This window comes from Rhinolophus sinicus, linkage group LG09 (assembly GCF_036562045.2).
Source record: "Rhinolophus sinicus isolate RSC01 linkage group LG09, ASM3656204v1, whole genome shotgun sequence".
Taxonomy (NCBI): Eukaryota; Metazoa; Chordata; class Mammalia; order Chiroptera; family Rhinolophidae; genus Rhinolophus; species Rhinolophus sinicus.
Genome location: NC_133758.1, coordinates 33,604,614 through 33,715,301, shown reverse-complemented (window position 1 = coordinate 33,715,301; position 110,688 = coordinate 33,604,614). Strand labels below are relative to the sequence as shown.

Here is a 110,688-nt window from a genome sequence, read left to right as displayed (position 1 = left end):
TTTGACATAGATCTTAATTTGTCTTCTTCTAAGATAACTTACTATGTACTCTTTACTGTACTTTTACCTGCTTTCTCCTAACCTCTTTCCTCCCTCTATGCCTAAAAATGAATTCATGTCATACACCTACCTCCCAATTTTTGACTATGATTCTACCTCTCTGGTTCCTACCATGGCTAAAGAGCAGTTGGCCTTGCCATTTCTTCTTTTTCATCACACACAACAATGATGACAGTTCCTCTGGCATCCATCTGCTTAACATTGTCTGTTATATCCATCCCTCACTTCTAAACTAGCGATGTCAGGCCAGTCTGATGCTATTATTGACACTGTAGGAGAGGATTTTGCTAAGGTCAGCATCTCCAGGTGGAGCCCAGCTGGCCCTCTCCACAGGGAGCGTTACCTAGATGAATTGGCCAGTTCACGTGGGCCGACCAATGTCCAAAGTCAACTGTGGAGGTTCAGAACCACCGCTTCATCTAAATTCTGAGAGAGGGACTCTCAGTAACCAAGTTCACAAACACTGAAGTATAAATAAGAATTTTAGTGTAGTAATATTCCATAAGAAATCCAGCAGTCACACAGATCAGAATGACTAATATGTTTTCTATCTCCATGGAAAGTCTGTGCAGCTCTCTTTCCTACTCCAGGGAAAGTCTTGTCCATAAGACTGTAAATATTCAATCCAAACAGCCAACACTACAACTTCCTTTTTAATTCTTTCACTGCTAACCAATCTCAGGATTGACTGCCGTTTTCTTCTTTTAAATACGCTAGTCAATTCCATTAGATTGCAGCCAAGTCATACTGGTCTTGGGGTCTATTCTGCCTCTTTGCCCAGGTTCTTAACCTCATTGTGCATAAAAATTAAATACAGATAATTACAAAGTAAATCAATGACATTGAAATGTCACTATTAAAACATTTTTCAAATTGTGGTATAGTAATATGTGTGCATCCCTATTAATTACAAAATCTAGCAGTGGGTCTAATAACTACCATAATTTCAAAGTAGTGATGAGCATAAAGGATATTTTAAAATATATCTATCAATTAGATATATATGAAAATATCTGTGACTTCTATTGGTGACAAAGTCATAGGTACTGCTAATAAGTACTCTGGTTTGTCGTAATTTAATGAAATGTTAAATTTCAGTCATAGATTTGTATAAATACAGATGTAATTATTTTTTCCACCCAACATCAAAGGTTTTGTGAATTTTATCCATAGACACCAATACTTTATGGATCCTAGGTTAAGTATTCCTACTGAAGTAACTTGGCATGGTTCTGCTTTTTTCTACTGCACGCTGATTTTATAGTGTGTTTCTCACATCACAATTTCTAAGTTCCTAAGTAACTCATTCCAGTCCACATAATTTACCTACAGTTATCAGATATATTCTCCATTATTTCAAGAACATTGTTTCTTACATTTAAAAAAGAATGAGGTAATCACCAAAAAATGGAAACAGCTGAAGTATCCACCAAGGGCTGAATAGATAAACAAATTGTGGCATATCCACTCGAATGAAATTACTCATAAATTAAAAGGAAAAATTAATGAAACATAGACCAACATGGATGAATACCAAAGAATTATATTAACTAGAAAAAGGAATCAAAAGGCTACATACTGTATAATTCCATTTATATGGTATTGTGGAACAGGCAAAACTATAGGGACAGAAAACAAGTTCAGTGGTTTCCAGGGGCTGGGGTGAGGGGAGGAAATTCAATACAAAAGAGTGTGAGGAAACTTTTTGGATGGAAATAGTCTAACTATTGATTCTGGTGATACTTGCATGACTGCATATTTTTGTCAAAATTCATATAATTGTACACTTACAAAAGGAGACTATTTCTGTGTGTAAATTATAGCACAATGTATCTTTTTAAAACTGTGAGAAAATATATGTGGACTTCCATATCATAGAAATTATACTTTTAATATCCATTCATAGAGAATTCCTGTGTGCATATAGACTCAAGGATCTGCGACAACCCCAGAAGGACAGAGGTGCAGCCTATTGACCTATTGACCAGACAACTTCATTAGTTTCCTAAGTGGTCTCTCAGCTTGTAGATTTTCCTCCTCCAGTGTATCTTTCTCCTGGCTCAGTCTTCCTAGTTTTATCCTGTCCCTCTATCACTTAGAACTCTCAATAACCCTTTTATACAGACTTGTTATTGGAAGGGACTTCGAAGTTCATGAATTCCCACCGCAAACTCACCAAGGAACCCCCTCCCCAAAACTTTTGACCAATGGTCAGTGAGCTTTCACATGGATACCCTAGTGGCGATGGACTCACCCACATCATGAGGCAGAGTACTCCATGGGTAATAGCCATAAATTACCAGAAAGGTTTATGTTCTTGCTTACAAGAAAAACTCAAGCTTTCACAGGAGATGACCACATAGGTCCATCCAGGGGTATGCAACCTCAGGGCCTGTTTTGCTACGCGACCTGCATGAGAGCTGCAGGGGAAAACAGAGAGAAACCCCAAGAAAACCTGATAAAACTAGATAAAAGAGCCTTGCATCTCCTCTTCTGTCTGCATTTATACCTCTCTTGGTGGGGGTGGGGGGGTAAACTTTGAGTGACTCTAGAAGCCACAACTCTAACTTCATCTAGTGGCTACTTGGGGATAAAAATCCTTAACACATGTGTGATGGCTGGGACAGATATAAATGGGGACCAAGGCATGGATGTCTTGACTTTGAATCATCTAAGCTACTGATGTAAGGCAAATTGAAATCCCCCAGATAGAGGCAGGGTGAGTTCTTAAACTGGGGTGGGGCTGAGGTGGCTCCACCTGAATATAAGGTCTCCAGATATGGCAGCATGCAGGAAAAACACTGTGGACGATTCTTATACAAGGCTGTTCCCAATTGCTGCTCCCAAATAGGTTGACCACTAAGATTTAACAATGGAACTAAAATTACAATTAATGAAAAACAATTACAGTCTAATTAACATATTCTAGATAATGTTTGTTTTTACTTGGATGGTTGTCCACGTGGACAATGAAAACAAAGGAAAAGGCTTTGTCAGTCTTTGTTCAACAATCCCTGGAAGAAAGACTGGATGCTGATAAGGCGGATACAAGCCTTTCAAGCACAAGAAAAGCATGCTCAGTGGTGAAATAAGGAAACTTTCCTATGCTCTCCTGTAGTTTGAATGAAATATTCTCAAAAAATCTGCCAAGCCCCTTTGCTCTAAATCCTTGCTTACTCAGCAACCATCTGACTGTTAATTAAATTGGTATTATGGTGTTAAAATGAGTCTTTTATGAGTTTGCTTACCATTAATCAAACCCCGAGGGCTTATTAACTCTGAGAGGAACTGACAAAATTGAATTCTTTAACCTCCAAAGATCCAGGGCCCCAAAATACTGCCACCCCCCTCACACACACACCCCTGCATAAGACCCAGCTCAAGCACTTGGCCAGCCAACTCTCTACTCTGGCTAATCAGCTTACTTGAAATAATTTTAGTGGACATTTCAATGTCAACAAATCACTGGCTCGCAGTTGACATAGACCCTCAGAAAAATAAATGAAGGAGAGTTTATGATATCTAAAAAAATTAATAACTAAGCCCATCCATTATAAGGAAGAGGGCAGAAGAAGCTTAAACAACGAACAGGCCTGAGTAATTCATTAACCACCGTATATTCTGTCACAGGAGAAGGAACGCCATCATCAAAATTAATCTTTTTTACCTCAGTTAAACATCTAGGTTATATATAGTCTCATGGTCAAAATGTGAGGAAAACAGTACGTAGCTAAGAAAAACGTATATTTATTGCGTAAATGTTTCACTAATGCTCCTTTTGTTTTCTGGATCCTTACTGTTGCTGATCTTCTCTCTAGAGCACAAACTCTACAGCAACCACTTAAGACTCCAGGAATGTAGTGACCCTTGACTTTAATTCAGCCCTCTTTGTGGATCCCATGCAGCCATCTATCTAAAACAGATTGCACAATCTCAAATACACATGGGAAAGGCAGATCCCTTATCTTTGGGAGTTGTGTTTACCCACATAACCCTCTCTCATGACAAATTGCCTCTCAGGCAGGAAACATTAGACTCTCTTGTATTTGACATTGCCATTTGTCACATTCAAATATTCCTCTGACAAGAATGCATTCCCACTCTCTTTTTCGCTTTTTCCTTCCTACACCCGCCTTCCTCTTCTCTCATTTAAAACATTGTCAGCTTCTTCTCCTGGGATCCCCTTACTTTACTTCAGACTATCTACATTTGATTGTTAGGCTTCTGCCAAAATTTTCTCTTCTTATATTAAAAAGAATCTCTATTTCTGTAAGTTTATCAATGACTCAACAATCAGATTCACTGTGCTTCCTGTACTTTGAACTGCCTCACTGTCCCTCTACCTCCTTGTCTTGTTCAAATTCAAATTGTATTCATGATTTTCAGAGCAATGACAGTTCAGAAGGCAAGCAAGTCAAAGTGGCCAGGGTGTGAGGCTTGGAGGGCATGCTAACGCAGTGAATTACAGAATCAACTATTAACTGATGTCAATCGGATGGAGTGGCAGGGTGCAACTAACAATGAGAGACATCAGGCATAAACATCGATTCCTGTATTTAGGTTAAAATTCATAAATGATGAATAAACACAATGAGATATTATCTCACACAATGTTAAAATGGTTATTGTCAAAAAAAAAAAAAAAGAAAAGAAATAAGTGTTGTTGAGGATGTGGGGAAAAGGGATCCCTCATGCACTGTTAGTAGGAATGTTTATTGGTGCAGCCACTTTGGAAAACAGTATGAAGATTTCTCAAAAAATTAAAATTAGAACTATCATGTGATCCAGCAATCTCACTTCTAGGTATTTATCCCAAAATTAAAACAAGATATTGAAGCGATAGTCTACACTCCCATGTTTATTGTAGCATCATTCACATAGCCAAAATGTCGGGAAAAACCTACATATCCACAATGAATGGATAAATAAGAGGATATATATATACAATATATATTATATGTATATATGAGGTATGATTGAAAAATACGGTGAATGTTTGAAAACAATTATTACAGTAAAAGACATATTGACATCAATTCCCCTCAAAATACTCCCCCCTCCCTCGCTTCAAACACACTTATGACACACTTATCGGTCTTGCCATTTTCTGAAGTAGTTCTGGAAGTTCTCTTTCCTGAGTGTCTTTAGTTGCGCTGTCGTGGCTGACTCCATGTCCTGAATAGATTCAAAACATCTTAATTTCGTGGTCATTTTGACTTTGGGGAAGAACCAGAAGCCACACAGTGCCAGATCCAGTGAATAAGGTGGATGAGGACAGACTGTAATGTTTTTATTTGACAGAAATTGCCATATACCAGAAGCAATGTGTGACACAGAGCATTGTCATGATGGGTGATGAAATAAAGACACTCACAAAAGAGGACTTCCAGAACTGCTTCAGAAAGTGACAAGAACGATGGGATAAATGTGCTCGAAGTGAGGGGAAGTATTTTGAGTGGGATTAATGGCAACGTATATTTCACTGTAATAAGTTTTTTTATTTAAATATTCACCATATTTTTTTATCACACCTCACATTTAGGAATATTACTCAACCATGAAAAAGAAGAAAATCCTGCCATTTGTGACAACATGGATGGAACTTGAGGGCATTATGCTAAGTGAAATAAGCCAGGTGGGGAAAGACAAATACTGTGTTGTATCATTTATACATATATGAAATCTTTAAAAAAGAAGAAGAAGAAAGAAAAATTCATAGAAACAGAGAGGTAAACAGTGGTTGCCAGGGACTGGGGAGTGGGGGAAATAGGAAGAGGTTGATAAAAGTGTATAATCTTTTAGCTATAGGATGAATAAGGTCTGTAGACCTAAAGTAAAACATGGTGACTATAACTGGTAACACTGTATTATACAACTGAAATTTGCTAACAGAGTACAACTTAAATATTCTCTCACACACAAAAAGATAAATAAGTGAAGTGTTGGATGTGTTAATTAACTAGATGGTAGGAATCCTTTCACAATGCACACACATATCAAATGTTACAATTTTATTTGTCAGTGATACCTCAATAAAGCTGAAAAATTAAATAACATTCATAAATGATAAAAGCGCAGAATGATAGATAATACACAGTGATGTCATATCATTGTGACCAACAGATCACAATAGACGGTGTTATGATGAGGTGGAGGAGGGGTTACAGCTACTACAGTTACAGATGCACTCAGGGAACATCATTTGCTGTAGAGTCCCTTTGCCAAGAGAAGTTTCAGTGTCCTTTGTGCTGGCCTGACCCCATCTGAAGAATGTGTTCCGTTCAGTACATTCCATTTGAAGAGAAATAGTGACCAATGGGAGTATATGAGGAAGAAGTTCTGGGTGGTAAGGATTCTAGTAACTGTGTCTGAAGAGAAATGGTTTTACTTATATGTGGAATCTAACAAAATAAAACGATAAACCAAAAAAAGAAACAGATACAGAGATATAGAGAACAAGCTGATGGTTGCCAGAGGGAAGATATGTGGTAGGAATTTTTAAAATTATATTTTAAAGAAAGATGATAGATAGATAGATAGATAGATAGATAGATAGATAGATAGATAGATAGATAGATTGCAGAGCCTGTTTGTCTCTGAAATTCATGACCCAGCAAATTTCAGATTGGGATAACAAGGGGTGAAAAATCACAAAAGAGATCGTTTAAAGAAATGAGAATGTCTATTTGGCGAAAACAAAATACTGTCATTCACTGCTTAAATGGCTATAAGGATACCAGCAATTGCACTCAAATTTCCAAGAGGTCAGGCAGGAACATGAATGAGAGAAATAGGATGTGGGAAGGAAAAAATCCTTGAGCATGATCGTGCCACTATGAACATTCTGAAGGCAGGCCAACGGAGTTGTAATATCTGAGAGTGAGAGCCCATGTGTGCATGTGGGCCTAGTGCTGCCATCTTTTCTGATTTCTCAGAGGAGGCAGAAATCCAAATTTTTATGTAACGTGTCTCAATTTTTAACTTTAGCAACTATTTCAAAAATTTTAAAGAAACGTTCCACAGGCCAAACATCTCTCTATGGACTGCTGGCAGCCCCGATTGCCAGTTTATGTCTATGACATTTCTAGGTTTCAACAGAAAGTAACATTAAGATACACGGATGGAATATTGACTTGAGGTATGAGAGAATTTTCAAATGTTTGAAATTCATATAGAAAATAGGCTCTCCATCCAAGTTCTGAGCAATGGGAAAGAGTCAAGAGAATACTGGATGACAACATATGAGAAAAGATTTTCTCCTTAGCAGAGATGTTGAACCAAATTATAATTTACATCAGAAAAGTGGTTTACAGTTTACAAAGAACTTTTATATCAAATCACATTAAAAGTTATTAGGACAGTTCTTTAAGTAGACTATTAGGTATTTCTACTTTACAAATGCATAAGCTGAGTAACTGAGATATTAAATAACTCAGAGATGTCATCTGGGAAACTGGGCAGAACTAGAAATTGGATGACTCAGGTCATCTAACTCCAAATTTAAAACTCTTTCCAGTGCTACTTCAGACTCTAAAACTATAAGAGTCCAGTCCTAGCTATACACTGAACTGGATTTGCTCCTCATTGCTTTCTTGTGGTCAACCCACTCTCCCCAAGTCTTCTACACATTTCCATATCCCTGAATGCCTCCTTGACCCTTCCATCACTCCCTGAAAGCTCTTCCCTTCATGATCTCTTGTTGAGTTTATTCCAACCTGGCTCTGTCGGCTATAGGAATGTTCTTCCAACTCTTAGTACTCCAAACTAGACTCACCCTTGACATGCATTTGTCCAAAATTTTTGTCTATATGTCTTCCACATATTTGTCTCTAAGAGGACAAAAGCTGTTTTAATCCATGAAGAAAGCTACATATGTACACACACAAACACACAAGAGTTGGTACTTGATCAATGAATCATCAAATGATTATAATTCTTGGACTTTTAAGTCAGCCAAGAAGAAGACAACCAGCTGCCACCTGTTGCTTATAGTCTCACAGACTTCCTTCCAGAAACTTTAACAAAAGCCAGCTGGGTAGTCTTATTTCTGCACTTTCAGTACAGGAGAAGCAGTCAAGAATATTCGGTTCTCTGTATTTCAGGCTCATCAGTGCCCGTTAGAAATATATCATTATTCTTTGGGTTGACATGAACTTTGCCTGGGAAGAACACCAAAATTGTGGAGAAATTGCTGGCTAACAAAGCTTCCAAATAACTTAGTTTGGCTAAAACATAGACTTTTAAAAATGTAAGTACTGCCAAGCGTTTTTCTTTGCTGACTCGTGGACATCAAGTGCAGTCTTCTAAATATGTCTTCTAATGCACTATATTTAAGCATGTGCAGCCAAGTATCATTCAATGTGAAACAAATTATTACAACTTGCATCTATCACCTAAAATGAAAGAAAAAATGTACAGAACATGGAAATCATGCATAGACATAGGTAAAGGAGAAAAAATAAAATCCCAAGAATGTTGCTGTATTCAGGCAAGGAAGGAGAAGAATATTTTTGTTCTGTTTTAATTGTTTCATTTTTTGGTCATCAAGCCAGTCAAATGACCTGTTAAGAATATTTCATAGCACTCATGTTCCAACACTTTAATCTCTCTAGGCAAGGTTCATATTTGTGTGGGTTACTTATTCTCCCTTTGTTGACTAAGTCAATAATCAGAATCAGCAGGTTTGGAGTCAGGTTGGCAGGGATCCGCAGCCTGGCTGGGGAGAAGTGAATATAAAAGCCCCAAGCTTATTGCAACCATCACAGAAGCCCACTGGTTCTTGGCAAGATGGCTTCTCGGCGCCTGCTCCTTCTCTGCCTGGCTGGACTGGTATTTGTGTCTGAGGCTGGCCCTGTGGTGAGTGCTCAACTCTGTGAAGTCTCTTTCATACATTTCCTGTGTACACTAGAAGAAGGACAAGTGACTTCCTCCAGATTTGCCAACCAGCTTTTGTTCCGAGGGCAAGGGTACCCAGTATCTATTTTCAAACATCATTGATTCAAACTTTGAAAAGAATGAGGTTCTGCAGAGCTCACCGAACTGGAGCTTGGACTGTGGCTGCTCTTCTCTATTGCTCTGGTTCTTTGGGGTTGCGATGCCTGGTGTCTCAGTTTCCTCAGATTGATGGTACAAATAAAGACAGGGATATTCATGAAGCTATTAAGATTGGATTTTCAGAAATACATTCTCTTATAAAGTTTATTTCCCTTTAACTAATCAAAGTGTGTTTATTGATTAATCTTTGAAAGGCTTGGAGGACAACATTTTAGTCAGATATCTAATTCTTAAATCCCCTAGAAGAATTAACTAACACTATAAAATTGGTCATGAAGTAGTTTGACATGATTTTACAACAACTAGTAAGAGGGAAGTACTACAGCAACAACTGACTAAAATGCTCTAAGGAAAAACTACTTGGTTCTATGGCACATTACATCTTTTCCATAATTCCTCTCAAATGGTGAGGCTTAACAAAGCAACTATTCTCAGAGGGCCTATTTTCTCCTCTGAAATTCATTATATACTCCCCCAGTTGACTGCAGTGTATCTGGAGGCAGAAACCATTCTTGCTTTGGAAACAATCATGTCTGTGTTACACTGGGTAAGGGAAGCTCATTAACTGTCAACACTTATGTTGCTGGAAATGGGATTCGCATGTACTTCCTGCCTTGTTCCAGATTTCTAGCACCACAGAGAACAGATCCTTTCACTCTGACCAGTTTTGTTCACTTCTCACTTGTTTTCTGTATGCCCAGGGTGAACCCAAGTGTCCTCTGATGGTCAAAGTCCTAGATGCTGTCCGAGGCAGTCCTGCTGTTGATGTGGCTGTGAAAGTATTCAAGAAGGCTGCTGATGAAACCTGGGAGCCATTTGCCTCTGGGTAAGCTGCCTGACAACCCCAGATGTGAGACTTCATTATATCTTCCCATTCTCCCGCCACCTGTTGGAGAAAGGGGCTCACATCCATTTACTTAAGAATCTACAAGTAGATTGAAAACGCAGGCAGAGGTCAAATGGACCCTGAGAAGGATGTTCTCCTCCTGCTTTGCTTAGCTGGTGAAGAACATGAACAGCTTTTAGGGCAGATGGTGGGGAAAAAAAGGACCTGGCACCTCCTGTACTCCAGCGACGGTTCACCACATTTTTGGGTCACAGACCACTTTAAGAAGGTGATGAAACCTATGGACTCTGTGCCCAGAAACACACACACACACTTGCACATGTAATTTCAGGAGTTTCACAGATTCCCTGGTGTCCTGGCATAAAACTCAAGCTCAGTCCCTCTCTTCTAGGGAAGATATACAACTTGTGTTAATTTACTAATTGAAGGAAAGAAATTGAGGGGCAGCATTGACAAGGTATCTGTCTGTGGTTTATGTGGATCATCCAGAATCCAGGGCTTTTGTCTAGCAAACACTTGTGGATCACCTGCCCTGTAAGACTGGGGGCTGTCGAGCTCAATAAGAAAGTTCACAGGAGAGAAAGATCCAGAATGCAAAACAGCCACACACCAATCTCGCAATCACCTGTCAGATACAAAAATGACTTTTCACCTTCATCGATCGCTTTACAATTTTCAGGGAGGTTTTCCACCTCCACTGGCAAGAATTTCAAAGAAAATGCATATTAGTGACCCTAAACCAACTAATGGAAAGTAAGGAACCCTCACCTGTAAGCAATACTGCTAAGAGTTTCTGTCTCTTGGGAGGAGAGTTTCTGTGGGTTTTAATTGAATCCCAAGAACTATGTTATGATTCTTCACACATCATCGGGAAGGCCATTTTATTTGGTGTGGTTCCAATTGAGTTTTTATCTCTTAATTCATTTGTTTATAAAAATGTCAAGCACAGTGTGGAAAGCAGTTACGACAATATTCTAAATGAGAGAGACAATGGACACCAAAAATATTCAAATGTCCATGCGAATCTTTTTCCTTATGACAAGACAAAAAAAAAAAAGTTAAATATTTTTTTCCTGGAAAAGAAGAAAGGTGGAAGGGTGATAGAGTCAATAAAGACAACTTCTGGTTTTATCTGTCTTAGTTTTTTCAGTCTGATGGAGAGCAATTTCAAACAATAGCTCCTAAGCTGGTACTTAATACAGAAATAGAAGTTGCCTAGTTTAAAAACTTAAAAAGGAGTTGCCCAGTACTTGTTATTGATAAAGAGTTACCAAAGACATTAAATATATAAACGAAGGATGAGTCAGATACGGGTTTCTCTTTGTAGTTTGGGGTTCCCACTGTGTGTACAAATGATACCCACCTCTGAAAGATACACCACGAAGGAGAGGAGTGATCCCTTGTAGGGTGGGAGACTGCAGTCAGAGTGGCTTAGGGTCACTTCCAGGGGTTGTTAGGAAGCTTCACCCAAACACCAACCCTGAATTGCAATGACTTTTTGAAGTGAAACATTATGCCTCTACTTGTTCTCATAAAATAAAAAAAGTCCACAATGAGCTTTTTGAAACATTTCTGACAAATTTCCTGTCAGTTAATTTTAGACATTTAATAGAATTTTCCTTATCCCGACCTGGCTGGGAAAATATATATATTCACATGCACAAACTGCTTGTGTGTGTTTGTGTGTGTGTGTGTGTGTGTGTGTGTGTGGTATGGTATTTATTGCCATGGTATTTATTCCCTTAATGCCTAACTTAAACTGGACCTTTGCACCTTTTAGGAAAACCAGTGAATTTGGAGAGCTGCACGGGCTCACAACTACTGATAAATTTGTAGAAGGGGTATACAAAGTCGTGTTAGACACCAAATCCTACTGGAAGGCGCTTGGCATTTCCCCCTTCCATGAATATGCAGAGGTAAGTGTGTAGACATTTGAGTTGTATTTTATTTTTATTTTGCTGTTGTTGTTGTTTTTAACCCCAGGAAGTACACAGTTTGCACTTTGCATACGGTGGAAATGCAAATGCATACCATGAAATGTCATTGAACTAGCACAGGTTCCCTTTCCCATTTCTGCAATCAGAAATCCACAAAATTCTGAAAAGCAAACTTTCTTTCCATGTTTGGTGAAAACTCATTTAGTAACATGACCTGAACTTACATGATGCTCTTTATAGTCTTCATTCACTCCACTGAATATGACTATTTGTTTGCTGAAGAAATATTAATATTTTAGATTATTAGGCAGCCCTCCAGACCCCACTTAGGGTGTTGTGCAACAAATAATAGATGTATTATTTTACTTTTCTAAAATCTGAAAAATGTTTCATTCCAAAACACATCTGGAACCCAGAGGTTTGGATAAGTGATTTGAGGCAATGCATACAGAGACAGCGAATGTGCAATAATAATGACAACACAATAGATAACATTTATCCAGCATCTATCACATGCCAGGCACTGTTGTGTTGTCTATATTTAACCTGTTGAATCTTCATAAAGTACCCATTGGAGTCAGTCCTATTTTTATCCCCATTGTGCAGATGAAGAAAATTAGACTCACAGAAGTTAAATAACTTGTCAAAGGCTACAGTGCCAGTAAGGGGAGGAGCAGTACTATTTATCAACAGAACCTAAGCTGAATTTAGCCTTAGGTGTGCCCCAGACAAGCTGCATAAAAACCAAGCTAATAATAATAATAATAATCATGCTACATTTGTAACTCTTGGTGTACACTCTACTGCTCTACTTATGAGGTACTAAGAACCTCAGAGATATGCATGGCCCAATCTCTCGGCCTCCTCCTTGTCTGTAATTCCTTAAGTCATTTAAAACAGATGGCTGTCATGGAAATAGAATCCAGACCTGTTGTTCAGAGCTAAAGATCAACCAATTGCACCAAAAATAGCTCAGCATGAAAAGTAGCCATTCTCTCTGGCTTAGTCATGGATGAGACTTTCAGTTGACATAAAACGGTTCCTTTGGTAGACAATGTTGCCATGGAAACTGGAGGGCCTCATTTGACTTCTGGGGCCCGCAAGTTACCAAGGTACCTTTATCTACCAAGAAGCATGTCTCTGGCTACTTCTTAGCCAGTCAGCAAGACAGAGAGCGGGGTCACGGTCAGCAGCGGGGTTTAGATGGCACCTACCACAAGACCTGTGCCCCTAGACAGTCTCAGGCCCTACCCTAGAGCACCGGATCAGCCTCCCTATGACCACTGTCTGCCCCGGGTCTCAGCCTGATGAGACCATCTGAAGACATTCACTGCCATACTCCCCATGACATGTTGCTCCTACTCAGTAGACGTCAGCTTCCTTGTCTGCTCTTCACTCGTTTAATAGTCATTCAACAAACATTTTTAAAAATAAAAACCTTGAGCACTCTGCTAGATACTAGAGATTCAGAAGTGAAAAAACATTTCTGTCCTTGGAACATATCAGGCAGGACCACGAGCCCAGCTTGGAGCCTGAATGACTCTGGGGAATGAGAGAGCAAGCATGGGCCCTACTGAGGCTCTTCAATGGCTGGTGTGCGTGCATGGTGGGTTCAGCTATGAGTTCCTTTCCTGCCAGCTTCTTCTGCTGAGGACCTCCCAGAATGTTGCTATCCTTCAGCGCTACTCACTCCCTCCTTGGCCAATGACCCAGGTGCCATGCTAGCCTTACAGAGAAAGTTAGGAATTTCCTTTGGAGCTCTTAGCCCTCTTCATTTCATGGATTTTTGAGCACAGATTATGCCATTTACACTTTTTAGGAAGAATCAAATGGGGATTGAGGCCAATGTCACTCAAGAGATGTTTTTCTGATTTTATTTCAGAAACTTGGCCTTTAAAGATTCCCTTTCTCCTTCAGAGAGATTCTTAAGTGATTCTCACCTCCACATGCCCTGATGCTCTTTTTGTTTTTGGAATGGTTCAGTCAGGTTTTTTCCTCTCCTGTCCCCAAGTAATCAAGGTTTTCTTTTTCCATATTTGGAACAAAATGTACTTATCTAGGGTGTGTTCCAAGCTCAACCCAAATCCTATACCCAAAATAAGTAAAAGTAAACACCTCTTCACTCTCTTTCCTGAACCAAAATTTTCCCTATTTGCCTCAGTCCAAGCACCTAACGATCCCAGCACCTGAGTCTCAGAAGCTCTATTAAATTTGCCTGAAGTACATGACTAACTGGAACAACATTTTGATTGACAATTTGCCCAATTAGAAAATGTAAGTGAGCTCTAACACATGTGTGTGTATTTCAGAATTCCAGCATGACCTGCCACACTCTGTTTGTTGTAAATAGAACCCTTCAATGCTTTTACTCCATATTTCATTGCTTGTTATATACATAAAGATATAATGTTCATGGTAGAAAATGCAAAGGACTAATTGGAGAAAAATATCTGAGTTTGGAACCAGGAGACTTAACTTCCAGGTTTAGCCCTGTCACTGTGTGAACTTGGACCAAACATGCTAATTCAGAATTCTGGTTTGCTTACCTGTAAAATGTCAAGAATGTTCCCTTGCAGCTCTAACATTCTAGGTCGCTAAATCTGCGGTGGGATGGGCAGTCACCATTCTCAAGACGGCAGGTCATTGAATGCCAGTTTCTACATCCTCCTCTCTTTTCTAAAACCAAGAAAGTGGACAAAACCATTTAGGCTTTCTGTGATTTCCCTCAGTCACCCTGACTTTCGGTGTGAATTTGCACTTAAAGAAAAAAAAAGGAGAGAGACTTGATCATACAGGAAGTAGAGAAGAATTCTTGTTCTAAGGACTGCACAAGACTCCAGTGGTTAGCTGGCAGACATATTTGGATTTTTGCCTTTTGTTCTAACTGCTCCAAAAAATGAAGTAATAAAATAAGAAGAATTGCTGTAGCAGGAGACGTCCAGTGGTCTCTCGGTCCGTGACTCACAATTGTTGTGTTCTGTTAGAAACGGATCCTATCTGTGTTCTCTTGTAGGTGGTGTTCACAGCAAATGACTCCGGCCAACGCAAGTACACCATTGCTGCTCTGCTCAGCCCCTACTCTTACTCCACCACAGCCCTCGTCAGCACCCCCAAAGAATGAGGGACCCCTCCTTCATTCTGAAGGTCAGTTTGAAGGAGGAGAAACAAGATTGCATGTAACCAACACTATTCCATTTGTATTAAAGCAGTGTTTTCACTTTATAAGCTATGTTAGAAACTCAGGCAGAGACAATAAAACATTCTTATTAAAAGCACTTCCCATGTCATTTGAACTTGCTTTGTTTTATTCCCTTATTGTCCACTCCAAAAGGAAAAAAGAAATCCAAATTTTACAGAGAAGCACAGGAACTCAAAAATATCTCTGGCTGAACTCTGAGGGATATACTTCCACTGTCTTTCAAGCTAAGCACATATGCAGCATGGTCTGCAGCCATTGAAAACACACATCCTGAAAATGCAAGTTTTCTTTTCCTTTAACCTTCAGTGAGTAGCAACAGACAAATTCTAAGGGCCTACTTCTTTACTCCTGCATGCTCTTTATGTGCTTTATTGATTTCACGAGCAGCACAGCTCCACCAGGACTGACCTGCAGCAACTAAAGCTCTCTGATCCCATTCAGAACAACTGACCCCACCCCCGCAGTCAGCTGACAAAGGGATGTAATCAGAGAACCCGCACACCCTCAATTCACTTAGACTAATGCAATATTCATGTATCGAGAGATGACTATATGCCAAGCACTATTTTAGGTGCTCTGAACATAAAGAACATGATTGAGTGCCTGCATTTAAAGAGCTCACATTCTTTTGAGAAGATAACTATGTCAACGGGATTTGACATAGGTTTTGGCACAAGGCACAGTGAGGGTATGAAAGAAGGAATAGCTTGGAGAAGTCAGAGAAGGACTTTGAATAAATGTCACTGTCATGTAGGGTCTCTGGTCCCACTCCCGCTCTCCGCGGGTGGACACAGGATATAGTGAGGCCAAAAAGGAACACTGAAAGAGCCATGGATAAGGGGTTCATATAATTATATTCTCACTGGTGACTGGGATGGAGATACTGGAAGCGGAAGCCACACGATCCACAATCCGCCGTCCGCTTCTCTGCCAACAAACCAACACCCTTGCCAACGTAGCCATGACAGTTATATTAGTGGCTAATGGCTAACCTGTAACAGCTGATGGCCAACTAGCTACAGAGGATGGCCATCTGATTACAGCTGATGGCCATCTAATAACTGAGTCAGCACCTTTCCACGTGAGGCCGAGAGCCTAGAAACTGCCCTCCTGGCTCTGTCCCCACAGTCACTTAATCTGAATCTTTGCAGTTCACCAGGTTGAAAAGCGAGAAGGTGTTCTAGGTAGAGAGAGCCGAGATTGCAAGGCCAGGCCAAGCGAAACAACTTGATAAATTGAGGGAACAGATGGGAATTCAGAATGTTGAAATGGAGGAGGAATTAAGGTGGGCGAGGTTGTGCTGCTGTAACAACCCCATATATCTGTGGCTCAACAAAATCAAAATTTATTTCTCACTCCAAGTCCAGTGAAGAGCTTCTTAGTCTAGTGACTCTCAGGATGGCTTTCCTCCAAAGGATGACTCAGGCCCCAGTTTGATTTACTTTGTGGCTTCAAGGGACATCTATTTAGCAAACTGAAGGAAGAGAGTGTGGGGACAGAGTAGATGGCCGTCAGCTATAGCTAATTGACAATCAGCTGTAACCAGTTAGCCAATTAGCCACTGATATAACTGCTGCAGCTTCGTTGGTTGGTCAGTCGGTGGGTTGGCAGGCAGAGAAGTGGACAGCAGTCTGCAGGTCCTGTGGCTCCAGCCTCCAGTGAGACTATAGTGCCACCAGTGAGAATATAGTGGTATGACTCCACTATCCATGACTCTGTGGGTGTTCCTTTTTGGTCTAGCCATATCCTGTGTTCTTATGTGGGGAGCGGGAGCAGAGATCCCACAGGCTGCCCAGCACTACAAATGGCACAGCGAGCAGGGTCTCCCGCATGACAAATAGCGCAGCGAGCAGGATGCCCTGCACGACAGAGAGAAAGTATGGTATTTGTTCCCTCTGTGCTCAAGTGTCACACATGATTCCTACTGATCTTTCAGTGGCCAGAAATAGTTGCATGGCCCCATTTTAGATTAACGGAGCAATGTGAATTGTAGGGAATCATTTTCCAGAACAACCCTACATTCTGGAAAAAAGCACTAATCTGTGTTGGTCAATAACCATCAGTGGGATTGGGAGTGGTGGGAAAGAGACTGGAGTGAAGGTGACTTTATAAGCTACCTGTTAGAGCTGTGAATTTATCTGATAGACAATATGTATCCATTGATGGAAACCTTATCATCGGTCATTCCCCATGTGGTTGAGACAGGGTAGTTACTTGCTGTGCATAATCTCCATCCAGGATTCTCCAGGGAAACCTGAGTTAGACCCAAGGCTTAGGACTAAACTTACATAATCAATCTTTCCATTTTCTTCCAAATTCAAATCTAAAATCTTGCCACTCTCTAGCTAGCTGTGTAAAGAGAGTAAGACATTGAAAAGAGTGGAATGGAGGGTTGGACTTTTTAACATGTTCTGAACTTTCCCATAAATGTATGTGGTAAAAGCAATGCCTCTGAGTCTGTTTAATGAGGTTAGCAAGTTTCTCTTCCATGTATATTGGGTTAATGCATATCAAGTTGCCATTTTAATAAATTAAATGGTCAAATATTGTCAATTTCATAAGATTCAATCTAATACATACAGTGATTGTATTGGTCTCTGACCTGCCTGTTTATATAATGCTACATTTCCATTTAGCTTCTGTTAAATAGCTATGGATTTCTATTACCCAAGCAGTGTGAAAATATGAGTCTTTCAGGTATACATATACCTGAATTGAATTTTCCTGCCCCCACTTCATCTTGCTATCAGCAAACTTAATCCTGTCCATTGAAATCAACTCAGTTTAACTTCTGGTTTAATGCTCGGCCTTCTCCTTCCTTTCTAACTCAGCCTTTATCCAGCCACCCCTTTCTCCTTCCTTTCTAAATTTCATCTACCTCTAGAACCTATTTAACATCTTGGCATAAATTGGAATGTGTTGTCTGGACCCTAATAGTCCTCTGTGCGTGCTGCTTCCATTGAAATGATGCTTTTCTCCCTTGTTCTTTGTTGTTACGTGTTAGTATCTTGGCTTCTATCCTTTCATAGCCACTGTTATGGGTTGAATTCTGTCTCTTAAAAAGATATATTGTTTCTTCAGCCTAAATCGAAGATCAGTAGAAAAGTTTAGTATTAAGCAGCCGTACCTTCATGGATAAGCTTCAGCTTGCTCTTGCCAAGAGAGGAGTGCTTGAGTTACAGAAGGCATAATTAGTTTGAAGAATTCAGCCTTTTTGTAAACTTCCAGATATCAAAATAGATTTTGATATATAAATGTGTTTTCTGAGATGACACTGCCTCTATTTCTAGAACCATTTCACCTGGACAATCTGATCAGTCCTATGAATGTATCACTAAATGTGGTTATTGAAAACCGAATAGCTGCCTCATGACAATTAAGTACATGTTATTTAAGGAGGAAAAAATATTAAAATTTGAATTGAGTGTGTAGGCTCCCTATCATGATAGTGTTTCTTTTCCCACACTAGTCAATGACTAACCTAAATTGTAAATGTTCGTAAAGGGTTAATTGTCCTACATCAAACTTGTATTAAATAATTCCATCCACTTGAGGAGGATTTACAAAAGGTGGAAGCTGGGCACGTCTGCCTATGAGTCAGTAAAGACTGAAATAACGTCCCATGTGGAGTTGGTTATTTTGAAATATAAAAAAAAATTATCATTGAGGTAAAACAGTTCTATTAACTGGATGATCACAGGATACATCCATCATATTTTTCAGGACAGATAGTTTTTACTGCGGAGCAAATAGGTAAAAGTTACACTTTATGGGAATTTCATTTAGGTTCTAAAGAAAAGAATCTGCAGAAAAATCTATGCAATATGTAATTTGTCCAGATTAATTTTCATTTGGGGAAAGAAGTTCTGAAGTATCCCCAAAGCAGTTTGCTCATCAATTGAAAGTCCTCCAAAAACAGAACTATTGGGAAACCGTGGTATGTGGGGTGGAAAAGAAAAGTTCCCTCAGTTTTTTGGAGGGAATAACTGTAAAAATACTTAAATGGCTAAGTTTACCTGATGCAGTTAAAAATTAAACTTGTTGATTTTAACATTACTGTTACATCGGAAATAAACTTATGTGATGTTCTAGTAAAAAAAAAAAAGATGTTGAAGTCCTAACACCCAGTACCTGTGAGTGTGACATTATTTAGAAACAGTCTTTGTAGATGTAATTAGTAAAGATGAGGTTATTAGGGTGGGCTCTAAATCAATATAACTGGTGTCCTTATCTGAGGAAAATTGAGACAGTCACACAGGGAGAATATGAGAATGTCATGTGACGACAGAAACAGCATAGAATGATGCAGCTACAAGCTGAGAACACCAAGAATTGACAGCCATCAACAGAAGAATTGTCCACTAAAGCCTTCAGAGGGAGTATGGCCCTTCTGACACCTTGATTTTGGACTTCTAATTTCCAGACTTGTGAGACAATAAATCTCTGTTATTTTAAGCCATGCAATTTGTGGAACTTTGTTATTGCAGCCCTGGGAAACTGGGAAATGAAGACAGCCTCCCATGAGATGCTTCCAAATTTTATCCTGGTTTGTGCTCATTGTAACTTTCATTCTGAAAGTCAAATTTACATTTAATATTCTTTTCTTTTTTTAATTTAGTGATGCTGAACATATTGTCTTATGTCTATTGGCCGTTTCAACCTAGTTTTGTGAACGGCATGTTCACATCATTTGGCCATATTATAAAGCAAGTCCATTTATTTTATATTGATTTATAAAAGCTCTAGGTATATTAAAGATATTACAAGTTGTATCTGAAAAGTAGGTGTGACCGATAGAAAAATAGTTATCTAAGTTGTAGAAAACTGTATCAGCCGAGATACCTTGATGGAAGTCAGTGTGACAATTGCAAAGAGGAGGGTGGGAGCTAGGTTATAAGAAGCAGACAGTTGAAAAAATCCTGGGGAAAAAGTTGGATGGGTAAATTAGGTTTGGGTTAGAATAGAATAGAATCACTGAATGCTAGGTTTTGGAGGCTTTTTGGCAATAAGAAAGCTGAGATACAGAATGTTACGTAATTTGCTCAAAGCCATGCAGACAGCTTTGGAAAGCCCTGAAAAGCAGAAAAACAGATTTGCCACAGTAGCCCAAGGGTTCCCAATTAATTTAGACAGTGAGGATCTGCTCATCCAAAGCCTTGCAATAACAATGAATGTTAATAAGGAAACCCTGCCAGTAAACCACAAATGTAGATTTGTGCTTCTCGCTTATCAAACTTGGTGGTCTCCAGTCAGCCTTACTTGCTTTGAGCAAGAGATAAATATGTTAATTAATTCCATTCATGACCTTTCCCACCAGTCAGAAACACTGGTGTCTCTTACTTCACTAAAGCTAGAGGGATCTTCATCTCGTTTTATCAGTTTCCCAACGACCCAAGGAAGAATGCAGTGGATAAAGATTTCAACCTATGGTGGATAAATTTGGGGAGGGGGACTGTAATGGCTGATTTTATGTGTCAACTTGGCTAAGCCATGTGTCGTGCGGGGAGTCAGGCGGGGTCTCTGCTCCCGCTCCCCACTTAAGAACGCAGGATGGTGAGGCCAAAAAGGAACACCCACGGAGCCATAGATAGGGGAGTCATATCACTATATTCTCTCTGGCGGCATCCGCCTCTCTGCAATCCGCTCTTGTTAGCTCAGCCACCATCTTCTTGCTAGCCCCCATTTTTTCTGCTAGCATAGCCACAGCAGTTATATTAGTGGCCAATGGCTCACTGGTTACAGCTGACGGCCAACTAGCCACAGCTGATGGCCATCCAATCACAGTTGATGGCCATTACTACCTGAGCCAGCACCTTTCTATGTGAGGCCGAGAGCCTGGAAACTGCCCTTTGGGGCTCTGTCCCCACACCATGGTATCCAGTTTTTAGTCAAACATCAAAATACTAAAAGTCTCCATGAAGGTAATTTTAGACATGGTTACATTTCCCCCCAGATTTATTGAGATATAATTGAAACATAACATGTAAGTTTAAGATATGAAACATGATGATTTGATTACACATATATTGTGAAAAGATTACCACAGTAAGTTTAGTTGACATCTTCCTCACATCACATGGTTACCCTTTTTCCCCATGGTTTCAGATATGAACATTGAAAAGGAATGCAATGCTCACTTTGTATGTGCCTCTGAATATGTTTATATCTCTCTAGCCTTCCTCACTTCTCCCTCCATCAGTGCTTGGGGACTGATGCTGCCAGAGGACAAGAGGGAAAGTATCAGAGAAAAGATAATGAATGAATGGGGTCATATAAATTTCCATGGTGGGAAGAGGAGACATGGAAATAAGCATGGTGTGGCCAGAGCAGGGAGGCCAGCTGGATAGACAGTGGACAGCTCATGAGGCAATCTCATGGCCATTAGAAAGAGGCATCAAAGAGGAAGGACCCTAGCACCTGGAAAAACACACAGGGTGTTGTTGTTGCACCATTGTAGGCTGGTGATGATAAAGAACAAGATTCAACCAGAAATGAAGATGAGAATGATGTCTCCAGCCAAAATCCACCAGGAACACATCTGTGTAGTTGAACAGGTTGGATGTATGACTCATTCTAGCCAGAAAGAACACACGACACTCTCACTAACAGGCTGTTAGAAAGAATCTATTGTGGGATTTGGACTTTGGTTGGGTGATTTGGGAAGAGTCTAAGGAAGTAGGACTTCACTCTAGGTTGAATGCTATCAGAAAGTGGGGGCAAATCTATGAGCGAGTGAGTGTCTCAATGGTTTATCTGCAAGGAGGCCAGCCAGAGCAGACATAAACCATAACTGGTAAAGCAGAAGCAGCTACTCCTTTTAGTAAGAGGCAAGATTTGGTATTTTGTGGGTTTCACAGTGACTTTGTTTTTGTCGTGGTCTCAGAGCAACCTTGTTTGTAGTTGATGTTCTGCAAGATTGCTGTGTCCAGGGGAATAACATGGCCCAGACGGGCTTGTATAACACTGAAGCCAGTTCCCAGATACCGGGAGCTGCTACCTCAATGTCTATAGAGGTATTAACAATAGATATTAGCAGATAGCGGTGATAGCTTTGCTGTGGTAAGGGAGACAATTAGAGGAGGCTATGAAGTCTCCGGCATCCATCCTGGCTAACAGATAGAACAGATGAGCTAGTAACTGAGCTCAGGAATATGGGCAGGAGAGCAGATCTGCAGTCAGAGATGGTGAGTTCAATTTCAGCCGTGCTGAGCTTTAATTAGTCAAATCAGTTTTCAATCTCGTACCTTGGAAGTTGGCATTGTGTGTACACATACAGGCAGAAAACAAAACTCATTAATACTAAACTACCTCCTGAAACATTTGGAGAGCACCTGTCAAACAATGAAATTGAGGGCACGTATGCCTTAAACTGTATTCTGTCCACAGAGGCAGCATCTCCTAGGAATTTTTATTTTTCACCCAAACCGTCAGTTTTACAGCCAATTCCTTCCTTTTACTTCACAGTTTATAGAACACACCTCTCCCATAGCACCATTACTCCTTACTTCCTTTCAAAATGGAAATAAGCTCAGAATCAATTCCATTTTCCTAGCTCCCCATTCTCTGTGGGTTAGAACTGCCCCAGTTCATTTAAAGCCAAGGCATATGGTAATTCATCTTTGGCAATCAATGCAAATGCTGAAGGTCTGTTCCGGCACCACTGTCAGCCAGCAAGGAGAGAGGGGTTACATGCAGCCTGCTTAAATAAACATCTGAAATGGAGAGCTTCCCTCTGGCTCAGCAGTCACCCACCCGCTGTTGCTGCCACTAATCTTACTCTCCAGGAGGCCGAAGGTTGTGAAACTGGGTCTAAGGCCTGATGTGGAAATGCAATGTGGGCTTAGGGAGGGAATGCTGAGGCTGGTATGAGAGCCCCAGGCAGCTTCCTAGATGAAGACTCGTGCTGAGCTGAATGAACTCTCTTAACCTTCCTCGGGTAAGTGTACTTGGAAAATATATTGGAATAGACAGTACCTAGCACACCATCAGTGCTCACTAAATATTTGCTGACAGAAGAATGGAAGGCTTGGCTCTAGGTAAGTAGCTAGTTCTCATCTGAGTCCTTGTAGGCCCCTTTGGTCTTACCAGGGTGGTGTTTTCCCCTCATACAGATATATAAGAAATGGCACCGTGACCTAACACTGTGCAAGAAGTGAGTCCCTTTTTTGGGAAACACTAAAAGACTACCAGCTCCCGGGAGTAACCCAGTTCAAATAGTGAGTGCCAGCTTCTGCATCCTTGGATTAATTTCAAGAACTTGTCACTGAGAATGTTTAAAAATAGAAAGTCTTTTTAAAATGTCCTTCTGCCTAGGGCCAGGACCAAAAAATCAAAAGGGTCCCTTCATTCAAAATAATGACTAAAGCCTACTGAATGGGTTTTGCTTTGGCATCTTGAAAGGCAGAGACTCTCTGCTATCCCAAGCTTTTCCATAGAGAAGCAGCAGGGATGGGAGCCCTGCTTGGGACTAGGTGCTGCTGGGAGGTCGGGGCACTATATGGGGAGTGCGGGTCCCACATGGGAGGGTGGGGCCTTGTCAGCAGTCAAGGCCTTTCTTGCCTGCGGTTTTGAGAGGCAAACACACAGTAAAATCTATGAATATGCTAATGTATAGTTTAGCTGCGTTGCCAGCATCCTTTCCATTCATTCCTCTTCCATTGAGTAGCAATGGAAATGCTCTCACCCTGAGCTCCCAAAGGAGGGGAGTGAAGAGCCCATTGGTCTAAATCAATCAGTGAAATATCATCTTTGTCAGGATGTTTACTTTCAGGGTGCTCAGGGGACCTAAAATGGCCCAATCACAGGGAAACTCAAGACTTCTCTTTAATGGTGAGAGAAAAATGCAGTGCCTCCCAAAGAATGCAGCATTACATTGGGTCATTCAAATAATCCAGGATAATTTCTCCATCTCAAGATCTTTAAACACATCTGCCAAGTTCCTTGCACAAGTTCTGGGAATAGGCACATGGGCATCTTGGGGAGGTGGGGGGGGGGTGTCATTATTTAATCAGCATACATGTATTGATTTACTCAACAAACATTTAACAAGCATCTACTCTGTACCAGGTGTGGGGGCTATAAGGATAAATTAAGACACAGACTCTGTTTTTAAGGAAATGTTCTTAGCATTGGAGACAGGCATGTGAGAGGGAGAGGGAAAGAGAGAGGGAGAGAGAAGAAAGGAAGGAAAGGAAAGAAGGAAGGGAGGGAGGGAGGTAGAGAGGAAGGGGAGAAAGAAAGAAGAAAAAGAAGGAAATAAAGTATTGCCATAAAAATATTTAAAATGCTATGGTAGCATAATAAAAAATAACTTGTTCTGATTCCTGGGGGTCCTGGGGGCCTCACAGAGGAAGGGACAGCTGACCTTGCCCTTAGAAGCTAAGCAGGAGGCACCAGTCAAATAAGTAGGAAAAAGCTATTCCTGGAGAGGAGACTGAATTACACAGAGATAAAGATTTGAGAACACATTAAATATTCAGAGAAAGGCAAGCAATCTGATCTAGTTCATGACTAGGATATTTCACATAGGACAGAAGAGTGAAGGGTTATGCTAAGAAGTTAAAGAAACTATGGGTAATGGGGAGGCCAGTGATGGTAAGAAGGGTAATGATCTGATCTGATCTGATCTGATCAATATTTTCTAAAGCCCAGTTTTGTGGCTGGGGTAGATTGAATGAGGGAACCTAAAGGCTATGACAACTGTCCAGAAGAGGGGTGAGAAATTACATTTATATTTCTTTTTGTTTTAATTGATATCTAAGAAAGTAAATGGAAAGGAAAAAAAATGAACTACATGATTTTAAAGTTCCCTTACTGATCTAAAGTTCTGTTGTTTCATGATTTTTATTCAACTTGTTCTCCCAATGGGATTGATAATTATAATTCTTCAGTTTCTAGGTCTAGAGTGAAAAACTACATTCACTCCCAGGAAATGACTTTTTTTTTTTTTTAATATTTTAGTATTATTAGTGTCAGGTGGAAAATGACTCTTAAAATAATTTTTTAGATAAGTCGGTACTAAAAATTGTTATTTAAAAATTACTCAAGAAATATATGAGTATAGATTCAAGATGGAGTAAATAAATGTTGTTCCTGTGTCCTTCCATGAACACATTACAATTAAGTTATAGAACAATCAACCTGGAGAACAATCAGAAGTCTAGCTGAACAGAAGTCCAATAACTAAAAATATAAAGAAGACGCAACGTTGAGGCTGGAGGAGGGACGGAGATGTTGAACTGTCCCCAAACCTTCCTGCAGCAGTTGAGAATGAGGAGGGATATCTCAGCAACAGCAGATTCCCCCCAGAGAAGCGAGGGACCCCAGACCTCCACACTAGGCACCCCAACCCGGAGTACTCGTGCCAGGAAGAGGAGCCCACAAAACATCTGTCTGTGAAAAACAGTGGAGATTCAAATCATTCTGGTGGGATTGAGGCTGCGGGAAACCCAGACATCCTCTTAAATGGCCCAGATACAGACCTCCTCGAAAGCACTCACCTTGGGCTCCAGCAGAGGAATAGTGACTCACGGGACCTTGAAGACATGGGAGTAGACTGAGGTGTGTGGCTTCAGGGGGCGAACTGGAGGACCATCAGCATTTTCCTGGTGAAGGGTCTACTTCGTGCAGCCAGAAGGTGGACGCCATTTTCCTGTGTTGAACTCGCCCCTTCCCGTCAAATTTGAATCTGATTGGCCTGGTAAGCTCTGCTGCTTGGCTGTGCTGACTCACTGGGAACCCACCCCACCCAACTGGTGCACCACTGGAAGCACTTTCTCTAAGAGCACTCCTTCTTGGAAAACTGTTTGAGTCTGGCAGGCCTCAGTCAGGTGGCAACAGGCCTTGGTGTGCTCTGAGACTTTTGCTGAGTGGCTCCAGGCTCAGCACTGGCACCAAACCAGAATTTATATTAACCTGGTGACCACAACTCTTCCCACTGTAGTGACGCCTTGAGACCCTGACTCACCTAACTCACATACCACAGGAGACATCATCAGTGGCTGAACCCTAAGTGAGCTGGCAGGCGGCAGAAAGCCTCGGAGTGTCAGGAGATACCCCAGACCCAGTACTGGTAGCAGCTGTCCTCAGTTTGCAATGTAGCCTCTCCCACGCACCACCAGGTCCAGCACAGGAAGCAAACTGTGGATCACTTTGTAGCTCCTATGAGGTAGCCCCCAGCCTGCACCACAGTCCCTCCCAAGAGGTCCCAGAACCAATACACTTGGAGGTTGACTTCACACTACAGCAGAGCACTGCCCAATTAGCCCCACAAGTGACACACATAAAGGGTGGTCTCAACAGGCACCAGAGCCTGCTGGGGCAAATCCCATTCAGTGGGGTAAGTCCCCAGCACAGCAGCCCATAAACTGTGAACATAGCCAAACCCCACAGCCAGTCAGTCTAAGAGTCAATCCCACCCACTTATGTACCAAAAGCAATCAAGGCTCAACTCTACTAACAGGAGGGACAGCACACACAACCCACACAAGGGACACTCGTGGACCACGCAGCTCAGGTGACCAGGGAGACTGTGTCACTGGGCTCCACCAGACACTTAATACATAAAGCCACTTGGCCAAAACTGGGAGACATAGAAGATCTACCTAATATGTAGAAACAGAGAGGAAGCCAAAATAAGGAAACAAAGAAATGCATCCCAAATGAAAGAACAGGAGGAAAATCTAGAAAAAGAACTAAATGAAATGGAGGCAAGCAACATACTGGAGACAGAGTTCAAAACAATGGATATAAGGATGCTCAAGGAAATTAGTGAGAACTTCAACAAGGAGATAGCAAGCACAGAAAAAGGACCTAAAAACCATAAAAAGAACCAGTCAGATATGAAGAATACAATAACTGAAACGAAGAATACATTAGAAGGAATCACCAGCAGACTAGATGAAGCAAAGGATCGAATCAGCAATTTTGAAGACAAGATAGCAGAAAACACCCAGTCAGAATTGAGAAAAGAAAACAGAATAAATAAATAAATAAATAAATAAATAAATGTGGATAGTTTAAGAGACCTCTGGCACAACGTCAAGCATAACAACATTCACATCATGGGGTACCAGAAGGAAAACAGAGAAAGCAAGAGATTGAGAACCTATTTGAAGAAATAATGACTGAAAACTTTATTTATGGTGAAGGAAATAGACATGCAATCCAGGAAGTGCAGAGAGTTCCAAACAGGATGAACCCAAACAGGCCCACACCAAAACACATTATAATTAAAATGGCAAAGGTTAAAGACAAAGAGAGAATCCTAAAAGCAACAAGAGAAAAGCAGCTAGTAACTTATAAGAAAGCTCCCATAAAACTGTCAGCTGATTTCTCAACAGAAACTTTGTAGGCCAGAAGGAATTGGCAGGAAATATTCAATATGATGAAAAGCCAGGACCTACAACTAAGATTACTCTACCCAGCAAGGCTATCATTTAGAATCAAAGAACAGATAAAGAGCTTCCCAGTCAAGTAAAAGCTAAAGGAGTTCATCGCCACCAAACCAGTACTAGAGGGACTGCTTTAAGACAGAAAAAATAAAATCAAAATCATGAATAAAATGGCAATAGCTATGCATTAAAATTACTTTAAATGTAAATGGATTGAATGCTTCAATGAAAAGACATAGGAAGCCTGAATGGATAAAAAAAAAAAATGCTGCCTGCAAGAGACTCACTTCAGATTGAAAGACACATACAGACTGAAAGTAAACTTCATGAAAATGAAAATGAAAAAAAAAAAAAAAGCTGGGGCAGCACTACGTATACCAGACAAAACAGACTTTAAAACAAAGGCTATAAGAAGAGACAGTGAAGAGCCCAGTAATCCCATTTCAGGGTATTTGTCTGAAGAAACCCAAAACGCTACCTCGGGAGGATGTGTGCATTCATATGTTCATTGCAGCATTGTTTGCAGGGACCAACATGTGAAGGCAGCCAGGGTATCCATCGATGGAAGAATGGATAAAGAGGAGGTGGTACATCTATACAGTGGAACATTGCTGGGCCAGGGAAGGGAATGGGTTCTTGTCATCTGTGGCAGCATGGATGGACCTGGTAAGTTTTGTGCTGAGTGGCGTTTGTCAGACAGTGAAAGACGGATGCAATGTGATTTTGCTTATGTGGAATCTAGAGAACAAAATTAGCACACAAAACAAACAAACCCATAGACAGAAAACATTTTGATGGCTGCCAGATGGGAGGGGGTTTTGGGATGGTGTGTGAAAAAGCTGAAGGGCATAAAAATTACAAATTGGTAGTTACAAAATAGTCACAGTGATGTAAAGTAAAGCACAGGGAATATAGTCAATAATATGGTGATAACTATGTATGGTGCTAGGTGGGCACCAGTCAGGGGAACCATTTCTTAAATTATATAAATGTCTAACCACTATGCTGTACATCTGAAACTAACATAAAATAATATTGAATGTTAATAAAAAGATTAAAAACTTACACAATTATTTCCTCCAATGTATATTATTGAGTCTTTGGATAGCTTTTATTTCCTTATATAAAAGCACACTCTGAAAGCAATGCCATATTCTTTGTAACTTAGAAGCAGCAAAAACCTTTCAGACTGCAGACTTAGAATCAATGTATGTTGTTTAGGGTTTTTTGTTTTTTTTTTCACCTTTAATAAATTGTTGGACTTCTTTGAAATTAAAGTCTAGAGTCCAGAATTAGTTTCTAGAAAAGTTTTAATAAGGCCTGTAAGTTTCTGGGGTTTATAAAATTTCTCACCTACTGTTTTTTATTCCACTCCCTTAGACCTTCAAATTTTCCTTAATCACCTCTATTTCCTGATTTATCTTGAATGGGCAGCAGTACTTAGCATTCAGCTTTTTCTCTTTTGTCATTGAACCTCTTTCCTGTGGCTTCTCAATTGATCCTTACTTTCACTCCTTCTGGACAGTTGTGAAGACTAATAATGATGTATTAGAGTTTAGAAAGTGCTTGGTCCATTATGGGCGTGTAATATGTGAAATATTTTTATCTATGTGAAACTCTGTGAACTGACTACATTATCCTATGAAAAATTCAAAAAGCTAGTCAGGATAACTGTCTGATTAAATGGTTTGTCATGAGTCTCCAGCAACTTTTTCTCTGAGACGATAACAATTTATGACCCAACAAGGAGAGGACAAGAGGTATAGACCAAGGCAAACTCCACTTGTTCCACCCGAGCCTGTTTTGGCCTTAAGCGGTGATTCTCAGACTTTAGCACACATCAGAGTCACCTGGAGGGCTTGTGGAACTATGGATTGCTGGACCATACAGACGGCTTGGCCAGGGCCTGAGAATTGGCATTTCTAACAGGTTCCCCGGAAATACTACCACTACTAGCCCAACACACTTGGAGAATCATGGTCTCAAATGATCAGGCCTGGACTGATCAAACAAAGTCTACATCTGTTTGAAAAGGATTCATCAGCTGACAGGCCACGTGAACAATTTAGGTTGTGTCTACTGCCATGTTTTTCCATCTTAGCTGCATTTTAGATTCAGTTGGGAATATTTAAAGAATATCCATACCTAGGCCCCAAACCAGACCAATGAAATCAGCTGTCTGAAGGTCCAGCCCAAGTGGGATTTAGTTTTAAAAGCTCACCAAGTGATGCTAGTATCACTCAACATTGAGACCCACTAGCCAAGAGTACCATCCATTGAAACCATTCCCAAACCCTGGACAGCCCCTGAATCAGCTTTACAGGACTTCCTAGAAGAGGAAGGATGAGGACCATATCACTGGGAAATTGTTCCAAAATATCCACAGCTCCTCAAATCCAACTCAAACTGAAACTGTCTCCCCTGAGATTCTACATTCTACGGCCTGAGAGAAAAGCAATTTTACAAAACAGAATCCATACTCTAAGGGCTAACATAGAAAAAAGCTTCAGTTAACAAATACTTATTGCATTCCCAATAAGTGTGCCAGTAAAGATGAAAAATAAATGGTTCTTGTCCTCAAAGATGTCTCATCCCAGTAGGGCTATTATGTACATTGAACACACTTGATTATAAAGAGTTTGTAACATCGACTGACATAATCAAAATTGATTTTTAATGAGGTCAAAAATCGTTCTAAAAGAGAAACGGAGTGTTTCAACTGGAGCTTATTTGATTTAAGGAACACAAACTCAGTCCAGCTAACTTGAATGACAAGGGATTTATTTATATGAATCTCACAGAGCACAAATGGAACAGACACAGTTGGGCCTCACCAGATACTGGGTCTGGAAAGGAATCAGGAACTGAAGTAACTACATGTTTCTCTGGGCTGCGTGATTGATAATGTGAGTCCCCTTTATTCTCTTTGCAGACCAGCTTCTCTGCTCACTTAACCACAAGGAAGGAAATTGGGCTCAGCACCCACTTCGTCAGTCACTATGTGCCGTCAAATTGCTAAGACTCTCACTGGCTTTCCTTGGGTACTCTTGTGCTCTCTGGGCGATGCCTGACCCTTGCCCAGTGAGCTGTGGCCAGGGAAGTTAGGGTGTGTGGAACTCCTCCTGTGAGGAGCTGGGTAAGGCAGGCTCTCTGGGAAAGGATGATGGGCATGGCTGCCAAACCCACTGGAATGGCCACGAAACAGTAGTTACTACGTTCCCCACATTAACAATACAAAGTCAACTGTGTACAAAAAAAGAACACGCACAGTAAGAACAGGAAGAAAGACCCAGGGAAACATGCAAACATGGCATCAGTGACATTTATACGATGCAGCAAGGACAGTGAACAAACAGGAATTGTTTTCTTTCTACTTGCTAAGGTTAATCATTAGTTAATGAAGACCAAACTCGCTAAACAACATTTATGCTGTTTTGTCCAAATAAATTTTAAAATTTGATTGTTTAAAATTAATTTTGAGGCTTTTAAAATTTGTCTTGTGATTATAAAAACATTGACCTGGTTCCAGTACCTAACTACATAAAATCATACTGAATGTGTCTCGCTGCCCTCCCTGCGCCCTCCATCCCACTGCCTCCCTCTCCCCACAGACCACTGTTTGTGTTAGTTTCTGGTTTGTCCTGCCTGTCACTCTTACATAAAAAAAGAAGCACAAACACACATACATTTTTACTTCCCTTATTTCATTCACAAAAGGCAGCACTTTATATAGTGAATCGTATTTTGTCCCACAGGACACCATTAGCCAGGAAACCAGCATGTATCCGAATATGGTATTTGGGCCCCCTTTTCTATGGATACAGAGTACTTCGGTGTGTGGACGACCAGAGCCAATTCAACCAACTGCCTCTAGGTAGACACTCAATTGCTTCCAATCTACTCTAAATAACACCTCCATGAATAAACGTATTCATACGTTGTTTCATATCTGTAGAGATGTGTTCTTCAGATAGATGCCTAAAAAAAGATTTCTGAGACAAAGTGTAATGCTTTAGTAATTTTGTTGGGTATTGCTCAATTCCCCTCCACAGGTGTTGTGACATTTTGCATCCTATATGAGAGCGCCTAGTTTTCTACAGCCTCACCAAGTGTGGGTGAAAATTCATTTTTTGCTAATCTAATAGGTCAGAATCAGTATTTCGATGTAATTTTCATCTGCATCTCTCTTGTTGTGGGTGGAGTCAATCATCTTTCATATATGACTCTTTGCCTCTTTTTTAATTAAATGTCCTAGTGTGAAGTAACTGTAGACTCACATGCAGTTGTGAGAAATAATACAGAGATCCCTGCACCTTTTCCCCAGTCTTCCTCCCCGTGGTAATATCCTGCAAAGTTCTAGTGCGATGTTACAACCACCATACGGACAGCCATACAGTCAAGATATAGCACAGTTCCTTACCTTTCTTTTCATGTGATAGTTTTATATGAGTTGGACAACATGGGGTCAACGCATTCCATTTTCTTCTCCCACTAATGACCAAACATACAAACAAACCAGGAGACTCTGAAGATAAATCAAGAAGGTGAACGGCCTGGAGAGACCCAGATTCTCAAGGAACAACGTGGCTGTGAGTTCCAGGAATTGTTTTTCTTGCCTCCTTGATATCCCAGTCTGGGTGGTAGACATCTGTACCCCAGAAATGCCAACAGGAGCAGACCAAAAGAAAAATAAAAGCCCCCCTCCAAGAAAAGCCTGCTGTCTGTAGTCTAAGAACCTAGGAAAGCAAAGGCCAGCAGGCAGACACCTTTGAAATATACCTGTCTCTTCTCCAAAAGAGAACTCCAAGAAAAGCCAGGGTGAACCCTGACCGCCCTCCCCCACCTCCTCCACCCTATCAAGGTGGTGCTCTCCCTCAGAGTCTGTGGGGGGAACTCTGTGCGAACTCTCCTCATGTGATCTGTCCAAGACTTTTGCCCATTTTCCCAATGGATTTCCAAGTAGGTTACAAACTATGTAGAAGAAAAAGGGGTTGGCCCTTGAGAAGCCCTTGGCAAGCATCTTCCTTACCTGGCTGTAGCCTACCTGGGGAGGAGAAACTTTTTCATTCTCAGCACTCAGCACATTGCCTGAGACACAGCAGGAGCTTAACAAATGCTTAAAAATATTGGGGTTGGAAAGATTGGAGACAAGGCTATCAGAAGTTGCTAGACAGGTTAAGAGACTATCTAATTATCCTATACAAAATGACATTTATACAAGGTCAAGGACCCTGTTTTGCCTGAACAAAAGCACTCGGAGGATTTCAAAAAGACCACAGGAAAACTAATAGCCACCATGATTTTTCCTGATTCTAACCACGGTGGTGGTGGGAAAGAAGGAATGAGAGGCAAGAGCAGGTGAAGAAAGGGGAAAAGGGGAGGAAGGACTGTATAAAAGCAAGTCACAAAAATTCTTGGGGATGAGCTAGATATATTTTTTAAAGTACCTCAGGTGGAAATTATGTTCCAGAGGTAAATTAATACCTCCTCTTTGATAAGTAAACAGGTGTTTTCAGCATCTGCTCTCAAACTCTTACATCATTATATTAGAGTTTTGTGACATTTATTTTACATGAAGGGTGACTTTCACTTTCCATGTTTGATTTTTTTATTTAACAAACATCTTGGCAGTGAGTTCTTTGCTCTTCTGTTTTCTTCTATATGTTAACCTATAATTAATGTTTTAAAGCTTAGCAAATATTTTTAAATTTTAAAAATATGTTGATATTGAAACCTATGTAACTTGACTAACCATTGTCACCCCAATAAACTTTAATTTAAAAAAATATATGTTGAGTAAAAATGATGAACATAGCTGTCTATTAGTTATATTGGTAGGTTGGGCAGAACACATTTGGGTGATGGCCCTTAATAGGCATAATTAAGGCACTGATCCTACCGAACACAGTTCAGTAAGGAGATACGGCATGTATGTATTAATGGAACCGTAACTTAGAATGCTGTGCAGGGTTCTGTCCTACTAGATGGCAAATGGTGCTCCCTTAACAGCATCACCCGCTCACTGAGCACTGTGCTAGATGCTGGAGTACAAAAATGAATGACACGCACCATTGCTCTCAAAGAGCTAAATCCTCGGGGGAAACACAAAAGTGCCAACAAATACATGAATGGTATAAAACATGCTTTCATAGGGTTCATGTATTGTGGGGCAGGAGTACATGAGAACGAGTGGCCAGTTTTACTCGGAGAGGCCATAGAAGGCTTCCAGAAGAGCTTACTGAGTCTTAGGAGATATGTGATAGATCCTCTGGTGGATGAGGATAGAAAAGATAGTGTGCCAAGGCAAAGGGGTCTGATACTGGCCATGGGGAGTAGTCCACAGGTGGCCAGAGAATTGAAAGGGTGCAACAGGAATGTACGGTGAGGTGCTGGTTCTGGAGAGGCAAGCAGAAGCCAGTCAGTAAGGACCTGGTAGGAGAGACCGAAACGCTTGGACCTCGTCCTGCAGGCCATGGGGAGCCACTGAAAGATTTTAAGCATGGTAGTGCTTAAAATTTCAAAAGCTACATTTTGCCGGCAAGATGGAGGGTGCATTCAATGAAGACAACACACCTTGGTAGTAAGAAAAGACTGGGGAGGATCTGGGTAGTTGTGGAAACGAAAGACCACAAAGACCGGAAAGAGACTTAAGAGGTGGAGTTAATGTCGACTGGACAGAGAGAGAGGATGGCTCATGAATTTGTCCTTGGGTTGCCAAGCAGATGATAAAACAGGAGAAAGACTAGGTTTAAGTTTTGGAGGAGGGTATGATAAATTCAGCTTGGGACATGCCGTGTTTTAAATTTCTGTGAACAAGCAGAGGGAGAAAACCAGTAAGTTGACAATGTGGAACAGAAGCTAAGAATTCTGAGCTGGAGATATGGTTTGGGAGTCTCCTGAATACATATACCTGGGGGACCATGTAGTGAAAGCTTCGCACGTACACTACATGGTACATGTGAATTGTTTTGGGTTATAGAGAATGGGATCGCAATCTTTAATCCTACCAGGAAATGAAGTCAGTGATTACCTTAAATCCGTGGTAATGAATGAAAACAGTAAAACTGGCCAAAGTGCACAATTAAAACCTACTGTTTGTGGCTATTTAAATTTATTTAAAACTCAACAAAATAAAAAACCCAGTTCCTTCCTTGCTCTATTCACATTTCAAATGCTTAATAGCCCTATGTAACTCATGACCACCATATTGGATAGCATAGCCATAGAACATTTCCATCATCGTAGAACATTCTACTGGACAGAGCTAGAAAGTGGTCCTAGAAAGTGAGTGATTGATCAGAAGAGAGGAGAAAGAGGGAGAATGGAAGGCAGAGGAAGCGTCTTCCAAGAAAATCGAGAAAAGGATTGGTGAAAAAGCCAAACCCAAAAGCCAAGGGAGGAGAGAAAAAGCAGGAACTCAGGCCCATGTGGACATTTAACTTCTTCAGCTGTAATACTGAGAGAAGGTACTAGTGACTGAATGCCCTCCATGAGCTAAGTTCTATAACAGGTGCTTTCCACATCATCTACCTAGAATCACACAACCTTCTGAGAACACAGAGCCTGAGTCCCATTTGCTACACTTCTCATGACGATCACTGCTAAATTTTAATTGTGCACTTTGGCCAGTTTTACTGTTTACATACATTACCACAGATTTAGGATAATCACTGACTTCATTTCCTGGTAGGATTAAAGATTGCGATACCATTCTCTATAACCCAAAACAATTTGCGAGAAAGAAAAGGTTGTTACTCGAAAGCTGAAAACCGACTTAATCTGAGCCAAGTTTTTACAAAGTGTGTCAGGCGCTTCTTCGGATTAATTTAATCATTTCAACAATCCTCAGGTAGTTCCTATCATTATCAATGGAGAGATCAGGAAACTGGGTGCCACAGAGGTTTAAAAGTTTGCTAACATTTCACAGCTAATGACAGTGGATCCCTGAATGCAAATTCAGATCAGTCTGATTCCCGAATCTTTGCTTATAACCAGCACTTTCCACACAGTAGTTAAAAATTAACTACAAATCCTCACGTTCCATTGCAGAAGAACAATGATCTCTTCTGCAGCATATGCTTACAGCTATGATATATTCTTTGTAGGAAAAAATCTGCTCCTACAAATCTGCTCCACTGGCCAAACATTCCATTAGTGAAATATAAAACCAAGTGTGCGCAGAGGCCAGAAGTGAGCAACTCATCTGACAGCATATGGGTTTTCAGTTGTTTCCACTCTGTCAGTTTTACACACAGAAGACAGTAAATTCCTTAAAGATAGGTAACATCTCATACTTCTGGGATATCCTCCAGAGCACAGACTTCAACTGATGGAATTGGGAGGTTCAACTAGCAATGGAATTCAGAGCCACCACAATATGTTATAGGAATGTGTTGAGAAAGATACAAGTTTTATTTTTCAACTCATATATTTTTTTTTTCTTTGCAGTATAGTTTTGCGTGATAGCACTATCGTAAGTTACTTAAATCAAGATCAATACAGTACATTCTCCTTACAAACAATCTTCTCTTAAATAAAACAATTTTGGCCCAGAGTATCTCCACAACCTTAAATCTGTGTGTGTAAAGACAGCACACACACACACACACACCAAGATATAAGATCAGTAAATTGAGTCAGCATGTTTCATCAGGAGACACATTAATACCATAGGTAGAAACCTGGGGCAGACTAAGCTGACTCAATTTTATGACTCTGCATGATGTAAATAACTAAATGATTATGATTTAATGATTGGCTTTTTTTGTGATCTGTAGTGACAATATCCTGGTAACTGATACTATGCATAAAAATTAATACTAGAGTTCCTTACAAATAATTTGATAAAAGCCATGCTCTCACAATCTACCCCAAATGCAAATCTAGCCCCTAGGTATTTTTGAGATTTGATTGTCTTAATTAAAAATCTTCAATGCTACTTGACACTCGAAAAACAAGAAGGGAATTGACCATAACATACTAGTTTAATTTATTGAAGTTGTACAGGGAAAAGTTACGCTGAAAATGGCTCATTAAATATTCATCTTGATACAACAGATTCCCAACTGTATCAAGGACAAACATTTAAATATTACTGTGTCTCTTTGGGGGGAAAAGCTATGAGGTGATACTTAAATGTATTTAACTGAAACTGTTGCAAAGGCAGATGCTATGATAGTCTTATGCTTGTGTTGCAATCCTAGTGCAACGAAGGTATTCATCAAAAATTCACTTGAAATTTAGGAAAACAAATACAACAACAAGGAAAAACCCAAATAACTAAAAAAAAGTTCCCGAAAGAAAATAATTACATCATCACACAAAGTCTTTAGAACATTATATTTCATAAAAGACAATGATAAAAAAGTACAAACATTTCCATGAGATGCAAAAAAAAAAAAAAAGAGTACAAGAAATTACTAGCATTTATTTCAGTGCATTTATGTGAAAGCCTTTCAGATCTTAATAAAACTAATCTTAAGTACACTTCCTCTTTGTGATAAACACCACTATGGCCATTTAGGTTCTCTCAATGGGCATACTTGCAAATACAAGGCAATAAATCTAGAGTGCTAATATTTTCTGAAAAAATACATAAAGAAATGTAACAGAGATGAGCAAAGGCCAAATAAAATGACACAAAATTTCTTTCTCTCAGAGGGGGCCTTCAAAAGAGGGAGAATATTATATTGCACATTTGTCCAATTTGTTTTAAAATGGATATTAATCTCTTGACTAGGAAAAGGAGGATAAGCAAGTTTTTAATACGTAACTTTGTACTTACATAATATTGTAAACAAGGTTTTCTTACTGAACACCTTTTCACAAAATACAAACAGAAATTTAAATTTAGATTTTAAACAATATCCATTAAATCCTAGTTTTGGCAAAGGTTTAAATGACTATCTCCACTATGAATTAGACACAATGGTACAGGACATGTGAACATTTTCCTTTTTCTACAAACAGGCCCATTAATCATTACTACTTTCTCTAGTTGAAAGGCACTATATAACTTTCCCAATAGTGCTATAAGGACCTCGTAATAACAGCTCTATGTCCACATATATATATATATGTCTAGACTTTGAGACTAAGAAATACAATGAATAAGTTATCAGAGCATGTCTTCATAATTTTGGAACGGTTTCAACTTGCTTAACTTGATTTGTTTAGAAATGAAATAATACTTTTTCCGTAGACATAGCTAGCATTGCACCTGATAAAGTAGGCAAGAATACATGTTCACTAATAAATCCACCAGCATAACTATAAAGAAAGTTTGCATTTGCAATGCATTTGTTCATTTTTATGGAATAGATTTATTTTCATACATTAAAGATAATTGGTCAAAACTGTCACTTTATTGAAACATATAAAAGTCATTATTTATGGGCAAAAATCAATTTTAGGTCTGCACTTAACAGGCAAACCAAAAACAAAAGACAAAAAGCCAACTTATGAGATGGTTTTCACAGAATGACATATCATATTCAAAACAGAAAAAAGCAAAATATTCAGGCCCATTCCTAAAACAAAAATTACTATTAGACTTAATCCATGAAAATAAGGCAGACTGTAGTAGAAATGAATTCTCTTAAAATTGTAAAGTGTATATAATGAAAAGATTCTAAAATGTGGGCAGTTCCACACTAAAAAAAAAAAAAAAAAAGTTTTCCTGATAAGACTCAAAAACAGCCCTAATTTTCCCCACAACTGAAATATTAAATTATTTTATTATTTTATGGATTAATTTTGCTTCTGTGCCCCTCCTATCTTGTTAGTGATCAACAAGTGTTAACTTTCCCAATTTACTTTTCTTCATTTCATTGAATTAAAAAACTACATTGGCTATGAGACACAAAAAATGAACAGATACACAAATTAAGAACAAATATTTTACTTTTCAGAAGGTTTGATTTTTCATTATTTTCAGTAAAAGCAAATAAATGAGACATATATTTTGGAATTATTTCTAAAAAATAAATGTGAAAAAGTTCTGTTTGGTATCATAACAGAGAGCTATCAGTTTTCTCAAAGTACGAGAATTTCAATTATTTTGTGAGTTGGGTTGTAGTCATTGGGTTACCAATATTGCCATAGAAAATGACACTTCAAAATTAAACTTATAACCTGAGATAAATAGCCATATTTCTGCTTTAGGTGAATAATCCATGAGGCAAATGTTATCAAACATCTTTCAAATATAGATTTTTATTGTTCTTCACTGTTGTTGAAGATTCACTTTATACATATACAATTTTTTGTTTTAAATTTCTGAAAATAGCTTGATATTTTAAAGGATCTTTGGTTAACAATAATTGATCATTTTCAAAGTAAAAATAATGCTTGATTTTGCCATAAAAACTTCGTCCAAATTTAAGATAAAGTAATATATTTGATATCAGGTAGTAAGACCTGTTTTCTGAGAAGTGTCTCAAATCATTAATGGATTTAAATAACTGATTATGTAATTCTATTAAATTATGCTTTCAGTAAGGGAATTTTAATAACACCAGAGATATAATTGCTTAGAAGTGAAAAAAATACATAGTTTGAATGAAATTGGCCAACATTAAAATGAATCCCTTCTAAACCTGAAATTCTATGAGTCTGAGAATTAAACTTAAAATCTGTTTTTATCTACTAAGCATTTATCTTCATAAAAATAGAACATTTAATTTCTTATCTAATAGTATAATTCATTTGTTTATTATAAGTACTACTGGGTTTTCTATAACTCATTCTTTAAAACAAATCATTTTGATTTTTTTTTAAGCGAAAAGAATGTTTTGGCTCTTCTGAACCGGAAATAATAAAAGTGCTGTTCACTATGAACTGAAAGCAACACAAACTAAAAACAGTGTACAAACACACACAACCTTGGGAACATTTTTTGAGGCACAAAATCCCTGACACACAAGAGGTACATGAAAGACATTTAACAAAAAGAGTTCCTTTATATCATGTCACATCACAACTTTTAAGATTTTCTTGGTAATACTCATGCAATATGCATAAACAATATGGTTGTGATTTAGCAAATCTGATGAGATTGCAAGCAAGGAAAAATACAGGTAATGCTGGTAGGAAGAAAAGCTGTTTAAACCCTTTCTTCTTACCCTTTAAGACCCTAAGAAAGCTGTGACTTCTTCCACATAGAAGGCTGAAGATCTAAAGCTCAAAACTAGTATAACAGTTTACTGTATTAGTTGGCTGTCAATTATTGACAGTTCCTTCATTTCACACAAGGGTTAACCTTTGTTTCGTAACATAAATTTACATTGTTTTTTCCCATGCAAATAAAAAAGTCTATAAAAGTCCAATAAAGGCATAACCAATTACATGCAAAACTGCAACACAGCTTATTTTTCAACAATTTGAACCCATTAATTTACATCACATATGTACAAAATATGTTTAAACAGAAATAAAGCATTCTCTTGAATTAAATTATAGATTTCAGTATAAAAATGTTTTTCTTTGTAGGGAGCTCTCTTAACTTCCAGTCTTAAGCAATGTCATCCGGCTTCTGCAGTGCTCGCCGTGGGGGTGTGTCTCAGAGCAGAGGATGGGAGGGAGGAAGAAAGCTGACTGTACAATCTCACACTGGAAACACTGAGGATGCCAGCTCTTCTTACAGAAGGGGGCACTGTGACACATCCCTTCACTGACCTCCATGAAGCGTGCACTCCAAGTTTATGATCCAGCATTGTGGTCCATCTTGCCAGGAGAGCGACTTGTTTTAATAGTCTTCGATTGGAGCTAACTCTGGCATGAGGTTTACAGATATATTTGTATACAACCTATCCACCAGTACTTTTGGCATATATATTAAATTGTTCAACCCATCGATGTACTGACGCTCTTTTGAATACCTTAGTAATTTGTACCTATAGTGTTAGAGAAAAAAAAAGTAACAGAAACAAGTGCAAAAAGAAAAATTGATGAGGCATATGCTCAAGATCATTCTTATAAATTAAAGCATTTAAAGCTCTACAATCTTTGACTCTCACACATAATTAAAAATCTTTCTAAATCATTGCTGTAAATTAGCATTTTTACGAGTCTCAAAACGCCACCTGAAAAAATTATTCTGCACCCTTACAACGTAGACATCTTTAAGAAAGAAAACATATTATGTCTTATGTTAAGAAAACACTTTTTCTAGAAATAGTTAACTGGGCTCTTGAAAATGCATGTATGTATGTAGATATATGCATATCTCTTCAAAACAAGCACAAAAATGCTTCACTTCTATAAAAAAATGATATTGACAGAAAATCCCCTTCAGGGGACTTTTTTTGGGTGCAATGCATTTTTTAAAATCTTCCATACATTAAATAATTTTGCAACCTTGGTAGCTTAAGAGGATATTAAACTTACCGTCCTAAAAACTGGACTTCACCTCGGTGATGATGAGGAATAGATTTGTATTTCCCTAAGTCCCCCTCTGGTCTTGTTACATTATATCCAGCATAGTGAACTCTACAATACAATATACAGAAATGAAAATATAAAGAAATAAAATCTGACATAAAAATTGATTACATGAGTTCAATTTAAAATACAAAAGAATGCTCTAATGAATGTGTTGTCAATAACTTTAGAAGGCATTCTTAATGAAAAAAAGAAGAAACACAAAATAAGATTTAGGAACCTCAAAAATTTTCCATCCCAAAGAATCTTTTCTTGAATTAGCAAAGTACAATTTACCTAAAAGAAAGGAAATGTATAGAAATTCTGTTATTAAGCAAGTTGATCTCAACATACCTGTTCCAAAGGTCATCATCTTCTCCTCCCCATCCCCAGAAGGCATTAGGAAAACCATTGATCTTTCTAAATTGTTCCACTGTCAGTCCACTTACACCACCGAAAAACTCTTTATATGGAAGACTAAAAAGAAAGCAGAATATAGCATCCTAAAATGAAATCAAAACAGTTTGCCACATGAAATCAAGTTTCAAGTCTTTTATGTGCTTTGCACAATATACTTCTATTTTCCAAATAAATAAATCTGTTGATTAAATCGCATTCTGGGAAATGTAAAGTACACCAAGGAACAAAATATTTTTGTATTCTAGTGAAACAAGTACACCTAAATGTGTTATGTAAAACACAAAATAAAACACCTGTAGTAATTAAAATTTAATACTTAGTATTGTTACTAAACCTAGTGTTCAAAAATTGTATATTTTCACACCAAAGAATACTTGATTAAGTATATCAATAGCTGTCAATACTATTTTAGATGTTGCTAAACTAATAATAAAATTTTCTAGCTTAATTGAACTTAATTATAAATACATTATTTAGTATATAGGCCAGGATATATATAAATTATAAAGATAAGTCTAGCATTTAATTTTGAAATGACAAGTGCCTATTCCTACAACAATCATATCTGTTTGGATTATACTCCCCCAAATACTCATAGATATTTACAAACGTTTACTTTTAATGCAATATTTTTAAAAAATGACTATTTTTTAAATAGAGACATAATGGACATGTAACATTGTATTAGTTTTAGGTGTACAACATGACTTAATATAGGTACACATTCTGAAATGACTACTGAAGTAAGTCTAGTTAACATCCATCACCATACTGTTACAAAATTCTTTTTTTTTCCCTTGTGATGAGAGCTTTTAAGATCTACTCTCTTAACAACTTTCAAATATACAATACTGTGAACTATAGTCACCGTGCTGTACATTACATCCCCAAGACTTATTTATTTTATAACTGCAAGTATGTACCTTTGACCACCTTCACCCATTTCGCCCATCCCACTCGCCTGTTCTCTGTATCTGAGTTCAGTTGTCTTTTTTTTAGATCCCACATGTAAGTGAAATCATATAGTATTTGTCTTTCTCAGAGAAATAACTACATTTTCAAATTTGGATTTCATTTTCCTTACCTTTTCTTAACTCATGTTCTAAGGAATTTGTTAAACTATGTTATCCATTTAGATCTAGATTGGTTTTCTCATGTTGAGGTAGCACCCCTAGATTTGCAGACCTGAATGGTACTATGGCCCCAAATGTGCTAGTGGGGAGAAGCGTGCTAGAGCCTCTGAAGGGACCAGGCCAGTGTGCAGGGCCAGCAGAGAAAACACGACCACGCACAGCATCTGAGAATCGCGCTGAAGGAAATCTGGCCCAGACCCTATCCACAGCCGCCTCTGAGAAAGGGAGGGGGATTCCACTGTTTTGTTGAGGGACTCTCACCTTGTTCCCTGTAGGGAAGAAGTGCTGTTTTGCCAGCGGGGATCTTGTGTGGCCACAGAAGATGGGAGAGGCCACTCCTGCATGGAACTCTAGGGTTGCAGGAGAAAGCAATCTTGGCCCTGCCCTGGACCTAAGGCACCCTAGGAGAGTAACAGCAACGCAGACCCCAAAGACAACCATGGTGTCCCAAGAGACCTCATGAGGCTTGCACTTGGGAAGTTAGGATTCTAGTAGTAACACCAGCTGGGGTTCAACAGAGCCAATAAACATTCATGGCTCTGTTGTGCTTCCCACACTAATTGGATTATTCTTGCCCAGGCTAGCGGTTTGGGAGAAACCCGAGATCAGTAGATAGGTAGGGGTGCAGGCATGTGTGCGTATGTGTGTGCATGTGTGTGTGTGTGTGTGTGTGTACTGACATGTATAAACTGACATGCATATTAATTCCCTTTATTGTTCTGCTTAAGTGGAAACAATCAATGCATAAAGCCAAGAAGAAAAAGATTAGGTAAAAATAAAGATACGAATAGATAAAAAATAGAAACTGTAAGCAAGCAAAAATCTAGTAGTGTTTATCTTCCAAAAGAGAGAGACACACTAACCTGGGTACCTGAGCTTTCTGGTCAGCTGCCCTCAGAGTGGGAGTGAGAACCACTGTGGGGCAGAGATGCTTCATCAGGCTTTGTCCCGAGGCTGACATCTGCAGGGCCCCGCCATTCCCGACCCCCATCATTCTCCGTATGCTACCACTTGAATTTCTATTCAAACTTCCAAGATACCCTACTGTCCCTGGGATTAGTCTAGGTAGATATAAACATTTTACTCATTAGAAATTAATATTTGCAAGTAAAACAATTCATTTAGAATTCTTAGTTTATATGACCTTTATGAAATTTTTTAGTGAAAATCAATTACACTGAATCTAATTTGAGTCTAGCAGGCTGATCAACATTGAGTTTCCAGAAGTGCCAAGAATCAGATCCTGAACCTGGATGTCTTTCCCAAGGTAACACCAGGCTTGGCGTTCAGATACTGTGGCACTAAGGAAGAGGTTTCCCAATGACGACCATGACCAGCAAAAAATATAAAAATAAAAAAGCCATTCTTTTCCTGTTTTCGGGCTGATTTGCCTGGTCAGGTCACTGCCTCTCTCCACTCTGTCAGTAGGGCAGCGGCAACATCTCCCCTGCTCCAGGCTATTTTCTCTTCTCTCCACTTCCGTTAGCCAGTGAAAACTATGATGCCTTTCCCAGGTCAGACTTGCATACTTTGATGTTAATTTAAGTTACTGTCACAGATTCAATGACTGTTCACATTTCAAGTTATCTCCAGTCAGAGAATGAAAAAATTTGTTTCTTCTTATTAAAGGCAAGTCAAGAATCCATAGCTTAGAAAGAAGATACACTGCATTAAAACATCACTGGGGGAGGGGAAGCAGAAGGGAGACAACAGGTGCTACCGTGTTTCCCCGAAAATAAGACCTAGCCAGACAATCAGCTCTAATGCGTCTTCTGGCGCAAAAATTAATATAAGACCTGGTCTTATGTAATATAAGACCGGGTCAATATAATATAATATAATACAATACCTGGTCTTATAGTAAACTAAGACCGGGTCTCATATTAATTTTTGCTCCAAAAGATGCCTTACAGCTGACTGTCTGGCTAGGTCTTATTTTGGGGAAACATGGTATGTACCTGCGGGGCAGGTCCAGCACATGGGCGCGCTCACCAGCCTATGGAAGGGCTCTATTACTCCACTGAACAAGGAAACCAATGTTCAGAGATACAAAGTAACTAAACAACTCCCATAACTGTTAAGTGGGAAAACCAGAAGTTAAATCCACATTTGCTTGATGCAGAAAGCAGTCTCTCTTTTCCACCACCCCACGCTCAAACCTCTGTGTGAGGAAGTCCCTAGATGGATGACAAGCGACTCTGCATCCTGCTCCCTAGGAGGACAGGCTGGAGTTAAAGATACTCCTGAGGCTGTGGAACATTCTCAGATCCAGGCACATCATGCTGCTGCCGTTTCAGTGACATGATTCTACAAGTACATCGTACAATATCTGCAAGACTGCACGTCACTTACATATACATGTATTTATCCAGCTTTGCTGCAAAATGACGTGGCATTTCTCCACATCCATAATAGTTCCGGTCGTTTTCGGGTAGATGATCCACATCATGGAAGATGACGCAGTCCCAGACGCTGTCTTTCATGGCCTCTTGGAAGCCCACATTGAAGAGCATTGCACGGTTAAAAGGTTGTGTGCCGGTCTTCACAGGGAGAAAAACAGAAACGGACTCAGGCTTTATCACCTGACTTTTTTCTACACTTTTCTAACTTGTTAAACTATGGTCAAATAATAAGCACATATGAATCAAATCCATACAATAATAAACATGTCAGGATTTTCAAATATACCGTTTAAATGTACTTGCGTTATTTTATACTTTGGTAACATACAGGAAAACAATGTGGTCGTCTAGTCCAATGGTCAAGCATCACATTTATACAATGACATCATTTATGTTTCTGTTTTCCTTCAACTACATCAAGATATAGGTTATTTATAACCGGAAAAATATAAAGTCATTAAAAATAGTATGGGTTGTATTTTTTTACTGAAGCTTTCCATGTGCTGTCAAGACTAAGAAAAGCAGGAAACTGAAAATGACTCAACAAACGTTAACCCTTCTCTTATATAACAAGGCCAGGGAGGGCTAATTCTGTATTACTAATGCTTATAATAAAGACAAAGACAGGTTTAGAGAACAAAAACAATTGGAACTTACTACATAAAACTTCCTTTACTATAACCATTTTCCTTTATTAGTAGAGAAAATATATTAAAATGCCCAGGCAACAAACCATTCCTATTTCTATTATTCTTACTTATGATAAATGCCAAGAGTATTTTAAGGGACAAAAAAATGGGAACTTGTTACAGAGAACCCAACTTCCTATATTATAGCCATTTACCTGTCTTTATGAGGAAATTACATGAAGGTGCATTAGCAATAAAAAGTTTCATTCTGTATCTAAACAATATTAAACAGCAATTACCTATACTTTAGCAATATTTCTGATTCCCAAAATATTTAAAAGGATTGTGACGGGAGTGAATGAGATATACAATGTAGTCACCACCTGAGTGCTGCCTCAGGAGTGAAAAGTTACTACTTTTCAGTCCTGGGTCTTGCACTAACTGGAGGTAACAGACATCACTTTACTTCTTACAGCTTCTTTCTTCACCAATGAAATGGAGGGAATAAAAGGGAGAGTGAAATTATAACGTGATTACTGGTATATCAACATCAGCTTGAACTACTTCCCTTCAAGGTTTTAAAAATTGTTTATTAAATGTGGACAATACTTAATGGCTTATAATAAAAATAAGTTCTATGCCTAACCCACCTTCATCCTCCAAAAGCAATAAATTCCAACTCCTCTAGCAGTTTATTCCAGTGCTTACCTCCATATTTCAAGACAATGAGAGTTCTGATATTTCCTTGCTTCATTAACTTTAGACATCATTTACTGACTTCTTATCGTGGTTGTTGAGGATTTACACCACCACACTCACTGCCCCGCCATCTACTCTCCCAATATAGTTATATCATAACCTTTGGTTAAATCAATAGTGTTTACATTATTAGGACTGCGGAAATATTGTTTGAGTGCTGAGTGAATTATGATTCTGCTTTCTTTCTCAAACTGAGATTAATAACTGCCTTTTGTTTTCCTAGTTTTCTATATCACTATTATTACTTTATACAAAAGCCCCCATAAATATGTCCTATATCTATTAATAATTGATGTAATCATTCAAACAGATCAAATCATTTATCAAGTCTTTCTCCATGCCCCATGCCCAACTCCAACTCCCCCTGCCCTCAGTTCGTGCTGCAGTCTGGACTGGTCTGACCACGGACAGCTATCATCCTGGGACTTGTCCTTCATTTTCTAGATCATCTATATTTTTTGCTTGGCTTTCTCAGGCAAAGGCACCTCCCTTAGCCGCTTCCTAAGTTAACATCCATGAAAAAAAAAATAAAACTTTTTAGTTAATGGATGATTGACAATGCCACCAATCTATCCTCACACTTGATTGACATTTTTGTCTTGGTAAAAAGTTCTCGGCAGAAAATCACTTTCCCCTAGAATTTTAAAGGCATGGATCCACAATCTTCTAGCTATCGACGTTGCTGAGAAGGTTCATATGATTATGATACATAATCATTGGTAATTTGTCCTACAGAACCTTTTTGATATCTTCTGTTTTTAATCGGTATTCTTAAAACTTCTGTGGGGGGTCAGACGGCTCAGTTGGGTAGAGCACAAGCTCTGAACAACAGGCTTGCTGGTTCGATTCCCACATGGGCCAGAGAGCTGCTCCCTCCACAACAAGATTGAAGACAACGAACTGCCACTGAGCTTCCTGAGGGGCAGCCAGATGGCTCAATTAGTTAGAGCACAAGCTCTCAACAATACAATTGCCGATTCAATTCCCACATGGAATGGTGGGCTGCGCCCTGTGCAACTAAAGATTGAAAACAGCAACTGGACTTGGAGCTGAGCTGTGCCCTCCACAATTAGATTGAAGGACAATGACTTGGAGATGATGGGCCCTGGAGAAACACACTGTACCCCAATACTCCCCAATGAAAATTAAAAAACTTCAAAATAATATGCTTCACAATGGACCCAGAAATTATTCATGTGTACATTTGGTCCCCTTTAATCTGAAGACTCATGTCTTTGTTTCTGGAAAATTTTCTTAATTTCTTGGGCCACAGTCCTCCATTCCACCCCAATTTTTTTCTGCTATATTTTTCCAGAACCCTGATTAGTGAGTGTATTAGTTATCTATTGATGTGTAAGAAATCACAGCAAAACTTAGTGGCTAAAAATACAATAGCCATTTATTATGCTCACAGCTTCTGTGGACAGGGAGTTCTGACAGCACAGTATGTACTCGTATACCTCATCTCTGCCCATGGTGTCTGGGCCTCAGCTGGAGGATCCACTTCCATCTGGCTCACTCACAGGACCAGCAAGACAATGCTGCCAAGTCACTCTCTCTCCACAGGGCTGCTTGAGTGTCCTCATCACATGGCAGCTGGCTTCCCCGAGAGCGAGTGATCCAAGAGACCAAGACAGAAGCAGCACTTTTTATGACCTACCCTCCAAAGTCACATGCAGTCGGGCTGCCCTCACAAGTCAGCCATTATTCATTGCGGGAGGGACCACACAAGGGCCTGGTTACAAGGATACAAGGATCCGTGAGGCCATCATAGAGACTGGTTACCCTGTGATGTGTTGGTACTCTTAGACTGATTCTCTTATGTTTTGTTTCTAGTTTAGGAGTTATTTTCTTAAGTTTATCTTCCAGCCATTCTGTTGAAAGTTTCATTTTAATTATCACATTTTTATTTTCAATAACTTTCTTGTTTTAATTATTCTTTCTTTATGGTATCCTGTTTTTGTTTCATGGATTATCTTTTTTCTTCATTCTCTGTAAATATTGATTATGAATTTCTGTTGTCATTCAGTTCTTTTAAGATTTCCTCTGTTCTCTCCAATGTCTCTGTGATCTACACACCTTTTGCTCGATTGGTTTTGTCTCTTCTGGTGGAGGCTTTCTTCAAAATCTGAGGATCCTAGGCTGCCCATTCATTACTTTTTAAGTAAGGCACTTAAAAAGCTGAGGGAAATTACCATGCATGTACGTATGTGAGGATCATGGCATCACTCTTGCCTCAAACACCACACACATACACACATGCACGTGCAAGAGCAAATCCCTAAACAACACCAACACCACAAAGCCCCTTTCCTCTGTCGCAGTGTTCTAGATGGCATAGCTCAGAAAATGGGAACATCCTTGTACAAGACAAAAACCGTGGCATCACTGTTTACTGTTCTCCATCACTCACACAGCACCTCTAACTCATCAGCAAATAATATCACTTCTAAACCCAATGTAGCCCACACCCATCCATTGCTCACCTCCTCCCATAGCAGCTCAAGTCAACACCCTCTCCTACCCGGACAACTGCAAGAGCTTTCTAACTGCCCACGTTTCAGCCCTTGTTCCCCTCAGTCTATTCTCTGAACAGTCATCTTTTTAAAACAACAGTTAGATCATGCCATTCCTCTACTCAAAATCCTCTAGAGGCTTCCAACCTCATGTGGGATAATCCAAATCCTCACCCTGGCCTGTTAGGTCTTTCATTATCTGCTTCTCAACTCATGTCTGATTTCCTCCCTAACATTCTCCTCCATTTATCACTCTAGCGACACTGCCCTCATTCCCCAAACACACCAGGAATGCACATCCGCCTAACACCAGCACGGCTTGTACATCATTCGGTACATCATTCAGGGCTGCCCCAACCTCACCTCCTCCGAGAGGCCTTCCCTGAACACTCTGTATAAAAGAGCACCTCTCCTTGCCCTTACCGTTCTCTCTGCCCTGACCCTGCCCTGAGCACCACCTGACATATCACATATTTATTTATTGCCTGTCTCTCCTCACAAGAACAGGAAAGCCTTACCTGGTTTGTCACTGCTGTATTCCCTTTTTTTGAAGGAATGAAAGTGGGCTTCGTGAAGGTGATAAAGTGATAAGCTGGCCTTTTGCTATAGAGACTTCCACACATTAGACTGGGCATCTTCTTCCAGGGGATAATCTATTTCTCTAATGAAGACATCACTTGTGCCCTTTCTGAGTTGGAGGGGCTAGGGAGACTCATACCTAACTGCTGGCTTCAAAAAGCCAAACAGGGATGAGGCCTGAGGGTCCCTAGGGTCAGCATGCAGACTTACTTAGCCCCTGGGATTTGAGGCCCCACAGGATAGCTCTGTAACACAGTCAGGACCTTCTCTAGTGGGATTTCTCCAGAGGGTAAACTTTTCATTTTCTTCAAGATATAGCAGAGAAATCAATCGCCTGTCAACACAAGCAAAGATGAGGAACTAGGGATTTGATTGTTTTAGAATCAAACTTCCAGACAATTTCCTCACTTTAGCCCAGTGCTTCGAGTCCATCTTCTGTGACACCTTTCAAGGGCCGAGATGTGCAGGGGTTTGTCCAGCAAATTAATTCAAGCTTGTCACAATCAAGCACATGGTTTTAAACATCCTCTGCTCTGCTAAGGGGGTTGCCAATGATCCATCTGCTTCCTGACTTCCAGAAATGTGTTGAATACTCTCAACTACTTCCATCGCTTTGCCCTTGTGGTTTAATAACCTTTTAAAAGATTTTTCTTTCATTCTAATTTTAGGAGTACACAAAGGAGAAGAGGTAAATATGTGCACAATCTTCCATGTGTAACTAGGAGTTCTGAGCTGCTCTTCAATTGCTGAGCGCTCCTGGGCGCCAGTCCAACAGAAAAATTACTCTTCTATTTCATATGGGGTAAAGATCTTACTGCTCCAAACTACACACTATCAAATACACTGGCCTGAATTAACATTGATCCAGGCTGAGATTCTAACTTAAGAGGTTTATAAAATATGGATCTCAGTTGCTTTGCAAAGATTTCTTCTTCATCACATACACAAAATAATTCCATGATGCTGGGCTCTCGGGAGAATAAGCCTTTAATAACACAGAGGCAGATAGCTCATCTCTCAACACATTATGGAGACTGAAGTTTTGAAAAAGGAAACTAGCGGTGGGTAACACTCACTTAGAAGTTCACAATCATGAAAGCGGCTAAATATTTTGGTTTCTTATTAAGTCAAAAAATACCAATTTTCATAATATAAGTTGTTACATTAAAAAGTTCATATGTACTATATACATCAAAGTATGCACAGGGAACAAACCTTAAAACGGGGATTTACATACAGAGAAGTATAAATTATGTTAAAAACCAAACACTGTCAAGAAAATAGTAGAGACAGGAAGCAAAGAGTAAGAAATTAAAAAAAAAATAAAGAGTAAAAGTGTATTTAGAATAAACTGTAAAGGAGCTGGCAAAACACTAAATATTACAATCTTAGGAATAAAATTTGAATATTTTCTATCGGAAAAAAGAAGCATCTGATAATATAAGCTAGGTCACTTGTTGTCTACTGATGAATAAGGAAATATATTTTAGTCAGGTTAAGTGTGAATAATAAAAAGGAAAGATCAGGATAAAATGAGTTCATCAATGTCAAAACCAGAAGTAACCAAATTATAATGTATTTGAAACACAAACAAAATGTATGATTTTAGAAATGCTATGTAGAAATCAGTGATAAAATTTAACAAGTAACCTAATGTTTGGGAGGTGGGGTAGGGAAGAAAGAAATCAAAGATGACATTTTAAGTGTAAAAATAAATAATGACAAAAGTGGAAAAAAGTAGAAGTATGGAAAATATCTCTAAAGGGTTCAAACAAGGCTGAAAAAAAATGTGCCTGTGATATAGTGAGACAAGAAAAATATTTAGAGAAAAAAAGTAGCTGACAATATGAACAATAGAGAAAAAATTCACTTTAATAAATATTAGATGATTTAAAATGATAGGAGTATATCAACTGATAAATGGATTCACAAAATGTGGTATATACCACTAACAGCTCAATCCAAAACTCAATTTTAATCCAAAAATCAATATAAAACCAAGGATTTGAGTTACCTGATTAACCTCAAGCTAAACATTGTTGCTCAAACCATAGCTAAGAGTTTATTACATTCTACTAGACTTAGTTACAATTTGGAAAAACTTCTCACCTGTTCAATGACATAAAAGGCAAATTCCAGGCGCTGTTTTTGGAGCATTGGAATCAGATGCAAGAAAAAAATTGGAAGATGTTCATGGCGATTACGAAAAGGAATGAGAACTGCCACCTTTAAGACAAAATAGTCATATATGTGAATAATACAGCAACAAGCCCTAAAGGTAAAGATGATAACTAACCCTTAAAAAATTCGGAAGGTTTTAAAGTCCCATTCTTATGAATTTTCTTCATCACAGATCTAACAGTGAGCAAAAACAGACATGGCCCTTGCCCCCATACCACTTATGGTCTTGAGAACCTGGGAGGTATAAACGGGCTCTGAGGGCTATTCTAAGGATTGTGGTCTTTATCCTATGAACACCTTTAGAAAGTGTGGAAAGATTAAAAAGAGTGATAAAGTCAGATTTGGTGATGGCAGAGAACACTACGGAGAGCAGATTGGAGAAAGCCATAAATGGGACTCAGGGAGCTGCTTAGGAAATTAATCCAATAGTCAAGACAAGAGGTAATGGTAGCTTGAACTGAGATGAGGGTGGAGGAGAAGAGAGGTGCATGGAGTTTTGAAGCATTTAAGAGGGAAACAGACAGGATTTGTTTACGGATGGGATGTGAGGAGTGATGGAGAGGGATGTCTCAAGAGTAACTTCTAGATTTTAAAGTAGAAGTAGATCATAAATAATAACTTAATGATTTTTAAACTGAATTTAAAAGAGTCCACTTGAATATCTATTATCCTACACGTGGCTTATCTGGTCTAGAGATATATTTTTTTAATCTAACAGATATGTCATGGAATATACATGAAGTTTTATAATTATATTAATATACTTTTCATTTAACAAAATGCATGATTAAATTTTTGCTATATTTTACACTTATTTCAGTGGTAGGATAATATTCAATTTAAAGTAATTTTACAATAAAAATTGTGTTAATGTGTTAAGCTTAACAAAATGATGATGTAAGCAGCACAGAAAACAGAAATGTGTCCTTTATAAATCAAGGAAATGTGTTCTTATATAATCCAAAAAATAAAAGAAAAACCATGTATATGGAAATTAGAATGGTTTCTCAGTAGATTAGTCTTTCTTCTAATGGGAAAAAAAAACCCATTTATTGGAACTATCAAAATCAAGACTAAAAAATACCATCTATATAAAACATGTTAATATAATACAGGAATAAGTCAACAATTATCAATTACCACTTACTCAAATCCTCTACTATCTATATCCAAACTTTGTCACACAAGCCAAGTCACCCTACACTTCAGTTTGCCTTTGAAAAAGCTAAAATATTTTTTAAACGTTACTTTTCTTAGCAATTTCTGAGCTAAGCTGGCTTTATTATAATTGTGAATCTTCTAATAAAAACTGAAATTAAAGTAATTTATAATTCTACAGATTATAAATTCTAAAATCATTAGATTTTCAAAGAACATAACAGTCATAATATATCTAATTAAAATTTCTGTGTTACTCTATATTCTGGATTTTTAAATACAATCTAAATTGGTTATAACAGAAAATTATATAAGAACATTAAATGCAATATTGATTAAAATTTCACATGTACTAAATAAATTTTACTAACAAATGAATACATGTAAGTAACTGGGGCACATGTATAGGTTTAGGACCTCATCCTACTTGTAAAATCAGAATATGGCATTAGATATAGTCAAGAGAAAATAATAACATTTACCTGTGAATTTTATATTACCAGGATGGTAAATGAGACACATTTTTTAATTCTTGAAATAGTTTCATTTAAAAAGCGAACAAAGTATGATTTAGTAAAATTGAAGATGTCCAAACTTAGAAACCCCACTGCTAATTTTCCCTTAATTATTCCCTAAATATCCGCTATGAGGCTGATATGTTCACGTTCTATATTTGGTGAGTGGTAGGAAGTAACGAGGTTCTGGTACCCCACTTTGAATCTCATTCCCTTTTGGTTTGCCTCATACTTGGCTTATGAATCTGAGGCTGCAAAGCTGTCAGAGCAGCCCACGTCTAAGCGTCCCTTCCACACCCTCACAAGTGGCTACTGCTGGGTCTGGCTACTTCCTCCTGACTGGGAACTTGCAGATGGACTTCAGTATTAATTACCGGCATATTTAAGGAATTCCCAAACCAATACAAATTCCCAAAGCAGTTCCAGGGCCCCTGGGTTTAGTCTTAGGATAGGAAACTGCTGTGAAAAGTAAAAGGAGAGAAAGCAATTAGATGGTGGGTACAGATCCCTACCACTGATCTTATCTGATGTGTATCAGTAACTTCTATTGAAAGGAGGGTGGAACTTGCCCTTCCTGGTTTTGAACTGGCCACAAGTTGAATGCCTCAGACATAATGTAAATGGGCTATAAAAGCAATTAAGGTGAATTATAGATATTTAAGGGAAGAAGCTATTAAACAGCTGTAGGGTCCATATTATTGAAATACAATTAGGATGAGTGATGAGTTAAACATATAAAAATAAACAAAGGCATCGTCATAGCCCCTAATGCAGTAATTTTGTCAATGAAACATTTAAAATAGCAAGAGTTATTTCTTTGTTTTTTAAATCTCATAAGGAAACTCAGAATGTCATAAGAGAAAAAAATTACCACTGTCTTGGCAAACTTAAATAAGTGAAACTGTTGTTTTAGTAGCAAATAAATTGTCCACATTTTAATAAGACAGTTATCAAAGATTTTGAATGATATGCCTAAAGCAAAGTTTTTATTAAAATGAAGCTAAACAGTATCTTAAAATTTCATTTGACATGTCCCTTGTGGCTGTGGAATGACATTCTCAATAGTTTACAATCTGTTGTCTAGAAAAAGAAGATCTCAGTGTTCTGTGATGATTTATTTCTAAGTTTATAGCTTTTGTTCCAGGACATTCTTTCTTATATGGGCCCTAACTTGCTGTTTGAGCCACTCTCCTGCTGATGCATCTCCAGTGGCAATAAAGAACATCTGGTCATTATCTTCTGAAAAACAACAGGTATCTTCATGACTCTCTCCTCACCACCTCTTGTTCAAGCAAAATTATCCCATAGTTTGCTCCGACTTTAAAACCACTAACCTTACTGAATTTATGCACCTATTTTTCTATCTTGCTTATTTTCTCCTACATTCCCCATGAGCTTAGCAAGAAAAATGTATACTACATAAATTTCCTCCACCAAGTTTTTGTCCTACTTTGGAACTTCAAACACACCACCAGGTAGGGTGTCCCAAAATGACATGGCTTCATGTTTGCCTACTTTTAAGGGTGCACTAGCTATCTGCCACTAAGACTGAATGAAGTCAAAGCTACCAAGCTCTCATCCTCCCGCAGTGTTTTTAGGTCCATCTTCCTCTTTCTCCTCATTGCCAGTATGTTCAGGAACTTCTCAAGCAGGAGGTACTTGATTAAAAAAAAAAAGAAAAGAAAAATGCACTTTCTTTCCACTAATAGAATCAGAATGCCTGAAGATTGGGTTCAAGAATCTTCATTTTTACCAAACACCTCAGGCAGCTCTGAGACAGGTGGCTGCAAGACCCACCTTCGAGGCACCCTGGACTAGAAATGGAATTCCAGGCCTCTGAGTAGCTAACAGCATCAAGCAGCTGCCTGGTTTTTTAAGCCGTTGCGTCTTAGACCAAAGTTGTTCAGGCCTCCACCTGCACCCTGAATGAAAGGCAATGTCGTAGGTAAACACTTCCCTCATCGATTTCTTTTAGAAATGAGCTTGCCTCTCCAAGGCATCCAACCTGTGCTGAATCTTCTACGCCAACATGCCGTGTTCAGCAATAGCTTGGAATTGCTGAAATCATTAGTTTTGGAGCTCAGTTCCAATGAATTGACCATCAATAAACTTAACTGATTTTTTTAAGTAAAAGAACCTCAAATATTAACAATCAAGTTGGTAGCTGACGTTTACTACAAATCTAGTTATTTCTTCTTCCCCCCTTTCTCTACTCTGTTCCTAGGTTAGAATGGACATTATTAGAATGTAAACAGGCAGGGGAGGTGGGGGATTATTTAATTAATTAAGTATGGCAAGGACAGGTGACCTTGGAATGATCTCTAAATTTCCTCTCATCCCTTTAGCTGTGTAGCTCAGAACGCGAAACTGTATTCTGAGAAGAGTTTACACAAAGCTGAAACAAGAGCAGCATTGCCACACAGTTCCTAAATAAAATAAGCTAAGTTTTAGATCCCTGAATTACCACGCTCCTAGGACTCCACTTTCAATACTCTTACCTACTGATTCACATGGAGTTTATAGTCTACTAAAATTTCTAAATAGGATCTATGTATGTGTGATGTACTTCTCTCCTAGAAAATAAGAAGACAACAAACCATACAATTTTAAATCCAACCTCTGATATAGACCATTGGAGAAAGGACATTGGAATCATTTTTCGGATCCCACCTTATTCTACTACCGTGTCACATAGTGCACAGCTGAGGGTAGGGGTACTTAACAGGAACGTGTGTCTGAGGACTAACTTCCACGTTAGTGGGGTACCACAGCCTTTGTGGGGTACCACAGCTTTTGTGACTGAGTATGCTTTTTCTTCCTTTAGCATCCAGCATGCATACTCAACCCCCAAGTAAGAAAAATAATTTATGTGTCCAGAACAATTTTAAAAAGTGGAGTTATGTTAATTGGGCCATATTTATATACAAATGTGAGAAAAATCAATCATCAAATATGAAAAGATTCATTTACTAACTGAATTGGATTGGGGAAATAGCATAAGACAATTGTGAAATGGACATTGTTGCCAAAATTTGTACTGGAATTCATTTAAGCAGCCCTACAACTTGTTTGAGGCAAAAAAATATAGAGATATTAAATAATTTGTAACAAGGCATTTATTTGTCTCACGAACTCAATTCAACGAAACTGGGTTTACTGCTTACCTCATACAAGACAATATGCTCTGTGTTAGGGGTGCCGATATAAATAATACACATCCCCAAATACAGAGAGTTCAAGGCCAATTAAGTCAGAGGGCTTTTATCCTAAACTTAACAGGATATAATTCTTCCCAGCAGTGATTCTTTTTTTTTTTTTTTTTTTTGGTACGAAAAGACAAATATTTTAGCAATATACTAAGATTTAAAGAGAAATTGAAAACCAGTCCCAAATTAAGGCTATGTCACAATCCTTTAGGACATAACATTTTATATAATCATATGCAGTTTTCACTTAAATTAATGTCAATGCTATTTCCTACTCAACCATAAAAATATTACATGAATATGCACTTATTAACCAATTTCATAGTATAGAGAGCACAGCTAGTCTAAACTATGATTTTTTTTTTATTTTTTTTTTAAGCAGCAGAGACAGGCCCATTCCTTTATAGTTTTTCAAACAAAACATTAAATAGAATTCTGACACAGCAAAAAGATAAAAAGTTTGTGCTCTTCCTTATGAAACAGAGGTAAAGAGCCCAAAGTGCTCCCTTTTATGTCACAGTGACCTCTGAGTGGCTCTTTAGAAATTTGAAACTGAGGAGCAGAGCTTGAAAACCCCAATATTAGATTTAACTGGAAATCAGGATAGTAATATCCTCCCCATGAGCTCTCACCAGTCAGGACTTGGTGGAGCTATGACCACAGGTGTCCATAATCAGTAGGGACAGTTTCAGGAAGCAGAGAAATCAGAGCCTCTCTTCCAAACAGAACAGAACTGAAAAAAACCTGTTCTCTAGGCCAGTCTCAAGTGAGGTATTTATTATCAGGACCTCCAAGAGACTGGCAATAACACATGAGCATATACAGAGGGTACCAAAAAAATGTATACACACTTTAAGAAAGGGAAAAACTATTAAAATTGTAATAATATATATTGATAATAAAAGATGAATACAAGTCACATTTGACTTCTGCAATTACAAGAGGTGCTCAAAGTGGTTACCATCAGCGCCCAGACACTTCTGATTACAGCGAACTACTGCTTGAGCAACATTGACCAAAGTGTCCACTTGTATACATTTTTTGGCACCCCTGGTATATTTCATATCTGCATAGGAGCAGTTACAGTCTTCACAAGTAACACTATTAAATCAGATTTCAACTGTGAATACCTAAACATTAAACATAAAACATAAAAAGTACCTAAACATCAAACATAAAAATGTTGATGTCTTAAATTTACCAAGACGTTAAGGTATTCCACTATACATTCTGAATCAAGCACACTTTTCCTCAAATGCATAGTAATAGGCACATTACTTATGAGAAAATTTACTTCACCTTCCATCTGGGTTTACAGTCTTTAGGTCTCCAGTGACCTCCTGGCTCAATATCTAAGTCCTTGGAGAAGAGTTGATGAATTTCATCAAAACTGACTTCACTGACATTGACATTGAGGAATCCCCCTGGAAGGTCAAAAACATGAAGAATTGTTTTAATATTTTTTTTTGCCTCAAAGATGAAGCAAGATAAGTAACGATCAGTAGGGTGATGGCATAACTTAGTTGCCAGAACAGTATGATTTATTCCAGTTATCACATCATTGTCAATATCACTCCCTTTCAATTTTACTTTGGATGATAAATTATACAGTCACACTATTAACTTTGGTAAATCAGCCAAAGAGAATCAAATAGTTTAAACTTTGTGGTTTTGAGTAATATAATGAATATGTTAATATTCTTTGGGAAAAGATTACATGTCATTACAACTTAGCACATCACTGCAATTTAATTAACAACTATTCAAGTATTTAAAAACTGTTTTTAATTTCAACATAGTCAACAGAAGGGACACAACGCACAGGAGGAGAAAGTTAATTAAGTAGTTAGATTGACTGGAAGCTGAAGTTTCGCTTCCATTGGAGAAACTATTTAGCGTCTCTGTGCCTCAGTTTCCCCATGTATAAAGGAGGTGGTAATGCCTGTCTCCCAACATGGATGTAGCCATTAGATGAAATAGTGTGTGTGTGTGAAGGATCAGGTACGGTGCTGGTACAAAGGTACACAATAAATGTCAACTACTATTACTGTCATTTATTTTACTGACATTTCTTAAGAGAAAAAATTTGCAAACACAATTCTGAGTACCTACTATGTATCCCCTGGATATACAAAACTGAAAAAACGTGGACTTTTAAGGAATTCCTGGTATCCTAGGCACTCACTCTCCAAATTAACAAGTATATGATATGACTGGAGGTGATTTTAGTAATGTTTCCTAATGTAGGCCACTGAGATAGGAGTGAATCTTGGATGGAAAATCATTTCCATTAACTCAAAAACAGAACTAAGAACTAACAGGGCTGAGTTCTTTCTAACCTCCTCATCTCATAAAACGGAGACCAACAAGTGTTGAGGTTTCCCAGTTCCAGTCTGCCGAGCCTCGGTGGCCATGATTTCACAATATAAAACATCTATCTGGTTCTCTTGAGGGAACCCCTTTTCTCACGCCTGCTATTCTATATTCTATATAGGCCTCTCTGTCCTAACTAGGCAGGAACATCAGTAGCTTCCACTCAGCACAAAAGCATGCTAGAAAAAAGTATTTTAAAATGCAAATACGTATGTTTCACAAAGCTAGGAAACAATTTGTAATCTTCTGTCTGCCTGCTCTACTGACAACGTTAATGGTCTTTTATAACCAAATATCCAGCATTTTAGTGTAACGAGATATGCAAAATAGCTAATCTTACTAGAAAGATCAGGTAACTAAAAGAAAGAGTAACTTACGACTTGCAGAGAAAGGGTAGGTCAAATATAATTGTGATCAGTCTGAGTACAGACTATCAGGACACAGCTGACAAAAACAAAATCCAGCAGTGTAACCAAACAAAATTCACACAAATAAATCTCATCTATTTAAAATGGTATGCATGATTGCTAAATGACAGTAATTAGGCTAAATAATAAGCAGTCCATACAAGTAACTGTTAGTATTCTTTAGGCACTGTGAAACCAATTTTTTTGCCTTTCTTCCAGCTTTATTGTTTCAACAGCTGTAATCATCATTGTTGTCAGCAGTTTTCTCCAGTATCATTTGCAGTTTAATTTTTCATCTTGAACACACATGTGCTGGCACATTAAGATGAAGTCCTTTGTCCTCAATGGACAGGGCCTCCTGCGTCCATCACTTACTATCCCTGATGCCCCAGGCACCCGAAGTTCACCTCCCTCCTGATTGCACCCCCCATCCACATTCCTCAGAGTCCCTCAGCAGCCTTCCTATGTGCTTATTGCTCTTTGCTCTGAAATCCTAATAACATGCCAGAGGTAATAGCCATGTCATTTTCTTTTCGGGAAAGGGGACAGGCCTTCAGGATAGGCACTGCCACCACGGAAACTAAAAGTGCAATCAGAAAGAGAGAGTGAAGCACCAATTAGTGGGGGCAGGCGGGTGGTATTAGGGAGAAAACCCTGTGTACAGGAAGGGGAGGGGAAAAGGACACATTACGGAATGTCCCCAGGAAGAGGCACTGAGCAGGTAAACCAGTGGGGACGTGGTTTCCAAACTGCCCTCAGCAGAAAGAATCTCTCAAAGTGAGCCTGTGGTGGGATGAGGGAGGACGTGGGGTCCCCATCCCACTGCATCCATTAAGGCGACTTTCATCTCATTTACATATGGGTGTCCCGTTCAGGTTTCACTCCAGAAAGCGGTTCAGTGCTTTAAAGCCAGGGGAGGACACAGTCTTCTTTATGGTAAATAAGAGTAATGGCTGTGTATGATGTCAGAGGGGTAGTGGATGCAGTGTGGGGGGTTGTCACTGTGTGAGGGACATAAATGATAAATGTCTAACTATTACATTGTTTTGTGCACCTGACACTAATAAAAAAAATGTTAAAAAAAAAAAAAAGAGCAATCAGCAGGCCAGTCCCTTTATTGCGCTTGCAGAGACTTAAGGCCAGCTGAAGAGCAAGGATCCTGAGCCCCACAGGGAACCCCCACTCTTCCCTCTTCGCCTGGGCTACATCTGAGAACATGTGTACTCTTTCTGTAATTCAAGATTAAAAGGTCGAGAAATAAATGCATTGGCTGAAACCCATTTACCCAGCATTATAATCAATCAGGACATAAATGTAAATAATGTCATTTACTAAATCCTGACTTTCACTATTTAGAAGGTGCAACTGGGGTTAGAAAGGAAAGAGCAGGAGAAGTGGGGGCCTGAAGAGAGATGGGGCCGCCGGATAGCTGGAGGGTAAAGTGGAAGAATGAAGGTCAACTCTAAGCTAGCCATCAGTCTTGGCAACAAAGCCCAGGCCCCAAACTACTTCTATTATGTATGAAAATAACTTAGCCGCACTACTGGTTACGCAGGCCATTTGCTATAATCTCCTAATGCTGAATTTGTAAGACATGCAAAGTACCTCCCTAAATGGGCCTGGGGCCTGTTAGGTATGTACGGGGCCCAAACTATAGGCTTCTGGTACTGTGGATTATAATGTATCACATGACATGATTTAGGATATTATTTTTCCTATTAAAACATAATTCTTAAAATAAACATTCAATACATACAAATTGCCTATATTTACATTTTTCTCACATTTCAAGTAAAATTTAAGGCATATATTCTCTAGGCAGAGAATTGTCATCTCTATAAATTAATAGTTTTAAATAACTACTTCACTCAGTTTGGGGTCTATATCTAAAGCCTAATTCTGGATGCTTGAGCTCGTGTCACTGTTTTATCCTCAGGGTTTCAAAATCTGCACAGCCCAAAGATCTGAAACAATGTCAGAGAAAGACCTGAACTTCCTCTAGAAAAATCCTTTCGGGTGGATTCCTCTCCAGAGTCAGAAAACCATTTTTACAATAAGATGGCACATTCCTCCCCCCTCCCTCCGGGTTGCAGCTTAACCACAGCTCTGAGGCTGACCAGTTACACGAGTCATCTGCCCCCAGTCCCCCACTAGCCCCTTTGAAGCCAACAGTAGAAACTGCCCATTTCCAATGCTTTACTTAGGCTTCTCAACGTGTGGAATTTTATAACCTCTGCTTATACAAATGATTTCATACTCAACTATCCTTGAAGTAACCAAATCCGAGTATTCTAAACATAGATAGGGTCGTTTTTTAGTCACACAACCCCAATGCCGAGTGCAATGCATAGACATAGGATGGACGAACGAATGAATGAACGAACAAACGAACGGGAATGTCAAAGCTGGCCATGTCCAATCCTGTCTCACCTCTCTCTCTCTCTGCTTCCTTCATACCTATATTTCCACTCCTTGGCTCCATCAGGTGCTCAAATATGCCTTTAAGACATTTGTGCAAAAGGGGTCCCACAGGTAGGTGACCTAAAATGACAGCCCCCTGTACAGCCGCAGTTCTTGTCTTCTAATCTCGGCCACAGGACACAGTACTTAACATACACTTTCTCCCGCTACGGTCCTTCTTCCTGTGCTCTGAATGACTAGCTGTGACCTCTGTTAACAGTCTGCTTTCTGTTTCAGTTTTGCCTGGTAATCCACCCAATGAACCTTTGGTCCACCCCTGGAGGTACTGATACCCTTTATCACATGCTTTCAAATCATCCTCCTGGTCCCCGACGACTGAGAAGCCGACAACCTCCTTTAAAGTCAGAACCCACAACCCCTATTACTATAGTCCCTCAATTCTGAGACACATTCGTTCACGTTTTAGCATTCTGACATAGGGATATACCCTACAATGTGCGCATTTAATGTAGGGCTTCTTTCTTGTTCCCAGAAAGCCCTTATAAAATTAAAGCTTGGTCTTGTCCAGGAAATATGGTATATCCTATTCTCCTCCGGCCTTTTCAAATGTGTTTTCTAGAATCATTCAATTGCCAAGAAATTTCCATATACTCTACCTCAACGTTTTTTCTAGAATACCACCCCTCCTCCTCATCTGCATTAAACCAGTATTCTCCCTTTCAAACTGTGCTAAGTGCCTACTTTCTTACGTCTACCAACTTGAAGCCAGACATGAAAGAAAGCATTCTGTAGATTCAAACCTATACCTTACCAAAAAGCACGCCCTTCCTTCTTTCATAAATTTGAGTTTGAATTTTATGACTTTGAAGTTTGCGACTTGTTGCCGTGCTACCTTCCAATACCCAGCCATGTTCACTGACAGATGCCCTCCCCTCCCTACCCGTCATCCTGGTGCACCCAGCTCAGTACCACACCCTGACCATCACTGCCACCTAGAACTGACTGGCAGTGTCAGTGTGGAAAGCCTGGCCATTCTGGCTTTAAGTTTTCTCTGCTGCATACTCATTTTTCTTGTCTATCTGGTATCCTAATCAACCAGTTCACTACTTTTGGTGATGCGGTTAAAAACCACCAGGCAGGCCTATTTAGAATGGAGGTTACTGGCCCCATTCTCTCAAAGTTCCTGTGTCCGTAGATGCCTAGGGCTCACATCTGTGGCCACCCAGCTTGGTCTGAACACATTTCAGCTGCTTGAACTGTCCACCATGGAGTCCTGCCTCCCAGAGGAAGAAGCTAGAACCCACTCTCCCAGCCTCAGTGGCAGATAGGAGCAGTCACATGACCAGATACACCCACAGGAGACTGGGAAGTAGAAGTGAACAACATGAGGACATGGGCACCTTGCAAAACGATCTTTCAGTAAAAGTGGTAGCACTTTTAGGGGCTTCAGGGGCACCAGGGGTGACACTTCTGGTCTCCAGACCTGAGCACCCCCAGTGGGAGCTGTGATCTCTGCCAAGGGGCAGCGGGAGACTCTTCACAGACTAGTCTGGGCCTTGTTTTGACTGTTCAGCCTCAGAACCTATGTCTGCGGCCACCCAGGTTTTCTGAGGGTTGCTTATTAGCTTTTCATGGATTCTCTTTCCTCTTAAACTGAAGTGAGTTGCATTCTGTGGTTTGCAACCAAGAAACCTGACTTTTGTTGGGGGCCTGGGGTTAGGCATAGCGGCCTGTGTTTTTAACCAGCATCCCAGCTGATTCTGGTGCAGAGAATCCCTGGACCACACTCAGAAGAAACACAGCCCTTTGAGCTTCACCCAATTGTGGCTCCTCGCAATGCCCCTACTTTGTCAGGAACATAGAAGCAACAGGCATGAACCCCCTTAATTTTCTCCACCTCATCTCTTGCCTCAGGGGAGGAGGTGCTCCTACTACTTTCCAAAGCTAATTCTTTGGCCTGAGCATATTTCTGTTTCTTCCACTTTCTCTGGACCTAACTTCCTGGACACCCACCTTATGCTCCTTCTTACGTCCCTCTCTTGTCTCTCCATCATTCCTTTCCATAATGCCTCATACATGTACTCACTCAAGTCCATCTCTTCCTAAAGAGTTCTTCCCTCAGCCCCATCTTCTCCACAGATTTCTTATCCCCATTCTCCTTCCCTTTCCCACCAAACCTTTTTTTTTTTCAAACCAACTAGTTTTTATATACTTCTGAGTCACTTCTCAGGACAGTGTATTTTGCTTCTTACCCTACTAAAATTGTCCTTGCTATAGTTCCCATTAATTTTCTATGTGCCAAATTCAATATCCTTTCACAGTGTCTCATTCTACCTGCTTTCCTTTGAGGTATGTGACAAGATGGAATACTCTCTCCCTGTTGGTCTCTGGGACACTGTTCTCTGACTCTTCTGTGTCCCTGAGGGTTTTCCTTCTTCTACTGACTACCGTCATCCCCATGAGTGCTGACGTTGCTCAGGGACCCACTATTAGCCTTCGTCAAATCTCAATTCCTCTTATTTCCAGCCCAGATCTCTCTGATGAAATTCAGAGTCCAAATTAACTCTCTTGAGCTTTAAACAAAACAGGCCTAATACTGAACTCGTTCACTTCTCCATTCTCCAAATGTGATGTTTATCCTGCATTACTTGTTTCAGTTAATGGTCACCAAGTCAGACACTTGAAAATTAAACCTGATCCTTCTGTTGGTCATTATATCTGGCCAATAGCATCCCTATAGCTTCTCTTTAGTGCCTCTTCCTCTCTCCAATGTCACAGTCTTGGCATATGTCCTTGTCATGCCTCTTGGCCCCCTGCAGTGAGCTCCTCCTTGGTGTTCTAGGTTCTAGTATTTCCCCATTCTCATCCATTTTCAACTTCTCATTAGAATAATCTGTCTGAAGTACCATCTTAGTCACATTATTCATCTACCAAAAGCATATGAATGTGAAATTCCCTAAAGCAGTGTTTTTCGTTTGTTTCTGTTTTACCCTTATTTTTGCCCCTGGATCTTTGAAACCCTGCATCTTCATCTTAGAGAGATTAACACAAGGCCATCAAGCAGTCTGTTGCATACACGGTCAGGGGCTCCACTCTCTCTGAAGCCTAGCTCATGGGTGACTAGGGATTCATGGAACCCACAAAGCCCACCAACTGGTTAGTGCTTTCCACAAGGCCCTTCTCCCTGCCCCACACACCCCACTCATACCCACCTCAGTCACGGTGGACCACTCTCCATTCCTGGAATACAGAATCTCTTGTGCTGTGATGCTGTTCCCCTCACCTACCTATTGAACTATCTTGCAAGACCCACTTCTAATGTCCCATGTTCCCTCTCTCTCTGATGTCTCCCTTTCATCCCATAATAACCCTTTCATAGCAGTTAGCACACTGCCTCTCTCTGAGTGTGTTACCTGCTCTAGCTGGCAGACAGGAGATCATATTTAGCTTTGTTTCTCCTCTACCTGCCCCCACGAACAACTCAGAGCCCACCACATGTACTGCCACTGCTCAACAATTGCTTGTTTACTCTAAAATGACTCCTATCCCTTTTCTACAATAAACATATGCATAATGTTTTGTTACAGTATGCATTATTTCAACTTTCCTGAAGTTTATTTGCTTATCTTTTCCCTCTTTGCCAATTTTCCTTTGAATTATTTAAACTCATCTCAAAAAGTCTGTGCGACTTTAGTTATGTTCAAATGGCTAGCAACTATAGAAACTATCAGGGTTAATACATAAAGGGAACTATTCCACAAACAGTAAGGACAGAATATATAAAAGCCACTGCAAATGTATTCTATTTGAATAAGAATTAAAAGGTAGGAAAACTACAGGTAAGTCTAACTTCATTTTAACGCAAAGTGCACAACTGCCATTTTCCATCACTACCTCACCCAGAAAAAATCAAAACATCCACACTAAACATTTATTGTTTTTTGGCTCTAAATACAGTAAAATTTCTATTTTACTTTGTTACCACAAGGAATTTCATATAAATTTCATAAAGCTGAAAGGATATTTGCCTTCTGGAGAATCTGTAAATACTAACAGTAACAAACAAGTATTCACTCATATTATATGAATAATCACATTTAAATTGGTTGTAATTGATTGAACATAAAATATTGCTGAAATCCATGAAATCAATTTTATCTGAATCCCAATTGGAAAGTTCAGATTTTATCTTTATGGTACTCCAGTGCCAATAGTCGCAGCACTACAGTAGATAAAATTCAAAAAGAAGTTATAGTTAGATAATTAAACACACCAATTTTAAGTCTTAACTTCACTTTTGATGATCATAGGAAAATTAAGTATCATTCATGCTTGAGTGGTTTTCACATAAGTAGGTCTTATTCTTACACAGCCTTCCTTTAATTGTTATTTGGGGAGAAACCATATTCAATTATTTTGTGTGATATTACAGAAAGATTTTACACTTAGGAATTCTATTATGCTATTTTCCATCACTGATGAGAAATAATCCTGTTAATTTAAAAAATTAAGGATGCACAGCTAACTATAAAACTACTTAACTCGATATATTTCTCCTAGGTTTCTCATTCCCTTGATCATTGTAAAGATTGGCTATATCATTCAAAGAAGTGAGGAGAAGGAAAGGGAATATCAAATTGACGTCTGCCAAGCTTCAAGCATTGTGCTTCTATTTATCCTTGCAACACCCTGAAGTTGATATTATAATTCCTGATTTTACACATAGGTAAACTGAGGCTCCCCTAGCGAATGTGCTCTCCTGGAGGGCTCATGCAAGGCCCTCTAGGAAGAACCCTCATTATGTTGGCTATGCCCATGGCCCCTTTCTAAGGGGATATTTGTACGTGGCCAGATTTTTCACCCAACCCACTTCACTCTGGCCACAGCTAATTAGACAAGAGATTGGTGCTGGTAGGCCCTGAGGAGGTCTTTTGTGAAAGGGTGGCTGGCCAAACAAATGTGACCCTCTCTTGTAGAAGAATGCAAGACACTGAGAGAAGCAGAGAAAAGTAGCAGTAACACCAACACACTCAGTGAAAAGGCAGTGAGTTGCAACCATGACACAATCGTTCAAGCACCGTGACAGAATATTTACAAGTTATGGGACTAGAGGAGAGGAGCACTAGGAAGGCCTGGCAGGCAGATGCTTCTAAACAGAATTTAATTAGTACTCATAAAGCACTAATTAAGAAAATGGCAACTAAACCAAGAACAGAAAGAGATCCTAAAACTATAAATCCCTGAATATGCAAATTATGAAAATGACATTACTGTAATCAATATTTCAACAGAACATAACTCGGTGGTTTCAGTTCTGCACAAAAACACTCATTTTTAGAAAATCAAAGCACGATAACAAAGTATTAACAAATATATAGCCACAAAAATCATACTTTCACCCTCTATTATGGGACAGCAAGGAGATGGCAAGATTAGAATCAACTGAGAATTTTTTTTTTTTTTAATAGCAATACCCGGGTCTCATGTCAGATCAATAAAATCAGAAACTTAGAGGTTGGCCCAAGAATTATGAAAGTTCCCCAGGCTATTGTGTAGCCAGAAATGAGATCCACTACTGCAGGGCAGGGGGTCTCAACGTGTGGCCCAAGGATCACTAGTATCAATATCACTAGGGAACAGGTTAGAAATGAACAGTCTCAGACCTCTCTCCACATCTAATGAAGCTGACACTCTGAGGGTGGAGCTCAGCAATCTGTGTTTTATAAGAACATCCAAAAATTTCCAATGCACCCGAAAGTTTGAGAACCATAGCCTTAGATGATATTGAAAGGTGAATCTTTCGTTTTATTATAGAGCTATTATACCTATCAACAATAAACTGAAAAAAAAATCCCACAAATATGGCAGGCAAAGGCTAATTTCCTCAATAAAGAAAACTCAGGTAAAGCTATAAAAAACATGCTTACCCTGTTTCCCCGAAAATAAGACCTAGCTGGATGATCAGCTCCAATGCGTCTTTTGGAGCAAAAATTAATATAAGACCCAGTATTATATTATATTATATTATATTATATTATATTATATTATATTACAATTATATTGTGTTATATAAGATGTAGTCTTATATTAAAATAAGACTGGGTCTTATATTAATTTTTGCTACAAAAGACACTCTAGAGCTGATTGTTCAGCTAGGTCTTATTTTCAGGGAAACACGGTAGATACTGAGGACATTAGAACACAGGATAAACAAGCAATTAAACAAGATGTTTGTTTAGACTTTTCATTATATAAAAATCAAGATATAAACTTATATGCATTAAGGATACTTAAAATGAGGGGACAAAGGGAAAAAAGTCAAAATAATAAGTCATGTGGCTTCTGAGTGATTATAGTTTTTTTTAATAGTGATAATGTATTATCTTCATAATTTTGAAAAAAAAATATCCTTAAAATATAATATTTTGATCCCTACCTTATATTATACACAAAAGTTAAAAACAAAATTATAGAATTATTAGAAGGAAACAGTATTTGCATGGCACTGGGGTAAGGAAAGCTTCCTTAAGACAAAAAAAAAGCAAAAGCCTCAAATAAAGTGATAGATACACTTGAAAACATCATAATTTTAAACTTGTATAAAAGATCCCATAAACAAAATAAAAAGAGAAGCCAGGGACTCTGAAAAGCTATCACAACACATATAGTAGACAACAGGTCAATGCCAGAACATATATAAAGAACGCCTACTAATCAATGCAAAAATCTAATTAACCAATAAAGAACTGATAAAGCACGTGACTGGGAGAGTCATGGGAGAAAAAAATGCAAAACCACTCATAAACACATGAAAAGTTACTTAAACTCACTAGTAAAGAGAAAAGTGAAAGTTGAAACAATGAGATACCATTATTTTTTGTCTATCAGATTAGCAAAAATTAAAAAGTCCATCAATATCAAAGGTGCTTCCATGCTTTGGTGCTGGGGATACAATGGGTACAGCTGCTCGGGCACACAACCAGGCCAGCCTACCCCGCACTTCCACTTCTGAGTATGAACCCTCGAGCACATACACTCATTGTCACTGAGAAATATGTTGCTCCTTACAGTTTTGCTCTGTGATAGCAAAAAAGTGGAAGCAACATATGTTTTCATCAGCAGGGAAAAAGGTAAGTGAAATGTGGTACATTTATTCAAAGACGTACTATACAATAGTTAAGGGAAATAAATGGACCTATCTGTATCAACATGGACCATTCTCAAAAACTGTTAAGTAAAAAAGCCATTTACAGAATTAAATGTAATTTAAGACCATTTATATAAATTCTTAAAAGCTTTGAACAATTTTAATTGCCTATCTATCTAACCATCTGTGTAAAAAATAACTTTAAAATAACCTGTAAGGATACACATCAAACACAACAGAGGTTACTTCTGGGTAAGGGGTACACTTTTTCTTCAGCTTTTCAATCCCCCTCCTTCTCCAAAAAAATCCTTTCCCTCCCTCCCCCACCAAAAAATCAAATAACATGCTATATAACATAAACATTAGCACCCTCAGTAATGATCTGAGCCTGGTCCTCAAATCATGTAATTTTTATTATTTTATTATAATTCAAGGAAACAGTTAAGTCAAAAGTAGATGACACTTACGCATGTAAGGTAGTTTTTCTGGGCAGGGGAGGTATGGTGAATATGTGAAGTTTTCCGGAAGGTATGTTGTTGTTTGAACAAGATAATCACTTGAATTATTGCCTTCAGGATAATCTTGGAGAGAGAGAAAAAAGTTACAACCAAAAAATTGCCTTTTGCTTTGCTCCTGGTATGAAATATGGCACTGTCACTGTGAGATCTGCAATACGAAATCTACAGAAGTACTTAAAAGCAATGACCTACAAAGAACTAGTGAAAGCAAAATGCAGCTGCCATGGCTACTCTCCCATTTATTATTCACCGCTACCAGAATGGACCCCTCAGCAAGATTTCCCAAAGGAACTCTGGGACAAGTCTAGAGAGCAGCCTGGCTGCCCTGAGCATCATACAGAGCAGGCTCATGTGTGGCCCTATGACAGCACCTGCTCCCATCCCTCCCCTGAAAGGGACTGAAAGGGAGTGTGACAGTATCCCAGGCACTCTGGGAATCCTTTCCACTACCAAACAGCCAAGGGTGTTCACACAGACACAGCACTGCTTCTAGCATCCACAGAGCACAGATGCAGGAGTAATATCTTCTCACCATCCCACACTTAGGAAACTGACTCACTCACTCAACTTCTGTAACAGCCTATTTTAAATCTTTAAATTAGTCATTTCCAACCCATGGGCTGCAGTCCCTGGGGAGCCCTGGAGCTTATTATTACATTAGGTCCATTATCTTTAGAATCAGCCAGTTATAAAGCATAGAGGGAATTGGTTTAGAGCCCCAAAGTCAAATGCTCAGTTCAAATCCTTGCTCCAATACACACTAGCTTTGTGGTACAGGGCAAGACAACATGGTTCCTCATCTGTGCCCACTTCATGTTGTCATTTTCAGATTTCAATAAGATAAATGTATAAAGTTCTTAGGTAAATCCCTGGCCCACATATATATTCAATAACTGTAGGTACAAGCAATTGGTTTAGAGATGGGCACCTTACACCTCCTAGGACAATCAGAACCTTAAGAATTTTGAACACATGGAGCCAAAGAGATCACATTTCAGTCCGTTTCTGGAACAGAGTTCTGAGACACCAATCTGGGAACCATGACCTGCCAGTTTCCCTCTATGTAAGAGGAAGCCAGTCTAAGAAAATGAGACCAACATGCAGTGAGTAAGAGAGGAAAAGATAGAAACAGCTGATTAAATGACTGTCTGTCTCCTGGATCACAAACCATGGACCAATAGAAAATGAAGCTCTAGCAGACGCTTTAGGAAAATGTGAAGATATTCTCTCCATCTAAAGTAATCTGCTCTGATAAGAGAGCTATTCCTGTCTGAACTGGCCTGTGTGCTAAGGGACAGAAAAGATGAGAATGTCATATGACTTAAAAGGAGGCCTGCCAGTGACCAGCAAGAAAAATGGCTAATGGTCAAAATCATATACCTTATTGAAGAACTATAAAAGCTAAACCCTTTCACTGTGCAAAAACGGTAGAATCCTAAAAATTGAACATGAAGTATGTGATAAGAGTCCAAGAACACTAAACCCCTCCCCTGTACACCTTTGTCTACCATAAATATTCATTTATCATTGGCGTTGAGGGGGATGAGATGCAGCCTGGGAGCCAGAACAGTGCTTCAGAGCAGAGACTCACCCCCAGCTGCAGGCCCACCCGCTGTGAGGGGCCCTGCAGAGGCTGCTAAGCAGAGGTTTATGGGAGATCTGGTACCAAGGAAGAGACGCAATTCCAAAGGACTGCACGAAAACCCGTTTAGGAATTTGGCCGGGCGTCAGGAAGGTGCTAAGGTAACTGCATTGCCAAAACCCCAGCATGACAAATAGGGGCTGATGATGGAACAACTGCTAAACCCTGTTCTACCAGGAAGTGGGAAAGCCCCAGCAAGAATCCTCCCCAAAGCCTTTCTCTGGAGGAGTCCTGGAAAGCATCCGACAAGGAAAATCCTCCACCCCACAGGGGATGGGGATTCAGTGGACATTGTTTTGTATGCCCAGGGACAGATTAAAAGCACAGAAACCCCTCTAGTAACCCATAATCCAAATCTCACCCATATATATCTGAAAGATTTAAAGATGCTAAACATATAATAAGCATAAGGAAGTCTAAGAAAGTTCTGATTCTTTCCTTAAGGTGCTTTTTAAAAAATATATCTAGATATATACCAAATTTAAAGTTGTATTACAAAAAAAACTTTTTTCTTGCCCTAGGGATTCTTGCTATGCTGGCTAAGCATCTACCGCACACTATGCATTTGCAGGAGCGGAAAACAGAAGATAAATAAGGTTATCTCTGAGACCCCACTGCCTTTATGTGTTCCAAAGACTCATTTTCTTATAATCCTGAAGCAGGTAAATATTAACATTCTCATGCAATCCTCAATGTCATGTAGTTAACTTTAGAGTATTTTCTTACTCGGTATAATTTATTAATTCTTGTCATTAATGCGGAGCTCCTTCTCTTAGCCACACACTACGATTCTACAAATCCACATCCAACTCACAGAAATTCTAAGCTCTCTAGACATTTCTGCAAAACAAACTGTTAACGTCAGCTCCCCTCGGGGAGTCTAGTGGCAACAGGAGGGCCAGAGGATTGTTTTACTTTATATTTTAGTGTAAGAATGACTGACTATTTCACAAAAGAACACATTATCATTTTTATGTTTCTGGAGAACATTTTTTAAAAGCTTTAAAGACGTACAATATCAGTATAGTCACATCTCTTAAACACAATGTTTTGGAGCTACCCGTGTTATTCCTGGGCCACATCCTTACAAACATAAAGATCTCAATGCACTGCCAGACGTACAGAAATGTCTCTGTGTTCCACGAGTACTCTGTCCAGTAGCATTTATGCCATCCCAATGTATTATGTACGTAAGTCTATCCACCCCCTGCCACTAGTCTGAATACCTTTTCTGAAATCAAATTGCCTCTGATTTCTTGTATCTGATAAAGTACCTACAACATAGTAGAAACTTACTGCAAAGGAACACTTCACAAGTGGTAATATAGCCAACAATGATTTCAGGTTTTCGGGACTATATTATAACAAACCCTCAAAAACATTATTCTTACAAAGTGATTAGGTCCATCAAATATAACCATTGCTTGCAAAATCGGGAGCGGTTTTAAGGGTATGCATGGTAGATGAATTTGAGACTGATCCACAACTTCTCTAAAATGTAGACATTATTTCACCTAACAAATGGATGAAAACAAGGTCTGGACCACCTGCCTGCTTCTTGCCTTCCAGAACCACACCCAAAGGAAAGAAACACAGAATGAAAACTGCCAAACAGGTGCCCTCCCCAGCTCACACTAGATTTTATCACCTAAGGTAAAGGAGAATAGGAGACCTCTCAAGGGTTTTGTTTTTCCTGGAAAATGGCATTTCAAACCCGTCCTGGAAACTCAATGAGAGTTCTAGTCTATTTACCACTAGCTTGTCCACGTCAACCTGGCAGTGTGTGCGGGTGTCAGAGCATACACACGTCTATTAAATAAGGAAGTGTACTGGGATATTTCTAACCAACCAACCAGCTTTAACAGTGCATGAGCTTTATCATCTGCTTTGGTAATTAGTCATAGACTATATCTTATTTTCTTAATTTGACTGACTTCATAGCCACACGGCAAGGCATCACTTGACTATGAGAGCCTGTGATTTCTTCACAAGAATATGTTATATGTATATATAATATTTACACTTGATGCTTCAGAAAGTCAGGTACAGGACTGAAAATCCCTTTTTGAAATCAAATGTACTTATAAATATCACAACATACTTGCCATTAAGTGTTGAATTTCATTTTTTGTAATCTATTTTTTATTGGCATATAACGTTGTGTTAGTTTAAGATGTACATGATTTGATATATGTATATGTTGCAAAATGATTGCCACAAGAAGTTTCATTAACATCCGTCACCTCACATAATTACAAATTTTTCTCCTTGTATGAGAATTTCTAAGATCTAATCTAAGTATTAAATTTTAAATGAGCCAGTATATGTTAATAAATTCTCCCCTAGAATTCAATTGGCTCTTTGACATCTGATTGGCCATTATCTCTTTTTTGCAGATTATATTTGTATAAGTCTGTGCAACAAATAAACAACTGCATTATAAATATTTATGTTTCCATCTGTCCCGCAAGCCTGGAGATCCTCATATAAAGGGACGATGTTTTTCTTAATGTTGTATCCCCAGTATCTAGTTAAGTATAGTAACTATACTAATTCTTCAATATAAATGAAAATGGCAGAGCCTCACAGTTGCCTACTCAAACTCCCTTTGCCCTTTCTCCCTAAGTAACAGAACCCGAATTTCATTCAGAGCCCCAGTGAGGCAGCTCAAAGACTATAATTCCCAGTGCCCTTTCAACTAAGTTCTGGCCAGTGAGACATAAGTAGAAATACTGTGTGGAACATTCAGGAAAGCTCCTTAAAAGGGTCCTCTATCTGTTCTTCCCCCTTCCTTCCCACTGTCTTACTGACCCAAGCACCAGTATGAAGACTAGAGCCCTGGCAACCATCTTGGACTGTGACTCCACATGACAGAGCAGAAGGTGGAAAGAACCACAGATATTCAACTTCTAAACTTCTTTTGCATAAGAACATAATCCTCATGTGTTTAAAGCATCACAGTTGGGACTCTCTTACAACCAAACCCAATTCTGAACTGACACAGATGACTGACTGTCTCCTGAGAACAGTTTGCTACCAATAAAGGGACCACATGAAAAGTTTTCAAAGGTTCACAAAAGTAAGCAAACTTTAATCAAAGTTATGTATTGGCTATCCGGTCTTTGTTGAAACTGTGACTTGGTGAGGGGAGGAGAGGATTTCCTTTTTTTTTTCCCTTCAGTTGCAGGAGGCTGCAGGGAAAATTTATCTTGCCCAAGCAATCATTTTCCTAATTATGCTTAACATTCACACATACGAGGTGTAATTGCAATCAAACAATACGGTGAATGTATTTTTTAAAAAGTTTATTACAGTACAAGACACATTGCAATTAATCCCCCTCAAAATACACCCCCCTCACTTCAAACACAATTATCCCATCATTCTTGCCACTTTCTGAAGCAATTCTGGAAGTCCTCTTTCGTGAGTGTCCTTAGTTGCACTGTCGTGGCTGCCTGGTCCATGTCCTGAATCGATTCAAAATGGTAAACATGAAAGGAGAAGATCCAGAAGTCTCACGATGCCAGATCTGGTGAATAAGGTAGAAGTGGACACACCATAATGCTTTTATTTGACAGAAATTGCCGTACCAGAAGCGATGTGTAACACGGAGCATTGTCATGATGGAGGATGATTTGTGGCAAACTTTAAAACATACTTTCTCTCAACCATAGCTCCCACCTGACTGACTGCACCAAACAAGTTGAAACCTGTCACACACTGCTACTAAGGTTTGACACGCCACTTCCTGTATTGAAGATCCCTGCCTTACCATTGGTTGGCAGCAGCATTCACCATATTTGTTGATCACAACGAAAAGGCTCCATGTCACACATTGCTTCTGGTATATGGCAATTTGTCAAACACAAATATTACAGTGTGTCCTCATTCACCTTATTCACCAGATCTGGCATCATGTGACTTCTGGCTCTTCCCCAAAGTCAAAATGACCACGAAAGGAAAACGTTTTGAACTGATTCAGCACACCAAGGCAACCACAATAGCGCAACTAAAGATACTCACAAAAGAGGACTTCCAGAACTGCTTCAGAAAATGGCAAGAACAATGGGATAGGTGTTCAAAGCGAGGGGGAGTATTTTGAAGGGGATTAATGGCAATGTGTCTTTTACTGTAATAATTTTCTTTTCAATTTAAACATTGTGTTTAAACAAACACAATTTTTGATCACACCTCATATAACTCATTCATGCTACAGGAAAAGAACTTGATTATTGTACAAATTTCTTAGTACTTATTTATACAAACAGAGTAACCTAAAGATGCTTAATATCTCTGTTCAGTTGAATTAACCTTTAATGAACACTTTCACAATTAACTTATTCAACCAGGGCAAGTCCCAAAGTAGCTTTTAAATGTTTAAATTTCTCCAAAAATTGACCTACTACTCAGAAGACCAATTAATGCACAAGACAAGTTAATGAGACTTTTACTGTACTAATAGAATGTCTACTACCATGAGACAGTCTTTCTAAAAGACATTTCTTTAAAGTTAAATAGAAGAAAACAAATAACAGTGTTTTGATTTCTGATATCATAACACCAATTAGGCAAATGACCAGAACGGATTTTGCAGAAGCATGTGTGAAATTAAATTAAGAATCTGTATGTTACAGTCTTAAATTTTTTACAAGGGTCTAAAACTATTACCCACCTTAACATGCATCTTAAGAAAAAATATCTATGGTTAGGAGATAGGGACTTTGTATTAGTGGAGTGAGTGTGTTGTGTGTGTGCGTGCGTGTGTGTAGTTTCAGTGGCATAATGAAGAACTGTGGATACAAATTAAATCTTTAATTTTAACTGTTTAAAATGAGAATATAGAAGGTTCAACAACTGGCAATCAGCCACTGAACCCTTTAAAATGATACCTCATAATACTCGGAGACAATGTGGAAACACTGCCAGAGAGGAAAATAAGTATTCTTCCATAACAGTTAAACCTATTTACATCAATTCTACCATCATTAAGTCATTAGTTTGGCCTATTACTTAAATTTTAACTTTATGTGGTTCTAATAGACATTCTTCTTCCAGACAATATTTTAAAAAGACAAGAGCAGCTATTCATCTACAATTTCATATAATTTCTCCACTACCCCCTAAAAAGTCCATAAAATTATTAAGAACCTTCTATAATTAAAAGTAATAAGTATTTTCTAAACATAATTGGAAAAAATACTTTAGGAATTAGAATGAGCATAAAGAATGGGGACAGAAGGGCAAATATGAATAAATTATTTTTTGTAATTTCTCTTAAATGCAATAGGTGAATTAAAAACATACAAGCTGTTTTTTTTTTGTTTGTTTGTTTATCTTTGCAAGAATTAACTTAAGTATCTTTGTACAAAACCCTCATCACCTTTGTGACCATGTTTTTACATACCCAAGAACAGAATACATGACGGTCCTGGCTCAGCAGTAAAAGAATTTCCCAGCACACTTATGAGGAGATACCCTCGTCATTAACAGGGAGTTAGCTGCAGGCAAAACCAGGGCTTGAGAAATTTGGTTTGCTGCTTCATGACTACAAGGATAAGAGGCAGAAGCAAAGCAAGATTAAACAGGAAGCAATCTTACCTGTACCGTTGAGGGTAGTGTTTTTATTTGTATAAAGCCTGATCATATGTCCTATTGTTTTCACATTTTCTCTCAACATTATCCCTCGAGCTTGTACCATAAAGAGATATGTGTTGGCTAGAAAGAAAGAGAGAGAGAGAGAGAATGTTATGACTCAGTAAGCTTTTTTTAAATTTAATAAAATATTCAGAATTGGGAAACTGTCCAATAAGGCCAAACTGACTCAATTAGCGAGTCCAAAGGGAACACAGAAATTAAAATCATAATTTCCTATTATCAAAAACTTACAAAAACAAACGTTTTCAAAAACAATAAAAATGAAAAAAATTAAAGTAGTAATATCCATCAAATAGAATGAGACTAAACAAACAGAAATATCATAATGAATTCTTTTAATGAAAGGAAATGAAACCCATAAATGATTTTCTGCTATAAAATATACTTAGAAACTTCAAAGAGGCATTTTATTACAAGTATGCAATCATATAATTATAAAATTCACTTTCTCTAATTGTATATTAATACTCTCAAACCCAAAACGCCACAAAGATGAGAATGTCTTATCTAATTGTAAATATATCAAATCACCATAATATCTGGTATGGATATCCTTGCAAATTGTCAATGTGTTGGATAGGTGTGGGGTAGAATTATCTATAGTCAGTATCTATTTTTCTAATTTCTCTGTAAGAGTTAATTACTTGAACCTTTACACTCCCTTCAAATCCCAAATCTACCTACCAGGATTGTAAAAGCAGACGAAATCAAAATCAATGTGCATTTTTTTAAGTTGGTCAATTTCGTTCTTTGTGGTGCTTCATAAATAGGTCCCTAATTTGTTTTTGTTGGGAAAAACTGGTAAATTGACAAAGATAACAAAAATCCCTGCCTTTTGAGATGCCACATCTCCTCAGAGAGGCACAGAATTAAAGTCAAAAGATCTTTCCTCTCTTGGTTCTGATTCTGCTAGAGCAGTACATAACTCTGGAAAAGGCAATATTACACTTGATGTTCTCTAAAACCCCTTCTACTCTAAATTCTCCAAGCATAAACCCCAAAAATCATACACTCCATTCAGAAAAGAGAAGGCGGCTCATTATCATGGCAAAACCAACACAGCGCAAGGCTCAGTTAATGACTCATCAGTTAAGTTGCCTCTGAACACACTCATAACATTCTCGAAAAATGAATGCCAAATGAAAAAATTGAAAACGACAACTAATTTTCTGGGCCCTGTCCTACTTCCTCATGATAATACAGAACGATGAGCAAAATGTATTGTTTACTACCTCCTTTCCCATTTCTTATGTAAGTTTGAACTTGCTCAAACTACAAAATGAGCAGAATAAAACTAGTAGAGAGGCAAAGTAAAATAACACTTCTCCTTTCACATTCAATTCATAATGGAGAAACAGAAATCTAGGTTTCACATAAACTTTACTTCAATCATTTCCAAGAGTATGTCTACATCCTCTCCAGAAAGCAGTCCTATAATTAGATTTAACTTGTTTAAGCTTGCATTTGTTGTACAGGTTACAAACAGCACATGTTCTCATTATGTCTCTGCTCTTGAGTGGACTTTAAAAGAAAGAAGAGACAAAATGGAAAACAAAAACAACCGCCAACCAAAACTGTGGGAAAATTTTCAATAAAAGCCAAACTAACATTAGCAATTCAAACTAAACCAAGATCTCAAGTTCAACTGAAATGATGCAGGAAAAAGACATCAGGTAGATTACTAATGCCTATTGGTTTACAACACCTTGGATCATCTAATCCTAAAGGTGCACATGAAACTTGTTATCAGTGATGTACATACCTTTTTTATATTTGTTATGCACCAAACTGGAAAAAGAAGACTGATCTTGAAATAGCAGAATTGAGCCAAGGGGTAATCCAAAGCCAATATTGTTTCCCAGACTTCGGGAAATACTACTGCCCTAAGCAAGGGTATGCTTGGTAAGAATGTATGTGCATTATTGTGTGTCCTGGAAACAGAATTTTTTTAAACCACATAGCTTTTGCTTTATTAAAAAAACATACCTACTTAGAAAAAACATACATACTTATAAAAAAAAATTCTGACATCTTGAAATCAAGTCAAATTTATGGAGCAAAAAAAGTCTGGATAAAAAAGAATAATCAAAGTCAATTTTTCTAAAAACTTTCAAACTATCAGGTTACAAAACTATTAAGAAAAAGTAGATCACTGACGGTACCTGTGACAAAGGTGAACCATTTACCAAAAGAATGCATTTACTATTCATTAGATTGATGGAGAAGAATAAAGGAAAGTGAAACACCAACTTCTCCAAATGGAAAATCTATTAGTTTATTTTAAATCAAGTACAGCTAATTGAGTTACATTCTTTGGGTCCTCAAGGGTTTAATCCCTAAAGATCAAAACCCATTAGGGAATGAAGCTGTGTTTAAACAGAGTCATGCTAACAAGACGAAACAGACATCAGAGTGCTGCTTGGCATACTAAAGCAGTGCGAGAATGGTTCCAATTTTCTGATTTACAAATGTCATAAAACTAAGTTAACCCACACTCGAGTAACTATATGCCTAATATCATTAATATAAAAATGTCTTATTGGCAAGCCAATAAATGAGAGACATCCTTGTCTAAAATTGCTATTTCAACTTATAAGAAACAATATTATCGGAAAACAAATTGGGAAATCTTTCCCAGCCTAGCCCTTTGGTCTCAATACAACTCAGAAATACACTAAAAACTACCATTGCTTAATTAAATCATGCTGCATTATGTCTCGAATTTAGTTCATTTGCTATTTGCCTCTGCATTGTGAGACATAAATTTAATTTATTTACCAGTTCTGCTTTCCAGGGGAAGAAAAACTATGACAACTTAAAAAAACAACAACAAAAAAAACCTTCAATAATCAACAGTTCACAACAGCTTCTAGGCATCCTACCCTGGGTTTATGAACTTGTCTCATTTTCAACTAAGAAAATTAAGGAATGCATTTGCTATTACTGTGTCTCCCCACCCTTTTCCACATCCACTTTGTTCAGCGAAAGTGCAGTAAGTATTCAAGACAAGGAGAATATGCCGGTCTACAGTGATTTGGGAAGGTTTCCTGAGCTCCAAAGGACTCAAACACAACATAACCTCTGATCCTGTTATCATGAGCCTAACCATTATGAAACACTGCCACAGGTCCCTTAAAAAAAGGTACAGCAAGTGAAGAGCTAATTTTGAGGGCGATCATGTTGGTTAGACATTCTGGCATGCAGTTATAAAAATAGGTCTGGAGATAAAAAAAGGGGGGCTAGAAATACAATTTGGGGACACATTCATATCAAAGTAAAAGTGGGAACTATGGTGGTGAATTACCACAAGAAAATTTATCCAGAAAGGAGATAAGAAGGTGAAGTTCAGATGCGGATGTGGAGACAGACCGCAAAGAGGAGACGCAAAGATAAAAGACCCCAAGATAAATTAGTCTGCGCTTCAATGCTCTGAAGAAGGAAGGAAGGGGCAACAATCGACCATGTCAAATGCCATGGAGGCTAAGAAGAAACAATAAAAAACAATAGCTTAAAAAAAACAACAACTGAAAATCGGTGCATACTGGCCAGGCACCCTTAAAAGAACTTTACATATACTAACCTATTTAATCCCTACAAGCAACCATATAAAGTAGGTACTAATATCATTCCCATTTTACAGATAAAGAAATTGAAGCATGGAGTTAAGTAAGTTGCTCAAGGTCATACAGTTATTAGCAAGTGGTGAAGCTACAAATCGATAGTTTGGCTCCAACATTCTAGCTCTTTACCATCATACCATTAGTCCTCTTAAAAATGCAGCTAGGAGATCACTGTCAATCTTTAAAACAGCACTCTCCAGAAAGTAAGGAAAACAAAAGGAAAACAGTTAAGAGTTAACTGGATAGTGACAAAATGAAAGCAGTTAAGTTTCAGAAAAAATAAGTGAGAGCAAGGTCAAGGGAAGATTTTTTTTATTTTTGGAAAAAAAGAGGGAGCTACGCATGACAGTGGTCTGAGTGAGGTAGAAAAGAGTAAATTTAAACTTACGGCACTATAAGAAGTAAGAAAAAAACCCATTTCCCACAATAGCCAAGAAAGATATGTAAATAACCAAAATGCCCATTATTAGACGATTGGATAAAGAATTTGTGGTACATTTATACAATGGAGTATTACTCAGCCATAAAAACAACAATGAAATCTTACCATTTGCAACAACATGGATGGACCTAGAGAATATTATGCTAAGTGAAATAAGTCAGACTGAGAAAGATAAATACTACATGATCTCACTTATATGTGGAATCTAGAGAACAGAATAAATGTGCAAACTAAACAGAAATAGACTGAGAGATACAGAGAAAAAAACTGATGGTAGCTAAGCGGGAGGGGGGTAGGGATGGGGGAAAAAGGTGAAGGGATTAGAAAGTGCACATTAGTAGTCATAATTTAGTCACAGGAATATGAAATACAATATGGGAAATATAATCAATAATGTTGAAAAATTATGTAGGGTGCCAGATTGGCACTGGACTTATCAGGGGGATCACTTGTAATCCTGTAGATGCCTGACCAATACGTTATACATTTGAAGCTAAAGTAGAATACTATTGAATGTCAACTATAATTACACACACACACACACACACACACAAATCTGACAAACTTGCCACTGTGCACTTACATTGGCAGCACTGCACAAACAGCTCAGTAAGGTTTCATAACCTTAGTATATCAGTATCTCACAGCTGTGTTTGTGTCAATATGTGGCAGTGTCTTGCTGAGTGGCGTTCATTATTGTCGTTGCGTGTTTTTGTGTGGCATCGCAAGAATGTCTGAGCTTAAATTAGAGCAATGAACAAACATTAAATTTCTTGTTAAACTTGGCAAGAGTGGAAGTGAAAGCACAGATATATTAGTCTAAGTTTATGGGGATAATGCCATGAAGAAAATGGCAGTGCACAAATTGACTAAACGTTTTTCTGAGAGGAGAAAATGTATCACTGATGAAGAGAGGTCAGGGCGGCCAGTAATGAGCAGAACTGATGAAACATTGCAAAAATTCGTCAAATTGTGCGTCAAAATTGTCAGCTGACCAAGGACACATCGATAGAAAAATCTTAACTGAAAATCTTGGCATAAGAAAGCTGTGTGCAAAAATGGTCCGAAGGAGCTCACTGATGAACAAAAGCAAAGAAAGTCGAAGTTTGCCAAGACCCTTTGGCGAGGCAAGACGATGTTTGGGGCCATGTTATCACTGATGAAACATGGGTATACCAACACGACCCTGAAACAAAGCAACAAAGTGAACAATGGAAGTCAGCCAATTCTCCATGACCAAAAAACTCCATCAGTCCAAATCAACAGTCAAAACGATGTTGCTAACTTTTTTGATATCAAAGGGATTATTCCTTATGAATTTGTACCAACTGGACGGTTAACCAAGTTTACTATTTGGAAGTGCTGAAAAGGCTGCGTGAAAAAGTTAGACAACCTGAACTTTTCACCAACAATTCATGACTCTTGCATCGTAACAATGTACCAGCTCACACAGCACTGTCTGGGAGGGAGTTTTTAGCCAGTAAACAAGTAACTGGAAGACCCTCCATTCTCACCTGCTCTGGTCCCCAATGACTTCTTTGTTTACCCGAAGATAAAGGAAATATTGAAAGGAAGACATTTTGATGACATTCAGAATATCAGGGGTAATATGATGACAGCTCTGATGGCCATTCCAGAAAGAGAGTTCCAAAATGGCTTTGAAGAGTGGACTAGGTGCTGGCGTCGGTACATAGCTTCCCAAGGGGAGTACTTTGAAGGTGACGATAGTGATATTCAGCAATGAGGTATGTAGCACTTTTTCTAGGATGGGTTCACAACCTGTCAGACCTTGTGTGTGCACGCACGCGCACATGTGTGCATTGCCACGGGTTGTACAGTACAGCATAGTGAAGATAGTCAATGTGTTTTTTTTAAAATAAATTTTACTGGGGAATATTGGGGAACTGTGTGTTTCTCCAGGGCCCATCAGCTCCAAGTCGTTGTCCTTCAATATAGTTGTGGAGGACGCAGCTCAGCTCCAAGTCCAGTTGTTGTTTTCAATCTTTAGTTGCAGGGGGTGCAGCCCACCATCCCATGTGGGAACTGAACGGGCAACATTGCTTTTAAGAGCTCGCGTTCTAACCAACTGAGCCACCGGGCTGCCCCAGTCAATATTTTAATAGCAATATAAGCCGTTGGAGGGGTAGTAGATTAGTGGAGGGGGAGTGAGGGGACGGTATCACTTTGTGAGGCATATAAATGTCTAATTATTACATTGCTTTGTACACCTGAAACTAATAAAAAATAAAAATTGAAAAAATTAAAAAAACAACAACACATTTCCATTCATGGGACAGTATACGCAGAGGCTCTGAGGTGCACAGGTACAGAGCGTATCCAGGGACTAACAGTCCAAAAGAGAAGGATTGGGTAGCAATGGAAAATAAGTTGTAAAGGTCCAACTGGATGGATGGATGATGTGAAAGAAACAGAAAGGAGGGGGAGAGGACTAGAGGCCATTGTGAAGATGAGAAATAATGTTAACAGAGGTGAGAAAGTGCCAGAAGAGGGAGGTTCGGACACTGTGGTCTAGAGAAGTACAAAGGAGAACAGGCCACAGCTATGAGGACACCCGGGGCGTTGCCAAGCAGGTGAAGATGGAAGACACAGACCAGACTTCCTGATGGTCACCACAGGGACATGAGCAGGGGACGGTGAACTGGGAATGTTCTGAATTGAGCACTAACCGCCGAAATCATCCCAGGATGTAGAATGTGGGAAGGCACAGGTTTCTGAAGACAATGGAAATGAACTAACATTTACTGAGTACTTACTTTGGCCAGGCACTGCGCTAAGTGTCATATATAAATATATTTAAATATGCACATGTAGATGTATAATTACATTTCATTTAGTTTTTATAACCACCTACATGTAGCAGGTTGGATGGGGGCCCCCAAAAAGATATGTGCACATCCTAATTCCCAGAACCTGTGAAAGTTATCTTATTTGGAAAAGAAGTCTTTGCAGACATAATTAAGTTAAGGATCTTGAGAAGAGATCATCCTGGATTATCTGGGTAGACCCTAAATCCTATGACAAATGCTCAGATAGGAGAAAGGCAGAAGGGGATTTTATACACACAGACACACACACACACGAGAAAGCAATGTGAAGATGGAAGCAGAGATTGGAGTGATGTGGCCACCAGCCTAGGAAGCCAAGGCATGTCAACAGGCACCTGAGGCTGGAGGCAAGGCAGGATTCTTTTCTACAGCCTCCAGAGGGAGCACAGCCCTGCAAATACCTTGATTTCAGCCTTCTGGCCCCCGCTGCTGTGCAATGATACATTTCTGTTGTTTTTAAGCCATTCAGTGTGTGGTAATGTGTATGGAAGCCCTAGAAAACTAATACAGCACCCCAGAATATAGGTACAACTTTCCCCATTATAAGATAAAGAAACAAACTCAGAAGTGGCATAGATAGAATTTAAAAATCAGGATTCAAGCACATGTCTGAATGACTCTGAGGGGCAGCAAGTTGGGAAGAAGCAATGGCTGAAAGTCATAGAGGAGAGGAAGGGACAAAGAAAAAGAAAAATCTTCAATGCAAAAAGTTATGAGGGAAGTGACAATAGAAGGGATAAACCAGATTTCCACTAATGCAAGGTGGAGGAGGAAGTCTGAACGGGCACTTAAAAGTTACAGGAAATAAAATGGTTTCCTGTATTATCCACAGGAAATTAAGAAAACAAACCATATGAAAAAAAGCAAAATACCGCTTACATATGCCCCTTGAGATTAACTACAGATATCTGAATCAGGTATCTCTGAATTTCTAAGAACTCACAATAATCTTTTAAACATCTATTTCAGATGCTTAAAGGTTTTCTTTTCCACATCTTACCTCTTATTCAACAAATTCCCAAATTACTCATCCAAGTTGGTAAAGCTAATTATCTCCCATAATCATGTTATAAACCCCTGGATTAGGCTAGGGCCAGACTGTATATGAAATACAGTTCATACTTTGTCTAGGACCAAAGTATGAGTTGGGTTAAACACAAAAAATAGCAAACTTCTAGGCTATGCCAGGCTGTAAAACAAATGATTCACTTTATGTCAAAGTACTATTTAAACAGAGTTATCGTACCATGGTGATAATAACTCAAAGCCAGGTATGGGCTCCAGGAAATCTGCAGGGCAAAATAATTACCAACCTATAATATTCTCCTCCCCATCTTTCTTTTTTTTTTAATTAAAATTTATTGGGGTGACAATGGTTAGTCAAATTACATAGGTTTCAAATGTACTCATCTTTCAAGTAAGCCAGGGGCTGACTAAAGAATAAAGAGAATGAAAGAATTCTGTGTTCAGAATCCCATTCTACCAAGAAGCCACATACAGTGGTCATATACAGTGCAGATCTAGTTCAGATCTTAGCCAACAGCAAAAGCTCTGCTGATGCAGACACTAAACATTAACAAGAAATTCTTTACAACAGGTCCTTTACCACTTCCACTCTGCAGCTTAAAAGTTTTAAGCTATTTTTGAAGATTATTTGTGTTTTAATACTGATCAACATGAAATATTTTTAAACCAAATTTGACTTTTCCAACAATTTTATTAAAGATGTTCAGCGTGGAGACATGTTTATTCAACAAATATTTATTAAATGCCTACCATGCGCCAAGCAGTACCAGAAACTAACGGGCTCTAAGGGTTCCTCTGTAAAAACCAAAACCCTGAAGAAGCATAAACTACCTAAAACATCAGAAGTACTTTTGCAACGACCAGATCATCAGTTCAAGATAGTTTAAACCTAGCTGATAATTCAACAAATAGACCCTGGATCTAGGAATATGAAAATACTATCAAATATAGCTATCAGCACTGCCATTTGTTCATTCACTGTTATTGACTTAAAATAAACGTATAGCTTCTTTAATGCATGACATGAGCCCAAAGAGTGAGGAGTGATAAACCACATTGGAGAAAAGTAAAATTAGAAGGAAATGAGGGAATCAGGGAAGGAAGATTGTAGGCAATAAAAACAGTTTTAAAATCGAAATCAGTAGGGAAATCTACTTAACGAAATTACTGACTAAAAAAATCAAACCATAAATAAACACCCCAGGAAACATTATATAACTTAGGAAAATTAATGACCTCAGAGTACATAAGGTGACTAAGAAATGACTCTCGATCCACTTAAGAATTCTCTCATTAATGAGAAGAAAATAAAAGTGAGACAAATCTGAACTATATGTTTTAAAATTATCCTCAATTTCCTTGTGCTTTCACAATTAAAATACTTTTCACAATTTAAACTTATTATTCACGGAAGGAAAATGACTGTAAAACAAGCAGGAGAAAAGAGAACACTATGTGGGAAACGAATTGCGAAGATTTCCAAAGCTAGAGACTATTTTCGAATCAATAAACAAGGCATCTTATCATTCCTTATGTCTCTTGATTCAAACGAAAATAAAGTCCAGTTTTTCCTTCTCTGAGTCAAGCTGGAAATTGCATTACAATTACAAGTCATTTCTGAGCAATTAACCAATTAACAGGCAGGCAATATAGGTAACATGGTTTCAGTAAAGTCATATTAAGACTAGCAAACCTCAAATACTCAAAAATAAAACACAAGCTATTTCAATCAAGATATGTTATAGTAACAATCCTCATATAGCTATTTAACTATAAAGATGTTATAAAGACTTTTCTAGCCAAATGCTGTATAAAAATGTTTTTGTTTTATTTTTAATTGAGATATAATTGACATTACATTGACATAATGTAATTGGCATGTTAGTTTCAGGTGTACGTGACTCAACATTTGTATATATTACAAAATGATCCCCATACTAAATATATGTTCCATCTGTTATCATACAAAATTACAAGTTTCCTTCTTGTGGGAAAAACTTTTAAGATTTACTTTCTTAGCAAGTTTCAATTTTGCAATACAGTATTATTGACTATATTCACCATGCTGTACATTTTATCCCGTGACTTACTTATTTTATAACTGGAAGTTTGTACCTCTTGATCCTGTTCACCCATTTCGTTCACCCCCGCAAGTCCTCTCCTCCCTCTGGCAATCACCAATCTGTTCTCTGTATCTGTGGGATTGGTTTTGTTTTCATTCTTGTTGTTTTTTTAGATGACATACGTAAGTGAAATCATACGGCATTTGTTTTTCTCTGCCTGATTTATTTCACTTAGCATAATACCCTGAAGGTCCATCCATGTCACAAATGGTAAAATTTCATTCATTTTATGGCTGACTAAATTCCTCTGTCTGTGTGTGTGTGTGTGAGTGTTTGTGTGTTACTACATCTTTTTTATCCATTCACCTATTGAAGGACACAGGTTGTTTCCATATCTTGGCTATTATAAAAAATGCTGCAATGAACATAGGGATGCATATATCTTTCAAATTAGTGTTTTCATTTTCTTTGGATAAATACCCAAAAATAGAATTACTGGATCATACGGTAACTCTATTTTTAATTTTTTGAGGAACCTCCATACTGCTTTCCATAGTGGCTGCACCAGTTTACATTCCCACCAACAGTGCACAAGGGTTCTCTTTTCCTTATATCTTCCCCAACATTTGTTATCTCTTGTCATTTTGACAATTGCCATTCCGACAAGAGTGAGGTGATGTCTCATTGTGGTTTTGATTTGCATTTCCCTCAGGATTAGTGACGTTGAGCATCTTTTAAGTACCTATTGGCCATTTGTATGTCTTCTTTGTAAAAACGTCTGTTCAGATCCTTTGCCCATTTTTAGATTGTTTCTATTGTTGTTATTGAATTGTAGAAGTTCTTTATATATTTTAGATATTAAGCCCTTATCAAATGTATGATTTGCAAATATCTTCTCGCATTCAGTAGGTTGCCTTTTCATTTTCTTGATGGTTTCCTTTGCTGTGTACTAACTTTTTAGTTTGATGTAGTCCCATTGTTTATTTTTGCTTTTGTAGCTCTTGCCTTTGAAGTCAGTTCCATAAAAGCATAGCTAAGACCAAGGTCAAGGAGCTTACTGCTCATGTTTTCTTCTAGACATTTACTGTTTCCAGTCTTACATTCTAGTCTTTAACCAATTTGGAATTAATTTTTGTGTATGGTGTAAGGTAGTGATTCAGTTTCATTCTTTGCATGTGGCTGTCCAGTTTCCCAACACCATTTATTAAAGAGACTGTCCTTTCCACCATTTCATATTTTTACCTCCTTTGTCATAAATTAATTGACCATATATGCATGGGTTTATTTCTGGGCTCTCTATTCTATTCCATTGATCTACATGTCCGTTTTTATGTCAATACCATATTGTTTTGACTACTATAGCTTTATAATATAGTTTGAAATCTCCAGCTTTACTCTGCTTTCTCAAGATTGCTTTGGCTGTTTGGGATCTTTTATGGTTCCAGACAAATTTTAGGGTTGTTTGTTATATTTCTGTGAAAAATGCTACTGGGATTTTGATAGGAATTGTATTGAATCTGTAGATTCCTTTGGGTAATATGGACATTTTAACATATTAATTCTTCTTATCCATGAGCACAAAATATCTTTCCATTTATTTGTGTCTTATTCAATTTCTTTCATCAATGTCTTATAGTTTTCAGTGTACAGGTTTTTTAACTCCTTGGTTAAACTTATTCCCAGGTATTTTATTCTTTTTGATGCAATTGTGAATGAGATTTTTTTTTTTTTCTCTTTCTGATGGTTCATTGTTAATGTATAAAAACACAACAGATTTTTGCATTTTGATTTTTAATGCTGCAACTTTACTGAACTCATTTATTAGTTCTGACAGTTTTTGGTGGAGTCTTTACAGATTTGTATATATAAAATCATGTCATCCACAAATGGTGATAGTTTAACATCTTCCTTTCCAATTTCTTTGTGCTTTTATTTCTTTCTTCTTCCTGCCTAATTGCTCTAAGACTTCCAATACCATCTTGGAAGAAAGAATGGGTATCCTTGTCTTGTTCCTGATTTTAAAGGAAAAGCTTTCAGCCTTTCACTGCTGAGTATGATGTTAGCTGTCAGCTTCTCATATATGGCCTTTATTATGCTGAGGTACATTCAGTCTATACCCACTTGGTAGAGAGGTTTTATCATAAATGCATGTTGAATTTTATCAAATGCTTTTTCTACATCTACTGACATGATCATATGATTTTGATCCTTCATTTTGTGAATGTGGTCTATCATGTTGATTGATTTGCAGATGTTGAACCACCCCTGGAATAAATCCCCCTTGAGCATGTTGCATGATTCTTTTAATGTATTGTTGAATTTGGTTTGTTAATATTTTGTTGAGGATCTTTGTATCTGTGTTCATCAGGGATATTGACCTGTAATTTTCTTTTTTTGTGATGTCTTCTGGTTTTGGTATCAGGGTAATACTGGCCTTGTAAAATGAGTTCAGAAGTGTTCCCTCCTCTTCAATGTTTTGGAAGAATTTGAGATAGATATTAAATCTTCTTTGAATACTTGGGAGAATTCACCAGTAAAGTAATCTCGGCTGGGACTTTTGTTTTTTGGGAGTTTTCTGATGACTGACTCAATCTCAGTCTATTCAGATTTTCTATTTCTTCATGATTCAGTTTTGGAAGATTGCATGTGTCTAAAAATTTATCCATCTCTTGAGTTGTACGATTTGCTAGTGCATAGCTGTTCACAGTAGTCTCTTACAATCCTTTGTATTTCTTTGGTATCAGTTGTAATTTCTCTTCTTTCACATCTGATTTTACTTGAGCCCTCTCTCTTTTCCTTGGTGAGTCTAGCTAAAGGTTTATCAATTTTGTTTATCTTTTCAAAGAACATCCTTTAAGCTATCTTTCTTATTTTACTTGTGGAGGGTTTTTGCTATAGCTTAAACCAAACTCTGCCCAGTTCTGAGATGACCAGAAACAAGTATGCCCATGAAACATAACCAATCAAGTTAGCCCAATAGGATTTACAGACTAGAGAAAAATAACATTGGGGTGTTACCTGAAATTCTCCAGTGATCCCAAGATCTGAGGTAAAAACACCTAGTAATAATTGACATAAACTCAATTTTCCAATGGCACGTTAATGGCATTGTAGGTACCTTCAGAAAACCTAATTTCAAGCTTCAATTGACCTGATCTTCAACTCAAATCACAACATTACTCACTTTGTTATTATCTTGACAAAAAAAACAGAAATGTAAAGAAAGGTCTTTTAAATACTGAATCACTCTATCCTCCAAAAATGAAGACAAAAACAGATTCAAAGGGAAAATGAAAAAAAAAAAGAGAGACGAAAGAAATAACGGGGACAGGCGGTTCTGATTAAACTGGTAAAGTGCAGTCTGAGGCAGTGGTGACAATAGTCAGCTTCGTAAGGAGACCAGGATAACTGACCAAAAGAAGACTACTGTAAATACACAAGCCTGAGGGGCTCCCGATTCTCTAAGAATTCCCAAAGATGACCTAGGAAGTCCGAGCTCTAGAAAAATCACTCTGCAATGCACCTCCTTCCACTTGTCTCCCCGCAGCTCCCCACCCACCTTCACATTTCTACTTAGGCTAAGACAAACATGAAAGGCAGGCTTGAAAGGGAAAACAAGTCACAGAAAGGAGTGTGGGTGGAAGAAGGGACAGGTGGAGAAGCAGGTGTGTCTCTGGGCTGGGTGACCAAGAGTACTGCAAAGTTTGTAACACAGCACAGAGCAGCTGGGTTTAAAGGGCTATTAGAAGCCTGATCAGTCTCCCAAGCAAAGCACCTTCTCCAGCCTTAACAGGTTTGAAACCCTCAGCTTGGAAAACATGTAATGAAAGGAGTGCTTATAAGACCACTTGTTTCATTGTTTACAGCTCAGAATGGTTTGCTTTGGTTTCTTTACAATGAGACAAAAAGCTGCCTTTTTGTAATTACCCTCACTGTATCTGAAGCTATGCAAAAAAAGTTTCATCTCTCTTCTGTTATCCTTTTAAGCTGAAGAAGAGGGAGCTTATATTTCCCCCAAATCTTCAATTTTGCCAGGGCAACAATGATTAGTTCCTTCAACTCAGGCACAGTGCAGTCAGATATCCCGAGGTGTACATTTCAGCTCTTCCAAAAACTGTCCACTTCAGTTCCAACAATGATGTGTGAGCTTTTGGGAAAGTAACAATCTTTGGGAGCCTGGCTGTCCTTCTCTTTCTTTACAACAAGGTTATCCTACTACTATGGGCTTGGGGGAATGGTAGGGACGCCCGCATGGAGCTCCAATAGTGGACAAAGCAGTGGGCCAGCTTTGGGATCTTGCTCCTGGGGCCTCTTTGCACACAGCTTTGGCTCCAGACACACAGTCTCCATGGCGCTGGGCCCTTGGCTCTGGGGCTCTCGTGAGGAGAGGAGCGGCCAGAGCTACGACCACCAGAAATGAAGGCCTACAGCACAAATGCCTTGAGAAACCTTGTAGGACTTCCTGTGAGTAACACGTTGGTCCCAGGATGGGTTAGAAATGTACCCACCCTTTATAATCCTGCCTCCAGAAGAAAATGCATCTTGTTCCCACCCAAATTCCAACTAGTGTTTGGAATATCTACCATATACAGACACACACTACAAACCTAGATTAGAAATTTCTCTTTTCAAAGTATCCGCAGACGTGGCTATTTTTACCTTTAATAAACATTAAAAGGCAGTAGTGATAAACATTGCTGCAGAATAAACGCCTCACTATCTCATTCTGCCACATTGTTTAATAGAACTCAAATGTATTCATAAAAGAATAACATCTCCATGGTACTAAACATTGTCAGATGTTAATGAATCCATTTTTGCTTCAAAAAATATCTCATTTCCCACAGGCCAAAGGACTTAGATTCATTTACGTTAAATAATATAGCTGAGTTATATATGCTGCTCAAACAGGCAATTTCTAAGAAGGCCTCGCCCGATCCCTTTGAGTGTGGATTGAACCGAATGACTCTTTCCTGACAAAGAAAATACAGCAAAGAAAATACGGAGGGGCCCATGTATCAAGGAACTGAGTGAGGCCGCCAAGCTGACAACCTGCAAAGGACGGAGGTCCTCAATCTAACAACCCTCACAACCACCTAGGGAAACTTGGAAGCAGTTCCCCCTCCAACAGAGCCTTCACCCAATGCCTTGACCAACACTTTGTGCTTAGTAAGAGACCTTGAACCAGGGGCATTCAGCCAAACCATGTCCAGATTCCTGGCCCACAGAAACTATGAGATGATATATGTTTGCTGTGTTCAGCCCCTCAATGTTGGAGTAATTTGTTACAAAGTAATAGATAACTAATGCACTGACTAATCCTGGCATTTTCTCCCTTGTTCCTAAACCCCTCCATATTCTCCCAAGGTGTCTAACGTCCAACATCAGAATGGCATTGATGAGTCAGCTGGTAAGAGAACGAACAGCAGCTGCCGGACCCAAAGCAGTTATTGAACCAGGAGCATCCATACCAGCAACAAGCCTTTCCTAAGCCTCGTGTATGTGCTAAGGCAAAACCCAAATCTGTTAAGTTAGTCCAGGAAACAGGCCACTCCACACTAAGATTTGTTCACATAAAGAGTTCCGCACTCTAAAGCGATAACTCAGTCACCCACCTAACCAGATATGAACCTCCTTCAACTTCCCTCTCCATATGCATCTCATTTTTGCAATCACAAACACCTTTATCTCCTCTCCTAACATGTCAAACTTAATTTACCTGTACACTTGATCCCACTCCCTCTACCCGGTCTCCCTGAGTCCAATCTTGTCCCCTTTAATGCATTCATACCAGCACAGCTCAAATCCTTATAAGAGAAAAATCAGATCATGCCGCTCTCCTCCTTAGAAGTTAAGCTCATTGGTTTGACATTTTCCTCAGGTTAAAGTCCAAGTTCTTAAACCCAGCTTACAAAGATCTGTGTGACTGGAGCCTTATTTATCTCTGGCTTTAGCCAACACACCCCTCTGTGCTCTATGCACCAGCCCCCTCCCTTTTTTTTTTTTTTTTTAGCTTTCCATTTTCTCTCACCTCTTAGCCTTCAAATACTCCATTCCTGCCTGAAGCACTTCTCCCCAAGCCAACCCTTTGATGACCTAACTTAAGCTTCTGACCTCAGCTTAATCTTCCTCCTCTTCCTAAGGCCTACACTAGTTTAGTGCCTCCACCCCCACCCCAAATGGGTGCCTCTGTAAGAAATTGTATTTCACACCCTATTCTAGAATAGTTACTCTCCAACTGGGTGAATTTCACACTGGCATATGCTCTGTGAAGAACGGGACCGTGTGGATCCTGTTCAATGTGGAATCACTGCTCCTTGTACAAACAAACGTTTGCTGTACGAATAAGTAAATGAATGAAGTCGTCTTAGATCACATGTTATCATCTGTTCCTTTTCTCAAATCTTCAAACTTTATCTTTACTCCCTAACCCTCCATATAAGCTCAGGTCTTCCCATCTGGTAAGGTTCCTTGGATCCTACTTCCCCCTTTCACTTCACCCGCTACCTTCCACTAAATGAGCCACTTTCATTTGACCTCTGATTTACTACCCAACTCAAGGCAATCCGGTTGGTTCCCTATGACACCACAAAAACAGCTCTTACAGTGGCTGGCTGTCAGAGGCCTTCTACCGTGTTTCCCCGAAAATAAGACCTAGCCGGACAATCAGCTCTAACGCGTCTTTTGGAGCAAAAATTAATATAAGACCCTGTCTTATTTTACTATAAGACCTGGTCTTATATAACATAACGTAAACTAACGTAACGTAACATAACATAATAACGGGTTTTATATAAGACAGGGTCTTACATTAACTTTTGCTCCAAAAGACGCATTAGAGCTGATGGTCCAGCTAGGGCTTATTTTCAGGGAAACATGGTATTTACCAAATCGACAATTCTCCTTCCAGTCTTTACCCCCACTGAACTTTATCCCACTGCAATACTTGTCTTGCTATTATCATTTTTATTTATTTACTTATTTATTGTTGCAAAGGTCTCTCTTCACTTTCAAGATCTCTCTCTCCCATTATTTTCGTTTCTATTTCTCCACTTGTTCTAAGCTGTTGGCTACTGTCTCTTCAGTCCACAAACTGTCCTTGGGAGGCCAGCTAAACTTTGCGTGGTGTCAACCACACTAACTCCCATTTAGGGCTGGGGAGTGAAAAGGGTAGCAGAGCCTTGTGGGAAACTTGTCAAACTACACGTGGGCCTCCTTCATATTCTGATTTAACCACTACCTCTCTACATTTAAGAGCAACTAACTTAGTGAGTTACTTCTGCTTATAAGAGTTAGTTTTATATTCAGGTGTGTCAGGGGAGAAATAGATAAGCATCATTCACCTAGATGCAGAAGAAAACCAAACCTCTCTCCTGTCAGACATTTTTCTTGTACTCTAAGCCCTATTTCCATCTGCCTTCCTACTGACAAGTTCTTCCTGGATATCCTACAGCAATCCCAATTCAATTTCTCTAAAACCAAAATAGCCCGCTCAAAGCATGTGCCTTTCTATATCCCCTATTACCAGCAGCCTGGTTGTCTAAACTAGAATACAGGCATCATCTAAAAGTATCTCCCTTGCCTTCAATCCCACTATTCACATCCCCTCAACTCTGCCCTGATCCAACTACCAGCTTGATTAGGTTCTAATCTTCTATTTCCTGAGCTACTGAAATAACATCCTAGCTGGTCTCCCTGCCACTGGCTCTGCCCTCCATAACCCGTACTCCGTGCTAGAAGAATTGCTCTAAAACAGAGGATTGTATCATCCCCCTTTTCAAAACTTCAAATGGTTCCTGCTACTCACAGCACAAAAATTTTAGCATGGGATACATGGCTAGTAAGAAAGGCCCAGAGGAAAGAAACGTCCAATGCTGTGGCTCAAATCAAAAGAATTCCTGAAATGGGCAGTGCACATCGGAGTTTTTTGTGAGGAAACTAAAAGAACATTTGAAACCAAAAGTAGACTACAACAGGTCAAAAAAGAACACAACCAGGCTCACCCAGCTAGGGCCAGGAGGCTAAAGGGCTGCAATAAGAAAGCCACAGGGCAACTAGCCACTGCTGAGCAAGCCAAGAGAAACCCAGGCCAAAGGTTAGGGGCTTTGAGCAAAGACCTAACTAAGCAACCCTCTCCCACAACACATAACGCTGCACATACAACCCCCATATCCTGACCGCCCATTACCAGCTCCACTAGGTCTAGCAGGGCACGGACACCCTGGAGGCCCAAATAACAAAGCACTTGGCCAAGTAATTCTTTCAAAGGGCCTATAGGAATTCAGACCAAAGTGGCCCAACCAGATATCACCTCTACTCAGAGAATACATCAGCCTATCAGCTGTCTAGAAAAGGTCAAGGCCTTGGTGAGTCAAATGGACAGTGAAATCCCCACTCCCAGGGAAGCTGTGCAATCTTCCTCATGATATTTCCCCACTGATTACAGGCACATAAACTTCTTTCCTAATCATAGACAGCTTTGAGAAAGATGTATGTGCCAAGACAAGTTTCTCTCTGCCAGAAATTTTAGGGCCCTCAAGCACCAGAACACTAAGCTGGGCAGGGGAGCCTCAAGACTTTCCCCAATCTGCCCCACCTACCACTCCACACCCTAAGTAGCAGCCAGATGAAAATACTCCCACTTTCTGGAACCTATCATTGCTTATGCTGTTCCCTCCAACTAGAATCTCTTCTCTGTCCAGATAAATCCTATCCATCCTCAATGGCCCACTCCAACCATCACCTTCTCTGGAAATCCTTAACCAGTCCTCACTCCCCCACTGCATGCTTTGCAAGGACCTGTTACAGCTTTCACGGTGCTCATCCCACTGGAGGGTGAGGAAAGGAACTGTGTCTTAGTCATCTCTCCATCTTCCATGCCTCAAACAATGTCTAGCCCATCTAAGCTGCTCTATTCATGTTTGCTGAATGAATCTGCAAACTACTCATCCAGTCATCTGATACCATAGCAGGAAAATGACTGTGTTGTGTTGGGAGTTATGCTTGAAACTGTTTCACACTAAATGCAATTCCATTCTCAATCCAGCTAGGTCAAGACCTTGGAGGGACACTGCATTCATCTTTTTGCAATCAAGCACAAAGATAGAAACTGAATGAGAAATGATTCATAGCTCCATGGGTGGGCTAGGGCAATCTGTCCATGGACTTCTGGGGAGGGGAGGGGCAGGGGGTGTCTGCAGACCCATTTCCCTCTACAGTACTAAAGCTCATAATAGAAAGACTATCCTGTGTTTCCTATATGAATTGGGATTTCAAAGAAAACGTTTCAAATTATTCTTCAAATAACAAGCTTTGAGTCTGATGGAACTCATTGCAGATTAAGACCCAAATAGCCAAAAAATTGTTGATCAACATGAGACAACATTAGGAACTAAACAGATTACACTGTCTACAACAATTTGGTACTACGGTATTTGCTCAGAAGGAAGAGAAGTTGGGAAGAAAGAACGCAGGTGAAGAAGACTAAGGAAGAGTAACTAAAATGATAGAAGGACTGCCTGAGGAAAGCACATAACAAAAATAGGTCTCTGGGTGGAAAAGGTAGGAAAATATAATTGATGTCTACTAAACAGGTTGAGGTGGACAGGATTAATATAAACTTTAACAGAAAAGACTCGAAACATTTATTTAAATAAAAAGTGCTCTCTGATACAACATATATTTTAGTCATATGAAAATTTTGCCCCAAAATGTAATTCAGGCTAAAATATGAATTATTTCAAAAAGATTGCATGTACCTATAATGTAAACTAGTTATAAGACCCTAATTGGTTTGGGATACTTCTCATTAATAAGAAGTCTATGATGAAATAGAAAGTATGCATAAAGCATTTCTGCAGCATACAAAAATACCATGGTTGTTTTGAAAATCAAATTATGCAACTGATTGTTGCATTGTGAGCTGAAACAGCCAGATTTTTTCATGGAACATCATTTTTACTTGAAAGAACAACTAACAAATGATGATTATTTAGACTTCCATATTTGACCTGCATTTTCCCAAAAATGATCAGTGAGCCTGACACTTCAAGAAAAAGTGACAGTGTTTGTTACCAACGATAAAAATCTGAGTTTTCAAGCAAAAACGTAAATTTTGGAAAACTGCTTCCCAATACTCAAAAGATAAATAAGGAGGCTTTCCTTTTCCTGCTGATACTGGATTTGGGAAGTAGATTCCGTTTAATCAACTGATAGCATCTTGTAAGTTTTGGTTTTCACTCTTACTGGCTTTAATAATTTTCAAAGTTATAAATTATAAGACCCACTCAAACAGTAGTTTAAACTGTGTCAACCTAGAAAATTGCCAAAAATGTTTATAACATATCAGTAATTGTTCTATGGCAAACATCAGCATACAAATAAGAAAAAATATATTAGCACTTCATATCAATTGAATTTTAAAAATCTATAGAAAATATATTAATGCACTAACAAAAACTGAATGGCTACCAAGTAACAGCTGGAATTCTGATTTTCTTCTGTTAGCTTTTTGAGTAACTGAACTTGATGATGTTACTCAAAATACCAAGAAAATAATAAAATTATCTAAGTGTAAAAAAATTTTTTCTCCAAAATCTCAGTTAAATGTCTAATAAAATAACATCCCCCAGAGATGTCCAACCTTTAAAGGGATACATAAGAAAATAAAAGATGCTGTAGAAGGAGGAGTTAATTTGTAAGACTTCCAAAATGGCAAAGGATTTCAAGAAAAGCCTGCTGAATATTTTGGTTAACTACTCTCAAATCCATGGAGCTATCACTGTCATTTCTACTATAAGCTTCAAGGAGTGTTTTATTTAGCCTTTTTTAAAAAGCTCATTAAAGGGAAATAATATGTTAAAATATTCATACTTCTTCAAACTTTAACCTCAAACTTCTACTTTGGGATACATCAAGGTTTGAACAATTTGTCTTCTCACGCATTATCTGAGCTTATACATATTACTTGAATCTGAAAGTTTAATCAAGAATAAATCACATCGGACACCTGAAACTAATATAATGTTGTATGTTAACTATACTTTTATTTAAAAAATAAGATATAAAAAATTAATTCAGTGCATATAGTTTTTTACTTTGAGAAGTACTGAAATAAGTTAAAATGTCAACTCTCTTGTTCAAGAAACAATAAAGTATATTATTTTTAAAAAAAAGTCACGTAGTAATGTTAAGAAATTATATGGTCTCAATGAGGTTTACTTCTTCCTTCCCTGCCTGCACTTTATTACAATAATTTATTACCACACAAAACAATGCCCTGATAATACTTCCATCTCAAAATTCTGCAGGTGCTTTCACACTGTAAGAGGCCATTCCTTTTGTAGCTACCTCAAGGGGAGAAACCATACTGGCTTAAAAGACTACTAGTATCTAAAAAGAAAGGATAGGAGATACACAATGTTACTAAGTAATTTAACATTAGATACATAATAACCAGAAAAAAACTCGGAAAAGTTTAGGAAATACAATGTGTATAAGAAGTTTCTTTTTCATTCATTAGAATGCTACATTGGCACCTTTTAAACCAAGGAGGGCTGAGAAATTAGGGTATTTAATAAAGAAGCTATATCAAGCAGATTATATAAATTTAATTTGGACCAAAGGCAAAAAAAAAAAAAAAAGATAAATAGGTTAAAATTCTAAACTACCTTACATAATTGTTAATCATTATTTTATATCAGAAGTCATCCTAACAGGTAGCAGAGGCTAACTACCCTTGAAAAGCAGACCCAAGCAGACTAAATAATGGAGCACTGTTTTTACAAGACAACTCCTCGCCTAAAAATTCCTTAAGCATGGCACAAATGTTCAGTGACCCCATTCTAAAAAAGTGACCTAGAACACTAGAATCCGTACATTCTTGAACTCGATCACATATGCTACTCTTGGTTTCTCCATCATATTTTTACAACCAGTTATTCTATCTGAGGATGTTTGAACAAATCTACGATTAAGCACTGAGTTTAAGCTTAAAACTTGATAGTAGATGGATAAAGCTGTCGTGAATACTCGAGAAAGCGAGCAGGGCTTCCAAGGCGATCACCTCTCATTTTGCAGTCCATTTAATGCGGTCTTTAAGTTATTTAAAGGTGCATTAACAAACTCACATGCCAAAGCCATGCCCAGAAGCAGTTCGCCACTTCTGAAAAACATTTCAAATAAAATTTCTGCCAAGCCTCTGTTTCTACAGCTTCCAAATCCCATCAGTAACATCCCGAGTTTACTCCAGTGGGAGTGTGGGAAGTGAGGGTGTGTCTCGGTGCTTACCGATGCCCGGAGCCACATAGATGAAGTAGAGACAAGACGAGGAGAGGGAGAAGAAGAAGATGAAGGCTAGGAGGGAGCGATTGGAGACCCGTATCATCCTCCTGAGCACAGACATCTTCCTCTTCCCGGCCAGCAGTTGGGCTGCGCTCTCTGGCCGGACTTGTGGGCGCCGTCCAGACCCTAAACTTCCATGAATGTGCTAAGAACCCCGAGACTGCAACGGGGTCCGCACGGGGAGGCTCCGGGGGAGAGGGCCCGAGCAGGAAGGAGGAAAGGGGAGGGAGCGACGGAATGAATGGGAGGCCGGAGAGGCAGGGGGAGGAGAAGGGCGGGAGGACGAGGGGGAAGGAGCGGAGACGGGAGAGGGGACGCGGGGCGGGAGCCCGAGAACCGAAGGACCTGTGGAGGCCGAAGACGCGCGTTTTATCCGCCGGGCAGCGTCGGGAGGAGGGACTGCAGGTGGGGAGAAGCGCAGGCTGCTCGCCGCGGCGCCCCTGCGGAGAGGGGCAGCAAACTGCAGCAGCCGGGCTCTCCGCGGCTCCGACTGCCGCGTCCGCCGGGGTCCAGGGCGCGAAGCCCCTCGCGCTCAGGGTCTGGGTCGCCCGCGTTCCGCAGGCCTGGGCCGCCTCTTCCTGCTACTCCGAACCGCGGCGCGTGGTGCCTGCGCGGGGCTAGCGTGGGCGCCGGGGCCGCAGCCGGTGCGCGCGATACGCTGGGGCCTGCGGGGGCCCTGGGGGCCGCGGAGCTGGGCGCTCGCCGGCGGGCAGCCTCCTCCTCATGCCGCACCGGGCACCGGCGCCCCGCGGCGGCCGCGGAAACCGAGCGCAGGCGAAGGCGGCGTCCCGGCCAGCGACGAGAGCGCTCCGGCACCGGCTCCGGCTCCTGCCACTGCCAGCTGCCCGCCGGGCCGCAAGGGCGGCAACCCGAGCAGCATTACCGCCACCGACCCGAGTGAGGCGTCTCCGCCGGTGCCGCCCCCGCACGGCCCGCGGACACCAGGAGAGCGGCCGGACGTCTAGCGCTGCGGGCAGAGACCAGGTGCCCGAAGAGGAGGAGGCTGGGCCCCGTCGGAGCCACGTCTGGGCAGCAGAGGGGATGGACCTGAAGGGGCGGGATAGCCGCGGAGGAAAAGAAGGACCGGCGGGCGCGCCCGGAGACCTCCCCAGGCTCGGCGCGATCGGTGGGAACCAGGCGGCGCTGCGCCGGCACCCGGGGAAGCCTGGGGGCCGCCGCCTACCCCCTACCCTCCCGGCAGCCGAAACACCGCGCCTCCTGATTGGTCCACACCGCGCCGAGAACCTGCCCCCTCCCCTCGCTCCCGAAACTCGTCCGCCGCCACCGCCTGCGTCACCGCCGCCTCCGTCCGCCTGGGGACCCCGGCGCTCGCCGCCCTGCTTGGGACTGAAGGACAAGTCTTGAACCTTGGATGCGTTCCTCCCTGGGGATCAATGATGAAAGATGATGTACCTGGGGGGGAAGGGTATCTCCAGGTGGTTAACTTCAATGGTGTAATTTCCTCCCAAAATACCCGCTATGGGGACAAGGAGCATTTCTGTCCTGGATTAATGAAACCTCCCGTCGTGCACTTCCTGTGGAGACGTACTGTCGGGATGTGATATGGATCTATGTATATCCCTTATAATAGGAGTTGCCTTCCCATCTGAAGGTGAGCACTGGGTATTCCTACTGTAGCTACTGTTTACCCATTCCAGCTGGCGGAAGAGACTCCTGTTCGGCCTCTAGGCCCTTGAGTGCTGCAGCACCGACCAGCTTCAATAGGCAAATTATTTTAATTCACCTCCTATTTGAACAAATTACCCTTTGTTCAAAAGCTGTTTCTTCCTGCCGGTTAAATTAGGCCGAACCTTAGCTAATCACATTTTTCCAACGTGTGTGTGCAGGTATTTCTTTTTCAACTAATAATGTAAGAAGTGGCTGGATGCCCCTGCAGCTATTATTTGTTTGCTCAGTATTTCCAGATGCAGTGGTATTGAATCATCACTTGATTGCCAGCAAATTTGGTACCTTCTCAGCAAGATTCCCGTGCCTTAGGTTGACTTTGATAAAGTACTGTGTTCTGTGGAGCCTGAAATACCTGAGTTTACAATTCCACTAAGGCCTTTTATTAACTGAAACTCCTGGCAAGCTACTACCTTCTGCAAGCCTCTTTTCTCAGCCTTCAAATCGTGGGTGTGATACCACTTTGCAAGGCTGTGGAATTAAACAGGATAAATGTATAAAATGCTAAGCATGATGTCTGGCACATGAGAGGTTCCCTTACACCCCATTAGACAATTGACTGGATAGAATCACCAAGTTCAAATTCACTTTTTAATATTTTGCTTTTTTGGAGTCCTTACAAGTTACTCAACTTCTCTAGCTAATTTGATAGTTAATGTGAAAGGATACGACACTATTTTGTAAATTTTTAAATACTTAAGTGGAATCTGAAATACAAAGTGGAGCAACATATTAAATAAAAGATAAAACTCACTCATAAAAACAAAAACAACCTAGAAAGCAAAAGAAATCCATGAATGTGAAAAAGCAAAATTTTAGTATTCCCCTCTCTGACCCTGCTGATTTTTCATCACTTTATTTGCACCAGTTCAACTCTTTGTTTACAAAGTTATTACCATGGTGCTGACCTGATGGTGGATAATTCTCAGGTAAGATTGGCTTTTTAAAAGGAAAGTTTACAATAAAACTAAGAAGGATTAGCATCTTAGAAATTGATGATCAATCTTATTTTTAAAAATCTGACGTCTATAGATGTGCCTGACTGGCATAGGTGACTGCCCTACAATTCACCACAGTACTTGTTGAGAGTGATTGGTGCTCCCCTGGCATAAAGCCTGTACCAGAAAACCAGCTCAGATGGTGCACAGGTTAGCACTGTTTATCACTAGCCACATAGGGAGGCAGCCAAGCCTCTGGAGCCAGGTATCCTGGGGTTGAATCACAATCACTCTGGACAAGTGACCTCAAAGTTTACTTAAGCTGCCTATGCCTCCATTTCCTCATCAACTAAAGAAGATAATCATGGTACTTATTAGGTGTGGTGTTAAATGAGTTAATGCCTCTAAAGAGCTTGGAAGAGCCTGGTACCTAGTAAGCACTATTTGAATACTTGTTAAAAAAATTTTTTTAATCTCCTTTAGATCACTCTGTGCCAACAGTGAGATGTGATGCAGGTGTCCTGCTGTTTGAAAACCAAATTTCCTAATGAGTCACCCATGAAGTCTCCATAATAGCCTGAGGGATGCCTCTGAATCGTAGCTGTTTTCCAAAGCAAAGAGATGGAGGAGTACTCAGAGCCCAAGAAATGCCAACCAAATGCTCTCAAACCCAGATTATCAACTGATAGTTTCTCAGGAGCCAGGTAAGGCCCACAACAGTGACCTTGAAGAAACCTAAGTTTAATTTTATGATACCAAAAGACAAATTTATAATAGTAAGGGATCAAATATATGGTAATGGAAGGAGAACTGACTCTGGGTGGTTAACACACAATGTGATATGTAGATGATGTATTACAGAATTGTACACTTGAAACCTATGTAACTTTACTAACAATTGTCACCCCAATAAACTTTAATTAAATAAAAATTTATAATAGTATGATGTAACTTGTCTTACTTAATAGTACAAGGTCTGACAATTAAGTTTGCAAACTTGTTGCAACAATGTTGCTAACCTTTTTTGATATCAGAGGGATTATTTATTGTGAATTTGTACCAACTGGACAAATAGTTAACTAAGTTTACTATTTAGAAGTGCTGAAAAGGCTGCGTGAAAAAATTAGATGACCTGAACTTTTCGCCAACAATTCATGGTTCTTGCATCACAACCATGCACCAGCTCACATGCATTATCTGTGAGGGAGATTTTAGCCAGTAAGCAAATAACTATTGAAACACCCTACTCACCTGATCTGGCCCCTGATGACTTCTTTCTTTATCCAAAGATAAAGGAAATATTAAAGGACGACCTTTTGATGACATTCAGGACATCAAGGGTGATACGACGACAGTCTGATGGCCATTCCAGAAAAAGTTCCAAAATTGCTTTGAAGGGTAGACTAGGTGCTGGCGTCGGTGCATAGCTTCCCAAAGGGAGTACTTCGAAGGTGACCATAGTGATATTCAGCAATGAGGTATGTAGCACTTTTTCTAGGATGAGTTCACAAACTTAATTATCAGACCTCCTATAGTGTAACTAACAGTAAGTCACAAGTAAATTTCACTTAACTGCTTTGTTCTACATTTATTACCTGCAAGTATTCCTTTTATTATTTTCTGTCTACTAGAGATACCATATTTTCAAATATTTGGGTATCAAACTGAATAAGTTAAGTTATAACTAATGATTTTCTATTTGTATTAATCAAAGATATATTGCTGGAATTTCAATTACAACAAAAAAGAAAATTGTACTTTTTAAAATGTTTAATGAGATGTATGACTTGGTCTGTCCAGAGTGAGGATAAATAATATTCTTTAAGTATTTTGGATTTGCTCACAACCTTGATAAAATAAAAATCAATGTTATTTTCCTGTGAATAGTGAAAAATAGGAATAAAACAATAGAATCTCATTTTTGTGGTGGCCGAGGGTTCATACCTCCATATTACAATTACTGATTAAATATACTAATTTTATATATTTAAAAATACATGGTCTCCCGGTATTATATTATATTATTTATATTACATTACATTATATTATATTATACCCTGTTTTATAGTAAAATAAGACCGGCTCTTATATTAATTCTTACTCCAAAAGACACATTACAGCTTATTGTCTAACTAGGTCTTATTTTCAGGGAAACACCGTATATGGTGATGGAAGAAGAACTGATTCTGTAGATGAGATATAGATGATGTAATACAGAATTGTACACCTGAAACTTATGTAACTTTACTAACCATTGTCACCCCAATAAACTTCAATTAAAAAAATCAAAAAAGAACTAAATAAATGCAGAGATGTTCCATGTTCATGGATTAAAAAACTCAAAAAAAAAAAAAAACACAAAAATACATGGTCTCAGCATCTGAGATTCAGTTAAAGAAAATTGTTAGGCTGATTAATTATGCTTACTTACACAGTTAAATTTTTTAAACATATACAATTGGAATATAGATTGTATAAAAGTTAGACATCAGCATGATTCATAAAATAGAAAATGTATTCCAAAATATTGTTGTGGGACAGAAACCTCTTAAATAAAGCCAATTTTCCCACTGATTTCCATTATAAATATGGTCAGAGTTCTGAGAAAGAAATATCAGTTCCTATATCCTATTTAAGTTATAGTAAAGAAATTCTTTAAAAAGTCACATTTGAGAGCAAACATGATCACCTTAAAGCCAGACTTTAATAATCTTATACATATGAAATAATACTGAACTTCACCATAATGCTTCATTGGAGTTAAAATTTAAGAAGAAAAGTGTTGTTGCAATAACAATCCCTATTCCAGCGGTTGATCCACATTTCATATGCATCTCAACGTGCCTTAAGCCTTACATCTTAAATTCAAGATCATTCTTCCGTATCATAAAAACGCACTATAGCATTTTCAATTATTCAAATCACTTTCCTATCATTTTCATAACATCCCTTTGAGGTAGGTATGGCAAGTATTAGTATGTCATTTTGGGATGAGGAAACTAAAGTGCAATGAGGTATCCGAGGTATCTGAACTGAGGTCACATGGTAATAAGGTAGCGAGCTGGGAAGAGAGCCAAGTGTCATCAGCCTAGTTAGCGCCCTTTCTACAAACCACACAGTTAACTCTGCCTATCAGGGAAAACATTTAGTGTAGTTTTAAATTTTTCTAGAAATAAATATATGCAATTTAGCTTTCAAACTTTCTTTACTGATTTTGTCTCAGACATTTGTGTCAGGACCTATACAAATTGTACTACATGGTATATAAATTTAAGGCTCAACTTTTTTTTTTTTAATTTTTATTGGGGAACAGTGTGTTTTCCAGGAGCCATCAGCAACATGTCAAATCGTTGTTTTCAATCTAGTCATGGCGGGCGCAACTGAGCTCCAAGTCAAGTTGTTGTTTTCAATTTAGTAGTGGAGGGTGCAGCTCACTGGCCCATGTGGAAATCAAACCAGCGACCTTGGTGTTATGAGTACTGTGCTCTAACCACTGAGAAAACTGGCCACCCCAACTTTCTGGTCCTTGCCTGTAATCAGTTGATAAGTCAAAATGAGAAAATTAATAGATTGTATTTGCTTTAGCCATTCTTTTTCTCAGTTAATACTAGACTTATTTAACAGATTGCTAGTTTTGCTTTAATAGGAATCAGAGCTGCCAGGCCATAGCCCTGACTGGCCCCTGGGCTACCTGGAGAAAGAAGCCTGCCCAGTGACAGATAAAATGGGCATCTCTTCAGAAAAATGAAGATGGCAGTGGGGGAACAGAAAATGGAGAGCAAAGATAGGAGACTGAAGGAGTGCAAGTCCCGTACAAAGCAGTGCCTTGTGCCTTGCAGGGAAAAGGACGCCATCGAAATGCCCCCTGGGGTAAGCAGAGGAGGCTGCCTCTCTGCCTACCTGAGGTTTCTGCTGCCCAGGCCCCATGCAGCCTCCCTGAAAGCTGAGGGAAATCGAAGTCTCTGCACATGTGTCACCCAGATGCACAGGGTCCCTCCGGCGTTGTGCACACCAGCTGGACAACACAACCCTGGAGAGAAGGTCCGTAAACCTGGCTACTGGACAGACAAAACAATACCCATATTCCTAGAGCTGCCTTGAATTCTAAACACAGTTAGTCTTGGAGAACTCTGAGAGATACCTTTCTTACTGATACACATAACTATGTTAAAAAGAAGAAAAGAACAATTCCTATTGCTTGACACAATTCAAAAGAATCCTATAGGGTTTTTGCTCACATGGATATTTGCAGTAACTGCCAGGTATTACTGAGTTATAGTTGATCTATGTTCTGGTCCTTATATAAGTTTTCCTGGAATAACTCATTTAAATACATTTTTTTCTGTTTTTTCTATATGATAAAAACTGCTTAACCTAAAAATCCCATTTTACCAAAAAAAAATATGTGTAACTGATAGTCCAAAATAGCTGAAATAAGTTTACCCCTCCACATTTTATAGACCAGTCTTCCCAGACCCCGAATGTCTTTAAAATATTAATACCATGTTTCCCCAAAAATAAGACTTAGCCAGACAATCAGCTATAATGCATCTTTTGGAGCAAAAATTAATATAAGACCCAGTCTTATTTTACTATAATACAATACCAGGTCTTTATAATATGATATGGTATGGTATGATATAATATAATATAATACCGGGTCTTATTTTACTATAATATAACACCGGGTCTTATATAAGACCACGTCTTATATTAATTTTTGCACCAAAAGATGCATTATAGCTGATTGTCTGGCTAAGTCTTATTTTTGGGGGAACAGAATAGTAGAATAATTTTACCAATATGAATTGCATAGTGATTAATAAATAGACATTTAATTCTAAACATTCTTGATTGAGTTCCTGATCCATGCTTGTAAAGTAACATTAAAATCCCCTAGGAGCCTTTATCACGTGAGGCAATTCTTAACAACCATGCTGTACGGTGGAGAGGGAATATTAATACCAAGAAATGTAAGTCTCATTAAAATAAGGTGGGGGTGACTTTTTTCCTATCTTTAAGAAAAAACTTTCTGGTAAGCCTTTCTCCACTGCCACAAATAAAAAAATAAAATAAAAAAATAAAAAAATAGAAAAAAAAGAGGCTAAAAGCAAAGTATTGTACATGTAGCAGGAGGAAAATTTGTTATTAAAATCTAGGCTGGTAGAAGGTGATTTCCAGTTTAAATCAATGAAATAAAAACAGTTCTGCCACCTCTCCCCCCTAAATCAACTGACAATAACAAGAAGCCCAAGAAAAATATTTAATGATGCCAGAAACACTGCACAATTCTATATGAAGAAAGCCTGAAAACATTGTCCTCCAGTCAGGGAGAATGCTGGAAATGCATGCCCACTCAACACATTTGAAACAGGTGTCAGAGCAAGAGGTTCTCCGATGTGGTGGAACCCCTGCAGGGCTAAAGAGTCACCGCCTCCTCGGAAAGGAGAAGAAGCATCTAGGCTGCCGGAAGGGCCTCTCTCACCTCTTTTGGCAACATAGACAGGGAACTATTCAACCAGCAAAGGCCAGATGCACCATTTCTCCCAGAAGCAGTCTATCAATATACTGTGTAAAGGCAACTCCTTGGATGACCTTCAGCTCCAGGGTGCCAATGTTTTATAAGCTGAAGAGTTGTGAAATTAAGCCAAAGATAAACATACTAGATGTTATGTCATATGGAGATTCATGAAAAAACAGTGCAACTTCTAACGTGGGTTCGAATTATGCCACAGGGCAAAGTGATAAGAAAGCATTCATTCACAGGCAGTATCTTGTAATGCAGCTGCTCCGTGGGTGCACTCCCTGGCCCTTACCTCTGATAGACTCGGAATGACTCCATTCAAAACAGAAATAATCAAGAAGGAGCCATCGTAAGATACAAGAAAAACAGGAGGAAAAAGAACATGAATAAGAAAGGTAAATAATCACATACCAGAGAGATTACACCATGAATGAGTCCAATATAGATTTTTTTTTAATTCAAAACAATTTTTATACACACACTCTTATCTGGGATATAGATAGACCAAGATACAAGGGTTCAAGGAAGCAGATGCAAAATAAACTGGCAGAGCTCAGGAGGAAAAGTGAAAGAGGAGAATAATACCATCACAAAAGTCTTCCACATGGAGAGCAGAAATAAGAGAATAGCAGGTATTGCTGAAAATGATCAGAGATGTGATAACATGATCGAGAAAACTGAGCAAAGTGAAATAGAAAAAAATAGATATGGAAGACAAGCAACAAAATTCATCACATGCCTGTTTGGTATTGCTGAAGAATACAGAATAAATTCAACAGAAAAAAATTCAAAAATATAATTGAACAAACTTAAAAGGGAAGAATACCTCTGTCTACTCACTATATATTTTCTTGGCTTCTTTCATTCCTATCAAGTCTTGCATTTGATTAATTCAGTTTTATTTTGTTACCTTTCCCTTTTACTATTTTCTCCATTCTATTTCCATTGTTTTATTGATTATCCTCAAATTTTTAACATGCATAGTAAAAATTTTTACAATTCTAAAATTATCAGTTTTTTCTCTACCAAAGATCTAAAACAATTTAACTTCTCTGTAAACAGCCTCCATTCTATATAAAATGCAATGCCTGCTATCTTATCTTAATTGTTTTAAACCCCATCAAGTTGCTTTTTTAAAAAAATTATTATTGCTCTTGATTGTAGGATTAATACTTATATATTTTTTCTAAAATGCTTCACCCATTTCTCTTCTTACCATGGTTTCTTGCATTGGCTGCTTCATCTAGGTTCATTTTCTCTCTTGCTCAAACATCCCCTTTATAATTTTTACAGAAAAGGTCTGTGGGTATTAAACTCTCAATCGTTGTATATATAAATATGGCTTATTTTGCCCTCATTACTAAATGATTGTTAGCGTGGTTGACAATTATAGGTTGACAGTTAATTTCCCTTCAGCCTTTAAAGGTGTTATGTTATTATCTTGTGGTGTCTATTGTTTGATATTTGTCTGATTATCATTCTGTTGCAAATAATTTTTTCTGTATCGTTATTACAGTTTTCTCTTTTTTGTCATGTTCTGTGGTTTTACTATTATGTGTCTGAAATGTGTTTTTATTTATACTGCTAGGGACTCAGTGTGTATGGTGTCTTTTTAAAATCTGGAAAATTCTCAGCCATTAGTTCTCTGAATATTTGCTTCTTTCATGTTTTTTTGCCATGCTTCTTCAGGAATTCTCTTTGGTATACTGTATTTTGCCGTGTATAATGTGCTCCTGTGTATAATGTGCACCCACATTTTTGGCCCAAACTTTCAGGGGAAAAATCTATCATTTTAATTTTTGAATTCAAATTTCTATTTGTTTACATTTAGGTACTTGTTTTTTGTATTGTAAAGGAATTTTAGCATTTATTTTTTAACATATTACGGTACAAGAACTTTTATGTAACAAATAATTATAAAACACAAGTATAGATGCAAGGTACAACAAATTTGATGTACCGGTAACAAATTTACAATATTTACACATCATAGAAGACCAAGAACTCTCATCATTGCAATTTCATCATACAGTCAACAAAACCAATTATCGTATTCCAGGGTATTACTTTGCATATGGATATCATTATTGATTTCTAGAGTTACACTTTTAAATCATAAGCATAAATAAAAGAATTAAAAACATGTATATAGGTATGAAATTAGTACTACCCATGTATAATGCACATCCTTATTTTTCCGTCACAAATTTGAGCAAAAATGTGCACATTATCCATGGCAAAATATGGTATGTTGGATCTTCTGATTCTCCTTGCCTGACTTTTAATTTTGCTTTTAATATTTCATCTCTTCATCTCTATATGTGTCATTCTGGCGTAGATCCTCAGCTGTGTATTCAGTTCAGTTGTTGTCTTGCTTTTCTATTCTTATTTTTTATCTTTTCAAAGTGTTTATAATGGAAGGGGTGCCTCTATCTTGTAAACTTTGTCTACCATCTTACAGGAAGTTAAAGGTTTAAATCAACAAATTCAAAGGACACGCCATGTCCCAGAAAAAAATCAAGGTAGACTACAACACTGATCAGGACACTCAGTAAACAACAGAAAAGAAATCCATGTGGACATCCAAGCAAAAAAAGTCCCAGTCATTATTACCAGAAAAAAAAATTAACTGGCTCCATACTTCTCCACAGAGTCACTGAGTTTTACAATAATTTTCAGAAGTCACTAAGAAAAGAAAATGTCATACAATAACTTTATATCTATACAAACTATTGCTTAACATAAAGGAAACAGAGTTTTTTTCAAACCTGGAAGATGGAAGACTTTCTTTCAAACATGGAAGATATTTTCAAAATGGAAAAAGTAAAGAAATGTGTTTCCCATGATCGATTTCTTGAAAAACCTGCTATACAGAGAACTTCAGCTAACAAAGAGCTGAATGATGAAATGAAGGTGGAGGAATGATGTGACCATTGAATCAATATAAATACAGAGCAAAGGCTAAACAATAATGGCAATTATGGCTACTGGATGTAAACTTTAATAACTAAAATTGGTAGGAGGAAATAAAAGATGGGCAGTAATTACATAAATATATTCACTTTTCCATCTTACAGAGTGGGGAGAAATGGAATGTGTTTAAAACCGACTAATCAAGTAATAGAAGTCCAATGTGTTTGAGAATAAAGAGGTAATCCCTAAAATCATTGATAATTTATGGAAGCAAAATCATAAGGTAGAGAAGAAAGAGAAAATATATGATCCCATTTATATAAAGATTTAAAAAGCCAGGCAGAATTAATCTGTGGTGATAGATTTCTGAGGAAAAAAAAATACTGTGATTACTTTTGGCAGAGCATTAACTGGGAGAGGGCACGAGAACACATTCTCAGATCCTGGTGATCACATATGAATAAAGAACCATCAATCATTAAATATATGTGTGTGCTTTACCACATGGATGTTATAATGCAATATTTTTTTAAATTTAAAGACATTATATTTAAAAATATTATTTAACCAAAATTAAAGAAATAAAAAGAAAAAGAGTAAAGAAAAATAATTTGCTTTTCTAAGCTTAAGATGTTATGTACACATGAATAAAGATATAGCGGATATAACCTAAATTGTATCATTTTAGGTTTATATCATAAACCCAAAATAGGTTTATG

General features: G+C 38.8%; 3 protein-coding genes across 4 annotated transcripts; 2 read left to right on the top strand and 1 right to left on the bottom strand.

Annotated features, from left to right (window-relative positions):
- The first annotated feature begins 8,758 nt into the window (after window positions 1-8,758).
- On the top strand, window positions 8,759-15,173 carry TTR (transthyretin). The gene is made up of 4 exons (XM_019741284.2): window positions 8,759-8,916; window positions 9,816-9,940; window positions 11,742-11,877; window positions 14,912-15,173. The coding sequence occupies exons 1-4, from the start codon at window positions 8,848-8,850 to the stop codon at window positions 15,017-15,019; spliced, it is 438 nt and encodes a 145-aa protein (XP_019596843.1). The 5' UTR covers window positions 8,759-8,847; the 3' UTR covers window positions 15,020-15,173.
- Window positions 15,174-38,685: 23,512 nt separating this feature from the next.
- On the bottom strand, window positions 38,686-100,111 carry B4GALT6 (beta-1,4-galactosyltransferase 6). 2 transcript variants are annotated; one of them, XM_019741268.2, is made up of 9 exons: window positions 98,855-100,111; window positions 76,513-76,629; window positions 69,222-69,335; window positions 57,706-57,830; window positions 51,456-51,572; window positions 44,814-45,001; window positions 41,263-41,385; window positions 40,876-40,977; window positions 38,686-40,382 (listed from the first exon to the last, which is right to left on the bottom strand). In XM_019741268.2, exons 1-9 carry the CDS (start codon window positions 98,967-98,969, stop codon window positions 40,235-40,237), a joined length of 1,149 nt encoding a protein of 382 aa, XP_019596827.1. In that variant the 5' UTR covers window positions 98,970-100,111; the 3' UTR covers window positions 38,686-40,234. The 2 variants fall into 2 exon arrangements, with proteins under 2 accessions (XP_019596827.1, XP_074196297.1); XM_074340196.1 differs by lacking the exon at window positions 69,222-69,335 and having other exon boundaries at window positions 40,101-40,382; window positions 98,855-99,113.
- Window positions 99,632-103,448, top strand: LOC109452332 (uncharacterized). Its single transcript, XM_019741193.2, has 3 exons — window positions 99,632-100,520; window positions 102,016-102,236; window positions 102,822-103,448. Exon 1 carries the CDS (start codon window positions 99,632-99,634, stop codon window positions 100,271-100,273), a length of 642 nt encoding a protein of 213 aa, XP_019596752.2. The 3' UTR covers window positions 100,274-100,520; window positions 102,016-102,236; window positions 102,822-103,448.
- The last annotated feature ends 7,240 nt before the right edge of the window (window positions 103,449-110,688 follow it).

What these genes read in the sequence shown, in the direction of transcription:
- TTR (XM_019741284.2), top strand. Translation starts at nt 8,848, where the DNA reads ATGGCTTCTCGGCGCCTGCTCCTTCTCTGCCTGGCTGGACTGGTATTT. An exon ending in TGTCTGAGGCTGGCCCTGTG is followed by an intron (nt 8,917 to 9,815) that starts GTGAGTGCTCAA and finishes CTGTATGCCCAG; the next exon opens with GGTGAACCCAAGTGTCCTCT. An exon ending in CCTTCCATGAATATGCAGAG is followed by an intron (nt 11,878 to 14,911) that starts GTAAGTGTGTAG and finishes GTTCTCTTGTAG; the next exon opens with GTGGTGTTCACAGCAAATGA.
- B4GALT6 (XM_019741268.2), bottom strand. Translation starts at nt 98,969, where the DNA reads ATGTCTGTGCTCAGGAGGATGATACGGGTCTCCAATCGCTCCCTCCTA. An exon ending in CACTACCCTCAACGGTACAG is followed by an intron (nt 69,336 to 76,512) that starts GTAAGATTGCTT and finishes TCTCTCTCCAAG; the next exon opens with ATTATCCTGAAGGCAATAAT. An exon ending in CTGGATAAATACATGTATAT is followed by an intron (nt 41,386 to 44,813) that starts GTAAGTGACGTG and finishes CTTTCTTTTTAG; the next exon opens with TCTTCCATATAAAGAGTTTT.
- LOC109452332 (XM_019741193.2), top strand. Translation starts at nt 99,632, where the DNA reads ATGCCGCACCGGGCACCGGCGCCCCGCGGCGGCCGCGGAAACCGAGCG.